This window comes from Tachyglossus aculeatus, chromosome 24 (assembly GCF_015852505.1).
Source record: "Tachyglossus aculeatus isolate mTacAcu1 chromosome 24, mTacAcu1.pri, whole genome shotgun sequence".
Classification (NCBI taxonomy): Eukaryota; Metazoa; Chordata; class Mammalia; order Monotremata; family Tachyglossidae; genus Tachyglossus; species Tachyglossus aculeatus.
This window is the reverse complement of record NC_052089.1, coordinates 14,623,152-14,767,330: the sequence shown is the minus strand read 5'-3', so window position 1 is coordinate 14,767,330 and position 144,179 is coordinate 14,623,152. Positions and strand designations below refer to the sequence as shown.

Below are 144,179 nucleotides of genomic sequence, written 5' to 3'. Positions count from 1 at the left end.
GAAGCAACTGTCTGTTGCCTGCAGGGCAGCAGGCTATGTGATAAATACTTTAAAAGACTGCTGTTTTGAAAGAAACTAGGGAAAATAATCTAGCTGGATATTTTGTCTAGAAGAATAAGCTATTGAAAAAGTGCAAATAAAATAATAATAATAATGGTATTGGTTAAGCACTTACTATGTGCTAAAAGCTTGTGTAGATACAAAGGAATCAAATTGTCCCACGTGGGGCTCACAGTCTTAATCCCTATTTTACAGATGAGGTAAGTGAAGCACAGAGAAGTTTAGTGACTTACCCAAAGTCACACAGCTGACAAGTGGCGGAGCTGGGATTAGAACTACGACCTGACACCCAAGCCTGTGCTCTTTCTACCAAGCCATGCTGCTTCTCATAGTAGTAAAAAGGAGTGTACTGATTTGATTTGACTCAAAAGTTGCAAAAAGAGATGCACTGGCTGCGTACTTCAGGGTAACACCACCAAGCCCCAAATGTGACATAGGCATGTTACATTATATAGAATCGATTGTTTGGGGAACGTGAGATTTGCTCCCTATTTTCTGATTTTGTTTTAATTATGAGGTCAAGCCAAAGTTAAGAAAATGAAATTGTGTTCATTGGAGATGGGGCAGATGATGGTCTGGTGGTTGAGCAGTCCTTACACAGGAAGCAGCATGGCCCAGTGGAAAAAGCCCAGGCCTGAAAGTTAGAGGACTTGGGTTCTAATCCTGGCTCCACCTACTTGTCTGCTGTGTGGCATTGGGGAAGTCACTTAATTTCTCTGTGCCTCACGTATCTCATCTATAAAACACTAATTAAGACTGTGAGCCCTATGTGGGACAAGGACTGTGTCCAACCTGGTCATCTTGGGTCTCCCCCAGCACTTAATACAATGCCTGATACATAATAAATGCTTAACAGATACAAATATAGATAGGTATTCTCCAATCCTAAGCAAAAACCTGGACTTTATCAGTTGATTGACCATGGTGTATCAGGGAAACTGATGGCCATCACCTTTACAACTAGTGCTGACATAGCCTGTCTTACTCACTTCCAGCAACTGTAGTTCAGATGTCATGAGAGTGAAAATGGCAGAGACCATCAGAAACTCCCCTATGCAGAGACCAAGACAAGAAGGCGTACACCCAACGCCCTTTTCTCAAAAATGTACCCGTATTAAGACGTATTCAATTTTCAACATTAATGGCTCTCGTATCCCCTTAAAAGACAGGTAAAATTTGAGGTTTTCACGGTCCAGGACATCAAGCATTTCTGAGACATCCCCTATCCCAAGGTTCACATTCAGGATTAGTAGATTTTTGAACTTCCTTCAGCAAGTCCCAAATCTGGAATCTGTTATTAATGTTCTGCATCATTACCAGCCCCGCAGAGGCTCCCTGATCCCAGTGTCTGATCCATCAGCACAGTCACTGTATTTTCAACACATCACAGCTGGCAATGTGACCCAGAATACCTTCCATTCAAATGCCCCACAAGTATACTGGGGGTATGTTGTCAGATGTGAAACAATGAAGAATAGTTGGCTGAGGAATTTGGAGAGTATAATCCATTTAGAAGTCAGTGAGAGCATATTCATTTGGAGTGTGTGTGTGTGTGTGTCTGCGCTGTGTGTGTGTGTCTGCGCATGAGCAGAGTGAACATTTTTTATTTTAAAATTAGGCAAATATTTTTCCTGTTTTTCTGATTGCCCAGAGTTTGACAGTGACTATTCCTCTAGAGGAAGGAATAGTCAACAGGACTCTCAGCAAGGTCTCAACTCCTGGTCTGTTGGTCTAGCTTATCTTTGGGCAGGGCAGCAAGATGCATAACTCTGAAGGTAAATAAGTATATTACGAACCTAAAAGAATCATCATAAGAATTTCTGATTTAATGTCTTTTACTATTAGATTATCTCAGAGGAAAAGATCCATTTAAACTCTCTTCTGAATTTTCAAGTGTGACCTAACTTTAATTCCTCCCTAGCTACTGAAAATGCATGCCTAATTGTAGCTCTCAACAGTCTTTGATATGGCTATCTCTGCTATGAATAATTTATATTTTTTATTCAAACTTGTATTATTATCATGACACAATGAAGGCAGGTTTATTTTTTTTTATTACTTTTTATCTTCCCAAACCCTAGACCCTAAGCTTTCTTTTTTGAAAAAAGAAGTACGATCTGAGAGAGATGTTGATGCCATTGATGTCGCAAATTAATAGTATTTTTGGCCCCCAGAGATATTCAGTGCTAGGAAAGTGAGGTATTTTGATTTTTCTGTAAGCCTAGCTATAAATGAATCATAGAAGTATCCAGTTGAAGACACAAATGCTCATTATTTTGTCTCACTCACAGTAGAACTAACCTGCTGTTCCCAGCATGCTTCTTAATGATTACCTCATCTGAAATAAAAGTTGCAGTCAGCTATCTGGCATTTGGATGGCACTCCACCTAACCTTAATGCTTGCAAATTGACCGTAAATACTGAATGTAATATTACAAATGAGTGATAGACAATGTCCATGAGGTCATTTGGTATACCCACCCACTAGTAGTGAATTACTCCCTGAAGTATGCTTTAACTGTTTATTTTTTTCTGCAAGGGAGAAGCTCTTGATCTTTACTTAGCTTAGCACTTTGAAGCCAACCCTGCCTTCCATTGAAAGTTTGATTATATACTACCCTGGAGAAAGCATATGAAAAAATTTGTTTCATTACTGAAGCATCCAAGGTTTTATGATAAAAATGTAAAACAAGTGACAGTTACATTTAAAATTTCCAGCCAAAATAGTTGATAAACTGTAAAAAAAAAACTACACTTAGATGATGATAAAGATGACAAACATGTTATCATTGATTTGGTAGTAATTACATTTAAAAATTGTTTAGCTGCAAACACATGCTGAAATCCATATAGTTATTACTCTATAAGGAGGTAATGTGGTCTAAGTGAAAAGAACAAAGAACAAGAACAAGCCAAAATTAACTGAGGGAGTGTGGTTCCGACATGACATTGTGATAGATGAGGTGTATTTTCTGATCAGAGAGTTTTCTCTTTTAGGAAATTCATTTCTTATTTACAGTTATTTGTACAGACTAAGGAATTTTAGTGAGCCTCAAAGCCATTTCAATGGTCACAATATCTCAAAAGAATTTCCATGAACAATATTCTCTGAAGAAAGGCTAGGTGTCTGTTAATTCAGACATGGAAATGACTACTCTGAATTTCTGAACAATTCAGGAGTGCCCGTTATTATGCTTTTGTGTTAAGTGGCATTCATCTAAAGATATCATCAATAGAATCAGAGTCTTTGAAATTTGTGTGCTTTGAGAGAAGAATATTATTTAGGAGTAAACTGTTTAGCAATTACTCAGCCTGAAACTTAAATTTGGCATCCGTAAATATAAGAGAAAAATCAGCTCACATACAGATTGCCTTCTTGGCACCAGGTGGGAATGTTAGAACTTAATCAGCCTCTCTGGCACTGTATCTCGCTACGGTGTCAGCCTCATAACTGTGAATAGAAGCTTTGATCTTTACGGTGTCGAGAACAAGAAGTCCTGGTATCAGTGGCATTCCAGTCAATGGAACATTATTCCATATTAATTATTGAATATTATATTTCACTAATGGGTTGTGGCAGCGGGTGAGACAATGCACATTCTTCACTTCTGTTTCTTTTGTAATTTTAGCTTACTCTGCCTTCTGATTTTAGTTCACTGTTAGGAGAAATAGCAAAACATCTTCCATATTGCAAAACACAAACATGTATGTTTCATTGTATGAGGCAGTATTTCTAGATTTTGAAATTGGGGAAATAAAATAACTTGAAACAGAACCTTGCATAATGTCTTAAGCCTATGTCTCTTTATCAGCCACTGTAGTTTGTTGTGAATAATTGTCTTTTGGTACAGTACCAATTGGCTCTGTGTATATGCAATTACCTATACGCATTCATTTAATAATGATAGTGGTATTTGTTAAGTGCTTACTATGTGCTAAACACTATTTTACCTGCTGGGGTAGATCCCTGTCCTATATGGTGCTCACAGTCTTAAACAGGAGTAACAACAGGTGTTGAATGGAGATTTTACAAATAAGAAAACTGAGGCACAGATAAATTAAGTGACTTGCCCAAGGTTACATAGCACGGGATGAAAACTCTGCTCCTCTCTCTTAAGTAATGCAAACTTTACCTTACAAGTAAAAATATTTAAGAACACCATCACCTAATTAGTACGGTTGAATCAAGGGTAGATTTCCTTTTCTCAAAATATTTAGAAGTAATCATTCCCATTCATACTCATGGCAAATGAAGATATAAATATGGAAAGTGAAAAAGAAAGGCTGATTTATTTTATTATCATTTATTTTCCTGTGAAAGGATGGGCTTGTTAAATTGTTAAATGTTAGCACTTAGTGTGATTATAACATTCAGATTTCTAGACCACACAGTGCTGCATGTCTCACATTTTAGGCTAAAATGAAATATGCCTTTCCCAAAGTTATATATAGGTCTATTTTTTAACTATTTAGGAAGGTGAAAATAATATGTGAAATAGTCTCCCTGATATGGAAGGCTCCATATATCTAAGCACCTGAAAACAATGAATCATTGGGAAATATTTTGTGTTTTGGTAAAAAAAAAAAAGATCAGACATTATGATAAACAACATGTCTTCATTATTTTGAAACCAAGAAAATTATCCTTGGGACATTTTTAAATGGTTTAAAAGGCCACTTTACACCCTGAAATACTGTTCTGCCATTTTTCCTGTCCAGAGACAATGCTCTTGGCCTTTAAGGCATTCAGAATATTTTTCTGAGGTAATGCAATTCAGAACAAATTAATTTGTGACTATTTTGCTTGTTTCACTATCATTAATAATCCAGTATATTACTTGAATTCTGTATGTCAGCATAGGCCTCCTCCAGTCAGATTCAATTTGAGGCAATGTTGGATCATATAAATATTTTATGATCAATTTTGGAAACAGCATATTTTATGATCTGCTCCAGTTATAATGTCCAGAAATATAACATGGAGATAAATGCAAGAAATGTATGCTGTTGATTTCTGGAAACCATCATGCTAATAGTGAAAATATAATTTATTTGTTGTCTTCCGTAGAGTCGCATGATGCCATAGAACTTTGCACATTCTGTCTCCAATTTTGTTTTACAATGTCCTTTTCTTGATAAAGATATATGACCCTTTAATAATTCATTTCTGAACTTGAAAGACCATTGTCTTCTTTATTTTTATAACTGCAATTGCAACAACATAAAATGCCCATTTAAAAAATGTGGCATTCTCCAAGGTGATAGCTGTAATTCATGCCACTTTGTAGATCTGGCTTCTAAAACCTAAATATATTTTGGGTGATAGATGTCATTTATGAAAAAAACCTGAACCGTCTTTCTCTCTTATGCTCATAATCTCATGCAAATGTGTGTGCCAATCCCCATCATTTCTAGCACTTTACATTATGAGAGGGTATTAAATGTATTGCTATTGTTAATAATAATAATACATTCAATAAACTCTCAATTATTAGTAGTAGTGATAATGGTACTTGTTAAGTACTTTCTATGTGCCCAGCACTCTACTAAGAGCTGAGATAGATTATCAGGTTTAACACAGTTCCTGTCCCACATGGGACTCACAGTCTAAGTAGGAGGGAGTAGGATTTTATCCCCATTTTACAAATGGGGAAACTGAGGCACAGAGCAACTTGTCCAATGTCACATAGCAGACAAGTGGAGGAGGTGGTTTTAGAACCCAGGTCCTCTCTAACTCCCAGGCCTATGTTCTTTCTACTAAATTTAGTTTAGTTTTAGTTTAGTTTAGTTAAAACCACTAGTTTTAATGTGATGGTTTGAATAATAATAATAATAATAATGATAATGGCATTTATTAAGCGCTTACTATGTGCAAAGCACTGTTCTAAGCACTGGGGAGGTTACAAGGTGATCAGGTTGTCCCGTGAGGGGCTCACAGTCTTTTAGACTGTGAGCCCACTGTTGGGTAGGGACTGTCTCTATATGTTGCCAATTTGTATTTCCCAAGCGCTTAGTACAGTGCTCTGCACATAGTAAGCGCTCAATAAATACGATTGATGATGATGATGATGATCCCCATTTTACAGATGAGGTAACTGCAGCACAGAGAAGTCAAGTGACTTGCCCAAAGTCACACAGCTGACAAGTGGCGGAGCCGGGATTTGAACCCATGATCTCTGACTCCAAAGCCCGTGATCTTTCCACTGAGCCATGTTGCTTCTCTAAGTTTGAAGTACTTACATCATATAGATGAGTACCTCAATCTCATCTATCTTGCCACTGATTCCTCTCGCATATCATACCTCTGGCCTAGATCTCCTTCCTTCTTCATATCCAACAGCTGATCACTCTCCCCACCTCAAAACCTTATTAAAAGCAAATATCCTCCAAGAGGACTTCCCCCATTAAGCCTTCAATTCTTCTTCTCCCACTCTGTTCCGAGTCTTCTAGACTGTGAGCCCGCTGTTGGGTGGGGACCGTCTCTATATGTTGCCAACTTGTGCTTCCCAAGCGCATAGTACAGTGCTCTGCACACAGTAAGCGCTCAATAAATACGATTGAATGAATGAATGAAATGATCCTTGCACTTGCTTTCGCACCTTTTATTCACCCCTCCCTCAGCCCCACCGAAGTTATGTAAATATCTGTAATTTATTTATTTATTTTTATTAATGTCTGACTCCCCCTCTAGACTGAAACCTCATTATGGGCAGGTAACGTGTCTACCAACTCTTGTTATTTTGTAGTCTCCCAAGTGCTTAGTTCAGTGCTCTGTGCATAGTAAGCACTAAATGATAATAATAATAATAGCATTTATTAAGAGCTTAACTATGTGCCAGGCACTGTACTAAGCACTGGGGTGGATACAAGCAGATCAGGTTGGGCACATGTGTGGCTCACAGTCTCAATCCCCATTTTACAGTTGAGGGAACTGAGGCCCAGAGAAGTGAAGTGACTTGTACATATTTACTATTCTATTTATTTTGTTAATGATGTGCATCTAGCTTTATTTCTATTTATTCTGATGACTTGACACCTGTCCACATGTTTTGTTTTGTTGTCTGTCACCTCCTTCTAGACATTGAGCCCGTTGTTGGGTAGGGACCGTCTCTATATGTTGCCAATTTGTACTTCCCAAGTGCTTAGTACAGTGCTCTGCACACAGTAAGCGCTCAATAAATACGATTGAATGAATGAATGAATGACGCCTAAGGTCACACAGCAGACTAGTGGCAGAGCTGGGATAAGAACCCATGACCTTCTGACTCCCAAACCTTTGCAATATCCATTACACCATGCTGCTTCTACAGTTTATCTTTATTTGTTGAGGTATTAACTTAAGACAAATCCTTTTACTAGGCCATGAGTAGAAAAGTTGTCTAAACAACTCATCCTTTCCTCATCCTCCTTTCCTTTAAACTACTTTTTTTTTACATTTGCTCACTCTGAAATTGTATGAAGTTCTGTAATTTGGGAACAGAACAAGCATCAGAGGGCATCAGAAACATATATTAGAAAGTAATTTGGGGAAAGTTGCTCTTGAAATTCCACATATCAATATTGGTCCATTCACAATTATGAATAATTAAAATTATTATTGCTAATTAATATTTTCCTTTCCATTTCACATGTAAAACCTTTAGGCCACCTTTCAGCTTCACAGGGAGGGAGGGGAGGAAAGGGGACTGGCTTCCTGAAATTTTTATCCAAAATTTTAAAGCTAAGACTTTCATATTTGCCTTACAAAAACAGTTTTTCATCAGGGATTTTTCAAGCTCTATGTCTGTAAATTTACTATCAGACCATATAAAGCCACAGTGCTCTTTGTCTCCCTCTTTCCCTTTCTCCACCTCCACAGGTTAGTGGCTGCTCAAAGACGGAGTATATTTCACTCCCTAAGCACTACTGTGTACCAAGCCTTCTACTAAGCTTTGGAGTAGATTGCAAGATAATCATATTTATTGAGCACTTACTGTGTGCAGGGTACTGTACTAAGCTCCTGGAAGCGTACAATACAGCAATACAATGGACACATGCCGTACCCACAATGAGTTTAGAGTCTATAGGGGAAGATAATCAGGTCAAACTTTTCCTTTTCCCATGGGGGTCACAATTGAAGGGGGAGATAGAACAGGTATTCAATCCCCATTTTACAGATGAAGAAAGTGAATCACAGAGAAGTTAAGTGACTCACCCAAGGGCACACTACAGGTAATTGGCAGAACCCAAGTCGTCAGTCTTGTGCTCTCTCCACTAGGCCAACACTGATTAGGTGATCATTATGGAATCGTTACTCAATATAAATCATGGCTAATCAGAGAAAGACAAACTGTGATTATACCTAGGTTTTGCACTGCTATCCCTTTCAGCCTCATTTTTGGCAATAATATCCTTGCATTTCATAATACCATAATTTCAAAAAAAAATCTGAATGTTCTTATTTGAAATTTTTGTGGGAAGCTTTGCTTTTTGTCGTATGATATTTTATGACAATGAGCAATGGAATATAAATTTCTGAATTGGAAAAAGAGGTTTCCTTTCCTCCCCCCAAAAAGTAGGTCAGTTATAAGTGTGGAGGTTAAAGATAGGCATATTCCTGAAACTGGGTGTGTATGTAAGTTCAGAAATCACAAACAAACTCACCACACATACACCGTTAAATTGAAATAGAAAAGCTTGGGAAATCCAAATTAGGCCTATAACTCTAGGCTTATAGCACCCCATATTGCTTAAGTATTACGCCTCATCTGGTGCAGCAGCTTTCCTGTTATCTCCAGCTGTGGCCAGAATAGTGTTAGCCCCCGGTTATTCCCAGAGGACTGAGGTGTTTAATTTTCAAGCTCTACTTGTCACAGGAGAATAAAAATGCAGCAAATGAAATAAGGACTTGATAGAAAAGAAATAGAGGTGACTGTGAGGATGATGTCTTTGCTTAAGGGAAAACTTATTCTTCAAAGTAATCTGCACAACACCATCATGCCATATTTAGATCCAGGAGAACCTAAAAAAAAAAAAGGAGAAGCAGCCTGTTTACTCTGCAATAAAGGTGTTTTAAAAATTAACCTCTTTTTTGTTACCTGAGCTTTGGGGCAGGAAAATAAAAGCTCCTTAATCCTTGTTCAAACATCATTAACTGCTTCATTTAACATTTTGATTTATAGAAGTGATCCAAGGTTTAAACAGGAACAAAGGCAATAGATAGCACACTAGTTATTTGGAAGTCTTTTCCACCCATTGAACAAAACCCCCAGTAATGTCCAGTCATACTAATAAGTAGCAGTGCATCTCTGAGAATATTTCTAAGTCACTCAGTGAGTAGTTCAGGGGTTATGTAATCCATAAGGGCAGGGCTCATATTTAGTAACCTGAATTTAGGTAGCTGTTGAAAGATGAGAACCTAGGTGAATGTTATCCAAGGAACCTCCCCAGCAGCTGAGATAATGACTGATTTTGCTGTGCTGTACTTCAGTCTCAACAGCAGCTTCAACTTCCCTTGCAGGCCCACACATTTGTTTCCCTTCTCTGGATATATTCTTGGACTATTCTCCTCACAGAACGCTGTTATCAACGTGGGCTTCTTTTCCTTTTTATGTATTTCATAGTACACTGTCTAGGGTGTTGTGCAGGATTTCTATTATCACTTGTGATGGTTAAGAAATTAATATGTGCCAAACGTTCTACTAAGCACTGGGGCAGGTATAACAAGATAATCAGGTCAGGCACAGTCCCTTTCCCACATGGGAATCACTTCTTGATCTGCTGCCTTGGCTCTGTAGTAGGTTTTTCCATCAGAATCATAGTTCATATTTTAAAAATACAATTAATGATCTAGTTCACAATCAAAGGCTAATGGTGAATAATTTTATCATACATTATTTGCTTATCCTGAAGATATGCACTTATCCCAAAGAATGTTTTACTTCTGTACACACTTCATCATCATCAATCGTATTTATTGAGCGCTTACTATGTGCAGAGCACTGTACTAAGTGCTTGGGAAGTACAAATTGGCAACATATAGAGACAGTCCCTACCCAACATTGGGCTCACAGTCTAAAAGGGGGAGACAGAGAACAAAACCAAACATACTAACAAAATAAAATAAATAGGATAGATATGTACAAGTAAAATAAATAAATAAATAAATAGAGTGATAAATATGTACAAACATATATACATACATACAGGTGCTGTGGGGAAGGGAAGGAGGTGTAAGATGGGGGGATGGAGAGGGGGATGAGGGGGAGAGGAAGGAAGGAGCTCAGTCTGGGAAGGCTTGTAAAATATTTTTACTGCCAATCCACTATCCTAAATTTCCTCATAAAACTCATCCTCTTTTGCTAATTTTTATTATTTCCAGTGTGGTTTATGTACAATGTATTGCTCAGATGAGTGATATTGTTATTTGAAGCCACTGAGACCAGTGTGGCCTAGTGGGAAGAGGAAGGGCTTGGGAGTCAGATCTGTCTGTTTCTGACCTTGTGCAAGTCATTTAAGTTCTCTGTGCAAGTCATTTAAGTTCTCTGTGCCTCAGTTACTTCATGTGTTAAATGTGGAGTAAGACTGGGAGCCCTATGTGGGACAGGGATCGTGTCCAACCTGTTCAGCTATTCCAGCGCCAAGTTCAGTGCTTGGTATAGTAAATGCTTAACATACCATAAAAAAGGCAAACAGTAGCACATGGGTTTTTTTTCTACTTACTGTATTAGAAGTTTTAATTGTGATAGCTACCTTCTAATTCAGTAGGTCCTGAAATGCCCATTTGGTAATTTTTAAATTCCCACAAAACTGTTGTTCAGAAAAGTGCAAAACAAAGAGGCCAAAACATAGAAGCCTAAGTCCCAAGAAGAAAAGCAATGTTTGCAATGGTAGTGCTGAAAGGGCATCTCTTGAAGGATTCCCCCTGTAAAATAAGAGGAAAATTCAAAGACCAGCGAATGGCTAGCATCCAGAGAAGCAGCGTTGCTCAGTGAGAAGAGCACGGACTTGGAAGTGAGAGGGCATGGGTTCTAATCCTGGCTCTGCCATTTGTCAACTGTGTGACTTTGGGCAAGTCACTTAACTTCTCTGTGCCTCAGTTACTTCATCTGTAAAATGGGGATTAAAAGTGTGAGCCCCACATGGGACAACCTGACTCCCTTGTACCCCCCAGCACTTAGAACAATGCTTGGCACATAGTAAGCACTTAAGAAATGCCATCATCATCATCATCATCCTCCACTGAGATTGTCAACGAGACTGCCGATAATTGCTAGATGTGACGTGGTTTAGGGCGCATGGACACTTATCCTTTAGGCTCTGGTCTAAGAATTCTCTGCCTTTAGTTTTCATTAGTTGTCAAAAATCTATCTGACTGAGGTAGCTTTGCTTGATGCCAACCTGATCTGGTTTTGAAAGATCAACCAAAAGCTGAACGCATCATGTCACCTTAGCAACAGTTCAGTATTTATTGAATAATGGGAATCCGGGGCTCCGAGAAACTTCAAAGGCAGCTATGTTTTCAAGCTAAGCAAAAGAAAGCCCCGGAGAGAAGTAAGGACAAAGAGGGTAGGGATGACAGCCAAGTGTGTAAGTGTTTGGAAGTTGATATGACAGCCCAAGAGGGTTGAGGGTAGGACCGGGGATTTTATACAAAGAAGCCATTAGTTAGAAAATCAGGAGGTAATCATTCCTATAGCTAGCCAACTAACTGCTCGATTGTATTGTATCTACTCCAGCGCTTAGTACAACACTTGACACATAATAAAACTTAAACAAATACCACAATTATTACTACCATTATATTTCCTAATATATATAATATTCAGGTATTTATATTTGCATTACAGGCATTTATTTTCACTGTGTCCCATGCATGACACAACGTTCATTGTTTTGAGGTTTCTGAGATTGAGCTAGTTTAAATTTTGACCAAAACATCTCTGCAAGGAACAACCTATACATAGCACACAGTGAAAGCATGGATATATATTTTGTATATATATGTATACATGTTTATTTTGGAAAAGGGAAAAGGAATTCATAAAATGAAGAGATTATATGAATGGTAGGGTGTGTGAACTAAGAAAGGCAAAAGGTAAATAAACTGAAGATCGGTCTCTTCCATTCTGAAATGTGCAAAGTTGATATTGCAAAAGATGACCTGACAACTTCTTAATGTAATAGTGTTCTCTACATTAAGGCATTGATTTTGATGATATTCATTTGTATCACATTTGCCTGTGTGACTTCAGGCAAGCTACTTAACTTCCCTGTGCCTCAGTTACTTCATATGTAAAATGCGGATTAAGACTATAAACCCCATGGGGTACAGGGAATGTGTCTGACCTGGTTTGCTTGTTTTCATCCCAGGGCTTAGAAGAGTGCCTGGCACATAGTAAATTTTTAACACATACCACAATTATTATTATTGTACTGTGCTATTTGCGCTCTCTCCTCCTTGCCTACCAGTATTTAGAATGCAGTAAGTAGGCTATTAATAGTGCAGTATGATGCAATGAGCATGAAAATATTTTTTTTGACATCTCTGGGCCTCTTTTATAGCTGAAATGACTATAGCATGGTTCCAAAGCTACACTTCAACCCCATAACCCAGCATGCAGTCGCCACTGCAGTCACTGTTGCCCATATTGGCCTGTTATTTTTCAGATTCCTGCCAAGCCTGTCCACCTCATAAAACACTCTAGAAGCCTTCATCTCCAGTGGCACTAACCCTTGAAGGCATTCCCTTACTTTCAGAGCTGGGACTAAAACCCCACACTCCCAATACCAAGAGTTGTACTCTTTCCCACTCATAGCAGGGCTTTTGAAACATAATTTTGAGTAAATATCTATTGGATATCCACGTTATGTTTGACACTGCATAATAATGTAGTGCTTATCCACTTAATTTGACCTCTTTGAGTTTTGAATACAGTGGGACCACTGATGCTTTATTTCAATATACAAAAAGTGATCTATGAAGGGTAATATGACTTTTTTATTAAATGTAGTTGCAAGATGTTCTATTCCCTTGAACAGAGCTATCTTTCATATATCTATATAACACATTTGACAGAAAAATGCATTGAATAAGGACAAGGGTTGTTTCCATTGTTTGACCAGTTCTTTAAGACAAGTGATTAAAATTAATTAAGGTTGCAGTTCATTGTAAAATATGGATGAAATAAATGGTAAATTGTATGCTCTGAATCTTGTATTTTAAAAGTGTTTTTTTAAAAAGAACAGATAATTTAGTACAATGAAAAAAACTCTCATGAATGATTTTTGATTGTTGTTCTGCAATAATTATAGTATCTGAATAACTTGATGGTGGAAAAGGCGATATCACTTCATCTGCTGGGCCTTCTATCCAAATTCACTTTTAGGGTTTCAAATAAGTTTCAGAATGAAAGATGCTCAATGAGGCTTAAACAACATGCTGCTTATTTTTTTGCTCCATTGTGTGAATAAACCAGACTCAAGATGATCTCTTTCAGTCTCAGCAGGGATAAGATACTTGCAAATGGAATTAAGGAGAAAAGAGGATAGAAGCTGTTTCTGCATTAGTGTCCTGCAGCTCTTACAAACACTATTTCCAGTCTGCAGGACCTTGACAGTTTTGCAGTTCCATAAATAAATTCCTATAAGTCTACAGCACAGGTGCCTATGGTTTAGAGCCCTTGAAACTTCCAACAAAACATGACATCCTTTGAGAGATTTTTCAAGAAACCTATTTTATATTACACAGTTCCCCACTTGGAAGAAAAAACTTGGAGGTTCTAGGGGCAGGTAAACCCACACAAACGTAGCAACTGTGCTGCAATTGTAAATTTTAACAAGATTAGTGACATAATTACAGAATTCATTTCAACTGCTCACCCCTTTCAAGTGAAAGGGCAGCATAGAGGGAGTGGGAGAAGAGAAAATGCAAGCTTACTCGGGGAAGGTGTCTTGGAGGAGATTTGCTTTTAATAAGATTTGTAAGGTGGGGAGGGTGATCATCCAGCGCTTAGAACAGTGCTTTGCATGAAGTAAGCGCTTAATAAATGCCATCGTTATTATGTTTATCTGTTGGATAGGAAGAGGGAGGGCTTTCCATGCCAGAGGCAGGACGTGGGTGAGGGGTCAGGGGCAAGACAGACAAGATCGAGATACAGTGAGTAGGTTGGCACTGGAGGAACAAGGTGTGCAGGTTGGGTTGTAATAGCAAATCAGAGAGATAAAGTAAGAGGGGGCAAGGTGATTGCTTTAGGCCCAGTGGTAAGGGAGATAGTAACTAAAATAATTTATAAATAGGAAGAAGGAAAAGGGAATATAAATATATGCATAGATTAAACTCATGTATATATATGTATGTTCATTGAGTTAGTGCTCAATGGAAAGAGCACGTGCTTTGGAGTCAGAGGTCATGGGTTCAAACCCCGGCTCCTCCATTTGTCAGCTGTGTGACTTTGGGCAAGTCACTTAACTTCTCTGTGCCTCAGTTACCTCATCTGTAAAATGGGGATTAAAACTGTGAAGCCCCCCGTGGGACAACCTGATCACCTTGTAACCTCTCCAGCGCTTTGAACAGTGTTTTCCAAATAGTGCTTAATAAATGCCATTATTATTATTATTATTGTTATTAAGTAAAAGAATATGTAAGGCTAGACTGCCTGAACAACATTTGCCAGATCAAGATAAACCTGACTTCCTATTGGGTGTGTCTTATCAACCTGACTGTATTCAATATAATCATCAGAAATAGTGATCAAGTGTGAGAGATCTCAGGGCACAATAAAAGTAAACATTAGTCCTCACCCTTACTCTCTCTCAGCTCTGCTACTCTCCTGCTCTGTCACCTCAGGCAAGTGACTTAATTTCTCTGTACCTCAGTTTCTTTATTCTAAATGGGAATTATCCCAACAGCCACGTGTAGGACAGGGCCTGTGTCTGACTTGATTACTTTGCATCTATCTCTGCACTTAATACAGTACTTGGTCCAGAGTAAGGGCTTAACCAATTCCACAATTATTATTATTATTATCTATCCTTTCTAGACTGGGAGCCCACTGTTGGGTAGGGACTGTCTCTATGTGTTGCCAATTTGTACTTCCCAAGCGCTTAGTACAGTGCTCTGCATATAGTAAGTGCTCAATAAATACGATTGATTGATTGATTGATTGATTGATTGACTGTCTCTATACGTTGCCAACTTGTACTTCCCAAGCGCTTACTACAGTGCTCGGCACACGGTACGCACTCAATAAATACAATTGATTGATTGATTCAAAATTTACAGGAAAAAATAAAAGAATCATCAATACTTTTAAACATTTAAATTCAGTTCTTAAATACATGGGTGGTTGAAAGCCTTCTGCTTAAGAACATAGGATATTTTAACATTCTCTCTTTGGTGGAAGGAGATATTAAAAATAACCCAGGGTTACCTGTCTTCCTTAGGCTGCTGCCCAGCCTGTTATTAACCTGTCTTTAAGCACATACTGGCTCACAATTACCCCTCTCCCGTCCCCACTTTCCCCACCCCAATTTTCAAAAAGTTATGTTTTAATGTCACAGTTTTTCCCTCTGGCCTTTTTCTTTGAACAGTGGAGAGACAAAGGGAGGAAACATTTGATCACTTGGTAAATGCTGCCCATGGTACAGTAGAGTTTAATGACTACACATAGCCACTTCCAGTGCATTGAAATGGCTAAGCTTCACCTCAGAGCATTGTACCTCTATTCAGAATACAAAGAATACAGTTCCTGTAGGATCAAGAAAGTTAGCCTATTTTGTGAAGAAACAGTTACATTGACCTTGTATAGATGAAGGGGCCCTAGAATAGCAGGGCCAGGAAATCAACTGTTTTTAGCTAGTGCTTGTTCTGGTCATTATTTTGCCTTTATGGCTGGGCATCTGAGCTCATTGTGGGCAGGGAATGTGTGTGTTTGCTGTTATATTCTACTCTCCCAAGCGCTTAGTACAGTGCTTTGCACACAGTAAGTGCTCAATAAATACGATTGAATAGGAACTGGATATTACTCTCAGTATAAAAGACTGAAAGTACGAATTTACCAATAGACTTTTTTTCTATTTAAATTTAATTCCGACAAATGAACCATTTAACTATTAAATAGAGAAGCAGCTCAGTGGAAAGAGCATGGGCTTTGGAGTCAGAGGTCATGGGTTCAAATCCTGGCTCTGCCACTTGTCAGCTGTGTGACTTTGGGCAAGTCACTTAACTTCTCTGTGCCTCAGTTACTTCATCTGTAAAATGGGGATTGATTGTGAGCCCCAGTGGGACAACCTGATCACCTTGTAACCTCTCCAGTGCTTAGAACAGTGCTTTGCACATAGTAAGTGCTTAATAAATGCCATTAAAAAAAATTAGGACTATGCTTTCATTTCAGAGTCAAGCACATTAATCAACTGGAGATAAAATTCACTGTACAATTGAAATCTGAAATACAGTTTCCTTTCTTTCAACAGTGACTACCATAGTTTCCTAAGTACAGTAGGTTCTTTTTTTTTTAACTAAAACAACTCTCTGCAGAGTCCATATCCAACATTTGTGGCTTATGAAGTAGACTGGAGCAAGCTGAGACTACATCTTGAAGTGATTTTGTATTTATTCAGTGTACAGATAATGCTGTTACTACACCTATTATTAGGTCACTTGTAAAACTTCCTTTCTTTTTCTACTTTCAATGGGTTTGCACTTTCTCCACTGACCTACTGAGTCCATTTTCTCCGATTTCACTTTCTTCTGCTGCGTAATTTGGACTTAAAATATTCCAAAGTTCCCCCATTTCATCCATTAGAAATTAAGTAGTTTTAAAATTTTCCCACTTTTGAGAACGAGATTTTAATTTTAAAAATTTGTAGTAGATGGCCAAATATCAGATTCTCTTTTAAACCCCCTACCCTCATTATGTTGCAACTCAAAACTCACTATGGGCAAATTGGAAGATAGTAAAAAAAAAATCCTGGGAAAGCAGAATTTGGAAAGAAAGGGATAAATGAATGGAACAAACATATTGTCAGTATCATCAAATCTCAAAGTCAGAGTGGTGTGGAATATAAATTATCCCTTACTCTAGCAAAAGAGAACCCTCTGAGGAGCACACCTAGAGAGTTTCCAGTACTCTACCAGTCTTGGCCACAGGAGAGAGAGTCTACCCATTTCATTCATAGCTTGTTCAGAGGGTAGTGAGTGAAAGGCAATCTGCTACAAGTCAAAACTCACTTGTTGAGGGCAGCAGCCACAAAGGAGAGAATTGAGGGTAGGGACTCAAATTTACTGCGTGGAAGGAGGCAATGGTAACCCCTTCCATATTTTTACCAAGAAAACTCTATGGATGCACTACCAGAATGAGAGATGGGGCTGGGACGCTCTGGCAGAGATGCATCCATGGAGTCGCTATGAGTCGGAAACAACTTGACTCGACAGGACAAGCAAAAGAGAACAATTTCTTCCCCCCATCAAAAAAAAGAAAGGAAAAAAACGTTGCATATCTCCAAAAGATTACTTTAGGTCAAAAAGTGGAAAAAGTACAGGCCTCAGAGTCAAAGGACCTGAGTTCTAATCCATCTCCACCACTTCTCTGCTGTGGACCTTAGGCAAATCACTTAACTTCCCTGTTCCTCACTTATCTCGTCTGTGAAATGGGGATTAAGACTGTGAGCAGACCCATGTGGTACAGGGACTGTTGGGTCCAACCTCATTATCTTGTATCTACCCCAGCACTTAGTATAGTGCCTGGCACAGAGTAATTGCTTTAGGGCAGGAAACCTGCTTGCTAATTCTGTTGTACCCTCGTAAGTGCTTAGTACAGTGCCCTGCACATAGTAAGTACTCAATAAATATGATTGATTAATCGATTGATTTAAAAAAGAAAAAAAAACCTTTCAAATAAATGGTATGATACAATATGCTATACCTTTAAAAAGGTTTAACAAAAATAGGTCATTTAATTCAATGTGTAGAATGATTTCTTAAGGAGAGACCCAGTGTTTCATGGAAAAAAAGCCATCCAGGATCAGCGTAAGCCATGGCTATTTCTCCTAAACCAATTTGATCAAACTGTTCTCAACAGGATCCTTGGCATGCTTGGTAACTACAAAACCTTTTGCAGGCATAATTAAATGTTAGGGCATTTTACTGTTCACTTCCAAGAGATGAGATATTAAATTATTAAACACTATGGCTTGGGCTGTGAATGAACAAGATGGATAGGACTCTTGGTATTAGTTTTTTTAAAAAAATAGGTGAAGAGAGCTGGATCAGAGAAATTTGCTGTAGAAATGCTAGAAAAGGAGTGTCATAGAAAAAGAGCTAGTAAGAAGAGAAACAATTCTAAAATAGTCAAAATTCAGGAAATGTAAAACAAGTTATGTTTTGCACTAAATTTATTGCTAGCCATGCAGTCACTGATGAATTGTAAAGCCTCTTCCACAAATTCGATGAGTTTTGATGATTCAGAATTTCATTTCATTAAGCTGGTTTGTTTTTTGGCTCTGAGAATGGGGTAGTTTCTAGTCATTTTACTGTAACTGAAATACATAAGTCTAGCAGGGAAAACATATAACTCAGTATCTCATCATCACTAAGGTACTCTCGTTCCAGTCAGATCAGAGAAGCAGCATGGCTTAGTGGAAAGAACATGGGCCTGGGAATCTGAGGACCTGGTTCCAATCATGTTTCTGCCAGTTGTCTGCTGTGTGTGATCTTGTCTGCTGTGTGACCTTGGGCAAGTCACTTAACTTCTCTGGGCCTCAGTTACCTCATCTGTAAAATGGGGATGAAGACTGTGAGCCCCACATGGGACAACCTGATTACCTTGTATCTACCCCAACAGTGTTCGGCACATAGTAAGTGCTTAACAAATACCACAATTATTATTATTATTATTATTATCTTGAAGTCACCTAACTTCTCTGTACCTCAGTACCTGTTCTCTTTCTTACTTATACTGTGAGAACCATGTGGGACAGGGCCTGTGTCCAACCTAATAAATTGTATCCAACCCAGCACTTAGAACAGTGCTTCACACATATTAAGTACTTAACAAACATAATAGTAATAATGGTAATAGTATCAACCTTCATTCTGTTATTCTGTTGTGAGAAGCAGCGTGGCCTAGTAGATACAGCATAAGCCTGGGAGCCAGAAGGACCTGGATTTTAATGCCAGCTGCACTGCTTGTCTGTTGTGTGACCTTGGGCATGTCACTTCACTTCTCTGTCCTCATCTGTACAGTGCTGTGCACATAGTAAGTGCTCAATAAATACAATTGATGATGATGATGATGATTGATTGATTGATCTGTAAAATGGCGATTAAGATTGTGAACCCTATATGGGACAGGACTGTGTCCAATCTGATTAGCTTGTATCTACCTTAGCACTTAAAACAGTGCCTGGCACAAAGTAAGCACTTAACAAGTACCATAAAAAATACCCCCTCCCCACCAAAAAGACCTGAGTACTCTGCTGAAGTAAATAGTTGATGCCCTCTTGAAAAACCCAATTCATAGTCTCCTACATTTTTTTTCTTTTACAATTAGTTTGCTTTGTCTTCCTTTACAAGATCGGTGGGACTCCTCCATTGTAATCAAAGGAAAAATGTATTGACATGCCTACTTTCCCCTCTGATTTTATGGGATAACAGTAGTAAAGAGAGGAATTAGAGGCCAGTTAAAGAAATATTTGGAATTCCATAAAGAAAAGTCTTCTGTAACAACAAAATCACTGTTTCTATTATTTTGTATAAAAACAATGGAAAATGTCGTCCTTTCTAGTGATCCAAGCCTTATCTAGACTTCTGTAATAGTGAAAGAATGCCTCAGGAGATTCATTCATTCGATCGTATTTATTGAGCGCTTACTGTGTGCAGAGCACTGTACTAAGTGCTTGAGAAGTACAAATTGGCAACATATAGAGACGGTCCCTACCCAACAACGGGCTCACCGTATAGAAGGGGGAGACAGACAAAAAAGACAACAACCAAGAAATAGCCAGGTGTCAATACCAACAGAATAAATAGAATTATAGCTATATACACATCATTAATAAGAGTAATAAATAAGAGTAATAAATATGTGCAAATATACACAAATTCTGTGGCGAGGAGCATACATGCAGAAACATAAATGTGTTAATCACAAAGATGGGGATTTTCCATCTAAGTTGAAAAGGTAGTTGAAATAAGTAGTGTAGACATAGAAATTTAGGATTTTTTTTAAGCATATGTTTTGTTTCCCTGTAAGAATGAGCAGTGTCACTGAATCATAAATACGATTGAATAGACTGTGAGGCCATTGTTGGGTAGGGACTGTCTCTATATGTTACCGACTTGTACTTCCCAAGCGCTTAGTACAGTGCTCTGCACAGAGTAAGTGCTCAATAAATACAATTGAATGAATGAATGAATGAGTGAATGAATGAATGAATCCAAGGAAGAATCCAGGTTATATTTGAGGTGTGGAATGATAAGCAGTTTCCCTTAGGAAACTTTACAAGCAGGTGCTCAAAATACTACCAATCATATAGGCAAAGAGAAACAAGTTGCGGAGGAAGGAGAATGAGAGGAGGACCTTTTCCATGGATCATTGTTGAGTTTTTTTCCCACCCTCAAAATTTAGGATGTGATTGTATAAATCTAATATCTTATTCCAGAAGATATTTATGAATGATTTCATTGGTCCTGCCCAAGTAATTTGTTTTATAGGCAGCTGGGAAAAGCGGTCATGTTTCTTTTTAGAGTTGTAGTCAAAGATCAGTTATAGATGGTTTTTCAGTATCCGCATCTTCTGTATAAATTAATACAGGTACTAGGCCCAGTCAGAAATTATAAATGAAGCATTAAGTACTGTATCTGCTTTCAAAGAGCTTTCCCAATTCTTACCAAATACAAAAATATATTATTCTGTAAATATAATGCAGGGCATATATAGTTGCACACATACACGAGGCCTTCTCGTTACCACATGAATTAGTGTTATAATTTAACCACATTTTGAAAAACTTATTTCGATATTTAACTTTGTACAAGTACCTATTATGGTGCTATTTACACTGTAGACACTCAATAAACACCTATTTTCTGAATGAGTGAGTTTAGTCAGATTAAACCACAACTTTATTCATTTTACTGGGTGGCCGTCCCAGTAATAACTATTATTAATGTACTTAATGTGGTGCCTTAGGAACAATCACACAGTTGAAGTAATATTTAAGATTAAGGAACACATAAAGTACACACATCATCATTGTAAGCATCATTAACAAGTGTTTATTGAATGCCCACTGGGTACCTATGTGCTAAGTTGTGTAAAGGCTACATTTGCCAAAGAAAACTAGCAAACTGAAGTGCTGAAGCGAATTTTTTAAGGCCTTAGTAGAACCTGCTTTCAGAACTTCAGTATTAACCATTAACATCTTGAATTGAATCCAAAAACAAATGCCCAGCTTGCCAGCATTATATCATCCAAGACTTTCCCAGTCAGATGTCTGCAGTGAAGCCTCTGGGTAGATCTCAAGGGCAGCCTGTAATATGTTTTATGTCAGTGAATTCCGGTTTATGGATGGAAAACTGGGAATTCATTTAAGTACTGTGACTAGACAGTATTGCAAATACAGTCCAAGAAGAGTTCATTCTATTCAAGAATCAGAATTGTCATTTTCCTAGAAGGATAGTCCAGCCTTACAAATGCCATCTTTATTTTCTCAAAAACACGTTTCATGTATGTAAGGAGACTTTCTAGTGGAAGAAATTTAATTAATGAGAGATACTTCATTTATTATCATAATCTGGAAACCCTTGTATTCCACAATATCCAGATGCTACAAAATTTTACTTCTGGCATGAATCTGGGAGCTGATTTCTAGATAATCCATTATGGAGCTATTATCCTAAAACCATCTAAGTGCTCTTTGCATTTATTAATAGGTTTTAACTATATAATTTCCCGTAGTAATGACGTCCCCAAGCTTACTGCTAGTTTTGTACAGGGATGTTTCTTTGTGTTTGAACTGAACTTATCTTCGTCTTGGAAATCCTTGTTTTAATTTTGCCGTTTCCACATGCATTCCATGATTCTTCACCCATGACTTCTCAAATTTTGTCTTTCTAGACAAATAGCCTCATCTTATCTGCCTCTTTTAATTCATCTGTGGCTTCATCTGCCTAACTAACGATTACCCAGTTAAGGCTATTTTATCCTTGATACAACTGGTTAACCAGCATTCCATGAACAGTGGTGAGAATGTATCATGATTTTATATAGTGGCAAAATGATGCCTTTTATCTTGTTTTCCATCACTTTACGGTTGTTGCACAGCATTTGGTTGCCTTTCTGGTCCCCTTTGCACTCTGAATCAATCATTGATTTGAGGGAAACAGTCAACAATGTCCTCTCTCTTTTAAATGTGATCGAGAGTTGTAATTTAAATTAGTTTTCCTTAGAAGCAGTACTATGCACTTGATTGTGCTGGACCACACCAACCTATTATTGTATCTCATCCTCATCTCTCTTGCAATGGACTCCTTGATCACATCCTCCTTCCACTCTGGAACCCCCGCCCCGTTTAAAATCATATCTCCTCCAAGAAGTCTTCCCTGACTAACCTCTCATTTGCCCACTCTCTTGGGCCTCCCTTCTGCATTGCCCAAATACTTGGGTTTGTACCCCTGAAGCACTTTGATATTCACCTCATCCCATCCCCACAAACCTTTATACACTGCTTCTTACCTATCTGTAATATCTTTTAACATGTTTCTGACAGTAGACCCCAAACTCCTTGAGGGAAGGAATCATATTTACCACTTCTAACTGTACTCTCCCAAGTCCTTAGTACAGTGCTCTGCACACCGTAGGCACTCAATAAATGCCATTGAATGCTTTGCTGGGACTCATCTGCCGTTTATGTGCCCATTCATTCACTGTTAAGAGTTCTTCCTGTTTATACTCATATTTCAGCTCCCAAAAGTCCTTATTGCCATCTGTACACTTTGAGATTTCACTGCATAGCCTTTCTTTCATAGCATTTATGAAAATATTAAATAAAACTAGTCCTACTATTACTACTACATTGTAGCACCACCATTTTTAATTTGTTACCCAGAAAATAAATCGTTCATCTCTGTTTCCACTCCCTTGGACAATTTATGGGAGAAAATAAAGAAATACCTGAATTATGGGATTGAAGGTTAAGTGCTTAGTATAAAACCTTGTTGGGGTATAGTCCAGTGGTTTCTATGACCCATATTCAAGTAGCTCACAGGTGTATTATCTATTATTATTATTATTAGAACAGTGCTTTGCACATAGTAAGCGCTTAATAAATGCCATTATTATTATTATCTATTAAGCTGCTTTCAACTTGCACAGAAAATTTGGAACTAGAGTAAATGAAAGTGCTAAATCTAATTAATGAAAATGAAACATCTTCCATTTCTAGTTCTGAAGCTATTCTGACAATGCTAGTTTGTTTTGCCTGAGTCTGATCAATTTTTTTGTGAAATAGGTGGAAAATTCCTCTCAGAACTGCTTAGCTGCTTTGAGCTGAACTGTTCTTCTGGGTGGAATTTTGGTTGCCAAGGCAAAAAAGAAATATTGTCTTGCCTAAACCACAGCTGCAGCATAAGAAATGAAAAGCCATAATGATAGGGGGCTGCTTTAAAATGAACTTTCTAAGACTCCAGATCATCCTAGCTTTTCTCCTAACCTTAGAATCTGTGCACAAGATTAGGCAATACATATAAGATTAGGCAGCACATATGAGGGACCAAGAAAATCACGAATAAATACATGCATCTAGAGAAGCAACATGACCTAATGAGTAGAGCATGGGCCTAGGCGTCAGAAGGACCTGGGTTCTAATCCCGACTCCACCACTTGTCTTCAAGAAGTAGCGTGGCTCAGTGGAAAGAGCCCAGGCTTTGGAGTCAGAGGTCATGGGTTCAAATCCCGGCTCCGCCACTTGTCAGCTGTATGACCTTGGGCCAGTCACTTAACTTCTCTGGGCCTCAGTTACCTCATCTGTAAAATGGGGGTTAAGACTTTGAGCCCCATGTGGGATAACCTGATCACCTTGTATCCCCCAGCACTTAGAACAGTGCTTTGCACATAGTAAGCACTTAATAAATGTCATAACAAAAAGTCACTTCACTTCTCTGGGCCTCGGTTACCTCATCTGTAAAATGGGAATTAAGACTGTCAGCCCCATGTGGGACATGGACTGTCCAACCTTGTGTCTAGTTCAGCACTTAGTATAGTGCCTGCCACATGGCAAGCACTTTACAAATGCCATTAAAAAATAGAAGCTGATTACGCTGAAATGCATATCTGTTTCAGTGTTGTAATATATAATAGCATTGAGTAAAAGCTCCAGTAGCCTGCTCTTGAATGTTTTATACTATGTCATCTACTACAAGTCTTTTGACAGGTTGAGTAGGAAATATTTGATGGATGGGTTTTCAAGAACTGATAGTTTTGACTAAGCTTATATGGGATGAGAGAAAACTCTAAAGGTTTGGCTAATGAACCCTGAACAAGCAGGATATATGTTACCAGATGGAAGATGGAGCAAGTTCTTCTGAACTTTTTATTTACAACTGTAAAGATCTTAATTTCACACCTTGGACCTGTGACCTCAACCTCATCAAGCTAATATCAGAACATAAAAGGAAAATTGTACAATTGGAAGTATTAGTCTGAGATAGTTAAATGAGTTCGCTTATGCTAAATGGGCAGCTGCAATTAATGTCTTGCCAGCGTCTGAAGTGAAAAAGCTTACCTCTCTGATGCTAAGAATTGAGAGAGTAGAAAGGGTGGTTGAGAGAGGAGACCATACAGAATAAGGAATGAATCCTCTTTCCAAAGCTGTCTTTAGAGTATTTCATTTGCCGAAGAAACATTGTATTAATGAGCATTTTTGCTGGGAAGGCATTCTGATTTTTTCTGTCTCAGCTCTTGTTTTAATTATCATCAGAAGGTAAAAATCTTTTTGTCAGGGAAAAAATGCTTTAACAAATGAGAGACACACATTCTCAATATTGCTTCCCTCCCAAGTCCAAAGACTGTCAATAACAAAATAATAATTTTCAGAGCATGTATTTTTATCAGGATGGATTGTTGTTGAGCATTTAATGGTGGCTTTCGAAGTAAAATGTAGTCCTTGAATTATATAGGTCATGAGTTGCTTATAATCAGTTTCATTTCACTTGGGGTGACATTATTTTCTTCCTACTTGAGACTCATCTTAGTTTGACTTTGCCAAAACTATCTCTCAACAGATACACAGAAGAGTACATTATTTTTGTATAGTCAAAGCTTACCGAGATTAAAGGATGTAACACCATCCTTTACTTTGGGCAATTAGACTAATAAATTACAGTCAAACACAAGAAGCAATTCTTAACATAAGGCGACATCTAGTCTCACTTGCATAGGTGAGCCAGTATCTTTGCAAATAAGCCAATGCATATCAAGCTTTAGCCTCTGGTTCCAAAAGAACATGAAATTGTGTGACTTTAAAAAAAGAGATTGTCTAAATCTGTGCTTTCTTATTGAAACGCCTCACTGGGATTAGATTGTTCCATGGTTGTCTTCTTCCTGGGAGAAGAGAGTGAGTTTCTTTTTTGCTTTTCAGAATGAGCAGAGCAAACGATGTTCTAGTCACTGCAAAAAAATGTTTTTAAAGCACAAGACTCCCATTAGAACTTAAAAACTGTGCTGATGTTGTTTTCCAGCTTGTCGATCTGGTTTCTACAAGGCCTCTGCCGGAAATATGAAGTGTACCAAGTGCCCACCTCACAGCTCTACCCATGAAGATGGTTCAGTGAACTGCAAATGTGAGAAGAATTACTTCCGGACAGACCAAGACCCTCCTTCTATGGCTTGCACCCGTGAGTAGCTGCTATAACGTACATAGTTGTGGTTTAGTTTTGCCCCACTTCATTTTTTTCTATTCCTTCCTCCGTCCGTGGTCAACCTGTAAGCTCTCTCTCTTGCTACTCTCAGTATGCCTGGCTCATCACAATTTAATATTTATCACATGAAAAATTATGTTTAAAATATTATCTCTCTTTCCCACAACCCACTTCCCCTAAGAACACCCCCCTGTCTTTCCTGTTTCAGATCTTAAATTGCTTGACAGGTTTGGGAGCATATAACTGCAGATTTATGTTTTAGGTTCTAGTTTCTTCATCCTGTTTTCTGTCAGAGTTTCTAAGAAAGAAGAACTGAGATTTATAAAAACCAATTCCCGGGTCTCGGTATAGTAATTCATCTGGGTATTGAAGTAAGGAGTAAATTGTTTTGAGTGACTCTCGGAAAGTATCCCCAGCCTAGAGTCATAATTCTCAGTCACGATCTTGGAGAGGCCACTAGTTTGGATTCTGCTTGCACTGTATCCGAACCTCTACGGGGTGGAGTTGACATCCAGATAATAAAGACAAGATGTTTATGTATCACTGCCGGGACCATTTGAACAGTTTCTGCGTCTCTCTCTAGCCAAACCTGTTAATCTTCCTGTTGAACTGCCTTTCAGGACCTCCATCTGCCCCCAGGAATGTTATCTCTAATATCAACGAGACCTCCGTTATTCTGGACTGGAGCTGGCCTTTGGACACCGGAGGTCGGAAGGATGTCACCTTCAACATCATATGTAAAAAATGTGGGGGAAACAACAGGTTATGTGAGCCCTGCAGCCCAAATGTGCGTTTCCTGCCTCGCCAAATTGGGCTCACCAACACCACAGTGACGGTGGTAGATCTCCTTGCCCATACAAACTACACATTTGAGATCGATGCTGTCAACGGAGTATCCGACCGCGCCTCCGTCTCGAGACAATTTGCGGCAGTGAGCATCACGACCAACCAGGCGGGTGAGCATACCATTGCTGTTTCCAATACAGACTCTGTCAGTATTGAGTAATGAGTTTTCTTGACTATTTCCCTGTTTCATAAAAAATGTTGAAACAGGACGTTTGGAGCGGTTGTGATGGTGAACCCTTGCTGCAGTATTACATAGTCTAGCTCTCCGAGCTAATCTTTCGGGTGACGAAGTGTCTGTTCTTAGAAATATTAAATGAGGAAATAGATACAAATAACAGTAGACAATTATGTCCAGGATTTATGTAATCATTCACCAATTCAACAAATAATGTCTTTTTTATGCATAGACAAATCTTGGTAGGTCAGGGTTTGAGAACGTTGAGCAGTGCTAAGTTCAGTACTCTGAGCAAGATAGTCGCTCCCTCGAATATTGTTGATGTCTCTGAAAATTCCACTTATGATGATGAAAATGTTGATCTTGTCTTTCAGAGTATTAATGATGATACTATCTCACCCCGCCCCACCCTCCTCCAAACATACCTTCAGTAGTTGACTACCTGAGAACTGTGGAGGGGGTGGGAGGGGGATTTCTTTCGCAGAGCTACAAATGAGGGGATGATTCTGCAGGGACCTGAGAATTCCTGCTCTGCCAAATTCTGCAATAGGAGGAGGTGCGGAAGGTGGGGGGCAGGCTTGTAGGGAAGAAATCCCTGCTGCTTCCTGCAGCTGCCCTGCCTGTCAGCAGGGAGACTCCCTTAGGATTTGGCCAAGTAAGAAAGTCAGCATACTGTGCAAACCTGATCTGCTTCCTACTCCTTCCTTCCTTAGGCATCTGGAGTCAGCAGAAGCTTAGTAAGTGCTTGTGGATACAGATTGTGAGGAAAGGCCGATCCCACGCTTTTGGTTGTAGAGGTTTCCCCACTGCCCCCCAAATTAAAATGAAACTGTGCAGAGATCTTCTGGATTTTAAATTAGGAATGTAAAACCAGACCTGGGCATTCATCTCCAGTATTAATCGGTCCTTCTGCTTCTAACCATGTGTGTTTCCAGTGATTTTTATATGATTTCAGTTTCTTTATCCAGAATCCTCTGTGAATGAGTGTGAGTGTCTTTTAGCCACAATGTAAATGTTTAACTATTGCCTAGAGTGGTGTGGACCTTAACTTAAATCTCTTTCAGAGTACATAAAAATATCCCCAAGAACTGCTTTTGGTGAGAGGTAATGTCACCCACTGTATTACATTTTAATATTCTTTCATTTTTTCTTAACATTCTCCATAAGATCTCTGAACTCTTCTTCCCTTCTTTCCAGAAAAATCCTTTTGAAAAGGCATAGCTTTCTTTTTGTTCTCTTTGCTATTTATCTCTTCTAAGGCCTTCTTGTCCTTCTTGCCTGATATACAGAAAAACATGCTCTCCTCTCCTTGATGCCTTGAACCTTTCCCAGGATGTTCAAAGAGAATAGCCCCATTTTTTCTAGCAACCAGCAATTACCATCTTTCTGGTAGACCACATGGTTTCAATACCAGACACACAAAATATCTGAAAAATGGCAGTGATATTTGATTAATATAACCATGTTTTAAACATTTTTATTACAGAAGAAACTTTCAACCTATTTTTTAAATTATTGGAGTAGAAAGTAACTCATGGTAGTAAGTGTAGAGATAGTAGGTATGAACGGTATTGTGGAAATATTGGCTCTGAGTTGGATAAATTACTAGACTGATGAATCAGTTAATACAACAATTCAAGGTTACAGACAGTATGGCTTTTCTCACTAAACAGGTAGTAAAATGAATCCATGTATGTTGTTAGTTAAGTATTGCGAAAGTACACTTAAAATTTTACTTTTATCATTTTAAATATCATACAGGAGAATCTCATAATTCAATATTATCTTAATTTTTAGTAAGATATTTCCTCATATCCAGTGAAAATATGACTTTAACAATTCTGTTGACTTGACTTTGCAAGTAGTTTACCCAACTATTGTTTTCCAAGCAGATTCAGTTCTGCATTTGAAATGGGCATATCAGTGTGCATTAAAATTATCTCAAGTCAAACAGCAAACCATAAAATCAAATAAATGTACATTTCTATATCTTAAATTTTCCCTCTGTTTTTGTCAGAAACTCAGAAGTTCTAGGTAATGTGACGTTAGAGAACACTCAAGCCATTCTAGAATAGATGGGGTTGATACTTTGGAAGTGCCTCATAAATAGCATTATGTATTTTTCATAATTCTACAAATCTTAGCAAAACGCTGCAGTAATGTTGCCTAATATCTTGAAAATGTATCCTTTTGTTTTCTGTCTCCTGAAGGACCATTTGAGAGAGAAAGAGAGAGAGAGAGAGAGAGAGAGAGAGAGAGAGAGAGAGAGAGAAAATGAGTGTGTGTGTGAGAGACAGACAGACAAACACACTTTGTAGTTTGCCCCTGGGGAGGTCAGGGCCAGGGCCTTTCGTCCTTCAAATCCCCTGTGTATGATCTATAAAAAGGATTAGGAGCAACATCATTTCTGCTGGGAATTTTTCTTTGTTGTATTTTGTTTTTATTCTACTGAAGTCATTGGACAGTTAGCCCTGCAAAATGTGATCCCCAACCACAAGAAGATATAGCTGAGATGGATTTGATGTTCCAGCATTTCTATTTCCTTTTAGCCTTTCTATCTTTGAAAGGAAAATAATAGGGCAAATTTGTAAGTTTCCTTTTTAATTTAGCTTCTGTGATTGAGTTTGGTGATTGTCCTTCCGATTGCATTGTAACTGCATTGTGATGATCATATGATAAGACTCCTTTTAAAATGCATGGGATTATGTTGTACATTCAGGTAATGTTCCCTGGGTATTATACATGTTAGGAGAAATGAGAATGATATAGGACTTGAGATATATATCAGTGAGATTTTATCAGTTAATGCCATCAATCAACCATGCCCAGAAAGATCACAGAATGTGAGATAAATCTTTGAGTTTGGTATTTATTGAATTTGCATTGATCATCTGCTTTTTCTCTCTAAATGACTAGAACCAACTCAATGATCCCATGGCTTGTTATCCTGGTTGTAGAATATGCTGATCCTCTTCTTGTTGGCCTTCTTTTTACTACTTAACCTGAGAGATGAAACTCAGACAATTACTATTTGCATCCCTGGTGCTGAGATTTGGATTGTAATGAACCTGAAACTAGATAAAATAAGGTTAACAGATTCAATATTACTTTGATATTCTATGGCATAGACAACAAAGAGTAGCTGTAAAGATACAGTCCATTCTCCTATAATATAGGTTATATTCTTGGAGCATCTTGCTTTAAATTAAAGCATGTATACTTTGACATTGTGTGCATATGATAATAATAATAATAATAATGGCATTTATTAAGTGCTTACTATGTGCAGAGCACTATTCTAAGTGCTGGGGAGGCTACCAGGTGATCAGGTTGTCCCACGGGGGGTTCACAGTCTTAATCCTCATTTTACAGATGAGGGAACTGAGGCCCAGATAAGTTAAGTGACTTGCCCAAAGTTACATGGCTGTTAATTGGCGGAGCCAGGATTTGAACTCATGACCTCTGACTCCAAAGCCCGTGCTCTTTCCACTGAGCCACGCTGCTTCTCTAATAATAATATAATGGTATAATAATAATAATAATAATAATATAATAATAATGGTATTTGTTAAGCGCTTACTGTGTTCCAGGCACAGTACTAAATTCTGGGCAGAGTCAAACAAATTGGGTTGGGTACAATCCCTGTCCCACATGGGGCTCACAGTCTCAATCCCCATTTTAAAGATGAGTTAACCGAGGCACAAAGATGTCAAATGACTTGTCCAAGGTCACACAGTAGATGCATTGCAGAGCTGGGATTAGAACCCATGACCTTATGATTCCTAGGCCTGTGCTCTATCAACTATGCCATGCTTCTTCTCTGTTGCCCTCTTGAGCTGCTGACCATGCGGGATGGCAGTAGTCCTCTTGTTTCCTGGTGGAGATCACCAGGGGCACTCGCCCAGAGGTGGTGAATGCACCCCAGTGGACGGGGCAGAGTTTCAGCGGATACCTGCCCAGATCCCCCGGCGACTGGCGTGCGGAGCCGCCAGCTCCTACAGATCTCTTACAAGATCTTACCATGTTCAATCCAGACTGACTGTGCATTATAATATTAATAATTTTTTAGATTGTGAACCCCATGAGGGACAGAGACTGTGTTTAATGCTTGCCTGTGTATTTTCTCCCAGTGCTTAGTAGAGTGCCTTCGCACACAGTAAGCACTTAATAAATTCTGTTACTATTACTGCTACAACTAATAATAATAATAATGATATTTCTCAACCACTTACTGTGCTCCAAGCCCTGTGCTTTGCACTGGGGCAGAGACGCAATAATCAGGTCTGACACAGTCCTCGCCCGATATGGGGGTCATAGGGTAAGAAGGGAGAACTGGTACTGAACCCCCATTTTACAGATGAGGAAACTACAGAGAAGTTGTCACACACAGTAAGCATATGGCAGAGCTGGGATTAGTGCAAATACGCATAGGATAACTGACTGAGGGTGGTTACATCTGTATCCAGAGTTACCAGGTCTGTGATGGTTCAAGAAAAAGTTCAAGACTTTTTCTTAGCTGAAATATCCAGTAGCTACCCATTTAACTCTGCATTAGCAGAAGCACCTGACCATTGGCTTCAAGGATTCCCCAGTACTGTCCTTTCCACATGTCTTTTTTCTTTAACTGCTACCTTCTGGGCTGCATCTTTGGTCCTCCTCCTTCTCCCAAAGTAATGTTCTTAATATGCTTCCTCACTTCCAACCCATTGCTCAAGCTCTTTCACCTTCCCAGAGCTTGCACCCTCTTTTACTCTTCCAGATCACGGCTCTTCTCCAATGCAAAATCTTCCTGAAATCCCACTTTCTCCAGGAAGCATTCTCCAATTTATTTTCCATTCTTTCAATGCCTTTTCCTTTCATTTTCCTTGTACTCTCACAGATGCTTAGAACAGTGCACTGCCCTCAGTTGGTGCTCAATAGATAGCTCTTGATGACAATTATGAGATGCATTCTATACTCCCCTTCTTGTTAGGTTTGCTTATTTTAGAATCTTGTTTGACTTCAGCTTTGAACAGTATTTCTCCCATTGATTCAATGGGATTGTAAGGATTTCTGAAGTACTCAAAATTTCAGGGCATCTTCACATCTGCTTTGGATCGTCCATTCTGTAATGATAATATTGTTCATATTACTTTTCTTTATTCTGGAGGCAGATTTTTGTATTATCTTAGAAACAGATTTTGTAATCTCTGCAATGTTATGTTGCAGGATGCTTGAAACCTTCCAGATCATTTAATGCATTAATGATACCTTTCAACTATCAGTAGGATCCCTGGTTTGGAGGTAAATTACATATCTCGAGCCTGAGCAGTAAGCGGAACAAAATCAGCATTGTGTGGTGTTCCTTCAGCAATCTTCAGGGACGGTGCTGGAGCTTGAAATCACAGCAGTTAAGTCCTCACACTAGGGGCAATGGCAGTTGTCCCAAGCCTAAAATGGATCCCAAGCCTAAAATGGATTTAAGTCCCATTGTCATAACCTTTGATCCTTCTGTCACCTCGGGCTGAGTCCAACAAATGGTCATTGCATCCTGGAAGGAAACTACTTAACTAGGCATTCCCACCAGAGAGGGAGGTGCAAAGAATCACTATATTCAGAAGCGCAAGAACGATACTAGGCCACACCAGACTACTACGATCAAAGCAGTCTTGGAAAATTGCAAAGTGATTAAAATGATCAGTATTCATTTTAAAAAATAAAGTTTAGGATTTTATCATTATATTCCTCATGCCTGTTCAAGATGCAGATGTTTTACTGAATTATGGTTTTGCTCAACTTCATTTCCCTTCCTTCATTTCCCCCTTCATATTTCGCTCCTCTTATCCTTTCTCCCCTAACAATTTATCTCCATACACTATCCCACCCTTTTGCTCTTTATTCTCAGCAGAATGCTTAGCAGTTCTATTGAAGTGCAAAAGATTCACGTATATGTGTATATTGCCAGCTTTAACTGCTGTTCATGTTCCCCTTGTATGAAAATTATTTGATATCTATAAAAGCACAGGTGGTGGTTTTCCTCAGCATTTTCTTTACATTAACAAGCTACAACACAATTCCCTCCAAATTCAGGCATCTTTTTGCATTTTGAGTATTTATCTGGCTCTATTGAGACTACTTTAGATTCGGGGTCCCAGTCACTGTATCTTTGCCCCTGAAACAACTTAATGCAATGCTTGGCACATTGTTAACACCTTAACAAATTCCATAATCATTATTATTACTATTGACATCTTTTAAGGGACCGCTTTGCCATTTTGATTTTATTGCCAAGACACTAGCAGTTTTTCTGAGCATACTTGTACACTGATAGAGTGAATCTGTTACTTTTATTTTTCCAAGACTTTAATTTTTTCATGACACCAAAGACAAGGCAAGCAGCCTGTGAGCAGGGCCTCTTCCTTCTCCTGTTGAAGGAAAAATTGGGAAGAGTGAGAAGAGATGAGGATGCAATTGCAATAGATGTCCAAGGTGATGTGGCTGCATTGGAATGAAAAAAGTGAGAAACAGTCTATCAGTCAATCAGTGATATTTATTGAATGATTACTGGGTGCAGAACACTGTACTAAGTGCTTTGGAGAGTACAATGAAACAGATTACCCTTCCCACAAGGAATTTACAGGTTAGAGGGGGAGACAAACGTTAAAATAAATTACAGATATATGTGTAAGTACTGTGCGGCTGAGGGTAGGGTTAATATCAAATGCTTAAAAGATACAGATCCAAGTTCATAGGTGATGCAGAAGTGATAGTTAATAGGGTAATGAGGGCTTAGTCGGGGAAGGCCTCTAGGAAATGTGACTTTAATAAAGCTTTGAAGGTGGGAAGAGTGGTGGTCCATTGTATCTGAAGAGGGAGGGAGTTCCAGGCCAAGGGGAGGATGAGGGCAAGTGTTCAGGGGTGAGATAGATGAGAATGAAATTTGTTAAGTAGGTTGGCATTAGAGGAGTGAAGCATGCTGGCTGGGTTATAGTAGGAAATCAGTAAGGTGAGTTAGGAGGGGACAAACTGATTAAGTGCTTTAAAACCAGTGGCAAGGAGTTCCTGTCTGATGAAGAAATGGTTGGTCTTTGGGAGTGGGGAGATGTAAACTGAAGGTTATTTTCAGAAATATGATTGATTTGGGTAGCAGATTGAAGTAATGACTGGAGCGTGGAGAGATGGGAGGCAGGGAAGTCTGCAAGGAGGCTGATTGTCAAGGCTGAATATAAGTACTTGGATCAGCATAGTCAGTTTGCATGAAAGTGGAGTGGCGGGGGCGGTGAGAACACATGTCCACCCATAGCTAAGGTCTAAGCAATATTCTAGGTTACCATGTCATATTGAGAAGCTGCGTGTCCCAGTGGATAGAACATGAGCCTGTGGCAGGGATCAGAAAGACTAGAGTTAAGCTCCTGGCTCTGCCACTTGTCTGCTGTGTGACCTTGGGCAAGTCACTTCACTTCTGTGTGCCTCGGTTACCTCATCTGTTAAATATGGATTAGACGGTGAGCCCGATGTGGGAAATGGACTGTGTCCAACCTGATTAGCTTGTGTCTACTCCAGGCTTAATACAGTGCTTGGCGCATAGTAAATGCTTAACAAAACATTAATTTTGTTTATTAATAATGTGGCACATCCTCTAAAGAATATTTCTGCAATTGTTAAGTTTATTTCAAAGCAGAATGTGTTCTATGGCTTATTGGTCATAAAACCAAAACTTTTTTGAGTAATTTTTTTTGACCATCTGCATATTGTTCCATTAACTCTCAGTAAATGACTGAGAATGTTCCATGCTGTGTTTTCCTCTTGAATCGTTAGGGGAGTATAGTAGATATTCCCCACTTAAAGTGGTTTGGAAAGGTGTTTGATTTAATCTGAAAATTGTTATTTCTGAAATGTTGCTCCTTGCCCTCTAGTAAAGGAGCCAAGGATCAGTTTAATGACCAAAAGACAGAGAACCTGATGGAAGAGAGTGCGTAGGAGACAACAGTGAGGGCTGAGAGCTGAGGAGAAGATAAAACCTGAAGAAACAACAGAGGGCTTGGATAGCCTCAAATCATATAACCACCAATAAATAAATGAATGAATGAATGTATGAATGTGTATTCCCTGCATATGTTCATGCACGTTTAGCTATACGCATACCTGCATGCAGAGTATGCATAATTTTGGGACCAATCAAATTGAGGCATCATTAAAAGTGTCCATTTTCAGTAACTGGAGTGAGGACCTGTCTGGAGAATTATAGAGTTCATTCTAAAGAATTATAGAATTCAGAAGCATGAAGTTAGAAGGAGCATTTAAAAGTCATCTTTTTCATATTCCAGTGATCCTCTGTAAGCATTTAGCTATAATACTTTGTGCATTAAATGAATAGATTGGTTCCAGATTTGTGTAGACGCACGTGCAAATGTTGCCTGTAAAATTACGGTGTCAGCATTTATGTTTTCAAATATACTCAGGCTCATCTAGATCCCTAATTACCATGCTGAATGGAGAAAGAAGAGAAGATTCTGTTATTGAGTCTACAACAATAAAAAATACTATTTAGTGTTTCTCTCTAGAGTGGAGCCTGGAAGTCAGAAAACCTGGGTTCTAATCTTGGCTCTGCCACTTGTCTCCTGTGTGACCTTGGAGGTTAAGACTAGGAGCTCATGAGGGTCATGGACTGTGTCCAACCACATTAGCTTGTATATACCCCAGTGCTTAGTACGGTGCCTGGCACAAGTATCATGGCTTAGTGGTTAGAACACGGGACTGTGTGTCAGAAGGTCTGGGTTCTAATCCCGGCTCTGCGACTTTTCTGCTGTGTGACCTTGGGCAAATCATTCACTTCCCTGAACCTCAGTTACCTCATCTGTAAAATGTGGGACAGGGACTGTCTCTAACCTGATTAACTTGTATCTAACATAGCGCTAATAACAGGCACATAGCACTTAACAAGTACCATAATTATTTATTATTATTATTATTATTATTAAATGCCATAAAAATAAAAAAGGAATGAAATCTAAAATTCAGGCAGTGAGTTCAGCCATGGTCATTCATTCATTCATTCAATCGTATTTATTGAGTGCTTACTGCGTGCAGAGTACTAAGCGCTTGGAAAGTACAATTCAGCAACAAATAGAGACAGTCCCTACCCAAAAGTGGGCTCACAGTCTGGAAGAGGGGAGACAGACATCAAAACAAATCCTAGCTCAGATCTGCAGGCCTATAAATTTCAGACTGAAGACACTCCCTAGATGATGATATGTCTACAGAGTCTAGATACTACACTGATCCAAGAACTTATCCAAAACCTCTAGCGGTTGCTCATCCACCTCTGCATCAAACAGAAACTTTTTTACCATTTGCTTTAAAGCACTCAATAAGCTCACCCCCTTCCTATCTTGCCTGACCAAGTTCCTACTATAGCACAGCCCTCACATTTCTCTCCTCTACTGCCAATGTACTCACTGTACTTCAATCACCTTTATCTCACCACTGAGCCCTTGCCCGCATCCTCCTGTGGCCTGGTACTCCCTCCCTTTTAATATACAACAATCCACCACTTTCTCCACCTTCAAAGCCTTATTAAAATCACATCTTCTCCAAGATGTGAAGAGGCCTTTCCCGACTTAGCTGTCATCTGAATATATATCCATTAAACACTTGATACTCATCCCACCCTCAGTCCCATGGCATTTACATACATATCCATATTTTATTTCAATGTCTGTCTCCCCCTTTAGACCACAAGCTCAGTATAGGTGGAGAGTTTGTCTGCCAACTCTATTGTTATTGTATTCTCCCAAGTGCTTAGTACAGTGCTGGATACACATTAAGCACTTAATAAATGTCACTGATTGATTTATTGACTTGCAAACATTATCACCGTGGTGATTGCGTTGGGCCCAATCAAAGCAAAGCCCAGTAACCATAGGTAATTATTAGAGGGGATCCAAAGTAGGAGCATTTGTGCCATGGGTACTCAGCCTGAATTCACAACATTGTGCATGGGATTTTCTTGGATGGGTTCAAGGAGCTAACCAAGGGGCGGTGGTTATCATACGGTTCTGCTGTTGCCATGCAAAGGAGTTCCCAACTCTGCCAAATCAGAATATATTCATGTACAGAAAATTCTAACGTGGATTCAGATTCAAAGCAGTTGCCAGCACCAACGTCTGCACAGCAGAGTTCAACATGTCCCACTCAAGGTCACCTGAGTGCGGGAACACCTTATGTGATTGTGATGAAATCCAAAATCATTCTGCTTTTAAAAAGGAAATTGGATGAAGCGTATTATTTCATCCATGTTTTACAAGTGAAATACATGTAGCATACAAGATTGTAAGATTTTGGCTGTGTGCGCCAGCAATTTTGACTTCTGTGGCACACATAGAAGCAACCTATGGCCAAAATATAAAGAATGCCACATTACATTTTCCAAATCCCCACACTAACTAAAGTCTGTAATTTAATCTCTAGATATTGGTAAGTAGAATTTGACACATAACTAATCTCTTCAATTGTATGTTATTTCTCCTTTTTTCTGATTCTAGGATGATTTACCAAAAACATCTAGGATTATTGAAAATGTTTAGGATGCCTTTGACACCTCAGGCTTTCCTCAGAGACAGAAATATGCCTCCCACTTACTGGTCCATTCTAGGATCACTACTTCACTCAGTTCCCAAAATAGCCCATTGTTAGTTGGTAACTGCTTACTGCGACAACTTTCCCTAAACTACCCTAGATTTTTTTTACAGTATTAGATTGCCTTCATAGAGCATCCAACCATTATTCTTTTTTAGTCCTTGGAGATTCTATCACATCCCAGTTCTAGTATTGTTTTCAGCAAGAAAATGTTTAAGGAACTATTCTCTTTTAAGTCATGGAAGGTAGTTAACCTGTCACTTGCCATTCAGGTGCACCACAGGGATGAGGGTGAAGAGAATGATGGGTGAGAAATTATTTTAAGTGAAAGATTATCTTAATCACACTCCACTAGGCCAAAGGGCTAGCTCAGGAAACCCTAGGTGGATTCTACAGTGCCCTAGGAATGCATTAAAGCAATCCATCAATAGTATTTATTGAGAACTTACTCTGTACAGAGCAATGTACTCAGAGCTTAAGAACACTGGGAGCAATTCTGAATCTGAAATGGACTAGGAATGAACTTTGAAAGGTCCCCATCATCTATTCTCCCATTCTTTGCCTCAGAACTAATCTGGGGTTTTCAAGAGGATCAGATAAGAGGGCCCTTAGGTCCAGATAAGCCTGCCTGTATTTCTCTTGGAGATGAAAACATGAATGAACAGGGATTTCCAGGGATCAGAATCTTAACAAGTCAGCGACTGTTGCAAAATCATATGTAGCTCAAATCCAAAAATGTAATAACAAAGCTGCATAGTTTTTTTTCCATATCTTTTCATGAAAATCTTACCACCTGCAAAATTGATCTGCGTGCCCCACTAAAGTAGGTTGAACATGCAGGACAGTTTTCATCCTGAATGCTTAAAGCTCAACTCTGATTTGAGGACAAATTGAGTTTTTCTTCAAGCCTCTCTCCACTTAAAATGAAGTGTTTTGTAATGAGTGGCATACAGTCCACAATTTATAGCTCACATAAAAACCATTTTCAGATAGGCTGGTGTGTGCTATGCAAGTTGTAGCTTAAAATGTATCTCCCAAGTTGATCTATCTTTAAAAGGTGCACTGTGTATATGTATGTATTCATACATATACATATATATATGTATAAAATATCCCAATAAGCCCTTATAAAAGGAGCCAGAAGAGAGGTGTATAAAATCAGTTCATAGCATGAAATAGAGAGTCTCTTAATCAGTGCTGTTGTTACAGCTGTGCCACATTACATATTAGATACCTAGAACATGCCCATATTCTGAATGACGTTTATCTTTTGATTTTCAAAAATTCCTGCCATAAATAAAGATTTTACGCTTTTCAAAAATGGTTTCAGTTCAGTGAAGGGATTGCCAAAGAATTATTTTTGCTTAATAAAATGTTCTTTAGTTCTCCAAGAATCTGGCAAACTAAGGAGAAAATGTTCTGGGAGCTTGGTTCCTCACAAGCACTAGATTTGCTATCTTCTTCCACACTCTCTTTTATCCCATTTCTTGGAAAGACAGTGATAGCATGGGTTTTACAGGAAACAGCGCAGCGAGAAAGATGTGATGTTTAGTTTGCATTCATAGTAAATTATTCCTTCTGTACTATAACTTCATGCTAGAAGGTGTCAGTCTATTAAAGCATGAAGCAATATGCCGGGGTAGGGGAAAAACATTTTTTTCTTTGACGCTGCTGCCACTTTAGGAGAGAAGAGCTTCCCACCCCCTGATTAAAATGCATAGAAAGAAAGACTTGCTCTATTAGAGACCATAAGATGAAACTTTATGATACTTCCATGATGTTCCCCCAGCTCTAAAATATCAACCATGACGGCCGTGACACCGTAATTTCTGGTTTCTAAAGTGAGTGCCTTGTGCTGTCTGCTACTTCTCTAGCTGACCTGGCATTGCTATGATTTATTGGGCACATGTTAAGCATCTGAGCGATATTTTATGGGAGGCAGTGTCTTTTGGATTAATAGAAAAACTAAAGAAAGAGAATTCAGTATGTGAGTTTCAGACACAGTTGGAAACCCACTTTTGTTCTCTAAATGCATTGTACTGGTAAGAAATTATCCAGGACGGTGGTTCTGGGCAACAGTTGTTGATTCAAGAAGGTAGCTTTTCCCCAGGGAAGAGTGAAAATAAGCAGCTGCTGCTCCTTGCAGTTGCTGCTCCAGCTGCTTTTATTCTTTCCTAAACACTGTTGGGCCTCTCACTCTGTCTTGGTTTCACCTGTGCATTGCCTGTAGGCATCACTGCCTAGAGTCAAGAGCCTTCGGCCAGGAGTCTACACTCAAAACCTCATATTGCTGTAATTAATCCACCGGAGACTGGAAATAGGGGAGATATACCTTGACTAAATCAGTGTAAATTACACATGTAATTAGGATGTGCCACACTGACAGACGGGTACCATATACCTGTAAAGCCGGAAGATAAGCAGAGTTTTATACCACCTAACACCTGGCCAACCTATGCACAAATAAGGATTTCAATTGACAATGCAGAGTTGAATGATGTCACTGAATTCTTCTACCTAGCATAATATCTCCAAATGGCATAAGATTAGAAAGAAAACTTCCAGGAAGGCTGAATATGCCATTGTGGCTTCAGGATTCTAAAGCAAAGAACAGTGGAAAAATTATAGTGTCTCAACTTCATTATGTTTATGGAACTGTGACCACACCCACCATCTTTCTTTCTATGCATTTTAATCAGGGGGTGGAGGCTCTTCTCTCTTGTAAAGTGAAGAAAAAATGTTTTTTACTCCACCCCTCGTATATTACTTCATGCTATAATAGATTGACAACACCTCCTAGCATGTAAGTGTATTGAGTGAATATAAGCAGTCCAGTGAATATAAACAGTCCTGTAGAACTGAAGTAGTGCTCATTGGGTCAGACCTTCAGTGGGCAGGACCCAGGATGTATGGAGTGAATTGGTGTTTCTTCCCACTAACCTGCCCTCCACTAGTAGTCTATATTGATAATAGTCCCTACCCCTTCTGCTTCTAGTGATTACCAGACCCCTTATACCCATTAGGAGGAGGCATAGGTGGAGACAGACCCTGGGGATGTTCCAGTTGTGGGTTGAAGAGGAAAATAGCAGCTATCAATTAAGGTAAACTTCCACTAAGCTGAATTCAATTTCTGTAGAGTTTTATGGTCTTATTCATAAGAATTTTCATTTTTACCTTGATGGATTTTTGATGATTTTCAGCCCAACACTTTATACTTTTCCTTCTTGTTTAAAGCATTTATGACTCATGCTTGTGATTACCTTTACAACCTACCAATCCCTGCCCCAGCATGACTCTAAACACCATTCAAACTTGGTCCCTGGGGCTTGCTTGGCCTGAAGTTCACTGGTGATTTTTAAATAACACCTATTGACTACTCTGTTATATGACACAGAAATCCATCAATTGTCTGAAAATGTCCGTTTCCATATATCACATATGCAAATTAACAGGTGCTCAGGAGGGTTTGAAATTGAACCTGACTGTTTACTCTCCGGCCATATTTCAAGTTTATATTACTGACTTGTGAGCCATTCACATACGCATGGGTTATTTACCTCATTTCTTGCACTAATGGCATGCACCTGTCCATTCTAGCAGCAGAGGGGACAGGTACTTGCCAAAAACCAACTTTTTGTGTCAATATCGACTTCTGCCAGGAAAGTGTCAACTCCTCTGCAGACATATGTACAGAGATATGTTCATATGAGTGCATAGCATTCACCTAAGCCCTGGTATTTTGGGAGTCTCTTTGTACAGTTATTTAACTTCAGGCAGTCTTAGACATCGTCATCTTCAGAACATATGTCTTGCCCGTCCAGATATGACTTATGTTGTTAGCCAGCCAGGCAATACAAGCAAAATATTAGGAGTTGTGATTGCCTGTACAAAATGTAAAGAAAGGCCTGAAGAAGAGAACATAGTGTATATATCCCACCCATTCCAAAGTCCTTTCTTCAAATGTGGTTTAAATCAAATGTATCATCTCCTGGCACGAAACACTAGTTTTAACATCATTCATTTGAATGACATAGCCTCTGGCTCATCTTGACTATGGTTACTCCTGATGAATGAGGCAGTTACCTTAAGTTATGTACGTAATGAAAATAAAATTTACCTTTGACATCGAAGAGCAGTTATATACTCTTGCTATAAATCAGCAGCATTAAAAAACTAGCCATGTAAGACAAATATTAGTAATTCAAACCATAAAAATGCATACATTTTCTCATGCTGGGAAGAATTACTACTCAGAAAAAGAAACAGTGTGGATAGATAGATGTGCACCTAGTAAGGGTATCTGAAGTCAACCCAATTCTTTTATTATTGTGTTTTTCCAGTGTTTCTCACTCAATAAAAATAATGTGCCGATTTCTGACTTGGCAGTTCATTTCAGGTTTTCTGAACTTGGACTATAGTTATGAATTGGAATTCCTATTTACTCTTTAGTCTCTTCTATTTTGGAATAGCTCATTTTTCTAAAGTTTTCACTAGGGTGAATCACACAAGTGTTCTTTTTAATATATAATGATAAATTACTTCTAGGTTTGTATGGTAATCTATACTGTTCATTCATTGTCAGTCAGTCATATTTATTGAGCTCTTACTGTATGCACAGCATTATACTAAGTGCTTGGGAGACTGTAATACACAACAAACAGATACATTCCCTGCCCACAGTGAGCTCACAGGGTCTTCAGCGTTAAAGAAACAGCTTTTGATTGTTCACTTAGGGAGCAATGTCCAATGTTCCCCATGTTCGAACAATAACACTCACAGACAATAGTATCTCAGAATATTCTTCCACACCTGCCTTTCTTTCAATTTTCTTAGAGTGGGGTGAGCCCAAGTAGACATGTTCAAAGATGCTTTTATGACAGTGAGATTTTATCCACTGAAGATGATAAACTACAAACAATCCCTTCTATGCAGTACAGCATTAATGATCATTGACTGTGCTGTTTCCTTCGCTATGTGCAACATCTGGAGCTTTAATTCTGCCTCTTGCTATCCTGATTTTCCTCTGAAAGAACTACCACATAAATGCCTTTCACTAGCCTTTCCTGCCTGCTCAAATAGTCTCCCTGAAGGTCACAGCTATGGTGGCTCTTTTGACAATGTTTCTTGAACAGAGAGAACCTAGCTAAGATGTTTTGTGATGCTTGTTTTAATGATGAAAAAAAAAAGGCTGAGTTTGTATATAGTGTTGCACAGATTTGGGGAGTTGGCAATAAATGTACGAAAAAGAAAGTCCACTAAATTTGAGTGGCGCTTCCCGAATCTGCAGTTGCCTTTTCGAGAAAAGGAAAGTGTGGTCATTCAATGTAGGGGTGTGGAAGCCTAGGATTTTACTTCCCATTCCTGCACTATCCCATGAGCGTCCTTAATTTCTATTGAGAGAGGTATTAGTGCACTGAATAGCTGTCCTTTTCTCATCTCCAACTCCAAGCTGCAAGGTTGAAAAAAAAAAGGAGAGGGAGAGAGAGCAGGGAAGAGGAGGATTTAGGAGCAAAACTCCTCTTTTTTCGGGCCCCAATGCTGCTGCTGCTGCATTTGTCTCAGATCTTGAATTATTCCCTCTCAAACAGCAAAACTGAGTTCTGAAATGATGCAAAACTGAGAAGTAAAGTCTTTTAATTATTACCTTCCAAGATACCTTATATCAACTCTTCTTCTTTTTTCATAAATTTACAGTTTAGAGGTGGTTGGCTCTGCTCTAAGGTCCCTGTGAAATCCATTCCAATTTAATCATTACTTGTGAATTTCCAGTTTATAAAGAGATTCCATAAAGATCAACAATTGTAGGTGTCAGGAAGTTCTTCCTTTATTTAACCTAAATCCTTCATGCTGCACTTACAAGTTGTTTCATGTAGCTTTAAAGGGACAGAGCTGCGGATAACCTCTTTAAATAATCCTGCAGACATTTTATGACATTACAGGTGTCTGTGTGACTTTGCAATTCTTCTTCTTCATTTGTTCAATTGAATTTACTGAGCACTTACTGTGTGCAAAGCACTGTACTGAACACTTGGAAGAGTACAATATAACAATGAACAGACGCATTCCCTGTCCACAGTGAGGTTTCACTTCTGTAAATTTTTAGGCTAAGACTGTAGATATGTCGAGTTTAGAATCTCTTTTTCTTCTGTGCTGTGTTTATGTAACTTTTTAGAAGTCATAAGAGAAGAATTGTGTGGTCTTAAAATCACTGTCACTTTCTATAAATAATGAACATCATGAAGGTGGTGAAAAATTCATTTGTAGAACCTCTCCATCCTTCCTGTACACAAGTCATTTATAAATTCTTAATCAACAATCTACTCAGGGTTACTTGTGTAAATATATAGTCTCTCTACCCATCATGGCAATTTCCACCTTTACAGCAATAGAAAAAGAGCCAGAAGGTGACCCAACCTCTTTAAAGGCCATCAAAAAAATTAATCACACATGCCTAAATTACATAAACATAAAATCCTTAAGAATGGCATTTTAGTTTTTTCATAAGGTTACACTGAGTGAATACCAACCCCATCATCTTTTCCTGCTCTCAGCTAATGACAGGAGAGATATCTTTATCTCTCAGAGCTGCACAAATAGTCCCTTCTCTCCATATATGTACAAAATAAGAGCTTTTATAAGCCATTGGCCGCAAAATCAAAATAGACTCGGGTATAGATTCCATTCTTGGTGCCTCATACAGAAGATAAAGATAAAATGATGACAAGTTAATCAGACGGCTTTCACCTTTTTCAGATTTTGAGGGCTTCCACTAATGTATGAGAGTTAGAATATCACTGCTCTATCTAATTCTGTTACTAATGCTCTTACTGCTTTTCACAGATGTTGTTTTCCTTCTTTGGTTTTTCATCATTGGGGTATTCATAGATAGATAAGCTGGTCATCAGTGCAAGTTTTCGCAAGGCTCTTTTGCTTCAGATAATTTATGCTTTCCATTTACTGTGGAAAAGAGTTGTTCATTTGGGCCGACAACCGGTAATATTTCTTTTCTTATGTTTTGAAATTTACCATTGGAAAATTTAAGTTTCTCAATTCAGGAAATTTTTTTCTGCTTTCTCCCTATACCCCATAACAAAATTATCAACATCTGGAATCTTTGTTGCATTCTCAAATAGTGTATTTTCTATTTCCAGTACAGTGCTGTACACTTAATGTAACTACATGGGCAAATTGAATTTAGAAATGTTGATAGGCCCTCATCCTCTTTCTATATCGATTTAGGTTCCAGGGAGTCTGTCTCATTTAAAATTTCAAGGTCACAGTAAAAGTCAGCCCAAGTGTTCAGATTTCAGTTTTTGCAGCAGCCACAATTAGTGTAGTTTTTCATCAATATGTTATTAGTCGTTTCCTTAAAAGAACATTGGTAGTTAGCAGTTTGTAGCCCATGAGGGCCTTTTAATTTGTCTTCAAAAAGTGACTTTGAACATATGTTATTTTGTTAAATTATAGATGTTAACAGAATAAATTCCTCGGTTGCATGTTTTCTTTCTTCAGACACTTGATTGTTCCCTATAAAACCCTGCTAACTTTTCATGGAAAGCTTTGGAAAATCCTTCTTACAATTCTCCTTCTGTGTCATATAGTTCCTGTGCTCCCCTCATTACTTGCTTAATTGCCGGGAACTTTGTAACAAAGACAGGATCTTTACTCCTTCAGGACCTTTCCCTGGCTGATTATTTCTTACCTTGTGTGATAATCCAGTTTATGGCCGAACAGCCATTCACCAGTAACTCACAGAGATATAGTATACACGCTTATGGCACCAGAAGCGGCGTGGCTCAGTGGAAAGAGCCCGGGCTTTGGAGTCAGCGGTCATGGGTTCAAATCCTGGCTCCACCACTTGTCAGCTGTGTGACTTTGGGCAAGTCACTTAACTTCTCTGTGCCTCAATTACCTCATCTGTAAAATGGGGATTAAGACTGTGAGCCCACATGGGACAACCTGATTACCTTATTTCCACCCCAGCGCTTAGAACAGTGCTTGGCACATAGTAAGTGTTTAACAAATATCATTATTATTATTATAAAAAACTAAGCCTGAGTGAAGAGAACCACATTACTCATCCCTTAAAGTCTACAAATTCACATGTACAGAAATCATTGCATTCTCTGTTCCAGGGAGCACATAATTGGCAGGGAAGAGAGCGAAAGTGTTGCTGCCCAAACCATTAGCACTATAGCCAATTCCTCTAGGCAGGTTCTCAGTCCTGAGGCTTCAGGACTGAAGTTTATTCTTCATTCCTAAAAGAAAATTTTACCACTCAAGTCTTGCACAGAATTGGAGTTTTTGCCAAGTGATAAGTGCACATGAATACTCAATAAAGTATAAACCCTGAGGAAGAGGTGCAGGAGAACAAAGAAGCAGTGTGGCTTAGTGTAAAGAGCACGGGCTTGGAAGTCAGAGGTCATGGGTTCTAATCCCTCCTCTGCCACTTGTCTGCTGTGTGACCTTGGGCAAGTCACTTAACTTCTCTGTGCCTCAGTTACCTCATCTATAAAATGGGAATTAAGACGGTGAGCCCCATGTGAGGTTGTACTTCCCAAGCTCTTAGTACAGTGCTCTGCACACAGTAAGAGCTCAATAAATATGACTGAATGAATGAATACCCCAGTGCTTAGAACAGTGCTTGGCACATAGTAAGCACATAACAAATACCATAATTATCTTATTATCTTATCTTGGGAAAAGATACAAGAGAAAATGTCAATTTGTATCTGTAGGTTTAAGTGTGGGGCTGTATTTATATGCCTACCCAGACTAAGGACTTATTTGAGCTTTTAGTACAGAGAAGAAACCCTGTCGTGTTTGAAGATTATATTACCAAAGATTCTCAAATCTTAAATTTCCACTAGGAGCATTTTGAAGAAAATTTAACTTGGAAAGCATGTTTGTAAAGCTGAAACACAGACTCTGCCATGTGCATAATAATCATTTTTAGCTTATTGTTTTCCCTCACCAGAAGTTAACAGACCAACTAGACCAAAGGTAAGTTGCCACACCAAAGGCTATTTGTAACCAGGGACTATAAATTAGAATGAAATATATGACATTTTAGAAAATGCTTTAAGTCATTTAGGGACAGTAATAATTTTATACCCTAAATAAAAATTCTTCCTGAAATTAGAATAGAAAGAAATTCCTTTTTATTTGATGCTGTCAGTTAATGCATTTTTGTAAAATCACCTTTAGAGGTGTCGAAATGAGTTCGGTTTCCATAAATGTGACTGAGTACCAAGGCACTAACATTCCATTCGAAAATGGAAATGGTTCAGGACTGGAGGGACAATGAATGTGCCACTTTAAAGACATAAGAGTTCTTAGCCTCTGACCTGCAAAAATTAAATTTGACCTGCAAAATCTGCTTGCAGTCTCCCAAAATTGTAGTTATTAATCTCACCATTTCCTCCACCTACATCATTTTTCAGTCATCTTGACCTCACACTATTAAAATAATACAGCACTAGCATTTCCCCAAAACAAACACTGGAAGTGCTCCTCTAGAGACTGAAAGGATACTAAATATTTCTCAAATGGATTTCAAAAATAATTTGACACTTCAGTGAGGTAATTTGACTTCATCTATTGTAAACATTTTTTCCTCCTCTGAAATACATATGACAGTTATTATTTATTATTAATCGTTATATATTACTGAGTTCTCAAGTGGGTAACTAGTCACCAGTAGGAAAATACAACAGCCTAAAGTTTCAGAAGTGGAGTGAAGAGTTTAATTCTCTCTTTGCCTGGCATGGAGTGGGAGACATCTCTTCTCAAATTAGCCCTTGTCACTTGAATTCATGCTTCTGTAATCTCCACCTTGGAAAACTATATTGTGATGCATTTAAAGCTATCTTAAAAGCCACCTAGAAGTTGCAGTTGGTGAAGAATGTAGCAGTTCAGGTAAGGCTTGCGTCACCATTCATTCATTCAGTCGTATTTATTGAGCGCTTACTGTGTGCAGAGCACTGGACTCAGCGCTTTGGAACTACAAGTCGGCAAGATGTAGAGACGGTCCCTACCAAACAACGGGCTCACAGTCTAGAACGGGGAGACAGACAACAAAACAAAACCATGAGTCCGTCACCTCCAAAGCTCTGTATCGTATTTCTTGGTTCCTTAGTGAAATGTATTATTATTATATTATATAGTTAAATCAATTAATTCTAAATTAAATAATAAATCAAATTTATTATTATAATTGTGGCACTTGTTAAGCACTTACTATGTGCCAGGTACTGTACTAAATACTGTCAGGGGAATAGAAGCCAATCGGGTTGGGCACAGTCCCTGTCCCACATCTCTTTGGAGTCAGAGGTCATGGGTTCAAATTCCGACCCCACCACATGACTGCTGTGTGACCTTGGGCAAGTCACTTAACTTCTCTGAGCCTCAGTTACCTCATCTGTAAAATGGGGATTAAGATTGTGAGCCCCACATGGGGCAACTTGATCACCTTGTATCCCCCCCAGCGCTTAGAACAGTGCTCTGCACATAGTAAGCACTTAACAAATGCCATCATCATCATCATCACATCTGGATCACAAGTTTTAACCCCCATTTTACAGACAAGATAATTGAGGCACAGAGAAGTGAAGTGACTTGCCCATGGTCACACAGCAGACAAGTGGCAGAGCCGGGATTAGAACACAGCCTTCTGACTCCTGGTCGGTGCTCTATCCACTATGCCATGCTGCTTCTTATGACTCCTGTCTAAAAAGTAATAAGTGGTGTGAGCACTGGCTTCTTTTAAGATTTCCTTTCTCTTTTTTATGGTATTTGTTAAGCACTTACTATGTGTCAGGCACTGCAGTAAGCTCTGGTGCGGATAAAAGCTAGTCAGGTTGGGCACAGTCCCTGTCCCACTTAAGGCCCACAGAGAACTGAGGCACAGAGAAATGATTTGCCCAGAGTCACAAAGCAGACAAGTGGCAGAGCTAGGATTAGAACCCAGGTCCTTCTGATTTACAGGCCTGGGCTCTATCTACTAGGCCATGTTGGTTTCTCTGTAATACTACTCAAGAACCAGTTGGATTACTCCCGTGAACAGCTGCTGAATTGCCCTTACAACATTTCTATCACTCAATCAGTTGTTTTTAGTGAACACTTACTGTGTGCAAATCACAAGTGCTTGGGAGAGTACAATATAATGACAAAACAGACACGTTCCCTGCCCACAATGAGTTAACAGTCTAGCGAAGGGAGGCAGACATTAATATAAATAAATATATTAAAGATATGTAAATTGGTGCTGTGGGGCTGGGAAGTGGGATGAATAAAGGGAGCAAGTCAGGGAGGCACAGAAGAGAGTGTAAGAAAGGAAAAGAAGGCTCAGCCAGGGAAGGCCTCTTGGAGGAGGTGCTCCTTCAATTAGGCTATGAAGAAGGGGAGAGTAATTGTCGGATATTATTCTTTAATTCAATCATATTTATTGAGTGCTTACTATACACAGAGCACTGTACTAAGCGCTTGGTATAAAGAGGGAAGGTGTTTCAGGCCAGAGGCAGGAAGTGGTCAAAGGGTGGGTGGTGACATAGATAAGACTGAGATACAGTGAGTAGGTTCCATTGAGGACCAGTATTTTGGAAAGAAATAATACTTTTTTTTTCTGACTGGAAACATATTTTTAGAATCTAATTCTGGTGCCTCTGCTAGAGAAAGGAATTAACAGTACGGTTGTGCAAATGTTAGGTAAAGCATATCATCCTAAGCATTGTTTTGATATAACTTTCAGATTTTTCTTTCTTTCCTAGACTTTCTCTGCAATTTGTCTTACTGCAAATGTCCTCCTCTGTGTATAATTTGTTAAAAGACTTGCCACCATCTGGTGAACTCTACTGCTGCTGCTTGAAACCAGATTTCCGTATTACTTGCAGGGGAAAACACTTTAAACTGAAGCCACTTGCTGATCCAAATTTCAAGGTTGAGAACCACTTATTATCTCATGGATCACAATATGTTTGGTTTGAAGATTTTTGGTAATGCAAAGGAATTGTATAATGGCAACAATTGAGGGAGAAAAAGTAAATAAAGATACCTGCCATTTCTGCATGGAACCAAAAGTATGTTTCGGGGAGAGTTATGAGGGCAAATTTTCCATCCCAGTCTTCATGAAGCAAATCTCTTCAGCAAGCAGAAAGGCCTACTTCAAAATTGGGGGTTGGAAAACCTGGATTCTAGTCCTGCATCCACCTCTTGATTGCTGCGTCATCTTGGGCAAGTCACAAAACTTCTCTGTGGCTCAGTTCCCTCATCTGTAAAATAAGGATAAAATACCTGTTCTTCCTCCCTATTAAAATTTTTATGGCATTTCTTAACGCTTACTATGTGTCAGCGACTGTGCGTTTAGAACAGTGCTTGGCACATAGTAAGCACTTAACAAATGCCATCATCATCATTATTATTATTATCGTTATTATTATTCTAAGCACTGGCGTAGATACAAGCTAATCCGATTGGACACAGACCATGTCCCTTATGGGGCTCACTGTCTTAATCCCCATTTTATAGATGAAATAATTGAAACACAGAGAGGTGAAGTGACTTGCCCAAGGTTACACACATGGTGAGCCCCTTGTGGGAACTGTGTTGCATGATTATTTTGTATTGACCCCAGAACTTTTACAGTGCTTGGCATATAGTAAACACTTTACAAATGCCTCCCATTATTACAATAATAAATATCAATGACAAGCTACCGTTAAGACTTTGCATACGTGACTAATGGTTTGGGAATCCCTGATCCATTCTGAGAACTCTTCTCAGAAACTCATTATGATCTTGTTTACCTGATTAGGAAGCTTATTAGTTTTTCTAGCCCTCAAGCTATCCTACTCACTGATGACAATGTGGGCAACTTCAGAACAGTCCAGATGGGCTGGCAGTGAGGCAATGGGAAGGTTATCTAGCCATCAGGACTCCTGGGCAGAAATGGGTTACTCCAGAGGTGTGTTCACAATGGTGTATTCTTATATTATACTGCTAAATGCAGTGTTTTGCATCCAGTAGGTGTTCAGTAAATGCTATTGATGGAGAAAAGAAGAATCTTGACTTGTATGACATCAGTTTAATGCTTTTCCATCTTTTGTGCTATCTTGTGACAAAATGCACTGTACTAACTTTCCCTTCTGTTAGCTAGCGAAGCACATTTTATTAATATTATTAAGTAACGTATGGATTCTATCCAGCTTTTGCTTTTTTTCATATTCACATTAATTTTTCCCTTGGCATACTCAGCCATCAAGGGAATCAAGTCTCAGACTTGAATGAAGACTTTTATTTGCACTCTTTCTTGGTTTCATTCTTGATCAGAAGTGAAAAATGGGTGTGGCGGAGGCCCTTGATCTAACCAATAATTAGACCTGGTTTTATTTCTAATTTGTAGATAATGGCTATATGTTTTTATTAACTGGTTCAGTGACATTTGAAAGCAGTTTAATTTTCTGTTTCCTATAAAATTAATTGATATAACATAGTACAAAATATCAACTAGGTTCAGTGTAGAGTAATCGGTTCCTGGTTTTTACTCTTCATGCTTTCATCAAGAAATAAATGAAACTGTTGAATGGCCCAATTATAAATTCCTGATGAATGGAGATTCCAAAGTTCAAGTTAACCAAAAAAAATCCAGCTTTTATGCTAGAATAATCAGTCGGTCTGTGTTGAACAGGAGAAATTAGTTCCATGAACAATTAACAATGTATTAGAAATATGGAACTTTTCATCCCAGTTCCATGGCTTATAATATCTGATTTTAAAATAAAATTATTAAACCATTACCTGTACACCATTTCCCACCAAGGTAATTAAAATTTAAGCCCCCGAAAAAGAAGTGGTGAACTCTTTTGTTGTTCCTTTAATTCCTCTGATCTAAAACTACTATGGTACCTTGAAGGTCCACTAAATGTCCAAACTCAGAAAGTTGGAAGAATTCCTTTAAACACAAAGAAATCAAGACGAATTATGTGGGAGTTGAATTTTTAAGTTTGACACGTTGTTTCCAAGAATTGCTTCATTTTCCTCAGAACCTTTTAAAGCGTACCCATTTCACTGTGCATCAAGCAAAAATTCCTCATCAGTTTCACATTTCTCCACCAACTCGCCCCATATTGCACATGAGCTTTCTTCACCTGCTGTTCTCCAGCTACCTTTCTTTGTTACACCCAAGATAACCTACTAATTTGGGAAGCAGATTGGCATAGCATAGCTTGGCCCGGGGATTTGGAAGGCCTGAGTTCTAATCTCAATTCTTTCATTCATTCATTCAATCGTATTTATTGAGGGCTTACCGTGTGCAGAGCACTGTACTAAGCACTTGGGAAGTACAATTCAGCAACAGTCCCTACCCAACAACGGACTCAAAGTCTAGCCACTTGTCTGCTGGGTGACAGGTTACTTAACTTTTCTGTGTGACAGTTACCTCATCTGTAAAATGGGAATTCAATACCTGTTATTCCTCCCATTTAGACTGTGAGCCTTATCCAACCTGATTATTTTGTTTCTATCTCAGCGCTTAGTTCAGTGCATGACAGCAGGCACTTAAATATTATTATTATTATTAATTCTCACTCTTGACTTACCCACTTCCTTCCACTATCTCATGTTTTTCCCCTGACCCAGAACACCCTTCCCATGTCCCGAGTACTAAAAGACTGTAATTCCCATTTTCTCCATCAAATCTTCCAAAATTAATTCCCAATACCCTGAGTCATATCAATCCAATTATCTCCTCTAAAACGTACCAATTTATTTCTGTCCATCCTCACCACTTGGATAGACCACTTCCTCATCTTATCACACATAATATGAGCTCTTTGTAGTCAGGAAACATCTCTCACGCATCTGTTGTACTTTCTCAGGTACTTAGTTCAATGCATTGCACCCAGTGGGTACATAAACTGGCATATTTTTGGAAGAAACTTTGTCCTTGGAAACTTCGATTTTGAGCTCTAATATACCCTGGACAAACCTAAAGTCAAGTACTAACCAAATGGACAGGATTAAAGTTTTTATATTCCTGTAGTCTAGTTCTACCTCCATCCTCACCTTGGTAAATGTGTCAACGCTTCTATTAATCTGTGGACTGTATTCCAGGCTAGTCTCCCACTAAGCTTCCCCAACTTCAGTGCTTCTATAGGTTGTATCAGTCAGCATTTATTTGAGAACAGGGGCAGTAGAAGCCCAGAACCCCAAACCCTCAGGCAAGAGGTACCAAATGTCCCAGATCAATAAAGGGGATGTAATCACCTAGAATAACCTTTTTCTGAACCTCTAATTAATCCTTTCCCTGATGAATTGTGGTTTAATGTGCCAATATGAAATCCCTCTAATTGAGGTCTCATAAATTCCACTGAATACATAGGTGAAATTGTGAATATTTTTTTTTTCCAACCCACTCCTTGCAGAGACAACCATTCTATCCAAGGGGAAAATGTCAAGACTCATTTTTGTAGTTCTTGAATTTTAGTAATTTGTCAAATCTTAAAGTTTCAAATAGTGAGTACAACAGTACAAAAAATGCAAGCTTAATACAAATGACATTTTTCTCATGAATTATTACCACTTGTGTTACTTATCTGATTTTGAGTGAGTGTTTAAATGCCTTTTAAAAATGTAATAGGTATTCTAGAAAATGCTTGCAAATCTCTAAGCGGAGAGAATACATGAGATGATTTGCTCCAATCTTTATAGCATGCAATAATGCATTTTACAAGAATTTAGGGGGAGAGGAAAAACATTTCTGTTAATCATTTATTATTAGTAAAATATTGATTAGCATTGTCGCAATGTAGAGTGGTGCCAGCTGGAGTGATGGCTTGATAAGCTTCTCAAATACAGCAATGACAAATGGTAAGATTTAAAAGCACAGCAAAAATTCCTTTTGGGGTACAAAAGCTACTAACAGGAGTGTTTCATTTAACTGGCACCCTTAACACATGTACACATATACATAATCTTCCTAGCAGTCATGTACATTGCTAAATCCTGACTGGAACCTTGTCTCTTTTTGTATTATTCTGTATTAACCATTTGGACAGCTTTTGGCCCAGGGACACTCAGTAAATACTACTTGTTTGATAAGTAACAAGTTGCAAAAGTTGGTTGATAGAATTTCCTATTTTCATTTAATGCACCTCATTGTATAGTTTAGACATAGTGTACATAACACAAAAACTATATATATATATATATATATATATATATATATATATACATATATACTTAAAATGTCACCCTCCTTTTTTAGAGGCCACAATGGATCTTTTTTGCCATTTGACTTTATGAGGAGAAGAGATCTGCCCAGTGAAACGTTTTCACTTTATCAGAAGAAGATTGAGGAGCTCAGCCTAAAAAACATAATTGTTTGCCTTCCTCCGTTCACAGAAGTAAATTCTGCGAAGTGGTTGAACAATCCATCAGATAGACTGAAGGTCCTAGTTTAGATTAATACTTCTCCCAAGAGCACCACAAGACAGCCTATACCTCTCACCTGCTTTCCTCTGAGCATCTAAATCTGCTTACAGATGGGTCAGCAACAATTGAGTGATAGCATGTAGTTTGCCAGCTCATGTTACAGAGGTGAGCCAGTGACTAATGTGGAGAGGATGAGCTCCAAAAGTACAGAGAAAGAACAATGCAAAGTTTAATGGTACTGGTAATCTTCTAAGATTGGGATTTAATTGGTATATTTTATAGTTGGCTATTTTATGGCATTTATTAAGTGCTTACTATGTGCAAAGCACTGTTCTAAGCACTGGGAGGTACAAGGTAATCAGGTTGTCCCACGGGGGGCTCACAGGCTTCATCCCCATTTTACAGATGAGGGAACTGAGGCCCGGAGAAGTGAAGTGACTTGCCCAGAGTCACTCAGCTGACAATTGGCAGAGCTGGAATTTGAACCCATGACCTCTGACTCCAAAGCCCGGGCTCTTTCCACTGAGCCACGCTGCTTCTCCTGGTGGTTTCCACGATACCGAACAGCTCCAAAATCAGCTTCCATAAAATATTTTATCGGTGTTTGGCTTTAGCCAGGATGGGAATTAGTGGTATGATATCTTAACCAACTAAATTTCTTCAAACTAGGACAATCCAAGAATGAAGTAGTGGGCAGATTTTCAATTAAAGGACTGTTGTAGTTTAATGCGTTTTCTAGATTATAGCTCCATGGTGCAATATGGGTCGAAGACATGGTTAGGTGCTGTTTTTTGGAGGCTGCACCATACACCTGACTTTTGTCTAGCGAAGCACTACCTAGCTTTCAATGACTATCTTATATGCAGATGAAATTCACTTTCTAGGGTCAGTGGTTCCATCTCCTCTCAAACACCGGAGCGACTTTGGGAAGCATACAGTTGCCCCCAGTAGAGCTGGGCCGGTTCCAGGAGACCTGTCCCGACCTGTAGTTATATGATGGGATCTGTTTTCAATCAGCAATGTCTGCACCAACTTAATTTTCCTTTGTGTGGAGTTCCCCCAGGGGTTTGGGGCCAACTCATGGGTGACTTGGGGTTCCCCTAAATAGTTGTTAATAGCATAAACACCTTCAGACCCAACCCAAATCCAAAAAGTGTATGGTAAAGGATCTTGAGACCATACCAGGGTATTTTACGCCCCAGATTCCAGTAGTGTGGAGCTATTCCATCCCAGATAATTTCATGACTAATAGTTTCATGACAATTGAGTAAGTTTCTGAGAAGCAGTTTATTGATGTTTCTCTTATAGTGTAATATTCAAACTGTAAATCTTGGGAATAAGGTAGAATCACCAATTGAAGACAGTGAAAAATGTCCAGAAAACTCATGATGCCTGAAAAAGCCATATGCACATTGCTTTTCAGATTAAATTAGATCAGATTAGAAGATGAATTTCTTGATTAGGCCATTTGTTAGCTCCGTTACTTTTATTTGGGAGAAATTCACGTAAGATAAAAATTGAGTGCGTTGTCCTATAAATCTGAATGGTAGACTATTGAATATTCTTATTCTTACCTTGAAATCCCACGGGACTAAAATGAAATGTAATCCAGACCTATTGTATAGCTGCATATGAAAATGTTATCAGTGACCTGGAGAATCTGGTAATAATATATTGTAACATTATAACAAATAGGTAGTCGTGTTGTTTTGTCCTTTTCTAATATATCAAATGGATTTCATTGCTTGCATTATAGTAGCAGATTGAAAACATCTGCTCTCTTGCCACTGGTCCACCAGTAACAGAAAGTCTCAGCTCATTTTCCTTCAGACCAGCATGCTTCAAGGCATGTGTACCAAGACTATAATCCAGCTGCTGAATCTTGATAAGGAGCCAAACCTATACCCCAGAGCCTTTTAAATGGAAACAATACCTCCTTGCCAAGGATTAGAACTGTGATAAACTCCATTTGCTTGTCTCACCTCCTCTGCCTCTCCCCTCTCTCTGCCCACCCCTCAAACCTCCCTTTACAGCTCCATCGCCTGTCGCTGTAATTAGGAAGGAGCGGACATCCAGGAACAGTGTTTCTCTATCTTGGCAAGAACCTGAACATCCGAATGGGATCATCTTGGACTACGAGGTCAAGTACTATGAAAAGGTGGGAAGAAAAGGCAAGATAGGGTTGTTTTCTCATGCGCCCTCACTCTTACATAGTGAGCACAATTTCCCTTTAGTCTGAATTTATGTCATGGTAAACTGACCTCTTTAGGAAGTATGTTAACTCTTTCAAACACTAGAGGACATTGCTCCTGTCACTGGGCATAGACTGCAGTAGTTCATTAAATATGGCCTCCTATGCTTGAAAGAGTTAATTTTCTTCCCAAAATGTCAACCTTTCTATCGGAGTGAAAATTTGAGCCAGGGTTTGCTAGTGTTTGTATCTTTTCTGAAGTTGTCTTTTAGAACTCAAAGTCAATAGCCCTCATATTTAATACATACTTTTCATCTGACTACATAAAACCGATTCAATTAAAAATCTATATTGTATAATTAAAATCCTTTTCATTTGGAAGCAAAGTTTTCTGTACTAAGGTTGAATGATTTAGATTGAAAAGTACACTTATTTTTCACTAATGTTATGAAATATTTTTTATTAATCATTCATTTGTAAAAAAAGACATGATTTGTAAACAGCATTCATATTTTTCTCATTTGTAAATTGTGCACCAACATTATAAGCAGGTTCTTTTCAGAATGTTGCATCTGACAAAGTTGAATTTACTGGCAGTAGCCTTGTAACTTTTAGATAAAAAAGGTGGAGTTAGGTTTGTTTGTGTAGCAGTGTATAGTGGTAATGATTATGTTAATATTTTTCATTACATTGTGAATTCTGTGATTTAGAAGTGCTTCAGAGAAGTAATCTAGTGTTCACTTAAAATACCCTGGTATTAGGTGGAGAAAGTTTTACATATTCCTACTCTAGATTTGGAAGCAGAGGGCTGGAAGATTAAATAATTTGGCCAAAGGCACAGTGCTGATCAGAAGAATTCAAGGCCAGTGCTTTTACATTAGAGTAGGCTTGCCTTTACTATGAAAAATTAGCACTTAGGACCTTGACCTAAAAAGATTTTAAATGCTGTTCAATTTTGGTCTGTCTGTAATAAAAATAATCTGGATTATTGGCTATATATCAGATAGACAATCCTCATTTTTTTAAAGTTATCAATTTGGGGCAAAACACTAACTTCTGTGAAGAAGAAAAATAATTGAATTTCTGTCTCATTTTGTTTCAAGTGTATCGGGCACAATTCAATTTGGAAATATTATTTCCAATTGAAATTCTGAATTAAGAGAAATGAAATCTGCCCCACTGTTCCCATTCACTCTTAACCTTATAGTATACCAAATTTAAGATGCAGTCATCAAATAATATTGAAGTAAAAAATTCCATAGTTCTCAAGCAAATTCCTAACAAACCCCTTCACTGTGTGTGTGTGTGTGGTGAGGAAATGCTTATACATCCACATTCATAGGTCATGTTTATTGTCTATTTCTCTGAGGTGTACCCTTTGTACCTGTACAGTCAGTTCTCATATAACATCATCATAAATCGTATTTGTTGAGCACTTACTATGTGCAGAGCACTGTACTAAGCGCTTATAACATAAGAGTTGAGTTCCTGTAGAACTTTGCATTCTAGAACATTATAGAGTACCATCACTTAACCAACTCCAGGTGCAAGCACAGAACATTTTTTACAGTACAGCATCACTATAATAATGATGGAATGTGTCAAGCATTGTTCTATGCGCCAAACAGTGCTATATATCTAGACAGATATGTGTTATGGGGAGAACATTCACTACTTCCTCAGTAGTGCTCTATCCAAAACATCTGATGAAAACTTGGCTAATGTGAGAAGGGACTCATCACACTCTGTTTACGTTAATAAAGAACTTTGAACTTGTCCGTTCAAAGATCTGCTAAATATTTCAGGTGGAAACATTTTGTTAAATTCTAAATGCCCCTTAAAGGAAAAGATATAGCTTTTAGGTCAGTGCATTAAATGTTCATTTTTTATTCTTTAATGTTATATTTAAACAAATGATTTTGTCATATTATGTAAGACTTGAGGATCTGCATACCCATAAATTTTTGGGTTTGCTTAAGGTGAATTATTTAGTTTCTCAATTGCAAATCACTCATCCTTCCTTTTTGAAGCTTGCAATTTCAACTGTGGCTACTTTCAGGCTGCTCAACCACGAGAGAGGTTAGTGAATCTTAATGAATGCAAAGAAGCTTCCAAACAGAGAACAGTTTTCTGGTGCCAAATCAACAACCAGCTTTAATATTCTCAGTAAAAATGTTGAGTGAAATTGCATGGTGGTCTGAAAGAACTGAGGTACCTCCCTCTCCAATCCAAGGAGTATGACTTGTTGTTCAGGATAATGATGAACCTATTTCTGTTGCTGATTCTACCTTGCCTTTAACCATCTCCATCCAACTTTCAACATAGGGAAAGAGCAAATTTGGTCAACTTGGGTAAGAACGACAAAAATTCAAGCATTGTAGTGTGTCACTGAAGTTTAGAGTGACTTCAGAAATGGCTTAGAGTGGCTTCTTTGGGAGCATGGGTAACTTTCAGTATGTATTCACCGCATCTAAACTACAACGATTAAGGACTTAGCCATCTTCTTTTCCTCATCCTGTTGTTTCCCTGGAGGACGTGATACTACTGCTATTAATACTACCCCACACTCTCTTTCCCTCCAAGGATGCTTTAAGTATTTTTCTGATAGCTCCACTCACCCCAACCCACATACATCTCACACAGAGAGGGGAGTAAATTTTAACTCCAATTTGTAAGTTTTTGTAATTCACCCCTTATTTCCAACATCAATCCCATTAGCATTATGTGTAAAGGAGGAAACTGAGTTCACTTGATTCAAGAGATTTACCCAGTGTTGACTGATATGCAATACCAGGAAGAAGACTCAATTCAACAGAGATAAAGTTTCTTTCATGTTGTATTTCACTATATTGACTCAATATCCAAAATAACATGTATGAAACTAACAGAAAAAAATACTTTCCCCAGCTGTAATTTTTGACCAGATTTGACTATGACATAGCTGACAGAGCGATAGGCCGTTCTGATTTCCTGCATCAGCAGGACAACACATTTAGAGTGTTTGAACTAGGTACTGGAGAAAGGCATAAAAGCCTTATATATAGAGAGAGAGTTATATAGAGAGAGAGTTTATAAAAAAACTCTAACCCTTTACATTTCAGTACTAACTTCAGAGTGAAGAAATGATCCCAACTTATCAAGCACAAACTCAAAATACCTTGCAAACTGAAGAAGGTCAAACCAGGAGAAAATTATGGACTGTGTAGGGGATGTGTTTTGGTTTACTCTTTGGCAATCAATGTAAAGAACAGAGTAGATCTTTCTGGGTTGAACTTTAGTTTAAATATATAGCACTATGATGAGTGGTATAAGTTTAGCAGACACACATATAGGGTATCAAATATTCCAAATTTGTGTTCTGCTTGTAATTTAGTACAGTTTTAAAGATTAGGTTTTAATGATGTTATTTTTTTACCCAAAGCAGGAGCAAGAGACAAGTTACACAATTTTAAGAGCAAGAGGAACGAATGTTACCATCAGTGGCCTCAAACCTGATACAATTTATGTATTCCAAATCCGAGCTCGAACAGCAGCTGGATATGGGACTAACAGCCGCAAGTTTGAGTTTGAAACGAGTCCAGATTGTAAGTATCATTTCAAATGATTTTAAGTGTTTGTGAAGGCAATTTTAGGCTGACTGAGTGGTTAGTTTCATTCCTGCACTGGTTTTAGCAAATATGATCCACAAGAACTATTTATGATCCGTCATTCTTGCTAATATTGTATATCATTTTATATTTTATCTTTAAAATTAAAACATTCTGAAAAGAATATTAGGATCAGTCATAGGTGGGTTTTTTCCTCCTCTTTTCCTAGTCTATCACATTCCCATTTCTGGAATTAATATGACCGTGTGCTTGGTGTTGGAAGCTGGTGTGATAACAGATTTTCAGTGTCATGAGAGTCCAGAGTTATTGCATCACCCTGTGAACTTCCTGATCCAAGGGGACCCAAGTCATATTGTCACCTATATTACAAATGCTCAGCCCAGAAACTGTTTCAGTTCTGTTGAGTTAAGAATTTTCCTGAAACCTGTAGAGAATCACATCACATGAATTTTCTTACTGTTGGCTACAGAGTCTATTTGGAGCTCTTTCTACAAAATTTAAAATGGCAAGTGTTTTGTGTATATAATACTACACTAAAGCATTTTTCTTGGGCATACATTAAAGATGTTGCCCCCCCATTCCTTCCCAGTGAAAAATGTTGTGCTGTATTTTCTAAATTGAGAAATTTGCTCAGCATAAAGGTGGTTACTTTGGGGCTTTTATGATTCCCTAGCAGTTTAGAACCTAACACTTTCGATGAGGAATTGCAGCTTAGATAGAAGAGTTGGGAAAAATTGTCCAAGTGGTAAACGTTATTGGAGCATTTTCTTTATGAAAATTCACTTGTAATTAAACACCTCTTCTGGATATTGCGCAGAGTAGGTTATATTCTTGACTAGAGTTCCTCTAAAATAAAGCAATCAATTTCAAAATCTTTATAAATCAATTCTTCCTATTATCCTCAATTCCTTACAGTTGAATGACATGTTCTGCTGTTCTTCATGACAATTTTACTATTGACATTTTAGTCAGCCAATTTTGGTTTCCCGGGTCTTCAAAGTTTGCAATTTTTGGATTATATGACTTTAATTGCTTTGATTAAGATGATTGGCCCTCAATTAATTGTATTTATCGAGCACCTGCTGTGTGCAGAGCACTCTATCTATTAAGCACTTGGAAGAGTACAACAGAGTTGGTAGATGCACCCTGCCCACAACGAACTTAGTCTAGATACAGACATTAATGTAAATAAATATATTACAGATACACACACACACACACACACACACATACATACATACATACATACATACATAAGTGCTGTGGAGCTGAGGGAAAGGAGAAAATCCAAGTGCATGGGTGATACAAAAGGGAGTAGAAGGGAAAATGAGGGCTTAGTCAGGAAAGGCCTGTTGGAGGAGATGTGCTTTTAATAAGGGTTTCAAGGTAGGGAGAGTGATCGTCTGTCAGATGTGAAGAGGGAGGGCGTTCCAGGCCAAAGACAGGATGTGGGTGAGTGGTTGATAGGAAAATAGACAAGATCTAGGTACAGTGAGTAGTTTGGCATTAGAGGAGCGAAGTATATAGGCTAGTTATAGTAGGAAATTGGGAAGGCAAGGTGATTGAGTGCTTTAAAGTGGTTGGTAAGGTAAAGAAGTTCGGTTTGAAGCAGCAGTGGATGGGCAATGGAGGTTCTTGAGGAGTGGGGAAACATGGACTGAATGTTTTTGTAGAAAAGTGGTCTGGGCAGCAGAGTGAAGTATGGACTGGAGTGCAGAGAGACACTCTCTATACTCTCCATAACAATAAAGCATATGGGTGATGGTTGAAGCCACAGGAGAGAATGAGTTCTCCAAGGAAGTGGGTGTAAATGGAGAATGCAAGGAGACCAGAAATGAGCCTTGAAGGACTCTCACAGTCAGGGGTTGGGAGGCAGAGGAGGAGCCCGCCATCAAAACTGTACGATAATATTGACAATAATAGTATTTATTAAGCATTCAGTATGAGCCAAGCACGTGAAAAGTGTTGAGTAGATACAATTGGTCAAACTGGACCTTGTCCCTCTCCTACTGAGACTCAAGAGGGAGGAGAACAGATATTGTATCCCCATTTTACACTTTGAGAAAACTTCCCAGGGACTCAACAGGATAATGGATTAGCTAGGACTAGAACTAGACTCCAAGGCCCTTTCCACTATACCACTGCCTCCCTATTTATGCAAAGTACATATTCCCCCTTAAAAACAGTGGCACTCCTCTCAAACCATCATTTTCTAAGATGTTTGGGAACAAAGTAAGTTTTTCTGCAGTAGAAAAGCTCTGCTGTTCTATATGTTAAGGAAGATAATGGACTCTTTTTTCAGAACCAGAGTTCTTCCCTGACAAATTCTTTCCAATCAGTCTCCCATAATGAAATGCCTGCATTGCTGGAGAAATCACTGTCAGATGGTATTCATTTGACACTAGATTGCTGAGTTGCAATGTGGAAACCAAAAGCCCCATAGAAATGTCTCTAAAGAAATTAAATTATTGTAAAATAATGTGACAGTATAATCCAATTTCTGTGTAAGATAGCTGTTTTCAGTCTATTTTGTAATTTGAAAATGTAGAAAAAGAGCAGTTATCCATCATGTGTAGTAGATATATTTATTTTTATCTTCAAAATAATTTCTTAGCACTTATGTTTGAGTTGAAAAATAAATTATTAATTGCCAGAATAAAGTTCCACAAATTTGAGCCCAACTTCTGGTCTGGACAGTCAGAGAAATGAAGCACTTTTTAAAAAAAATGAATATTCCTTGCATAAAATAATTGAAAAAGAAGCAAGAAGACCCATCTTGCTCAGTATTTCCCCAACTAGTATTTAATCCTGATTTACCTGATAAGGATAGGAATTTGCAAACCAAAAAAAAAATTACAAATGTTCAATGTAATTCAAGATCATACCACAAATATTGCCTTGGTTAATTTTGCTTCTGAGATACTGATATAGCCTGAGTGTCTGAGGTTTAAGAAATCTACTGTTTAAAGTATACAGTATCTTAAAAACTAAACAGTAAGATTTAGCAATACCAGCTAAATTGTTTTACTCTTGGGATGCTAGATTTTGAGGGAGGAATGGGGACAGAGGGCATGGGAAGTATTTTTTTCATTTCCTATTTTTTAAAGTATTGTAAGTGAGTGGCTGGTCTTTAACCCTGTTAAGAGTGGACGTATCCTCAAACAGTTCCCTGTTCCCTGCAGTCTACTTCAAGTTTCTCAAACTTTAAAAAGATGTAGAAAATAATATAAGAAAAAAAATTGAGCTGTATCAGTTAACTCCTAGAGGAGAGAAACCCTATTATGAGGAGTTGTTAAAAAACTGTCAGCAACAAAAAATAGGGGCACAGAAGTCTGTACAGAATAGAGATATGAAAAAAAAAATACACTCATCTACTTAGGACTGCTTCCCAAACATTTTATTAAGGTTTAATTAAATCAATGCCTTCTCAGGACTAGTGATCTGTTTTCCCTCACCTGAAAATGGTAAGGAAATTTCCCAATTCAATCCTTCTTTTAGTTGTCCCAAATTTTGACTACTATTCTGAACCAAGAAGTTAATCTTTTGTGACATCTGATTTTCTAACGTTTGTTTTGTAACAGATTACCTTTGAAACAAGACAGGCCTTAAAGCTTCTTTAAAGGTGTGATGATCAGTCTGAGCAGATGTTTCCCTAGCCAGTAGTTGCTATAATTTTATAATTGCTTGTTCGATGCAATTGGTTAAGTTTTGTTTGGACAATAGGACTTGTAGATACACACTTAAGCTAGTTGAAATGGACAAGATAATGATTTGAGTAATTTCTACCTTAATATATTTCCTATTCTTCTTTGACTGAAAGGTTCTTTAGGGTAGGGATCATGTCTACCAACTCTGTTGTACTCTCCCAAGTGCTCTGAACTCAGCAAGCATGCAATAAATGCCATTGATTGATTATTTTTAAAATTATGCTTTCCTGCACCCCTTCCATGATTTCTCATTGGTCTCCAGATCATCTGATCTTTTACTTTTAATGTAAAGGAACATTATATTCACTGATTTTTCTTGTGGCAAAACTCTAGAATATCGTTTTGTGGCAGTTTAGAAATGCTCGTAGACAAAACAAAAAGAAAAATCCCCTAGACAGGCTTTCTCTGCTTTTATTCATTTTGAGTGAAGAATTACTTTTTTAACTTGAAATTGCTCATTGAGTCATTTTCAGGTTAAGCTAAGCAGAGTAAAGATGACTTCATTAATTCCCCTAATGGATGTCAGTTATGATCTGTAAATGCTGCTTATAAACATATATATATATGTATTTTTACCTTACAGCTTTCTCCATTTCCAGTGAAAATAGCCAGGTTGTAATGATTGCCATTTCGTCTGCAGTAGCAATTATTCTCCTCACCATCGTGGTGTATGTACTGATTGGGAGGTGAGTTTATCACCTGTTTTGTGGATTCTTCCATTCCTTAGCTGCCATGGGAGCTGGATGAGTGTGGTCAGTCAAATGTTTTTGGGCAGCAGAGTCACTGGATTTTACTTTCAGTTGCTTGCATTCTCTTGCAGAACCCCCTCAACCATTCTCCAGAAAGCTGCTGCAATATTGCACATACTGAGTCCCAACAATAGCAGACCCCAATCTTACAGTAGTTGTTAAATATTCTATAAACACATTTTAGGGCAATTGTAAAACTAAACTGGAGCAGGGGAAAAAAAACCCAACAAATCCTCTCATTAGTTGGCTTTCCAAGGTCCCCTGAGATAAACGTTTTCTGGTCATTAAATGTTCACTAAAGCATTTAATGGCGAAGAGAAAATATTTTAGTCTCATGCTTTTTGCCCAGGCTGTTTTGTGATATTTAAACATCTCTTTTCCAATGTTCTTCCCTCCCCTGTCTTTTTCTTAGATTTTGTGGATATAACAAATCAAAGCCCAATACAGATGAGAAGAGGCTTCATTTTGGAAACGGGCACTGTAAGTTTCCAAATACTTTAACATTACTTTTTAATTCTTCTTACAAAAAAATAAGGTCAGTCAAAAAATTGTAGCAATTTCATCTTGTATGGAGAGGGAGGTTTAGCTCTCTGTATAATTTTCATGTCACCTTGAAACCTACACATTTAAAGTGAATGAGAACCTGTGTGTTGAGTTGTAATCAAAGAATGCACCAAAGTAGTACTAAAAGGAGCTGGCTCTGCGTTGCTTGAATGCAGAGCATAACTTCAACTTCCTTACTACCCACTCTTAGCTGAAATCTAAGCGGCAGCAGGTTTTCTGAGTTCAAAACGAATATAAAAGGACAATGTCTGGGTAATGTCTAACTCCCCTTTGCCAGTCAAGCAGGAGGAAGCCTTCAGATATGCTGTTTTATTGTGGAGTCACTCGATAGCCAGTTGGTAGCTAAGCCTATGAAATTGTTCCCATTTTTAATCCCTACTTTTTTTTTTTAGTCTCGTCTAATTTCCTCTAAAAAGCAAGCTCTGGGGGAACCAAGTGCCTAATTTCATATCAGACTACTTTCTGTTTTTTGGTTTGTTTTGTGAAACAAGTCAAGCCAGCTGTTTTTGACAATAAACCCTATTCACCTTTCAAAACCACAGCTTGGGAAAGTAGCGACTGAAAATCAGCCTCCATTTTAAAATCTGAGATGTTTTGTTCATGAAGTGATAATGAGAACTAGTTCCTAGGGTAGGATTTACCATTCTATCATAACGTTAAAATTCAGTTAAAAAACATGCTTCACCTTTGCCTGTGCTTTCTATACAAATTCTATTCATATTCAAGTGATACTAGGGATATCTTTTGGAGGAAACTCTAGGTACTTAAGTGTTGGCTGCATCTTGAATGAAAACTGGATAAATTGCCAATGTGAAGTATAGGTGTGGTAAGTAGGAGAAAGAGCGTTTTCAAATATAACTGCTGTGGGAGAGAAGTGGTGCCACTCACCATAATCCAGCTCTGCACACAGTAAGCGCTCAATAAATCCGATTGAATGAGTAATTCTTCTCTGTTTGTTGTGTATTCCTCTCCCTCTGGTTTCTCAACCGTCAAGAGTACAGTACTCTGCCCCAAAATCCTGCAGCTAACGGTTAACAAACTGGATATAAACACCCCAATAGTTGCATGTGCCCTTAATCAATAAAATGTTTCTTCATTCAGAGTTAATTAGATTATTCAATAAAAGTGGCCATAAAAAAGTGTCATGAATGAATTACAGGCCAGGTTTTGTTTTTCTCTCTGTACCCAACACAGTGTCAGGTCACCATTCGTAAATTAGTCAGTGCACTTAAATTCCTGTGGATTAGTTGCTTTTAATTTGAACTGGATGGTCAGCTCTAAATACCATTTTTAGGACAGTACCAAGCTGACTCTGTTCATTTTATGAGAATCATAAATCTCATGAATTGGGAGCTTTGATAAATTTTCTGTGAGCGGCCTCAAGATGGGTTACCGTATTGTACAGGGTTGTCAGTATTTGTGGTGGTGGTTGTTGCAACTTTATTTCCTTTCAATTTCACCGTGCCCTTGTGAGACCAAAAAAATGCACTTTATCCTAACTGCAGGAGGATAAAGTAACTTGGATGCCTGTCGTAAACTTTCTGCATCTTAAATAGAGCAGCTGGTTTATTTCAGTTGGTTCATTCTGTGTTACTTAAAAAAGCTCCAGCTATGAACTGTTCCCTCCAGCCTTATTACAAAACCTATAATATTGCTTCAAAGGACCAGAAATATGTTTCACCTCCTCAGATCCTATCCTCTTGCCCTTTCTGCCTGGTTCTTTTTTACTTTTAGTTACCCTCAGGGCAACTCCTGCTGGTAAAATGGAAAGGTAAATGATTGTGTTTGCACAGAATGAGCTGTAAAGTAGTGCAGCTTAACACATGTGCATGTGTTTATTATCTGTTTTTCATGACAGAACTCAGTTATTATATATGCTTGCCCTTAATTATTGGTGTGAAGGGATTAAGCTCTTTGCAGTTATGATCACCTGATCTCTGGGGTCTCGATAGTCAGCATTAAAATTCAGCAGTCAAACTCCCACAGTGAACAGGCCTTTTCTTTTTTAGTGGGTATGTTATTTTTTTCCCCAGGTAGGAAGTGGTGGCCTGGAACTTACATTAAGTGTGGATGGAAAATCCATTTACAAGATTTTTTAAATGAACACAATATATGTCCAATTACTTTTTTTTTTTACTTGGGAATGATACTTTAATCATTGGACTGTTTAATAATGCACATATTTTTCTGTGCTTTCCTTATGCTTTAAAAAAAAGACCTTTAAAAGCTTACTCTTGTTGTGCAATATTTTGAGGCAATTATCTTGGAAATATATATTGTAATCCTCCCTGTAAATTCTGATGCCAGTAAATCTCCATAGAATACATTTTTTTATGCTTTACAATAAAAACGTTTATGATTGTCTATTAAAAGAATGCCTTGATCTACCTGAGGTTTGAGAATACAACGTGCACTTTCTTAGTTACAAAGACTAATTTTATTTTGCTTAACCTCACTAAGTACATGGACTATTATGTCAGAGGTCAGCATAGTCCTTTAACCCCGTAGGTTATTTAAGGTAAAGGAACTTGGAATGTGGTTCAGTATCTTGTTAATCTATGTTCAGAGTGAACCCAAGGACTAGAAGCTGAGAGAAAACCTGTATTATATCTTTGTTTCTGGTTACACTTAGTTATTGTTGCTGTTCCTCCCCCAAGACAACAACCAAGAGTTTCTTCAAGTGAGACTATTTCCACTATTTCTCCCCTTCTGCCATCTCTCTCAGAAGAAGGGAATCCCTCTTCCATCCTTCACATTGGGGGGACAGAAATTTCACCTAAAGGTGTTTTTCAGTGACCTGTGCATTTGTTTGAAGATCTCTTTTAATTCCGACATAGATTTTTTTATATATAAATATGGGAATAACATATTTTATATTATTAGCTGAAAAGGTTCTACCCTCAGATGTCACATTTATTCTTGAAGGTATTCCTACCTAAGGGAATGTTTCATTACAATTGTGATTAATAGTAAATATGCACCGTGCTGTGTTTGGAACACTAGCTCCTGGAAGGAATGCCTGAGAATAAATTTATAGTTGGGTTTTTTAATACATAAAAGGACTAGAACTTTGTTGTGAGCATGACATGAGTTGATTTAATCTGGTAATTCAGAATGTTTTAAAAAGGAATTCATATTTATACAGGTAGTTCCAAGCAGGTAGACTGGACTGGATGTGTAGTAAGAGTTGAACATTGAATTGAGTCAAATTCTGTAACTAATTTAGTGTTTTATTTTAAATGCTGTATCTGGGTTGGGTTTTTTTTTTTTTTTTAGGGCAGAAACTTTCCTCACTTGTGGAAATAAGGAAATGGAGGCACAGAGTCACAGTGCCACGACTTCCTTGGATCAGGGCAGTACTGGAAATTAAGCCTGAGATTCTAAGCTTGAATTTCTGTGCCCTGTTCCCAACTTTCCATGGCTTCTAAGCCTTCCTGATTGGGGTGGGGAGGGGGAAAGCGTGCACACATGTGTGTGTGTGTCTGTGTGTGTCTGTGTGTGTGTGTGTCTGTGTGTGTGTGTGTGCATGCACATGCAAATCAGGGCCTGAAAAATTAGAAAAGAATCTTAGGTCAGTGTTTTCTGTTCTGCCCTTCTATTTCCATTACTATTAATCTTCTTGACCTCTGTGCCTGGCTCATTTAGTAGCTATTCTAGAAGCTGTCATAGCTGCCAAATAAAATATTTGTTTGTTCCTTCAACAGTAAAACTTCCAGGCCTCAGAACCTACGTAGATCCACATACCTATGAGGACCCCAACCAAGCTGTTCATGAATTTGCCAAGGAATTGGACGCTGCAACTATATCAATTGACAAAGTTGTCGGAGCAGGTAATTATTTTATAACAGCTTCAATACAAAGGGGAAACCCGATTCTTGATCTAATGTTGTATATCAACAACCAATTGTTTGCCGGGACCTCAAATGTTATCTGGGAACAATAGGGCAGCTCAGCAGAATGCCAGTCCTGTCTCAACAATTGTTCTGATTATTATGGACACTAATCCATCAATTGTAATTTTTGAGTGACTAATATGGACAGAACAATGTACAAAGCACTTGGGTGAGTAAAATATAAGTAGACAATATAATCCCTGCTAGGGTGGCCAGTTGTTCAGTTTTGAACAAGGCAGTTTGATTCTCAACTGATCTGTCCCCACTTTCCGGTTTCAATATGGAATTGGTGGCTTTTATAGTCCTTTTTGGGGAGCATTCATTTATTTAATCAAATTCATTGAGTGCTTACTGTAAGCAGAGCACTGTACTAAGCACTTGGGAGAGTACAATATAAAAATAAACAGGCACATTCCCTATCCAGAGTGAGCTTACAGTCTAGAGGGGATCACAAAAGAACATTGATCTGAAGGGGAATATGAAGGCTCTTGAGAAAATGGAAGGGGGTTCAAAGGCCTACCCAGAGAAGCATTCTTGGTTTGTGCAAAATCGTCATACTTCCAGAAAATAGTGTACATGATGACTACTACAATATGTGAATTATATAATCCCTGCTTGGGTGGCCAGTTGTTCAGTTTTGAACAAGGCAGTTTGATTCTCAACTGATCTGTCCCCACTTTCCAGTTTCAGTATGGAATTGGTGGCTTTTATAGTCCTTTTTGGGGAGCATTCATTTATTTAACAAATTCATTGAGTGCTTAGGGTATGCAGAGCACTGTACTAAGCACTTGGGAGAGTGCAATATAAAAATAAACAGGCACATTCCCTATCCACAATGAGCTTACAGTCTAGAGGGGAACACATAAGAACATTGATCTGAAGGGGAATATGAAGGCTCTTGAGAAATTGGAAGGGGGTTCAAAGGCCTACCCAGAGGAGCATTCTTGGTTTGTGCAAAATTGTCATACTTCCAGAAGTAAATGATGACTTACTGAGAAGCAGGTAGTGGATAGAACACGGTCCTGGGAGTAAGTGTTCTAATCCCAGCACCACCACTTGTCTGCTTTGTGACCTTGGGCAAGACATTTCACTTCTCTCTGCTTCACTTACCTCACCTGTAAAATGGAGATTAGGATATTGAGCCCCCTTGGGCATGGACTGTGTCCAGCTCGATTAGCTTGTATCCACCCAGGACTTAGTACGGTGGCTGACGCTTAGTAAGTGCTTAACAAATACCTTAAAAAAATGACATTCCAGATGTTTCCGGCTTAGTGTTACATATGTAATCAGTCAGTGGTATTTATTGAGCACTTACTGTGTGCAAAGCACTGTACCACGTGCTTGGAAAAGTACAATAGACTAAGTAGAATTGATCATGGCAGCGGAAGTGGCTGGCCTCTTCTCTCTCTCCTTTGCTTGAGGGGCAGCTGCTGCTCTTTCCTAAGTGCCCCCGAGACCCCACCGACGCCCCCCTACCTCAGAAAATGTTCGAGATGTTATTATGTTGTTGGAATCTCCCAGAAAGTGACTAAAAACCAGATTGGGTTGTTCCTAGGCGCTGTGCCCAGCGCCTTACCCAGTGCTTTGCACATAGCACATGCCACGGTTGTTATAATTACTATTAGAGGTCACCGATCACCCGAAACCAAATCCCAGAAAATTTCTGACGAGCCTGTACTTCACTGCCCAGCAAGGAGAAGCAGCGTGGCTCAGTGGCAAGATCCCGGGCTTGGGAGTCAGAGGTCATGGGTTCTAATCCTGACTCTGCCACTTATCGGCTGTGTGACTTTGGACAAGTCATTTCACTTCTCTGGGCCTCAGTTACCCATTGTTAGGTAGGGACTGTCTCTATATGTTGCCAACTTGTACTTCCCAAGCACTTAGTACAGTTCTCTGCACACAGTAAGCACTCAATAAATACAATTGAATGAATGAATCATTGCCCATGAGGAGCTTACAGTCTATGATAGAACCTTTCATCATGTGCATTTCATTTTTGGAGAGTGATGAGATTCAAAATCTACAATTGCAATTAAATACCTAAACTGTAGGAAATAAAAATACTTTTTTTCTCAGTATCACACTGTTACAGCTGACTTTTCTTTTCTTCTGAAATTTATGCATAGCTGAGTCTGAAGGGCCTCCAAGTTAGGTAAGGATGTTATGCTTTCTAAAGGTCTGAAGCAAAAGCTCTAATATAACCTGGAATGAAATATTTTCAAAAGTATTCCAAAAACAAACAGTGGCTGACCTTCGTCAGACAACCCCGACAGGGTGTCACAAACTCTCACTAGCATGATCTGCTTCTAGAGCAACAAATTCATTCTGTTTTAGAGTTCCTGGTTACTCTATATAGTTTCCTAACTGAATGAAAGTGCACCTAGTTGCCAGAACGAACCAGTCCATTTTTAATGAGCTCCAGTCAGCTGCCAGATGGATATTGTTTTCTGCCGTTTTGTGCCTTAAGATGGGCACAGACTTGCTCTCTGTTCTCAGAAGTGAAAAGCAGTGGCTTTGCCCCTTGTACTCCCTGTTTAGGCTTCTGTTTAAATGAAAATAAACATCAAAGACAGCCAGATATAGGACCTGAAGTAAAAGATTGAAAAATGTCTCATTCAGTTATGTCAGTCATGTCACAACCCATTACATCACCCATTAAATACCATGATACAAGGTTATGTGATGGATGCACCTTGATGTGAAGTGACAGACTGCGTTGTTTTGAGTCAGCAATTAGTAGAATTGGATTTAACGCACACACACCCCAAATTGAGTAAACTGTGTACAAAGGTCTAAATGAAATGCTATTCCACGGAAACTTTCTAAATTTTCCTTAGCTGGCCAACCGGTTGAAACCTAACACCTCTGACAGAATTTTTTTTGTGTTGCTATCTAAAATGTAAGTTAGAAATCATAACAAAATGGGACTTACTGCACAATTTAAACTTTGGAAGGCTTCAAGAGTGAATGCAAAAGTTCACTTTATGGCTGCAAATCTCCGTGCCTTGAATTAGCTTACTCTCTTTCATTGCTGCAGTCCTACTTCACGGAAACACATAATTGTTCTTCCCAAAGAAAGAATTTGGTTACTTGCTGGTTTTAATTTTGCCCCACAAGAGTGCACTGTTCTCCATCATCTTCATTGCGCACTGCACTTAGCACACTGCATTTTAAACTTGACGGATTTGATGTGAGAGCAGCCGATGAGAGGAAAAGAGCAAGTGAAAAACAGACAGAGAGAATCAGACATGGTCTAACTCTTCATCTTTAAATCCTGTTGGCTGAGAAACAAATATCTTTATTGACCTTTTGCTTCTGAGTCTGGTTGTTTGGCTAAATGAACTAAATGTACTAAATGAACATTAAAAGTAGAGATTATACTGACAGAATCTGATATTTAAAAAAACAAGGCATGAGATAAATCATGTGTGTGACCTAAAAAAGTGGAGGAGTGGGAGATAGTCTCTTATTTCGAACACTTCCATGAGATAGCTATCTCCAGAGTGGTGATTTTTGCTACCACGAAGTTCTATCTTAATCAATCAATCAATCAATCAATCGTATTTATTGAGCGCTTACTATGTGCAGAGCACTGTACTAAGCGCTTGGGAAGTACAAATTGGCATCACATAGAGACAGTCCCTACCCAACAGTGGGCTCACAGTCTAAAAGACTTATCTTAAAGAACTTATGTTAGGGAAATCATGGTAATAATAATAATAATAATAATAATAATAATAATAATAATAATGCTATTTGTTAAGCACTTACTGTGCACCAAGCACTGTACTAAGTGCTGGGGTGGATATAAGCAAATTAGGTTGAACACAGTCCCTGTCCCTGTCACAGTCAATAACTTTTCTCACTCATAAAGACTGTAAGCCCCATGTGGGACAGGGCCTGTGTCTGACTGGATTAAAGTGTATCTATCCCAGTACTGGACACACTGGACAAATATCAAAATCTTTATCACCGGAAGAATGAACTAGTCATTGACAAAGCTATAAAACATGGAGACTCTTTGAAATTAGTACTTTGTAAACCTATTTGAATCATGGATTATTGATGTTCTGAAGTGTTCTTCATTTTATGCCAAATATTGATTGAGGAATTATCTGATGATTTTTAGAAATGGAGGACTATCAGCAATGCCAAACCTCTTTTCAATGATGCATGCTGATTTTAGTTAGGGAGTCTTGGGAAATTGAAAGTCTAACTGATACTAGAGAAGCAGCGTGGCTCAGTGGAATGAGCCCAGGCTTGGGAGCCAGAGGTCATGGGTTCTAATCCCGGCTCCACCACTTGTCAGCTGTGTGACTTTGGGCAAGTCACTTAACTTCTCTGGGCCTCAGTTACCTCATCTGTAAAATGAGGATAAAGACTGTGAGCCCCAGGTGGGGCAACCTGCTAATCTTGTGTCCCTCCCAGCACTTAGAACAGTGCTTTGCACATAGTAAGTGCTTAATAAATGCCATTATTATTGTTATTATTATTATACTATAATTAATTTCTTAATTATCATTTTTGAAAAGTTCATTTCCTTTAGAAGCACAGATATCACTGGCCTAGGGCAATGAAAGTGGGATCTCATTTAAAAGAGTCAAATGGTTTTGTTTTGGGTTTTTTTTGTCACAAAAAGCAATTGACATGCAGATATTTTAGGAACTTATTTTAATATCTCTGAATGCATTTTAAATTGTGTCATGAAATCAGGTTTCTGATTCACTCTTTTGGCAATTTGTACAAGTTTACTCTGAGGAGGAAATGGTCACAGGCATAATTCTAGAATAACTCACCAACATAATCCTATAAAATTTCAGTGACTGCTCTTCTAGAACATTGCCCTTATGGAACACTGCCCTCTAAATCATAGTATTGATGGGTATACTTATTTTTCCAGATCCAGGTTCTTTATCTCAGGACTGTAAATAAATTGACTAAATAATAACTGTTAGGAAAGAAAAAGCAAGCAAACTGGGAACTGCTTTTGCCCAGCTTGAGTGATATTACCTTCTTTTCATGTCCCCTTATCGTACTTGATCCTCCTCTAGCAAAATAACTACATAAAATATTCCAAGGATTATCTCATCTTTAAAAAGAGTAATATAAGGTTGTTTGTTTTTTTGTAGCAGATCATGGCACCATTCAAGTCTTGAAATTTCCTTAGCTATAAAGTAGCAAATGGGATTTTTCCAGTAATTCCATTTGACTTTCAAAGTCTGAACTCTCAGGGTTTTCTAAATGACAGAGGCTATTCCATCCTGTTCAAGCTAATTCAGAAACCACTGCTTCTTGACCAAAATTGATGAATAATTCCAATCCTGTTTTCCCTTGGGGCATGTATAATGAATGAAGGAATAAAATGTATTCATGCTACACTATTTTAGCAAGTATCATGGTCATTATTCATTCATTCATTCATTCAATCGTATTTATTCATTCATTCAATCGTATTTATTGAGCACTTACTGTGTGCAGAGCACTGTACTAAGCACTTGGGAAGTACAAGTTGGCAAGAGTACAGAGACGGTCCCTACCCAGCAACGGGCTCACAGTCTAGAGGGGGCAGACAGACAACAAAAAAAAACACGTGGACAGGTGTCAAGTCATCAGAATAAATAGAAGTAAAACTAGATGCACATCATTAACAAAATAAATAGAATAGTAAATATGTATAATTAAATAAATAGAGTAATAAATCTGTACAAACATATATACAGTTGCTGTGGGAAGGGGAAGGAGGTAGGGCAGGGGGATGGGGAGGGGGAAAGAAAGGAAGAGGCTCAGTCTGGGAAGGCCTCCTAGAGGAGGTGAGCTCTCAGTAGGGCTTTGAAGGGAGGAAGAGAGTTAGCTTGGCAGATGTATGGAGGGAGGGCATTCCAGGCCAGGGGGAGGATGTGGGCTGGGGGTCGACGGCGGGACAGGTGAGGAGGTTAGCGGCAGGGGAGCGGAGGATGCGGGTTGGGCTGTAGAAGGAAAGAAGGGAGGTGAGGTAGGAGGGGGCGAGGTGATGGACAGCCTTGAAGCCGAGAGTGAGGAGTTTTTGCCTGATGTGTAGGTTGACTGGTAGCCACTGGAGATTTTTGAGGAGGGGAGTAGCATGCCTGTGAGCCCACTGTTGGGTAGGGACTGTCTCTATATGTTGCCAATTTGTACTTCCCAAGCGCTTAGTACAGTGCTCTGCACATAGTAAGCGCTTAATAAATGCGATTGATGATGACAGGGTAGGGGCCTGCGAGTCGCAAGGTTTGCTGCCGTTTGTCTGCTGCATGGGGACAGGGTAGGGGCCTGGGAGTCACAAGGTTTGCTGCCATTTGGGTTTGTTCTCTGTCCCCCCCTTTTAGACTGTGAGCCCACTGTTGGGTAGGGACTGTCTCTATATGTTGCCAATTTGTACTTCCCAAGCGCTTAGTACAGTGCTCTACACATAGTAAGCGCTCAATAAATACGATTGATGATGATGATGATGACAGGGTAGGGGCCTGGGAGTCACAAGGTTTACTGCCGTTTGTCTGCTGCATGGGGACAGGGTAGGGGCCTGGGAGTCACAAGGCTTGCTGCCATTTGGTTTTGTTCTCTGTCTCCCCCTTTTAGACTGTGAGCCCACTGTTGGGTAGGGACTGTCTCTATATGTTGCCAATTTGTACTTCCCAAGCGCTTAGTACAGTGCTCTGCACATATTAAGCGCTCAATAAATGTGATTGATGATGACAGGGTAGGGGCCTGCGAGTCGCAAGGTTTGCTGCCGTTTGTCTGCTGCATGGGGACAGGGTAGGGGCCTGGGAGTCACAAGGTTTGCTGCCATTTGGTTTTGTTCTCTGTCTCCCCCTTTTAGTATGTGAGCCCACTCTTGGGTAGGGACTGTCTCTATATGTTGTCAATTTGTACTTCCCAAGCGCTTAGTACAGTGCTCTGCACATAGTAAGCGCTCAATAAATACGATTGATGATGACAGGGTAGGGGCCTGGGAGTCACAAGGTTTGCTGCCGTTTGTCTGCTGCATGGGAACGGGGTAGGGGCCTGGGAGTCACAAGGCTTGCTGCCATTTGGGTTTGTTCTCTGTCTCCCCCTTTTAGACTGTGAACACACTGTTGGGTAGGGACTGTCTCTATATGTTGCCAATTTGTACTTCCCAAGCGCTTAGTACAGTGCTCTGCACATAGTAAGCGCTCAATAAATGTGATTGATGATGACAGGGTAGGGGCCTGCGAGTCGCAAGGTTTGCTGCCGTTTGTCTGCTGCATGGGAACAGGGTAGGGGCCTGGGAGTCACAAGGCTTGCTGCCGTTTGGTTTTGTTCTCTGTCTCCCCCTTTTAGACTGTGAACCCACTGTTGGGTAGGGACTGTCTCTATATGTTGCCAATTTGTACTTCCCAAGCGCTTAGTACAGTGCTCTGCACATAGTAAGCGCTCAATAAATGTGATTGATGATGACAGGGTAGGGGCCTGCGAGTCGCAAGGTTTGCTGCCGTTTGTCTGCTGCATGGGGACAGGGTAGGGGCCTGGGAGTCACAAGGCTTGCTGCCATTTGGTTTTATTCTCTGTCTCCCCCTTTTAGACTGTGAGCCCACTGTTGGGTAGGGACTGTCTCTATATGTTGCCAATTTGTACTTCCCAAGCGCTTAGTACAGTGCTCTGCACATAGTAAGCGCTCAATAAATACGATTGATGATGATGCCCAGAGCATTTCTGCACAAAGATGATCCAGGCAGCTGCGTGAAGTATAGACTGAAGTGGGAAGAGACAGGAGGATGGGAGATCAGAGAGGAGGCTGATGCAGTAATCCAGTCGGGATAGGATGAGAGATTGAACAAGCAGGGTAGCGGTTTGGATGGAGAGGAAAGGGCGGATCTTGGTGATGTTGTGGAGGTAGTGCTTGATGCTAGGTATGAAAAACTCTGGCACCCCCTCAGAAGCTTTGGGTGTGATCTAGCACATAAAAGTAACGATAGGAGGGAAAGGGAACCTAGAAGAGGAATAATAGTACCTAAGTGCTAACATTGAGGTACAAAGAGAAAAATTAAGAGGGTTTCTTTCCAAGAGTACAGGAATGAAAAGCTGAGTCAGAGTGAAAAGCTCTTATGTTTGTCTTTGCAAATTCTGATGTCTTGAGCCCCTGGGACTTATCTGCATTTTAATGCTTCCCTCTCTCCTTGATTAGATAAATTCCTACTGGGTTTGGGTTATTCTTATTTTTCTGAAAACTCTCAGTACCTAGAACAGTTCCACTTACAAAATAGATGCTTGATAAATGATGTTGACTGACATAATGAAATACTTCTGGTAGGGGTAAAGCCTTGATTGTCACTGTGAAAACACTTGAGTACTAACAAGTGCATAGTCCCAAGTCTAGGTAAAAAAATCTGGGTGGAAGGATAACAAGCAACAGGTTCTTATACTGAGTTATGTGACCAAAGAGTTGACTTTTCTTCCTTCCAGGTGAATTTGGAGAGGTGTGCAGTGGCCGCCTGAAGCTTCCTTCCAAAAAGGAAATTTCTGTTGCCATCAAAACCTTGAAAGTCGGCTACACTGAAAAGCAGAGGAGAGACTTCTTGGGAGAGGCGAGCATCATGGGACAGTTTGACCATCCCAACATCATTCGTCTGGAGGGAGTTGTTACCAAAAGTAAGATATTAGAGTTCATCTCCAGGAGGCAGAGCAAAAATGTTTTTAAATTTATCTGGATGAAAATATATTATAACTCACGTGTCAGTTTACCATCTCCAAGTGTTCCCCAGGGTACCTCAAGACTTATTCACTGCCATAGGTATTTTATCAGGAGTATAGTATTTCTAACAAGGCATACATACCTGCAAGCTTTACAATGCATTTTTTTTTGTGAGATGATAAAAACAAAATCCAGAAGAACATCCAAAGGAATCTTAAAGTGAACTATTAGATGACTTCAACAATCATAGTGCAGGAAAATCTTTGTCACTCTCATGGTCTAGCATTGAGAGTTTAATCAAGGATTAAACTCCAATATCACCGGTCAAATGTTTATGTTGGAAAATACATTAGAGTGAAAAATAATGATTTATTTGTATTCTCCCAAGTGTGTAGTATAGTACTCAGAGTACCATTTATTGATTGTTATGGAAATTCATTGTAGTGGCAAAATTGTATATAACTACTTGGCAGGCAGTATTAAAAAACTGGTAATTGCTGCAGAGCTAATTGTTATAAATGAGTAAAAAAGTTGCATTTTCCGGTAATGCTGCTTGACTTTTGAAGCCTCAATTTCAAAGGATTTCTAATTAACAGAAAGAAGTAATTCATCCTGTTGGAATTAATGTGGAAATGATTGTCCTTTGATCAAAATGGGCAATTGATACCATTTTTCTTCAGGAATTTTGATCATTTGTCGAACTAGAACCTAAACACATGTTTTCATTTATCAACAAAAACATTCAGTGCATGCCTCCTCACTCCTCTAGAATGTCCAATGGCTGCCTATCCACCTCCACATCAAACAGAAACTCCTTACCATTTGCTTTAAGGACTTAATCATCTTGCCCATTCTACCTCACCTCACTAATCTCCTATTACAGCCCAGCCCACACACTCTGATCCTCCAGAGCCAGTTTACTCACTGTACCCTTCTCTCACTCTCACTTCTGCATTTTGAATGCACTTGCATCTGTGACCTTTGGACATCTGATATTCATTCATTCAATCATATTTATTGAGCGCTTACTATGTGCAGAGCACTGTACTAAGCGCTTGGGAAGTACAAGTTTGCAACATGTAGAGACGGTCCCTACCCAACAGCGGGCTCACAGCCTAGAAGGGGGAGACAGATAACAAAACAAAACATATAAACCAAATAAAATAAATAGAATAAATATGTACAAGTAAAATAAATAAATAATAGAGTAAAAAATCCAACCCCGACCCCATAGCACTTTATGTACATATCTTTAAATTCTATATTACAAATTAATTATTTATAAATATAGATGTCTGACTTCACTAGACGGTAAGCTCATTATGGGCAGGAAACGTTTTGGCTAATTCTGTTGTACTCTCTCAAGCACTTAGTACAGTGCTCTGCACATAGTAAGTGCTCACGAAATGGCATTGATTCATCGATTGATTTTGCAGTATAATGTCCTTTACTTTCTACTGACAGACAAGTAATGACTTAAAGAGAACCATCTAGCTCAGGAAACAATTTAAGATTTTAAATTTCCCTAGGCTTTCTATGAGGAGTTCCGAAGTCTGGACTAACAATCTATGCTCTGCTTGAAATGGCTCATTTACCAAACTCAAACTGACCCAATCCTTGAGAGTCTAGGAGAAAAACTTTCTTGCACAAGTCTTAAATTGAACATCTCTTTGTTGAAACTTCATTTGAACTGCTTTACTGAAGGATTTACAGATTCTATCTATTTTAGCCTTTTCTCAATTTTCTGTAGCAGTGGATGACAGGGGGACTGTGGATAAATGACATCCATAAGGCATTCTCCAAACCCCTGTTTATATATTACTGTCATCTACCAATGCCACCAAACCTTTTAAAGAGTTTCCAGTGAATATCTCCTCTGAGGCCTTCGCTGATTAAGCCCTTCTCTCCTTTTCTTCCACTCCCCTCTGTGTCACCCTGACTTGCTCCTTCTTTTCATCCCCTCTCCCAGCCCCACAGCAGTTTTGTACATATCTGTAATATTATTTATCTGTAGTAATGTCTAGATCCCCTTCTAGATGATGTTTGTTATGAACAGGGACTGTTTCTGTTATCTTGTTATATTATGCTCTCCCAAATGCTTAGTATGTGCTTTGGGCATAGTAAGCACTCAATAAATATGATTGACTGACTGACTCACTGAATATCAAAATTAAATTAGATGTTCAATTCCTTCATTTCTCCCTGCTATCTTCCCAAGGGTTGATAGGAAATTAATTGGCCAGTAGAATACTCTATAAACTAGCCAATTGGGAACTGACCATTGTTCTTAAAATTTACATCTAGAACAATCTTGCATTTTGGAGCAAATATTCCTCTGGGCAGTAATGCAAATGGCTTATGAATTATGGGTTCTATGTGAAAGGCAAATGTTTTTAAACAATTTTCCTACCTTGTTTCTCCCCCATTCTTCAGAATACATGGGTCTTCACTGGAAATGAAATCCCTATGGGTTTTTCAAGGTGGAAAGGAGAGTCAGTCCATTCTCTACCTCAGGAAGGCCTGCAGGAATGTCGATGCAGTAGATCCTGGCCCCTTTCCTAGCTACCGAACATTGTCTTCCTGGAGGGCCATAGACCATTCTGGATATTCCCAATGGAGACATTGGTGTCTTGCTCAACCTTGCTTTGCTTTGCTCAACCCAAAATTCCAAACCAAGAGAATCTCCTGACTCAGTATACCCAAGGGCTTCTCAACTGCTCAGAAACCACAGTTTTCAGGAATGTATTTTTTTAAAGCACTCTGTCATGTTTTTATTTCTATTTCCTAAACAATGGAAATATGCACTGAGGGACAAGAAATAGTTGCCAACAATCCTGTTTGCCTCTTATTTGTTCTTTATTGAAAATGCCCCCGAAATCAAGCTCAAATTGTCACAATTACCAAAATCCTTATGGACAACCCTCAGCATATCAATTTTTTTTTATTGGGTTGTAAATTACAGAAAATCTTAAAACATCTGTTTTGTGTCTGGTCTTGCAATATGCTAATATAGACTACCGAAGATACATTCAATTCCTCATGAACACATGGGGGTACCTAGATATCCAAATAATCTCATATGTTTCAAATGAAACACAGTACGAAGATCTGTTAGAGGAGTATTTAAAAGCAATGTTTGTCACATATGACATCTGGGATAAAATGAAGGATTTAGAGAGAAGAAAATTAATAGGGTGGTATACATACTGAGGAAACCTAATGGGGCTATTATCAAATATAATCTTTCACCTGCTCCTAGCTGTCATAACAAAGGCTATTTATGTAGTTGAGTTACTTGAGTGATTTAGAAAAACCACAATAGAGAGACAGAGATATGTTAATGAAAAAGGATATAATCAGGGTAGATGAGCAAGAGCAGAAACCTCTTTCCATATATTCGTATTTGATATTAGACTGCAATGCAATTGGACTGTGAAAATATCTTATCTGTTGTACTAGGTGCATGGACTTTTGGTTCAGAAAATAGGAGGTCTTTTTGCACAGGCAATTTTGCAAATTATTGCTTCTAATTGCACAGTTAAAATACACTCTTTGAGACCAGCTCTAATCACACCTCTTTTGCAAGTCAGGGTGAGCAAGTTCTCTATTGAGTCATTACATTCTTGGCTTATTTGCAGCTGAGACATTAACAACTTCAATAGTGGGGTTTGGGCCTCAAACATCATCACTGTAACTGTTACTGCTGCATTTAAACAAGAAGAGGCAGAACGAGAGCCTCAAATATCCAAAGGCAAAAGATATTTGGGGAGATTAATGACCACCTTTAAACTCAGGAGTAAAAAAGAAGTGTGCTACCAGTTGCAGGTCTTCCATAATTCATGTTTTCACTAACACCTTTAGGGTTTAAGGAAAAGTCTTCTTAGAAAGCTATCTCACTGGATAGAATAAAATACGATGGTGGACAAAATGGTTGTGCAGTGCATGTTGTATCAGTCTCATCAATCAATCAATGGTATTTATAGAGCACTTACTGTGTATAGAGTACTCTATTAAGGTCTGGATTGGGTACGACAGATTTGGTTAATGTATTCCCTGCCCACAGTGAGTTTACGAGTCAGAGGGGGAGACAGACGTTAATATAAATAAAAGATGTATAATATATGATTCATAGATATGTACATAAATACTGTGGGCCTGAGGGAGGGTCAATTGCCAAATGCTCCAAGGTCACCGAATCAAGTGCGTAGATGACGAGCTCCAGGCTAGAGGGATGATGTGGGAAAGGGGTCAGTGGTGAGATAGACAAGATCAGGACACAGTAAGTAAACTAGTGCTAGAGAAGTGAAGTGTGTGGGCTCGGTTGTTGTAGGATGGGTGTAGGATAGAGAAGCAGCATGGCTCACGGGCTTGGGAGTCAGAGGTCATGGATTCTAACCCCAGCCCTGCTACTTGTCAGCTGTGTGACTTTGGGCAAGTCACTTAACTTCTCTGGGCCTCAGTTACCTCATCTGTAAAATAAGGATTAAGACTGTGAGCCCCATTTGGGACAACCTGATTACCTTGTATTCCCCCCAGCACTTAGAATAGTGTTTGGCACACAGTAAGCACTTAAATACCATCATTATTATTATTACGGGTCAAGGTGGTTGCTTTAAGGCCAGAGGTAAAGGGATTCTGTTTGATGTGGAGGTGGATGGACAACCACTGGAGGCCTGGGAGTGGGGACCTGTAGCCTGAATTTTTTTTCAAGGCACTATAAAAGTCTATGAGAGTTTTCCTTAATGTAATGCTCGACAAGAATGCAGCCTTTACATTAATAGGGGACTGGTTACTGTAGTTTGAAGGATGGGTGCTGTTTTAACTCAACCATGCCAGCATAAGTTTTATTTATCCCAAATAATCTTGCTGGTTTGTTTGTTTTTTTAATAACAGAGGCTTTGGGAAATTTTTATCCTTTTCCTTTTCTTAAGCAAAAGTGAATGCAATTCTAGGGAAGCATATGTTCTCCAATCCTGCCACATTAGAATCCAAGAGGAAGTACTGTGGAAATGGGCAGTCTGAAGGCACCATGTCACTTAAATTTTTCTTGCCAGGCACACACACTTCCCTACAGAGTAATCACCCCAAATCAAAGGCATCTCACTTAAGGGGTAATGGGATAGACTACTTGAACAAGATGTCAGTCTTCTGTCTTTGTGCTGAAGCATTTCCCCGTTTCATAATTTGTTTCCCTTCAGAACTTGCCATTTGCAATGGTCTCAGGAGATTTTTAAGGCGGTAGTCTTAATAGCCAGCACACATGTTCTGCTTAGTTTACTAATAATTTACAGCAATTTGTAGCCTGTTAGCATAATAAATTTCAGAAACACTGTTGACGCAAGTTGTTATCAGGTATAAATGGCTGCATTTTGACAAATGAGTGCAGAACCTTGCTTTAAAAGTACTCGGCTTGGCTGTGGAGCATGTGTTTCTTATTACGTGTGCATTTCGACAAAGTACGAGTGAAAATCTGCACTCTGTGCTTAGGGTACAGGAGAACAAATAAAACAGAGGATGTTATTCCTTAAATTTGAAAGTTTTTCCTTTGGCCTCAATCAATCTTGCGCTCCTCCTGATCCTTCAATGAAGTGACCAAATTTGAACTGCCAGTGAGCATTTTTCTTTATGAAATGGGTTTGTGAAGCTCAAAGTCCCGTTTTTACCATATTAATTTTATATATTGGATGACTTTTATTAAGCGAAGACAGAATTTTCCTTGGGGAATGACCTGTCACATGTGCCTGTGTATACATGGGCATACCTTGGATCTATCCCAGCGCTTAGAACGGTGCTTGGCACATAGTAAGCTCTTAACAAATACCATACTTGATATTATTATTATAAAAACTCAATATTGATCTTGTACTTAAAACATAAACAGTCTTAACTACTGAAGTTTATGCAGGAGCTCTTGTATCTGAGTCTGTTTGTATTTTGAGGACCATTTGCCAATGAGTTTTAGTTTCTGGCCATTACAGTCTTTTGAAAATTCATTTATTCATTCATTCAATTGTATTTATTGAGCACTTACTGTAAGTGCTTGGGAAAGTACAGTACAACAATAGAGACAATACCTGCCCACATTGAGCTCACAGTCTAGAGGGAGGAGACAGACATCAATACAAGTAAACAGACATCACCATTATAGAAGCCAATCCAACATTTGTATCTTAAAGGAAACTAATGCGAATATTGTTCATTTGAATGCTCACACAGGAATGTCTCTCTGGCTTCCAGTTCACCTTCTTTTGAGAAAAAAAATATATTTTTACCGTATGTAAAAATATGGTACCCATTTTCAGACCAACTTATTCAGTTATGCCAACATGTTCATTCATTCAGTCGCATTTATTGAGTGCTTACTGTTTGCAGAGCACGGTACTAAGTGCTTATTTCTATGTTAAATGTGTAGTGAAAACTAACATTATGGAAAAGCTTATTGTATTGTAGATGATCCTTATGCATTATAATAATAACAATAATAATTGTGGTATTTGTTTAGTGTACCAAGCTCTGTATTAAGCAGTGGAGTAGATACAAGATAGCCAGGTCCCTTATGGGGCTCACAGCCAGTAGAAGGGAGAACAGCTCCATTTTGCAGCTGAGGGAACTGAGGCACAGAGAAGTTATGTGACTTGCCCAGAGTCACACAGCAGGCAGATGGTGGAGTCAGGATTAGAACCCAGGTCCTTTGACTCCCTGACTCATGCTCTTTCCATTAGGCTACCCTGCTACTTATAACCTGCATTACCCAGTTTATGTTCCATGCAGAGTATATGTAGGGAGGAATAGGAATGCCATCAATGCTTATTGAGTCTTACTAGCTGCCACCCTTTGCCAATTTGAAATATGACGGTTCAACAGCTGATTTCAAAAGGGTGACTGTATAACACTTTGCTATCTTTTAATGAAAAGCATTATATATGTATAAAACAGCATCATCTATTAAAGATGATCAGATTATATTTTGAATAATTCAAAATATCCCAGCCACATAAACTCAACAACCACTCTTATACCACCCATGCATTTTCTTACTAACCTCAATATCATGTATGTATATATACTTTTTACTCTTTATATGTCTGTCCGGTCACTTCAACTTCAGGTGCTTTTCTTACACATTCATCTATACCCTTATTTTTCTTCCTGCTTTCACTATTTCCAAATAATTTCTAACCATCTCTCCATTAGATAGTTTAATCCCTGAGGGTAGGGAGGGAACATGTGACTTTGCTACTGTTGTACTTTTTCTGGAGCATAGTACAGTGATCAGTACTCAGTAGGTGCTTTGATTTATTCATTGATTAGATTTTGACCACATCAGCCATCACTTACCTTAAAACTCTCTTTCCTAGTAAGAGTGGTAGAAAATGTTGTTGATAAACTGTTCATCCTCCATCTGGATTGCTTGTATTTTGTGACCTCTTTGTTCTCTTTCTGGGTCCATCACTGGAATAGAAACTGATATAATTTAGCGAAGTAGCATGGTCTAGTGGATAGAACACAGGCCAGTGAGTCAGGAGGACTTAGGTTCTAATTCCAGCTCCATCACTTGTCTGCTGTGTGACCTTGGACAAGCCACTTAACTTCTCTGTGACTCAGTTTCCTCATCTGTAAAATGGAGATTAAGACCATGAGCCCTATGTAAGACAGGGACTGTGTCCAACCTAACTGGTTAACTTGTATCTGCTTCAGTGCTTACTACAGTCCCTGGCAATCGTTAGCACTTTAACAAAAACCATAAATTTGAAGGCACTAGCCTCATTTCACTTAACAAATACCAAAAGTTCTGAAGGCACTTGTCTCATTTCAGAAGAGATGCAATGTACAGAGTTAAAAAATGTGAAGTAATAGTTTATTTAGCTGCTTTCTCTGCTGTTGGAAGTTTAACAATACAGCTCTACCTGTAAACTTCAATGAATGTTAAAGGAGAATTCATGGCAAAGCCCATACTGGACATCCATTTAGCAAGAAGTACATTCCAAGGTCTTGAATTTTACATATGATAATAATGGTATTTATTAAGCACTTAATATATGGCAAACATTTGTGCTAAATGTTGTGTTTTATTCCAAATAATAAATTGGACATTGCACTGTCCCACAACAGACTCACAAGCTAAGAGGGCAGGAGAGCAGAGATCTTATGCCCATTTTACAGATGAGGCAACTGCAGCACCAAGAGGCCAAGAAACTAAGGTCACAAATGAGCCATTGGCAGAACTTGGACTTGAATATGAATATCCTGGTTTCCAGCCCCATCTTTTTTCCATTAGGCCACCCTGAGTCCCAGTGTTTCAGCTGACATGTGTCTTTGTTACCCAAGAAGCCGTGTCTTTCTCTAAATTCTCAGTGATCTACCTCTTAAAAAGAAGTGTTTGCAACAATTCCTGCTTTTGTTATGGAAAGCTCATGAATCAAAAAATGAAAGCTTATCCTAGTCTAGGTGTGTGGTGTTTTTACCTAAGAACTGTAAATATTACAATGAAACTTGGGAAAAAGCACTTTTCAAAATTATAAAAGCCATCTCGTTTAAATTTCCCTGATAAGAAGCATCCACTGCATTATAATTAATAAGGGAAAAATGAGAATGGACATCATAACTCATTGTCATTCTTATTAAAGAACACAGACCTCTCTGTAAATTCAGCCATGACTGTCTTCAGGAGTAATGCAGATCGTTTGTACTTTACTAGTGCTGTGTGGGACAAGCATACTTTTTAAGAGGAATTTTACAGAGGAAATTTGACCCAGTTTTTGTTGTCTGTCTCCCCCTTCTAGACTGTGAGCCCGTTGTTGGGTAGGGACCGTCTCTGTATGTTGCCAACTTGTACTTCCCAAGCGCTTAGAACAGTGCTCTGCATACAGTAAGCGCTCAATAAATACAATTGAATGAATACAGGGCAAATACCTCTGGCACCGAACAGATTCTGCAAGGATAGTTCCATGCTGACAAGGGTCTTGTGGAGTCATGTTGCAGAACACGTGTCATTGGCCCCTCCCAAGAGAGTGAGGAAATGTTAAAAGCTTCTTTCAGGGCAGTGGCAAGTGTAAAGCTTCACCAAGAAGTTAAAACAAACAAACAAACAAACATAAAAATGTAGTAAGTAAGCTACATTGCAACCTCTCAATAGATAAGAGATTAGCCCTCTTTTCAAATTCAAAATAAATGAATTGCTAACCCCCTCCTTTGCTGGAAGTCCTTTGATAATTTTTGGATATATCTGTAGTTCAAGGCAACAGATTCATTCAAAAGACATGTCAAGTCTTACAGCATTTTCTTGTTTTAAAAAGGGAAGATTTACTGAATGAGGCAGACAGGATGGATTAATTAATTGATCAGTCAATCAATGACATTTATTTAGCACTTACTGTGTGCAGAACGCTGTACTAAGGGCTTGGAAGATTGCAATACAACAGAGTCAGTAGAGACATTTCCTGCCCGCAAAAAGCTTGCAGCCTAGAGGGGATGAAAGAAAATTAATTACAAGTATGACCATAAACGCTGTAGGGCTAAGGGGAGGGGTGTATATCAATTGCTTAAGGGTTATGGATCCCAGTGCATGGATGACGGAAAAAGGGAGAGGGAGTAGGGGAAATGAGAGCATACACTCCCAGGCCAACTGAAGCCATGGCCAGAGATCCAGTACTGTTAAAGTAATTTCAAAAAACTAACTTTATGAAGTAGCTTTCAGCCGATCCAATTGCAAATTACTTAATTGGTCTGCTTCTGTTTGTGCTGCAATAAAATATGAATTTGGATTTTGTGGGTTTCCACTTTGAGCAGTGGCTTTGTCTTGTGCAGTTACTGCCACTGTTCTGGAATCTTAAGCTCTGTTTTCCTGATTAGGCCTACCTTTAACAGAAGGAGGACAGGAAGAGAAAAAGGATACTTTAGGTCCACAGATAATCTCCAAATCTCTCTTTAGGGAACGGTTTCAAACTTCTCCAAGGACTGCCCATCCTAGGACTGCTGAATAGGTAAAATAATAACTAGAAAGAAGTCTTCCAGCAGCCATTTCCCTACCCTCTACTAATGGCAAAATGCTTCATGAACCATAAGATAGAAAAAATAGGTTGAGAAACCAAGGACCTGGAAAATTAATAAACTATAGAACCTACTTCTGAAAAAGAAAAACACAATCATATGAGGCAATTACCTGTAAAGGCTTCTGGAGCTGTGCAGCTAATAGCAAGACATTAACCGATTGTGATACTATTTTCTCTTTTAACAATAACTCATAGTGCCCTTTTGGCTGACGGGCATATATAAACCTCCATTTCCAGGTTTCTCACCAATTTATAATTGAATAATAACAAATTAGAGTAGATCAGATGTCAATAGGAAGAAACTAATCTTGCTTTGCTTCCTGATTAAGGGGGTAGCAGACCTTTAAGGGATGGACATTTTTAGGTACAAGGTTAAAACCCTTTCAGACATTGTTAGGTTAATGTGGACAGTGTCGATGCCAAATGCCACATGAGAATAATAAATTATTCAATCTACTGTAATATATTTGGATGCACTTATTGATTGTTGCATTGATTAGACTTAGACTAGAACAAGAATTTTCATGGAATGTGGAAACAGAGACTTGTTCCCTGTTTGGTGTCACATGGATTTCTAAGTGAATTAAAGTTATTCTTTGAGGTTTGAGAACATAACACATCATTCATGATGAGAAGGACTAAAATCATTTCTGCTGTCATGAGGAAAAGGGGGTAAGGTCTGTTCATGCCTGGCAATTTGCTATTTAAAATTCAAGTAGCACTAAACACATATGAAATAAAAACATGTGCATAGCCCATGATTGATAATCTTCAAAGAAACTGCTAACCTTCTACAGAATGGTTTTATTTCCACCATACAGTTGTACTGCAATCCTAAATCACATATGTTAATGCGACTGATAACAGTAGTTGAACTTCTGGCATAGAGTCAATACACCTAAGGATTATTGTTGATTCCGCTGCAGATTTGCCATGTGAAATGGCTCAAACCACATATGAGCCCTGCCAGTATTTAGAGAATACAGTATAATATCTTTCTTTAAAGATCCCTGTGGCTCTTTGAAATTAGTCAGAAGCAAAAACCCTTTTCATAAGGGTTTCTAATTGACAGAAGAAATAAAATCCCAAATCCATTGGATAAAAAAACGACACTGTCTAAACCTGATTATTCTGGGGCTTGTTGTCCCATGTTGGGTCTACACAGAGACCCTAGGCTTCTTGTTATTTTCTTTTTCCTGCCTTCAGTGAATTATTGACTGAGGACGGATGAGGACAGGACCCAGGAAAAGAAATGAAATCATTCAGTGTACAAGTTAATCCATTGTCAGCCATAGAAAAAGGTCTGGGTGAGAGAGGAGTTTGACAATATTGCCTTGAAGGGATTAGTTATGCATTTAAATGATTCAGGAACATGATTCAATGACATCAGGACTGTCAATAGCCGTTTTTTTAGTTCTGCTTTCTTGTATATGATGGGTTCCCTTTATCTGTGGCTTTTTGTCTAGTAAAAATAATGATAAGTCTATGATGTGTTTCTCATTTCTAAATAGCTGTCCATGCCCGTCTATATTATAAACCACTTGTGGAACCCCATGCATGAAATAATTTATTTTGTAATAATAACTGTGCTCAGACCATGAGCCCCTTTCAGAGCCAGGGACTGTTTCTATTCCCACACTATATACCTTCCCAGTGCTATTATACAGTGTTCTGTAAAACATTCATTCATTCATTCATTCAATCGTATTTATTGAGCACTTACTGTGTGCAGAGCACTGTACTAAGCGCTTGGGAAGTACAAGTTGGCAACATATGGAGACGGTCCTTACCCAATAGCAGACTCACAGTCTAGAAGGGGGAGACAGACAGCAAAAGAAAACATATTAACAAAATAAAATAAATAGAATAAATATGTACAAATAAAATAAATAATTAAATAGAGTAATAAATACGTACAAACATATATACATATATACAGGTGCTGTGGGGAGGGGAAGGTGGTAAGGCAGGGAGGATGGGGAGGGAGAGGAGGGGGAGAGGAAGGAGGGGGCTCAGTCTGGGAAGTCTGGGAAAAGTAAGTGCTTAGTAAATACTATTACAACTACTGATAACTGGCATTTAATCTCTACAGATGAGCAAACTCAGGCAAAAAGAAGTGACTTGCCCAAGCTCAAACGGCAGGCAAGTGGCAGGCTCAGGATTAGAACCCAAGCCCTCTGACTTCTAGGCCCGTGCACTGTGGAAGGAGATTGGGTCTAAGAATCAGAGGATCTGATTTCTAATTCCAGCTCTGCTACTGGCCTGCTATGGGACCTTGAGTAAGACTTCTAATTTATCTGGGCCTCAGTTTTCTCATCTTTAAAATGGGAATTCAATGCTCATTCTCCCTCCCACTTAGTCTGTAAGACTTACATGGGACAGGGCTGTGTCCAATCTGGTTACACTGTATCTACTCCAGAGCTTAATACAGTACTTGGCACATAGCAAGTGACTAACAAATACAACTTGTCCTATTAGCATAGACATCACAATATTTACACGTTTATTAAAACCAAGTTTGGGATGTTTTAAATAACAAGTCGATGTGTCTCTGTCAGTCACCTCTTAGCATATCAGCTCCAAGATGGCACCCAATGATTGGTAGGGGCTGGGGCTCAGTTGGAGGAGGAGCAAGAACTGAAAGCAGGCCAAGAGTGCGGGAAAGGTGGAGTAAAAGCATCAGGAAAGAGAAGAAAGGAGCCAGAAACAGCAGATCCAGGGGCCTGGGATTCTGGAGCCACTAGAATATTGGCAAATAGAAGAAAGCAGGGAGGCAGAGCCAACACCTGGGGAAGAAGAGTTCAGATAAATAAGGAGAGCATCATCAACAGGGTTAGAGAAGAGGGTGCACTCACCAAAGCCAAATGGGATATATCTGCTAGTTTGTACATACTATAAATTCACTTCAAAAAAAAAAAATATATATATATGCGTGTGTTTTTAGGTAAGCCTGTCATGATCGTCACTGAATATATGGAGAATGGATCTTTGGACAGCTTCTTACGGGTAAGCACACAGTTTAGTTCACTGCTTGTGAAATATCTGGATAATGTACCAAAATATCTGTTTTTTTTTGCTCTTAATTATTTCAAGACTTAATTTTTCCATTCATGGTTTCTCCTCTGATGGGTTGTGTGGCGGTATGGCCAGTAAGGCATCAATAATTAGGCATTTTTCCTTGACCATTTACACTCACAGTTGGACAGAAATAACTGGAGCATAAGCATTATTAACAGCATTCCATCTGTAGGTTACTGACTGATTACAGTTTACAGTAATTATTTTTAGTCAGTCATCTGAGATAAATTAACAATCTAGTATAGTGATGCTTCCATCAAGTAATAGTAAATAGAATATTGTCTTTATTTTTTCCTGCCCTTACATAAAGGAAATAAGTTGCTGTAACTAGTAGGGATGAACTCCAATATGGTGTCAATCATTAAATATTCTGGGCTTAAAGGCAAGCCTATGTTCGGGAAAGCAGAGGTTTTCTGATACTAGTGGGAAATAGTAAACTTATAAAATGTCATTTTTCTCTCCCTGTCCCCAGTATTAATAATTTAGGATTTCTTTTGTTTGGATTTATTTTACATTCTCAAAGTCAAACCTGAATAAGTTCCTCCCTATTCTTTGTGAGCTTCCAATACCTAGGTAATAAATAAAAAGCATTTCTGAAATAGTTTGCAAATATAACTAGTCACCTTGGAGCAAACTGTTATTTCCCACGATGATTGATTCATTCTCTAAAATAAAGTCATCCCTTTCTTCCATGGCAATCAATTTTGATGATATCAATGAAATACTTTATTAACTACATAGGTTATATTGTTTAAAGATTGCCCAGATTCACTTCCTGGAAAATAGCAATATGTTTACCACACTACTGCAAGTTTCCAAGTTTCCAAGTTTTCCAAGTTTAAAAGGCATCATCTAAAATTAAAATCTAGAGCTTTGAAGTCTTGTGAATAATATTTGCGGTAGAAATAAAAACAGTTCCGGTCATGGAAGAAGTGCTTTCTCCAATCAACCAATGATATTTATGGAGTGCTTATGATGTGCAGAGCACTATACTAATGTTGCACATCTGCTGAAATCCTTCATAATTTGCTCACCAGTAAACAGTGACCTGTGCACCGTTCTTTAGGGTGTTGAACTCAAAGAGGAATAGGGGTGCCACTTTAAAGGATTTTTCTAGGGATTTTCCTGAAAGAAACTTTACTTTAAAAAAATGCCAGGAAAAGCCCCCCAAACTACAAAGAACCATGTGCCCACCCTGCTTACTCTTAGAGTTTTCAAATTTCCCTGTGGTGGTATAGTAGAAGTCACCTCATCCTGAGCATCATCCAGCCCCATCTGCTTGATTAAACTAACCTTGAGGTTCTACTTGGTGGTGAGTCAAGTTTTCAGTAACAGAAGGTATAACAGAATAGATATAGGGACAAATACATGGTGAAAGACTGACAAATATGGAGGATCATTGTTTGACATAAGGAAAAGAAACCCTTACTATCATGTTTCAAAGCAATAAAATTGGACACATTTTTCCTGAGTGATGTAGTCATACACCTTCATGGAAGCAGGCAGCAGACCAGTGATCTCTGAAGGTAAATTCCGGTGTTATGATTTCATTATTCTGGGTCATTTATTTTCTACACGATTTAAATTAGCAGCTCAGGAAAAGGAAGTAAAAACCTTTCATGCCTTTTTTTTTTGTTTCTTCAGACAGTGTTCTTATTTTTAAGTGAGAGGTTCTGATGAGTGATTTGGTAGATCTAACAAAGCCCAGAGGAAGGGCTCAGCAGTTGCCTTTGAAGAGTATTGATCAGATGCAATCACTGATCTTTTTTCCCTTTAGTCTGCAGAGTTTGACCCAAGGTGAATTCACTTGACCTAAAGGAAGTTAGATGCAGGGATCATTACCCTCTGACTAGAGTATCTTAAGAAAATGTTTACCATATTAACTGTGCTTTCCAAACATTTCCCAGAAACACGACGCCCAGTTTACAGTCATACAGCTGGTGGGGATGCTTCGGGGAATAGCATCGGGTATGAAATACCTATCGGACATGGGCTACGTACATCGTGACCTGGCTGCTCGCAACATACTAATCAACAGTAACCTGGTGTGCAAGGTCTCAGACTTTGGTCTTTCACGTGTTTTAGAGGATGATCCCGAAGCTGCTTACACAACAAGAGTAAGTCCATGTCTTTATTTTCAATTAATTTCCTGTGATTTTCATATTAAGGTACACAGTTTGAATCTTAAGTTAACAAAACATGTTTTTCCAGCTCATAAGGGATTCATTGTAAATCAAGTCTGTGTTGTTGGCCCCTCAGTATACATAATTAATCCAAATAATAATAATGATTATAATAATGATAATAATAATATTTGTTAGGCAATTGTATGTGCCAAGCACTGTACTAAGCACTGGAGTAGATACAAGATAATCTAGTCCCATATGGGGCTCACAGTCTAAGTAGAAGGGAAAACGGGTATTGAATCACCATTTTGCAGGTGTGAGATAACTGAGGCACAAAGAAGTTAAGTGACTTGTCCAAGGTCACACAGCAGACAAGTGGCATAGTCGAGATTAGAACCAAGGACCTCTGTCTCTCAGTCCTGTGTTCTTTCTACTCAGCCATGCTGCATAATAATAATAATAATAATAATAATAACAATAATAATAATAATAATAATAATAATAATAATGGTATTTGTTAAATGCTTATTATGTGCCAGGCAATGAGGTAACCAAAGTACAGAGAAAATAACTGACTTGCCCAAGGTCACACAGCAGAAACATGGCAGAGCTTCCTTAACTGAATGGCGAATAGGAAGATGGATATTTTTATAAGGCTAGATTGTTCTGTTCTATCCAGGTGAATTAAAGAAGAGAACAAGTTTACATTTCTCTCAGGATCTGGAAACAGTGTTTTGTGGCTCACAGAGGATCAATAGGGAGTCTCAAGTGCAACTCTTAAATTGCAACTCCTAGATGAAATTTGATCCCTGGCCAACCCAACCTTAGGGACACTAAAGAATTGTGAGAAGGTACACTCTGATGGATGGATTTTGTTGACTCAATCTAGATATTAAAATGATTTTAGAATATGAATTGTTTATTAATGTCCTCATCCCTGCAAGCACATTTCATTAGCTTAAGAGCAAGAGGCATTTTAACATCCAGTAACTCTATCAAATGTAATTTATAATAACCCCTAATAAATCCAGCTAATACTGATGTACAAACTTGCTTATATTGGAAAGGATCAGCAAAATCTTAATATAGATTTTCAGTGCTGGAATAACATAGACAAGATTATAACCTTTTTTTGATGTGGATTTTCCTTTCCATTCAGAGCTCTCTACATTATGAAACTTCCATTGCCCGTCTGCTGTACAGTTGTCTATTGGATTAGCTTCTAAAGAGACCTAGAAAATGGGCACAGATCATTGTCTAAATGCTTGGGGGAGTGTGGAGGAATTAGTGAACAAGATTCCTGCCTTCAAGGAGCTTAGAATCTAAAGGGGAGAGAGGAACTAAAATAGCATACAGGAAGAGAGAAGAAACAGGGTTAGGGTCACAGGTTGTGCTGTGGGAGTTAGTGAACCCTAAAGTGCTTGGGTGGTACAGAAGTGCTAAATAGGCAATAGGGATGATATGAGCAGGGAAGAGTAGATGTTTAATTGGGGAAGGTTCCAGGAGATGTGATTTTAGAAGTGCTTTGAAATCAGGTACAGCTGAAGTCTGTAAAGTGTGAACAGGAAGGGGGAGGTAAGTGGCAGGAGAGATGCAAATGAGACTCAGTGAATGTGTTAATTTGTGAAGAATAAAAAGTGTGACCTGGATGTAGGGGGAAAAGGAGGGATAAGTAAGAGAGAATCGAATTCCTTAAAACCAAAGGACAGGAGTTCCTGCTTGTTGCTGAGAGGAATGGGTAACCGTTTGCGATTTTTTAGGAGTGGGAAGATGTGGGTAAAATAAAGTTTCGGAAAAGTGGCCCTGACAGCGGAGTTAATTATTGGCAGAAAAAAGGTGGTAGGGGCATCAGTGAGGAGGCTGATATTGTCTAAAGTATTGTGAAGACACATGGAGTGTAGGTTTTTGTAGTATCTCGTCTTCCTTGGGTTTATTTTAATGGTTTCTGTTATGCTCTTATTCCGTGCCAGTTACTCCACCAAGTGCTGGGGTAGATACAACACAATCCTGTTGGACACAGTCCACATCCCACAAGAGGCTCACAGCTTCAATCCCCATTTTACAGATGAGATCACTGAGGGACAGAGAAGTTAGGTGACTTACCCAAGGTCACTCAGCAGATATATGGTGGCACCAGGACTAGAACCCAAGTCCTATGACGTCCAGGCGCATGTTCTTTCCACTAGGCCATACTGCTTTTCTGAGCTACTTCTGCCATGCTTCTTCTCCCAGCTGTAAATTACCTGTGATTTACCTTTGAAATCTGAAAAACACAAATATCGAATAGCAGGTGATCACTGGGCTGATCATCAAAACTGATGCGGATGTCCAACATGACGAACAGAATCAGAAAGTAGTTTTGGAAAAGCGTGTCTCACTAAGTGTTAATCGGAATGTTAATCAAGGAAATGGTTGAAGTTAACCCTGTCTGGTAGGGATAGGCAATGAGATGAAAAATTTGTCTAAGTAGTTCAAATATAAATACTAATCCTGCAGGAATTTAGTTTTCCCAGGGCTGGCTAGAACAAAAACTATTTTGTTTCAGCAAAATTTTAAGCCTCTCATTTTTTCCTTTAGTTGAAAAGATTTGTCTATGTTTTCCCCTACTTTGTCCATCCGTGTGTATTTTCAGGAAAATTTAGTGCATATGCTTCTGATTCTCCTCCATTGACTGACTCATTTATTTTGATTCATTCAGACATTAACATTGATCGCTTTTGTAAGAAATATTTGAAATTGAAGATCCCACTGAATATTTTCCCTAAGTCATTTATGTTTGAAGCAGGCTTTTTTTTTGTATTAAGACTAAATGGACTTTAAAAATTGCAAAATATTCAGGCCCAGGTACACTTATGATCTTCCAAATTCAGTTGGATTTTTATCTTGCTTAAAGTGTTATGTATCCCCACATGATTCTTCTGTAACATGTCCAGATGGAGGAAAAAAATTTAAAAACCCTGAAAAATATGCTACATCTGTGGCATCTACACAAAATGTTGCGTCAAGATGCCAAGGCAATTTCAGCCTTCCCCTCACCACATCTTTGGCATGACTGATTTCATTCACAGAATAAAAGAATAAAATTGTTGGCCAAGTGAAAGAATGCATTTATAATTCTTGTATCAATTTTATATAATTTATTTTTTCCACAAATTACAATGCACAGAGAGTCTTCTCTCACCTCTTTGTCAAGTTTAATTTCTGCTCTCTGTGGGGACTGATTACCAGTGTGCTTATGAAACAGGGTTGTGCGTTACTCGATATTTTTAAGTGCTTAGTATATATCAGGCACGGTACTAAATGCTAGGGAAGGTGCAAACTACAGGATACAAGGTCAGGTTGAACACAATCCATCTCCAAGAGAATCCTACCCAATCAAGTCACTTAACTTCTCTGGGCCTCAGTTCCCTCATCTGTAAAATGGGGATGAAGACTGTGAGCCCCACGTGGGACAACCTGATCACCTTGTAAATTCCCCAGCGCTTAGAACAGTGCTCTGCACATAGTAAGCACTTAATAAATGCCATTAAAAAAAAATCCAATCCAAGAGAAGCAGCGTGGCTCAGTGGAAAGAGCATGGGCTTTGGAGTCAGAGGTTGTGGGTTCAAATCCTGGCTCCGCCAATTGTCAGCTGTGTGACTTAGGGAAAGTCACTTAACTCCTCTGTGCCTCAGTTACCTCATCTGTAAAATGGGGACTAAGACTGTGAGCCCCCTGTGGGACAACCTGATCACCTTGTAATCTCCCCAGCGCTTAGAACAGTGCTTCGCACATAGTAAGCACTTTATAAATGCCATTATTATTATTATTATTGTTATTATCTCCCGCTTGGGGCTCACAGTCTTAATCCCCATTTCGCAGATGAGGTAATTGAAGCACAGAGAAGTTAAGTGACTTGTCCAAGGTCATACAACAGATTAGTGGTGAAGCTGGGATTAGAACCTAGGTCCTGGTAACTCCCAGGCCCAAACTAATCAGGTTGGACACAGTCTATGTCCCAAATGGGGCTCACAGTATCGATCCCCATTTTACTGATGGCATACTGAGGTACAGAGAACTTAAGTGACTTGTCCAAGGTCACACCGACAAGTGGCAGAGCCGGGGTTAGAACCCAGGTCCTCCTACTTCCAGGTTCATGCTCTTTGCACTAGGCCATGCTGCAATTCAAAATTCTTTCTTAGATGTTAAATTTCTAAGTTCAGATAAATTAAGCAAAGCTCATTGCCACCCCCTTGCCCACGACCTCCCTTTGCCCTGAAACTCCCTCTACCATCATATCTGACAGATAAGCACTCTCCCCACCTTCAAAGCCTTATTGAAATCACACCTCCTCCAAGGGCCCTAGCCCAATTAATCTCCCATTTGCCCTATTCCCTCTCCTTCTGTGATGATTATGCACTTGGATCTGTATCCTTTAAGCACTTAATTAATTAATGATGGTATTTGTTAGGCGCTTACTATGTGCGAAGCACTGTTCTAAGCTCTGGGGGAGGATACAAAGTGATCAGATTGTCCCACGTAGGGCTCACAGTCTTAACCCCCATTTTACAGATGAGGTAACTGAGGCACAGAGAAGTTAAGTGGCTTGCCCAAGGTCACACAGCTGACAAGTAGCTGAGGTGGTATTCGAACCCATGATTTCTGACTTCCAAGCCCGCGCTCTTTCCACTGAGCCATGCTGCTTCTCTAGCCACCTCACCCTCAGTCCTTATGTACATATCTATAATATAATTCTATTTATTATAACTATAATTCTACTTATTCTGATGGTTTTGACACCTGTCTATGTGCTTTGCTTTGTTGTCTGTCTCCCCCTTCTAGACTGTGAGCCTGTTGTTGGGTAGGGACCGTCTCTGTATGTTGCCAACTTGTACTTCCCAAGCGCTTAGTACAGTGCTGTGCACACAAGTAAGCGCTCAATAAATACTGTTGAATGAATGAATGAATATAATATATTTTCATGACCTTCTCTCCCTTTAAACTGTAAATTCCCTGTGGTCAGGGAACGTGCCTGTCAACTCTGGTATTGGTCTTTCTCAAGTGCTTAGTACAGTGTAAGGTGCTCAATAAATACCACCGACTGATTGTGAGAGTCTTGAAAGCAACAAGACTTGTTGAGATGGGATGTATGGTGGCAAAACAGCAAATATGTAAGAGGGAGTTAACTAGTTGAAAGTCTTGAAAAGCGTGATCCTCCAGTGTTGGTAACAGCTCCTGTAAGATAGAATTGAGAGCTTGAGTAAGCACAGTGCTCTGCACACAGTAAGCGCTCAATAAATATGATTGAATGAATGAGTAGCTTTGTAGGGCTTTTAGAAATCCGGTCTCACTTTGTAACAACATGGCCAACCTCATAGTTCTCTATTTCTGGATGTTTGGGGATCTATGTTCCATTTGCTACTCTCAGAGTTTATATTCCCTCACCTCCATTTTTTTTTTCCTTAAAATAGATAAAAACAGTAAAATTGTATCCAGAACTGCCACTGGGAGCCTTGAATCATTTTGGACTTTACCTTAGTCCAGGCTGCCAATTTTGCTTCATCTGTTTTCATCGTCATCTACAACTTGTAACTTTAGGTTGTAGAATAAATGTATTCTTCTGCCTTGCCATGTGTTCTGCATCCCATATTTATGCAATTCTTTTACTTCCACAAAATTCCCCAGCTGCATTCTCATAGAATACCTCAAGACAATGACATGTCACATGTGACATTAAACTGATTCTGATTTATAATGAATGTCAAATGGCAGCAGGACACAAATGGGTGTCCTTCCCCTTTCTTTGTGGGTGAATTGTGCCTTGATAGAAGTTGTGCGTGGGTGGGCATCAGAAGACCTCAACTGTCTTTATTTTGTTTCTTTGGTTCCTTTGTGCTTGCATGGCAGTAAAAAATTAGCCGCAACCACAGTAAAATCCTTTCAATTTTAATAGCCTCAGATCTGGTATGAAAAGATGAAGAGGAAATTATCAGCCACCTCCTCCAGATCCTTAACTGGAACAGAACTGCAATTGTAAGAAACTGTAGCAGGTTCTGCATGGCTCAGTAACAGGGGATGCCTATGTAGAAGGCAACTCCATTTGAAGTTTGAAAGGACTGGAAAACGTAGATGGGTTTTTGTATCGCTATTCTTTTTGTCAGTGTTTTCCAAAAGCACTTCCTAATCAAATTGCTAAAGAAAGAAGTGGCTCTGGGCAGCAATTCTTTTGAAAGGTGAAGTCCCAACTGGGCTGAATTCTTGGAAGCCAAATCCTTTAACTTAACGTTTCGGATACAGACGTAAATGTTGTCAAGAAGGCCTCCGCTGGGACCGTAATCTCTACTTCTTCAAAAGGAACTTAAAGCCTAGTGAATCTCATTGACTTTCCTGGGAGTTATGCACTGTTCACATTAAAGTTGCAATGGTAACATGATCAAGAATAATATTCCCAGAGTATTTACTCCCTCTGTTGCTTTCCACACAATTGAAGTAAATATTTAGTTTTCAGCTTTGTTTTAAAAAGCAGACTAGACTGGAAATTACTATTGCACTAGGTGTTATGCTTTGGAATTTTATTTTTATGTCATGATTTTCCTCTTTATAGACTGTATTTCTTGATCAGCATTTAAAAACAAAAGCTAAACTGATCATTTTAAAATATTTCTAGAACTCCATGTTCAATAAAAGATCCACCATTCCTTTTATTTAAGAGCATCTATCATAACAATTTTTGATCACTAACTGATGTGTTTCTTTGGGAAAATTATTTCACCTCTAGTGCTGTAAATTCTTCATTTGTTAAATGCAGCACGAAGCAGCATGGCTCAGTGGAAAGAGCACGGGCTTTGGAGTCAGAGGTCATGGGTTCAAATCCCGGCTCCGCCACTTGTCAGCTGGGTGACTTTGGGCAAGTTACTTGACTTCTCTGTGCCTCAGTTCCCTCATCTGTAAAATGGGGATTAAGTCTGTGAGCCCCACGTGGGACAACCTAATCACTTTGTGTCCTCCCCAGCGCTTAGAACAGTGCTTTGCACATAGTAAGCGCTTAATAAATGCCATCGTTATTATTATTATTATTATTAAATGGAGAATGTATCCATTGGCTCTTCTGAGGGAATGCTTTGGGGACAAATTAAAGAACTAAATGCATATTTTCCCATTATAATCCCTGCAGTTATAGAAGTATTTTCTGATTTCAGCAAAGTGGGTCCTCCACTGTCTCCCTCCCTCTAATTCCAGGAGTCCCTCAAGACTCAGTTTTGGGTCCCCTTCTAGTCTCCATCTACACCCACTCCCTTGTAGAACTCATTCACTCCCACAGCTTCAGCTATCATCTCTATGTGGATGATTCCCAAATTTTCTTCTCCAGTCCTGCCCTTTTGCCTTCTCTACAATCTTGAATTTTCTCCTGCCTTCAGGACATCTCTGCCTGGATGTCCCACCAACACCTCAAACTTAACATGCTTAAAATGCTTCTCCACCCAAACCCTGTTCTCTCCATGTCTTTCCCACCACTGTAGACCACACCACTATGCTCCCTGTCTCACAAGCTCAAAACCTTGGCATTATCCTCAACTTATTTCTCACATTCAACCCAAATAATAATAATAATAGTATTTGTTAAGCACTTACCATTTGCCAAGCACTGTACTAAGGTAGATTCAAGAAAATCAAGTCCCGCATGGGGCTCGTAGTCTATGTAGGAGGGATAATAGGTTTTGAATTCCCATTTTGCAGGTGAGGGAACTGAGGCTCAGAGATGTTAATGACTTGTCCAAGGTCACACAGCAAGTAACTCTGACTCCCAAGCCCCTGTTCTTTCCACTCTGTCATGCTGCTTCTCCCAATCTATCTATTCAATATTGAATATTCAATATTCAGCATAGTCAATCTGTCACCAAATCATGCTAGCTCTACCTTCCCAATATCTCTGAAGTCTTCTCTTTCCTATCCCTCTTATTTGTTACCATGTTGATCAAGTACTTATATTCTACTTTAACTAAACTATCATCCCCCGGCTGATTCCCCTGCCATGAATCTCTCCAAACACTAGTCCTGACTTGACTTTGCTGCCATTCAGTTCATGCCTCCCCACTTCTCAAGAGTCTCTAGTAGTTGCCCAATCCACCTCTGCATCAAACAGAAACTCTTTTAAGTGCTTTAAAGTACTCAATCAGCTCACTCCTTCCTAACTTACCTTATTAATCTTCCAGGAAAATGCAGCCCGTGCACTTCACACCTCTTTCTTTGGCTTTGGAGTCAGAAGTCATGGGTTCAAACCCCGGCTCCGCCAATTGTCAGCTGTGTGACTTTGGGCAAGTCACTTAGCTTCTCTGTGCCTCAGTTATCTCATCTGTAAAATGAGGATTAAGGCTGTGAGCCCCACGTGGGACAACCTGATCGCCTTGTAACCTTCCCAATGCTTAGAACAGTGCTTGGCACATAGTAAGCGCTTAATAAATGCCATTATTGTTATTATTATTATGTCCAACCAACTCACTGCATCTCGATCTCATCTGTCTCACCACATCTACCCCTTGCCCACATCTTCCCTGAAACACCCTCCCTCCTTATATATGACATCTCACCGCTCCCCCCCATCAAAACCTTACTAAATTCAAACCCCTCCAAAAGGTCTTCCCAAATGCCCTTATTTCCCCTACTCTCTCTACCTTCTGAGTCATTTATGAACTTGGTTCTCTATCCTTTAAGCAGTTGATATTCAGCCAATCTCCAGACCCACAACACTTGTGTAGATATCTGTAGATACACATTGGTATAGTGAATAGGTTGGTGCTAAAGGAGTGAAATTGCTGGGTTGTAGTTGGAAATCAGAGAGGTAAGGTAGGAATAGGAGAGCTGATTGAGTGCTTTAAAGCTAACAATACACTGCATTCTATCCAGAGAGACATGCATTGTCAGAAGAATATTTCCAGTAGTGTTTTATCCAAAACATCAATTGAAAACACATCATGCAGCAACTAACTGTATTTGAGCTTGGTGATTAGCCTTAACTAATTAAGCTCTATTTTGTTGAAAAAGGGTTTTGGGGGGTCATAATGAATTGTGTGAATTTCTTAGAGAAATAAATAAGAATATATAATCTTTTCTTTTTAAGGGAGGAAAGATCCCTATCCGGTGGACATCTCCAGAAGCCATTGCATATCGGAAATTTACATCAGCCAGCGACGTATGGAGTTATGGGATTGTTCTCTGGGAGGTGATGTCCTATGGAGAGAGACCATATTGGGAAATGTCCAATCAGGATGTGAGTATATTGTAGTCTATGAGTTATGGGCTCAGATAAAAATAATCAAGCTGTGAAAGGAAGTGGAGCATAATGAAACCAGGTGGCTCCTTATTTTTGACATTGAAAATAAGAAGAGATGAAAATATTTCCATGTCTTCCTAGTCAGTTTAATGCTTCTTGAGAATTTTTTTTGTGAAGGAGTTTGGAGATGAAATAGACAGAATAAAGTTATTTATTCTAAGATTGTAATGAAATAAATTCCCAGAGAGACAGCCTATAGATAACAGTTTGATCTGTTTGAAAGTCTTTTCCTATGGAATTGTTCCTATGTAACATTAGTAAGATATACGTCTGCCATCCTTTGTAAAGCTCAGTAATGCATTTATGCCAACATTTTTGTTTATTAAAGTGTGGCATTTCCCAAAGCAATATAAATAACAGGTTGTGTCATGTTGTTTCTCAACTTATTAAGCTTAGATTTATTCCACATGAGTCAAAACTTTTCTAGAGAAAGATCCTTAACCTTCTCTCACAGTTCTTCTTGGATTTTTCAGAAGGATTACTTTTATTTCACTTTTTGCTAATGCTAGACAAAGAAACACTAGTGACAACTGGAACCAGGCACTCAGATTTTTCTTTATGCTTAGCCAGAAAATGTGAATATGGGAGCTCAAATCATAAAAAGAAAGGCAAGTTGCTTACAACCATTAGCTACTCACCGTATCTCAAACAAACTTCATTCGGTTGGTACGGATATTTCTCCTGTTTTTCAAAATGTAGGTAGGATATTAAATACATTTCTATAACATTTTAGGGACATGCTATTCCAATTATTTATGGTATGGTAAAATGGAAACCAAATAAAGTCAGTTTTTCCCTTCATCCCTCTCTTTCGGTTGCTCTTTATATGTTTTTTTAGATAAACTCCAATTATCAGGTTATCATGTTCTAGATATATTTTTCCTTGGATATATTTTCACTGTCCTAAATTTTGATATTTGATAAAACACAGAAATCCATAGATTTGCTTCCCACTTCAAATTCTGGACTCTCTAATTGGTACTCCAGAGTTCATTGCATTACACGTATATTGGAGAAACTCAGAAGCCTGTTTAGAGATAAAAAGACTTCTTAAGGGAAATGGTCTACTTGTGGCAAATGAAAAGTCAATCACTGAAGTTTTGATATGCCAACTTTTTCATGGAAATTATTTATCCCTGAGAGCACTGTGGTTTAGTGGAAAGTTCACAAGCCTGGGAGTCAGAGGACCTGGGTTTTAATCCGGGCTCTGTTATTTGCCTGCTGGGTGACCTTGGGCAAGTCATTTAATTTACCTGTGCCTCAGTTTCTTCGTAAAAACTGAAATATATATAAAATCCCAATACCAGTACTCCCTCTTATGTAGACTGAGAGCCCCTTATGGGAGAGGTGTTGTGTTTTATCTATTTTATCTATTTATCCCAATACTTAGTAGAGGATATAGTATGTGTTTAACAAATACCACAATTATTATTATTAGTAGTAGTATAATACTAGTTCAGCCATGGCATAATCTCATAAAATCCTGAAATATACAAGTAGATTGAGACCAATTCTTCCAGTGTCAAGGCATTTGAAAATCAATCAATCAGTGATACTTATTGAGTGTTTTACTGTATTCATAGCACTATACTAATTGCCTGAGTACGATAACTCTTTCATACTACCCAGAGGGACTGTTTAATGCATTGCAGCAGTAAAAACAAGGTTTTAGTAGTAATGCACAAAACCATCCTCTAGTAGTAATAGTATTTATAAAGATCTACCATATGATAAGACTGGGCAAAAATACCTGGATGGAAATTATGTTTGGTAACTGGCCCCAGGGACATAAGGAAAGGTGAAATAACAAAGTCACAAAAACATCAGAGTAGACAAGGAAAATGGTGAATACAAAAAATAAAAACGAAAACAGCAGTAGGATTCTGTGGTTAGAGGAACAGAGTTTCAAATTCTTTGTGGATGAGAGTCCAACAATCACAGGTGTCTGCCCTTGCCACAGCCTTCCCAATATTTCTAAATTTTGTAAGGCTTTGTTTAGTCTGTGTTCCTGATCCTCCCAGAGTGTCTAATTTAGTCTGTAGGAGTATAGGGGCGCGAGGAGAATTAATAATAAAGATAATAAGAATAATAATGGTATTTGTTAAGCGCTTAGTGTGTGCCAAGCACTGTACTAAGCATTGGGGTTGATAAAAGCAAATAGGTTTGGACTCAGTCCTGTCCCCCATGGGGTTCACAGTCTCAATCCCCATTTTAAAGATGAGGTAACTGAGACAGAGAGAAGTGAAATGACTTGCCCAAAGTCTCACAGCAGACAAGTGGCAGAGCTGGGATTAGAACCCATGACCTTCTGACTCCCAACCTGGGCTCTAGCCACTGCTCGAAACTGCTTCCCCACTACATCATGAACGCTGCACTCAATATCACGGTCTGACTTGGAAGCCTGCTTGTCCAGTGAAATGCATGGCTAACTGAAAATTTCCTTTAATTTGAATTGTGTCTAACCGAAATTCTCAGAAGACTCTTTAGAGCCCTTTCTCAAACTCTGTATCTTGACCTTTTTTCTCTGCCTGTTTAATTTGCTGTATCGTTTATAGATAAACTTGAGGTGTTTCCCTAGCAATCAATGGACAAACAAGGCTATTAAAATATTCAATATTAAAATATCCTTGTCAATGGTTTTAGTGGTGCTTGTTAAAGTAAATAAATCGAATTACCTTTTTGTTTCCCGAAACTTTGAAACCTGCCCAGGTAATTAAAGCTGTGGATGAAGGCTACCGACTGCCGCCTCCCATGGACTGTCCAGCTGCCTTGTATCAGCTGATGTTGGATTGCTGGCAGAAAGACAGAAACAACAGACCCAAGTTTGAGCAGATTGTCAGCATCCTGGACAAGCTTATCCGGAATCCCAGCAGTCTGAAAATAATCACCAATGCGGCTGCAAGGTGACACATAAGATTTTGTCTTACTCAAACTGAAAATTAATAGGTTTGCTTTCTCCACCTATAGTGTTCAACTGTGTTCATTTTCCCATCCATTTCCTCACCTGCAGCCATTGCTTTTGGACTTCTAAATAGCTGGAGGAAGTTTAGTCGGTCTTTTCGAAACTTAAAACCAACCAACCTAAGCCAAATGTATAATTGGGACTATCAGATGCTTGCATTTTTGAGCTGTGAATTTGATTTATCTAAGATTATGGTATTTGTTAAGTCCTTCCTGTCTGTCAAACACTGTTCTAAGTGCTGGGGTCAAAACAAGTTAGTCGGGTTGGACACAGTCCCTGTCCCACGTGGGATTCAGTCTAAGTTGGAGGGAGACTATTTATTTGAGAAAAAGGCAGAAAAATATGATCCAGAATTTCCATATAGCATAAAACCAGTGGTCGTGATAGTGTTGACACAACATGGGTTTAGGAGTCAGAGGACCTGGGTTCTAATCCCAGCTCTGCCACGTACCTGCTGTGTGTCCTTGGGCAAGCCACTTCGCTCCCTTATTAAGCTTAGATTTATTCCACATGAGTCAAAACTTTTCTAGAGAAAGATCCTTAACCTTCTCTCACAGTTCTTCTTGGATTTTTCAGGATTACTTCTATTTCACTTTTTGCTAATGCTAGACAAAGAAACACTAGTGACAACTGAAACCAGGCACTCAGATTTTTCTTTATGCTTAGCCAGAAAATGTGAATATGGGAGCTCAAATCATAAAAAGAAAGGCAAGTTGCTTACAGCCATTAGCTACTCACCTTATCTCAAACAAATAAACTTCATTCAGTTGGTACGGATATTTCTCCTGTTTTTCAAAATGTAGGTAGGATATTAAATAGATTTCTATAACATTTTAGAGACATGCTATTCCCTAAATAGTGGGCAAGCCACTTCGCTCTCCTGTGTCTCCGTTCCATCATCTACAAAATAGGGATTCAATACCTGTTCTCCCTTCTTACTTAGATTGTGAGCCCCATCTGGGAACTGGTTATATTGTATCTACCCCAGTGCTTAGTACAGTGTTGGCACATAGTATCATAGTATTAACAAATACCGCAATTATTGTTATTATTATTATGATGCAGTATAATCATTCAGGAGTACAAATACCCATCTTGATTTATTAATTTTATACTGCAAATCTTATCCAAGCAAATTGATTTAAAAGAGAAAAATACTAGCATGACAACACCCACAAGACAATTTGAGGGGATATGAAGAAATTAATTGGTGCTCAATAAAGGCCCTTTGGAATTACTGAACCGAGAGGCACACACGATGTAACATGTGACATCACACATCTTAAACTGGCAAGCATTGTAACTTGATAATATCATATAGGTGCCATATTTTGGAAAGGCACTCAATTCGGGCTTAATTTTTCCTTGAAAATTTCTCTAGGTTCGATATAGTAATAATAATAATAATGATGGCATTTGTTAAGCGCTTACTATGTGCGAAGCACTGTTCTAAGTGCTGCGGGGCGGGGATACAAGATGATCAGGTTGTCCCACATGGGGCTCACAGTCTTCATCCCCATTTTACAGATGAGGTAACTGAGGCTCAGAGAAGTTAAGTGACTTGCCCAAAGTCACACAGCTGACAAGTGGCGGACTCAGGATTAGAACCCATGACCTCCGACTTCCAAGCCCCTGCTGTTTCCACGGAACCATGTGTGGCCTACTGAGAACAGCATGAGTCTGGGAGTCTGAGGACCTGGGTTCTAATCCCGGTTCTGCCACTATTTGGCTGTGATCTTGGGCAAGTCACTTCCATTCTCTGTGCCTCAGTTTCCTTAACTGCAAAATGGGGATTCAGTACTTGTTCTCTCCCCTACTTAAACTGAGAGCCCCATGTGAGAGAGGATTGTGCCCAAAATGATTAACTTCTATCTACCTCAGTGCTTAGAACCAAGATAGATGTATTGTAATAATGATGGTATTTGTTAAGCGCTTACTATGTGGCAAGCACTGTTCTAAGCATTGGGGTAGATACAAGGTGATCAGGTTGTCCCACGTGGGGCTCACAGTCTTAATCCCCATTTTACAGATGAGGTAACTAAGGCCCAGAGAAGTTAAGCGACTTGCCCAAAGTCACACAGCTGACAAGTGGCAGAGCCAGAATTAGAACCCATGACTTCTGACTCCCAAGCCCGGGCTCTTTCCACTGAGCCACGCTGCTTCTCTAAGTAAATGCTTGCCAAATACCATTATTGTTATTAATACATATCCAGGGTCTCTGAGTTGCTGTCACAGATCGGTATGAGCTAGTTTTCTGTGGAACTCAGTAGCAGCAGGAGCCTTGGAAAAAGGGGACTCAGCACTGAAAATGAAAATATCAAAGGTTTCCAGTTCTATATCCTTACAGATAAGGGATAGACAAGCTCAAAACCCAAATGTCCATTGTAAAAACCCAATGACCGGACACATTGGTCATTTTCCCATATGCTTGAAAGATGAGCCTTAGGCTAAATTAGCTTTGGCACAGAATTCATTAAAAAAATTCCTTCTGATCTTGTTATTATGCGTACTTTCTGTATAATGTGCAATGATTTTAATAATGCTCATCATTGAATTATGAAGCCACTATTAAACCCCCAGTCTTTAAAAAATTCTGACAGTGGATTGATCAGGTGGTACAAATTTGACATGAATAGTGATGCCTTTCTGAGTGGTAGAACATAATAATAACTCGATCGTTTCCTTAGTGTTCTAGCTTCAGGAACTTGTCTCTTGGCCTGTATCACCGACCTAGGAATCTTTTTTTAATCAAGTGCTTCAGACACATCTGTTCTGAATTGCCTTATCTAAGTTTCCAGTAATTTTCCCTTGTCCTGGTTTTTGCATTGCTTTAAAATAAAGTAGTGAAAGCTGACACTTTTCTGTGCATTTTAAATTATTTGTTTTTCAACTTAAGTATTCTTTTTAAGGTAAGTGTGTTTAACATAGGCTCTGATGATTGAACAAAACTGTTTCAGATCTTTATGTCATCGTCTCAGTGAGAGCAATGTTCTCTGTACAGTCAGTGCTCAATAAATACAACTGACTGATTGTTCAAAATTCCTTCTATTTATATCCTACATCTATTATTTCTAAGATGATTCATGTCCTTTAAACATAATTAATTTCTGCTGTTTGGATTGATTTAGAATGGAGGGAGTTCAAAGGCATCTGTTCTTTGCCAGTTCTATCATTTGGAAACAAGCATGTTTTTTGAGTTCAGGGTATAGTCACATTTATGAATATTTGCTTATTTATGGAGCAGGTGCAAAATTATTTGATATTTCAGTTCATTTGGCACTGTTTTCCAAACTATCAATTAAGTTGAGATTTAAAAATCCATGAGTTTTAAGTTTGAATGTGGTATTTGTTAAGCCCAGGCACTCTACTGAGGGCTAGGATCGATAAAAAATAATCAGATACCACATGGGGCTCACAGTCTAAGTAAGAGAGAGAACAGATATTGAATCCCCATTTTTCAGATGAGGGAAATGAGGCACAGAAAAAATAAATGATTTGACCAAGGTCACATTGGACATCAGTGAAATTAAAATTGACACAATATTGGAAAAACGTTTTATTGATTTACAGGATTCATGAAGTTCCACTAAGTTTGGTAGGATTTGGGGCTAAACTATTTCTTTTTTACTCATTCATTCATTCGATAGTATTTGTTGAGTGTTTACTGTGGCAGAGCACTGTACTAAGCTCTTGGGAAGTACAAGGCGACAATATATAGAGACGGTTTCTACCCAACAACAGGCTCACAATCTAGAAGGATAGGGGATAAAATATAAAAGGTGTTTTGTTTTGTTTTTTTAGTTCAAAACCAGCTGGTGTCTGTAATCAAAATGGAAGTACATATATATATATATATGCTTATCTTCTACACATCAGGTGTAATTTATATCATTCAAAGTCCACAAGGCTATATTCAAATTTCAGTTTCTCAAGAATGTATAATGTGATGTTCAAAGACAGGAACATTATAAAACTTGAGTAAGTGAAGTTTGACAGAAGTGAGTGTATGTATATGTATGTGGGCAAATATATAAATCCAGTATATGTAAACATAGTTTCCTTGCAATGACTGAGTAAAGAAACCCTCCTCAAAAGTGAGCAACTTCATTGTCATCACATATCTACTTTTATTAAATGCAGATTCCTTATTCTGCATGTTACCATTATTTTCTCTCGTTTTATCTGTTGTCAGTAACTCTAGCTCATTCATAAACTCAGGTAATTATACATGTTACACTGATTAGCAGTAAAATATTCCAATGGAGTCTAATCTGATTCTTCTGTATCTTCCCCAGGATTTAGCATAGTGATCAACATGCAATAAGTACTTAATAAATACCATAATCAATCAATTAACATATATGAAATGATAAAGAATGAACAGTCTGTTCATATTTGTAAAATATTCATAGCTTATCAAAATGAATAAATTCATTGATATATATGTATGCACATATAAATGTGCATACATATAAATATACTTTTGGAGCATAGCCTTAAGAGAAGCATTTTAAACATTTTGCATTCAGCAACACTTTTTTTTGTTAAAATCAATACTTCACGGCTCCCACATTAATACAAGCATTCATCCTATCCTTCTTTGATTACTTTATCAACCTTCTTGGTGACCTCCCTACGTACATATCTGTAATTTATTTATATTAATGTCTGTTTCCTCCTCTAGGCTGTAGGCTCATTATGGGCAGGGAATGTATCTGTTACATTGTTATATTGTACTCTTCCAAATGCTTAGACCAGTACCCTGCACACAGTAAACTCTCAATAACTATGATTGACTGATTGATTGATTGATTGATTGATTGAGTCATCCATACCCCTTTAAGATGAAAATTATATTCACTGGCAGGCTGAGCTATGAAAACCAAGAAAGTCATTCCATCCAAATTCCCCCTTGTAGAATCTCAAATTCATTTCAATGTGCTTCATGTCCAGCCCAATTCTGTAATATTTTGAGCAAAAAACTAATGGTAGCTTTTGTACCCAATTTATAAAAGCTCGTCAACTGTAAAACTGTCCCTTATTCATTTCCAAGTGGTGGAATCAATCAGTAGCATTTATTGAGCACCTTACTCTGTGCAGATCACTGTTTCTGTAAGAGTTCCATGGAATGAGAAGGCACAATCTCTGCCCTCAAGGCGTTGGGTGACACTTTAAAATCATCATTGGAATAATCATCATTGGAAGGTATAGACTATAGACTATAGGCTACACATTGTGAAACTATGAGTTCCAGTACAAACCCGAACACCTAAATTGTCTAGACTAGACCAATCTTCAGGGTGCGAGAAGAGGAATAAACAGGAAGTTAGCCTGGGTTTTCACCTGGGTAGAATTGAATGCTTCTATTCAGATATGCCTCCTGCCTATGGCTTTGCAAAGTGGACTCCAAAAAATGAGAAAAGTTGGAAATATTTAGTAAGGATTTATCAATAATGATCACCTAGAATTAGTGATGTACTCCTAATTTCTAAACTATATATGTATATATGAATAGAAACTATCAAGAATGTGTGCCAGAGGTGCTGATATTTTTATATGATGACTTAGAAAGAATCTACCTTCATTTCTTACACTACTTTTCACTTTTAGTAACACAGAAAGCCAGTAACAAAATTTGTCTTTTTGCTTTTAAACTAGAGATGAAAAACTTTAGAGGAAAAGAAATGGAAGAGTCTTGAGTGTTTTTTGTTTTACTTTGTTTTGCTTTTTTCTGGGGAAAAAAGAAAAAAAGTTAGTTATTTCACTATAGAGAGGTGTTAAACCAGTCAGAATTACCATATCTGTTAATAGTAAATAATAATTGTGTGTTTGTTAAGCACTTACTATATGCCAAGAACTGAAATAAGCCCTATGGTAGATAAAAGAAAATCAGGACCCACATGGGGCTTAGGGTATAAGTAAGAGCAAATTTAGGTATTGAATCCCCAGTTTACAGATGAGGAAATTGAGACACAGAGAGGTTAAGTGACTTGCCCAAGGTCATACGGCAGGTAGGTGGCTAAGATTCTGGTCCAAAAGGTCAGGGGATAATTAAAATAAGCATACTGACTTGTCTTCTCCTTCACGTGTCATTTATTTACTGTTCTCCTTTTGGGAGACTTAGAGATTCTCAGTTCCTTTTATAGTTACAGTTTTTGAATGAAAATGATTTTCCCACGGTATGTGGAATTTGAGATGTTTAGAGATGAATAAGTTGATCTAATCAACAACCCACATATTAAGGGATTGAGAAGATCTAGCTTTGACCAAGTTATTTTTGAAAATGTTCAGGCATTGGATTGTTCTCAGACAATGCCATAAATCTTACTAAGAGATCTGCTATGGGTACCATATTTAAAATAACCTCTTTCAGTGGATTTCTCTCAACAACAATTGTATGAATTATTAATGATAACAAAATGACAACTATGATCCTTTGGGATTAACATTTTAGGAGTTTCAGTTAGTACTGGGTTTGGGATATTAAAAAATTCTCTTCTTCCTTGTGATCTCAGACAGCCGGACTTCCCAAAGTGGGTATTTTTCAGTGAACAGAGTAAAGTGCCCCTTTGTTGATGCCTTCATTTCTAGACCTGTTGGGATTTGACAGAAAACTTCTTCCATGTGACAAAATCTATCTTATTGACAGTCGGCATTTCTGTATTTTGCTTCCTTTAGACCCATAACATCCATGTTGAGGCCAGCTGTTAGTCTAATGGTCCAATCTGCAAAACTATTGCAACAGGGGCATTGGCAGGAAATAGACCTTGGAGCTAGCAACCGTTTGTCGATGAGGGGGAGGGAAGAGGCGGAGGAGTGGTTCCTGGGTGATCTGCGCCATTTGACATGAATATCCACATAAAATTGCATCAACAAATGAAAGGGTAGTGCCCGACCAATTCCTTCTACAGTTTTAGAGGAGGAGCAATTTCAAGTCCCATGAAAAAATAATACCAAATTTTCGGTAGGGGGATGAGAAAGGAAACATATATTTTGGCTTCCCCTGAGCAAACATGCAATTTCCATGATTTCTTTTTAATGATCATGGTCTGCGACTAGTAGGTACTGATTTATGAAAAGCTGTAAAAGATCAGGTGGAACTCTGCAGGACACCGTTTACAGCTGCATGGATTGCAACCCATCTAATTTGTCTAGTAAAAGTGTGAGCTCATGGTGCATATCACCCAGCCCATAAATTTCCAGTTCAGACTGCTGTCTGGGGGCTGGGTCCAAAAAAATTGCCGATGCGTGCAGATGCTCTGAGAGGCCAGCATTCCCCTAGTGCGTGTGAAGAAACATCACAGACTCTTCACAGTGAGAAACAAATTCCTATTCATTGATAAACTGTCCAGATGTCCTCTCGGAGGAGGAAAGTAACCAATTTTTGCTCGGAATCTTCCACGTAACCCTGCGAGGGGAAAAATGATACTTTACAGCACTGGTTATTCTGAGGTCACTTACATTAAAATTAGGTCATTATTTTGTCTTAGTGATACTTTGATCCAAGTAATAAACATAAAAAACTCTGGGCCACTCTAATCCCTAATCCCCATGACCTGTTCTATTTCAAAATGTTTATGCTAATTTTCTGCAACCTTTATTGAGTCTGACTAGCTTTATTAGAGTTAAGTTTGAAAGAACAAACTAGATTCAATCATGCAATTATATTAATTGAGTGTTTACTATATAATAATACAAATAATAATAATGATGGCATTTGTTAAGCACTTACTATGTGCAAAGTACTGTTCTATGTACTATGTGCAAAGTAAGTGCCGGGGGGGGATAAAAAGTGATCAAGTTGTCCCATGTGGGGCTCACAGTCTTAATCCCCATTTTACAGATGAGGTAACTGAGGCTCAGAGAAGTTAAGTGACTTGCCCAACGTCACACAGCAGACATGTGGCGGAGCCGGGATTCAAACCCATGGCCTCTGACTCCAAAGCCTGTGCTCTTTCCACTGAGCCACGCTGCTTCTCTATATGCAATGCACTGTATGCAATGCACTGTACTAAGCACTTGGGAGAGTACAGTATAACAACAGACACATTCCCCACCCATAATGAGATGAAACTGAGAAAACATTTCAGCAAACCTTTACTATTGAACACACTTCATAAATACTCTTGATAAATGTCCTGCAGTTTTAGAATTCATGTCTAAGAGCCAGAAACACAAATGATACTCCTCTCTTATGCACATTTTGATCATTACTATATTGCTAGATATTTTAAAAAGGCTTTTTCCTACCTTCCATTTCATCTTCTATCCAAATTCATTCATTCAATCATATTTAATGAGCACTTACTGTGTGCAGAACACTGTACTAAGCACTTGGCAAGTACAAGTTGGCAACAAAAAGAGACGGTCCCTACCCAACAGTGGGCTCGCAGTCTAGAAGGGGGAGACAGACAACAAAACAAAACATATTAATGAAATAAAATAAATAGAATAAATACGTACAAGTAAAATAAATAGAGTAATTTCTTCCCTTACCTGTTTCCTCCTGCTTGGTTTACACTGTTTGCTTGTAACACTTCACTGCTACACATTTCCATTTTGTGTAACTGTGTTTTTCCTCCCCCTCTCTCGTCTGTCTTCCTCAGTCTGTTAGTCACCTCTAGTTTTTACTTTCTTGGTCTTCAACTACTCTCCATCTGAGATTTTTTCCGTATTCAGACAGTTGAAATGTCTATATTAGTCCTAATACCAGTAGATGAAAACAAGACTTTGTATCTCCTCTTACCATGCCATGATAAAACTTGTTTAAGGAATAGGGAAACATTTGAACAAATTTAAGGACCTAAGGAAACCTTCTAGGAGATATACTTGAATGCTTTTTTTATCAATTGAGTTTTGATTAGGAAAAATAAAGTAATGTATTTTTATAGATTAAAAAAGTTCAAAACCTCTAATGTTTAAGGGAAATAATTAAACATTAACAAAACAATTTTATTAATCAAGATTAATATGTAACCTCATTCTATAATAAAACTTCATATAAAGTAAGATGGTTAAACTGTTAACTGAAATTCCTTATGAAATAAATAATGGTAAATTAAAAACTTACATCCAAACACAAACTTCTAACAAGAACCAATCATATATTTAAAATATTTATGTGTCTATGTATATAGCTATGTATCACACACATGCATATATCAGACATAAAATTGAAACGTCTGTAATGAAGAGGGTCCAGAGAAGAGCAACAAATGATTAAAAAGTTAGAGAAAGTGAGTTTATTTAGTTTAAAGGAAAGAAGGCTGAGAGATGACTTAGCTGCTTTAAAGAACGTATAAAGGATTATTGTAGGCAGCAAACCAGATGTTTGTATTACTTCTCCACAGAAACAATGAGATTAGATTGCAATTTAAAGGCCAACTAATTTTCCACTGGTAAGAGGAAATCCTGGGATAGGCTAACCTGGGATAATCTAGTGCAGTTGTACCTGCCAGTAGAGAGAGATTATCCTGAGATCCCTTACAACTCCAGAATTTTATGATTGGAACAAACCAACTTTCCAGAGGATGTGTTCGTGTCTACAATAGATGCATAGGCACCATAGTAAATTCACGGAAAACGTGATGTTCAAGAACTTTAGAAAGACCAGTTAGTAGGTTTTGTAATATTCTTTCCTAGCCATCTTTAGATTACCAGAAAGTCCTTTTCAATCCTCTTTAATTCATTCCCTTGGAATACCTTGCAAGTAAACTCCTGCATGAGAAACAGTGTAGTATTGGCAGGATTTACTAATTAACTAGAAACAGATCCAGGGGCAATTTCTGGTTTCAAGAAATTACCTATTTACATTTTCCTATGTGACAACCATATAGATCCTCTGAAGAGGAGGTAAGGAGAAAATATCACCCAGTTTCACACATGGACTTCACAGTTTCACTGAAGAATTTTAAAAATTACCTAGGGCTGCTTTTCTCGGGTCAATATTCCAAGCGCTGAACCCCTTCTGACAGACTCTGCTTTTGCAAAACTCACTCAAATCTCTGTTTTCTGCTTTCAAGAGAGCATTGGGGGTGAGGTAACACAAAGACAAATTGCTTTCCAAATGGGAATAAAATTCAGTTTGAGATAATCTTCATTTTTCTACCTCCATATGTATCATTTTCTCCTTAGTCTCTAGTTATTTAAAAAAAGGAAAGAAATATATTAATACGGGCCAAATACTGAAGAATAAATGAGATAGCAGTTAATGTAGCCTTTACTGGTGTTGAACCCAAGGTGGAGTCCTTGGACTATTAATTAGCTTAAAATAGAGGGGCTGAGTAATATGAACAGGGTTGTCAAGTGAGCTAGACTAGGGCTTCTTGGCTTCTGCTGTTCTGAACTCTGTCCTTACTCAGAGACGGAGAACAAGTAAAGGCTTAAAACAGAAAGAAATGAAGAAAAGTGACAGGCCGCCTTGAAGTACCCTACAACATTACTTTAGGTAGGGATCCTACCCGTCAAATGGAAGTAGATATGTGCTGGGTTTTTTGAATGTAGAAAAATAACATAGCTATAATTCTGTAATCAATAGAACAATTTGCATTCCTTTCTTCATAATAGTAAATTTTGACTGTGGTAATTAATAACAGAAATCATGTTTTCCTATCTTAGATATTTAGTGTGAAGTGAAAACTGGTACTGTTATGTGAGCTTTTTAAAAAACTGACCTTTAATAAAATCCATTGTTTAGTAATGCAGATCATGCTATGAAAATAAAACACACCTAAAGATTTATAATGCATATTCCCAAGTCTGATTCTCCATCCAGTTATAGTCACTGAGTCATTATATTTGGAATCATTTGTATGCTTAATGATATTTATGACTTTTAAAAGTAAACCCTGTATTCAATATGTGTAATGTAGACTTTTCAATCACCCTTTTCAAACAACTTCTTCAATGATAATAGTGTGAAATATCTGTAAATGAGCAGTGTGAGCTGAATTTAAAAGGAGAAAGGAACCAGCGCTACTCTCTTATGATGTGTTTTTGGCTCATATAAGTATATTCTAAATTGGCCCAATCTTTGCTAATGGTTAAACAAATTAAATTATAATGCAAGATCATGTGGTGGCAATGTTTCAGTGTTTTAAAGCACAGGCAGGAGCTGAATAGTTGTAACACTTAACCCAGATGATTACATAGTGTTCTTCCAAGCTGCCAGCTTGAATAGACGAGGCCTCCATGGCAGATAAATTCCACAAATGAACAGGAAAGCCACATGGAGTGTGGAAGCTTCTGCTGATGATGGGGTCAAATTTAGACACAATGAAACTCTGTGCTGACTCCAGCATTCAAGTGTTCAATGCTTCCTTTGCTTTCAGGCCATCCAATCTTCTTCTGGACCAAAGCAGCATCGATATCACCACCTTCCGCAAGACTGGTGACTGGCTCAATGGCATCCGGACAGGACAGTGCAAGGAGATCTTTACAGGCGTGGAGTACAGTTCATGTGATACAATAGCCAAAATTTCCACTGAGTAAGTAACTGCTATTAGCTGGCACCATGAAAATCGGGGGCTTGCCTTTCAGAGAGGGTTTTTAATCACTGTTAAAAGAGCATCATTTCCAAAGAACACTGAAAACACTGTGGAATGAATGGTTGTTGCAATATAAGATGGTCATGGTAATAGTACAGGTATTAAGTGTGTCGCTAGGTTGCTAGCTCAACAAGGTGGGGTGATAGTTTCACGATCTTTGTGATGAAAAGGTCTTTTGGACTACAAGTATTTCACATGCTCTCCTTAGAGAAGTAGTGAGGTTTAGTGGAAAGAGCATGAGCCTGAGAGTCAGAAGACCTGCTGTGTCACCTTGGGCAAGTCATCTAACTTCTCTGTGCCTCAGTTACCTCATCTAAAATAGGGATTAAGACTGTGAGCCCTGTATGGGACAAGGACGATGTCAAATCCAATTATCTCATATCTACCACAGTGCTTAATACAGTGTCTGGCAGATAGTAAGTGCTTAAAAATACCATTGAAAAACATTTTAATTGTCTTATGAAAATAATAGGCACCAAGTGATTTCAGAACTAAACTCTTTCCTAAATGCCCAACAGCACCTATAACCCCAAATTTCCAAACCGTTGAAAGCATTTTACAGTTACTCAAGTTTTCAGTATTGTTCTTGAATTTTCCAGTTCTTTCCTCCACATCCACCCACTTTTTGCAACACATTTATTTAATGTTCAAAACCAATTTCTAGCATTTTTGGCTGATTTTTTTTCCAAACATGCAATGATAACGTGGAATTTCTTCTACCAAATTTAGTCAGGAAAAATACCACTAATTGCTGGACTAATTGTTCCAGGATTAGGTCTTGAAACGCTGGTGAGCCAGTGATCACACTGTCTCTCTCCAATGACTGCAATAAAATTAAATCAGGATTAGTGCCTATACCACGAATTGCAAGATCATGGATTCAAATAAAGAGTTGATTAGATCCGTAACAAGGTTTACAAGCAAAGAACAGAAACTCAAATAGGGCCATCCTTCAGAAGAAAAATGAATCTACAAAAGGTAGCACTTGATTTTAGCATTGGAAATTGATGGGAGTATTATGGAGACCGCCAAACAATTAAAACTGATGCACTGTACAAATCACTAAAAACCCAATCAGTTATCATTTCATGAACGAGAACTTGGATGCGGTATTTGTAAGGATGCACACGGACCAAGGGAAGAAGGTAAGGGAGTGTCCATCCCAGTGGTGGCACCTAGGGCTGTGGGCCCCTGGGGCTGAGAGGAAGGTGCCAACAGTGTGGCTGAATGGATGGAGCACAGGCCTGGAGTCAGAAGGACCTGAGTTCTAATCCCACCTCTACCACTTGTCTATCACGTGACCTTGGGCAAGTCACTTCACTTCTCTGTGCCTCGGTTACCTCATCTGTAAAATGGGGATTAGGAATGTGAGCCCCATGTGGGACAGGGACTGTGCCCAAACTGATTAACTTGTATCTGCTCCAGCACTTAAGATAGTGCTGTGCACATAATAATAGTAATAATAATAATAACGGCATTTGTTAAGCGCTTACTATGTGCACTATTCTAAACGCTGAGGAGGTTACAAGGTGATCAGGTTGTCCCATGAGGGGCTCACAGTCTTAATCTCCATTTTACAGATGAGGTAACTGAGGCCCAGAGAAGTTAAGTGACTTGTCCAAAGTCACACAGCTGACAATTGGCAGAGCCGGGATTTGAACCCATGACCTCTGACTCCAAAGCCCATGCTCTTTCCACTGAGCCATGCTGCTTCTCTAGTAGGCACTTAACAAGTATCACTATTATTATTATATCAAAAGACAACATCTTTCATGTCTAAATACAAGTAGAGCTCACAAAATAAGCACAAAGTGTGCATTACCATCCTGGTAGAATAGGGCAGCATCTTGAGAGGTAGTAATGATTCATAATTCAGGAACAGCTTTCCCAGGTGGGAGACCTAGGAGTGTAAAATACCCCCATGGGAGCAAAATGCTTTAAAGAGATGAACCTAATTACTTCTTTGAGAGTACCAAGAAGTAGCTTGCCCTGGTTCAGCACTGTAACAATAAAATCCACAGTGCCCAGTACTCACCACAGGATTCATCCCATTAAAAATAATTGAAAGTATACTTACCCAGTCTCTGTGAAAGAAGAATTTCATTTTGACACACAATTTTCTGCAAAGGTGGGTTTTGCCATATTGTTCAACGTAATTTTCATTCACTTAACAATTTAACACCAACTGAAAAGAAAAGGATACAGTGTGATAAACAGAAAAGGCATCTCTAAACAAATCAAAATTTCTTGCCACCATCTCCTCACTCTGCCTCTGAGGGGAAGACAAGTTAGACCAGCATCAATCAGATTTTCCTGAGATTCTCAGCAATTTTCAGATTCATTCCCCATGTTGAAAATTATTCTCTTCTTATAGTCCCATTCAGTTTTTTCTCCATCCTAGTCATACTTCTGGTCTTCCTTTCCTTCTCTGTGTTGTCTAGCAAATACTTAATGGTGGGGATAGAGAACATTTTAATAACAACTCTGGGCTAGTTCAGCATCTCTGCACCCTATGCAGTTTGTGTTTGTTGAGCATAGGTGCTAAATAAATACTTGCGGGTTTAAGTCTCTTGGGGTTCTTGCCAGAGAATATGTTTAGAAATTGTTTTGTGTCTCAGGGACATAAAATCAGCTCCTTACCTGACTTTGCAGTTTCTCTGTGCCACATATGCAATGCATTCAGAACTGGGAAAAGATGAATTGTTGTTAAAACACAACTTCCTCTTTCTTTGAGGAGTCTATTTCCTGCTTATTCAAGTTTGTTCACAGTTCCCAAAAGTTTGTTTAAAGCTGTCTGCAGGAGTGGTGTGTGTTTTTTGAGCAAGGGTCTTCTTGTTCCACTCCCAGGTCAGGGAGTTCGCTTCTAGAGGTCAGACTATCCAAATTCAGTAGCGGGGTGCTATACCTGCATCTTCATTCTACTAATAAAAATCACAAAGAAGTCAGTGTAAGGAGAAAAGGGAGAGAGAAAAAGAAAACAATCAGTAGCAGAATATGAGATTGGTGGGATTGGGTAAGGAAACGGTGAAGAAATGGAAAAATTATATAAGATTTAGTTAGACTATTTTTTGAATGCTTATGCTTTATACGTGAGAACAAAATGTGTTACCATATTTAACATTAAAATTTAATTTTTAAGTTCCACTTCAGGAACTCTAAACATGTTTTGTCTCTCACTGCCTGTGTAACCTATCAGATTGACGTTCATCTACTGAAGCAGCAGTAGTTACTAAGTTCTTATTTCCGGTGTTGGTTTTTAAAACAAATAAAAATAAGATGGACAGTTTTAAAAACACTTAAATGAAAATTCTCTGGATTGGAAGAGTATTCTGTCAGTTGCATAAAATCACAGCTTTTGCATTGATCCAGCCTATGACTGCAGAACCAGCCAAGGACCAACATCTGGTAAGATTCTCTCTTCTGTAGGGAAAGGGGAAGGCTGCTTGTTGTTCAGCCTCAAGGCAGGTCACCTAAACTACTACTGTAAATCATTCAGACAGCACATTGCATTTGTAAAGAAGCAGTGTAGATTCAGAATGAACAGGAAAATGACCCAGCATGTGCCTTTTTTTTTTATTACCACCTGTCAGGCCTAGCTCCCAACCCGACGAGAGTTGACTTCATCTCTGGGGAGGTTTGGGGAGAAATTGGAGGAAACAAAAAATACATGGGATGCCTAGACTCAAGTATGCCTCTGCTCCAACAGGCCAACATGGACATCCAGAAAAAGACAAGCTACACAAGGAGGGAACCAGAAGCAAAGCACTTTGATACTCACTGTGAAAAAAATAGATTTATGGGTCAAGCAGATCACATGAATAGGCATTTCTCATTCTAATTCAGGCTACCACCCTTCAGAAAATATAGAGCCTAGGGAATTGTCCTCTCACCAGATCTGTTTCTTCTCTTGCAGGGATACAAAGAAAGTTGGTGTCACTATTGTTGGGCCACAGAAGAAGATTATCAGCAGTCTTAAAGCCCTAGAAACACACACAAAGAATAGTCCGGTTCCTGTATAACTGGATGGTCCAGTGGGTCAGGACGAGGAGGATGCCAGGATGACTGAGAATCTACCAGATGCAGGGAGGAGGGTGGATGACAGTGATGGGGACAGTGGTGGAAATTCCACACCCACTAAAACACTCAGATATGAGTACAAATGCCTTAAAAATGGGAGTGAAGAACTCTTTTTTTTCCCCTCTATATTTTAGTCTTAAAGGGTGGGCACTTTTTTCCTTAGAGTAAATGAATGATTCTACAGTTGGGGGAAAAAGGAAGATTTTTCAGAGCAAAAGGAGAAAATGTAACATAGAGCCATTGGAACAATAACGACTGATTGACTTACACGGAAACAAAAAAAAGTGGACATAGAGGCTGGGTTTGAGCAATAGCAGCCAAAAAAGAAAATAAAAGACACAGTATTTTTATACACAGAAGAGATCTGTCAAAGGTATTTTGTTTCTTTAAAAACAAGCAAGATGGAGGAATTTATACCTCAACGTATCTGGCCATATTTACAATCCTGTCATTGTAATATTCTCCTTCAACCCTCAAAGAGTATTCAGAAATAAACATTGTAGTGATTTCAAGTATTAGTTCACAAATGAGTGTTTCTGCATTTTGTTTACTTTTCTAAGTAAGCTTTTGTAAAAAAAAAAGTCTACTTTTTGGGGAGGTGAGAAATACATATTTATTTCCTTTATGTTTTTCTTGTTGTTTTATATTTATGCTTGGTTTTCATTTGGATTTGTTACTGCAATTACTGCCTTACAGTGTCAGCAGTAGGAATCCATGGTTAGCTTACTTTCTATATTTGTTAAACAGTCACGACACCCTTCCTAGTTATATGTACACATATGGATAACACTGTATCCAAAGCGGGAAAAACTCTTCCACTGGTCATGCGTTAAACAAGCTCTCACCCTGAACTCTCCTAAATATTTGATGTCTCTGTTTCATAGTAAAGTCACGTTAGGCTACTTACCTAGCATAATGCCCTAGTTTATAGGTATTTAAACTCTGCTCTTGGTGGCACAACAGACCTGCTCAAATACTCCCCAGTCTCCTTCCAGGTTCAGTCGTGGAAATGCCCACCCCTTTTGCTCATTGACTGTGGGTCCATAGTGCCAATATCTATGCCAGTGTAGGTGATGAAGCACTGTTCCCTTTTGCCATATAGGATGAGTCCACTGTCAGCCCTGAAATTCTCTATTCATAACAAGGATCATTACACTCGGAATCTAAGTCTAAATGGGCCAGATCATGCCCTCAAATATTTTATACCCATTGCCACAACTCAAATTACAGATAAAATGTGTGACTCAAGCTCCTGATTAATCCAAAGTATCATATAGCTACTACAGGTGACTTACTAAACGCACTGGATTCCTGTCACTCAATATCTGGGGCTTCAGTTTATTGATCTGTAGGAGAAATTAATGAATTTAAAGAAGTTGGTTACATGCTCATGAAGGGGTTGTGTGGTGAATGTTAATAAGACATCAGTATCATCTTGATGGGTTCCCCAGCATGTAGTACAGTAGCTGCACTGTAACAAATAAATTAGGCCACAGTCCTGAGACAACCCTTTCACCTTTCTTATATGAATCCCTTTCCAAACTGCTTTATAACATTTGGATATTTCAAAATATAAGTGAAGTGAGTTCTCAGTTTCCTAAGGTTACAGATCAACTCATCTTGCTTGTGAGCATGCTCAGAAATATCTGATAAAATGTGCTTGATAGAGAACTAGCCACTAATGGATTTTGAAAGATCGTTTTCCTTTATTTGCAATTATTCCAACCTTTCTAAACCTGAAATAATGCAAATGTCAGGGGGAAAGGAAGCACTTAAACCCCAACAGGAAGAAAATTGTTATCCTGTTCAGCCTTTTTGCATGTGAAATGAAAACTCACTGACCAAAAGTCACAGCTACTGATGTGTGTCACATCTAGTGAGTTTAATTCATCCCTTCAGATTTAAGATGAACTCAGCATCATAAAGTGTTGCTAGGAATCATGTGGGCATATTAAAATACTATGCTAAATATATAAGACTGTAAAGCAAGTTTTTTTTCAAGATAATAGGATGTCAAGATTGTTCTCAACTGCTTATAAGTCTCTTTAGAGGAAGAAAGCATTATATTGCTTTTAAAGAGGAAGAATTCATTATTTTGTGGTTAGGGGTCAGGTTGCTAAACTGCATATTCTCTAGAAATATTGCCTTTTCTCCTCTCAGATACTGTATGGATCTCGTTCAGGGCAAATATTCATTTCATCAAATCATGGAAGGGTTAAGGATCGATTGGTTCAATTTTGTTTCCAGTTGCAAATAGGGCTTGTTTACACAATATCTTCCTCTCCCTCTCTAGATGTTATTTGTAAGTGGCCTCATGAAATTACTCTACACAATTCTTCCTCTGTACATATGTAAGCATAACAGTGTACGATATTTTAACTGTGGAGTAGAGGTACTAGAATGCTCATGGCCATCTCCTTGTACAGGACCTGCATTGATTTTTCAGCAATCGTGAATCCACAACAAGTCACAAAATTATGTACCATATTATCTGTTTTGTATCTTAAATATAATTTACATATATTATTTATTTCTGTTAACATACATAGCTTGTGCTGTACTTAGCATTCAATAAGCAGTGTATAGACGTGATTCAATTGGCATATGTACTTCTTTTAACTTGTATTTTCAAAGCTTATTTCTTTAGTTTATATGTTGTGCAATTGTAGATGGCCTCTTACTAATGTAAAATGATTTGTAGTGGAAACATTTATATTTTTATAATAAACATAATGAAAGTATTTTTTACAGATTGGAATACAGATGTGATTGCTTTGAAGTGCTATTTCAGTACTCCAAAAATCTGTTTGACTAAATCCCACCTGGATGTAAAATAGTAAACTCAGGAATTGATTCTGAAAGTACCCAGTATTTAAAATTGTGTTGTGTACCATGAGACAAGTGTGTGGAATCATTAGAAATTTAGTACTTGCTCAAGTAAACTAAGTAATTCTCAACTCTTGACTAATTTCTTCATGAGGCAATTACCTCTTCTGGTTGTAATTTTGTTAACAAAGTACTTACCATATTTATTTTCCTTAAGAAAATCTAAAGTGTACCCCTTTCCACAATCTGTTCCATCTCTGATTTGAACATGTTACGAATGGGGATAGTCTGTGGTTGAGGGGAAATGTTCTGTATAGTGCTTCTTGCCTCAGTAAGACAGGGTTAATTTGAAAAATATCACCCAGTTTGGGATTGTAGAGGTGAATTTCACCATTCTCATAAGAAATCTTTTGGTCTCACTCTATGTATGTATATCCACCCCCTTTCAAACTTACTATTAGAAGTTTGGAAAGAGACCAAATCTGCAATTAGATTTTGGCTTCAACATAATTGGATTAAACAAAGGTATTTATTGAGTGCTTACTGTGTAGCAGAGCACTGTACTATGTGCTTACAGAATGATGATGATATGACTTCAGTTTAAATCTTAAATAATAGAAGCCCACTTAACACTAATTTATCCAGTAAATAAAATGGTCTCTGAAGACTACCTATGTCTATCTTTGATTTTTGCTATTTTTGGTGTTGTTTATATAAGACACCATGGCTTAGTGGAAAGACTCAGGGAATGAGAGTGAGAATTTTGTTCTAGTCCCAGCTCTGCCATCATTTACTGTGTGACAAAATACCTGTTCTCCCTCTCTCTCGCTCTTTCTCTCTCCTTCCCTCCCTCTCCCCCACCCTCACACCCTTTCTAACCTCCCTCTTAGATTTGTGAGGCATGCCTGCATGGGACAGGGATGGTGTCCACTCAGATTATCCTGTATCTAGTACTTGGCAATTAGTAAGTGCTTAATCAGTTCTTATAGAACCTATAAAAGAAAGTACCATTCATTGTATTTGAAACATTCGAGATCTGAATTCAGTACTGTGTGCAGAAAAAGTGACATTAACAACAGTAAAATCAAAGTACAGTTCTATATGACTCAAAGAGAGAAAATGAAGAGTTAGAGTGAACTCTGTTCGAATGAAAGGCATCATCTCCTCCCACTCCCAAACTACCAATATGATATTAACCCAGCTTTCAAGGCAGCGTAGGAAACTGTAGCTAAAATAATCTGACCCCTAGAGTCATGAAGCCAAGATGTAAGCTGCATCATATGTTTCCATTGGCAGGCCAACCATCCAACTATACTGTTATACTGCTATACTATCCCTGTCATACTGCTGTACTCCCTTCTCCATCATCAATCGTATTTATTGATTTATTATTGATTTATTGAAGCATATTTATTGAGCGCTTACTGTGTGCAGAGCACTGTACTAAGTGCTCCTCTAAGCCATCCTCTGCCATGACTGGACTACACTACGTCCCCTACTAGAATGTAAGCTCCTTGTGAGCAGGAAATGTGTCTTGTGCTTCGGTTATAGTTTCCCAAGCACTCAATACATTGTGGTTCACCCAGCAGGCACTCAATAAATGCCACTGCTACTATTAGGCCTTCATCTAAAAAGGAGAGTCTGGTGCCCTGCAAGAAACAAATCTTTTAGAAAAAATTTGTACTTATCACTGCAAAGGCCTATTTTTCTTACAAATCATAAGGTGCCAAAGCCTTTAACAAGTAGTCTGTTAAGGAAATAATACTGAGATACAAATCAATAACACTATCAGGAATTCCACATGAAAAAAGAAATTGTGAATTTATTTCAAGTCATTGCTTCTTCCCCCTTCCTCTTCTCTCCCTTTGTATTTCTAAACCTGCATCCCAATATACCTTGTTCTGTAAACTTTGACAGAACTAGTGTAAGATCCTGGATCGCAGGAGCCACTTGACCTTGCTAGGTTAAGGAACTTTTTAGCTCAGCTCCTCCCACATATTTCACATCCTGCGTCATCCTCCCTGTATCTCTTCTGGAAATAGCAGTTTCAATGACCAGTAGCATCTGATGGATGGGACTAGAGACGTATGTCTTGGAATTCATTTTCTCTGTTCACACTGCACTAACTTGTAGGTATCATGATGCTGGAAACTTAGTTTTGCTACAAACAAATGTGGGTCAGAATGGATCTCTCGGGCCAAAATAGCCTTCCAAAAATGAATTACCCAATGTAGACGCAGCCACTTCCTCCAACCATGTCAAGATATGAATTGATTATATCCATCACTAAAAGCACAATTGTAAAACAGCTGAAATTACCCTAGTCTGTAGTTAGGCAAAAAGTTGGTAACTGCCCACTTCTATGATCACAGCATGACTGTTTCCTCTAAGTGTATTTTTGGCTTCAGCAATCTAGCAATCAGAAAGGGTCATTACTGAAGAAAGCACTCATCTATAAAACATTCTTCTATAAGTTTGTATTTCTGGGAGTTTTATTCAGATTTGTTTTTCTCTACTGCTAAATCTCAACGCTGGATGACATCAACTCTTTTAAGAAGAAAAAAAATTAATTTGATATCTTGTAGTCTGAATTTTTGACTAGAGTGTGGTTGAATGATGATCATTTAGAAGCCCTAGGATTTAAAACAGAGTGGATCATATTTTCATCAAATACTCTAGCGCTTCATTGGGTGAGAACTTGACCAGTAATTTTTTGAGTTGATGCATATTTTTGTATAATTATTGTCAAAAAAATTATTGGTACTAAATTATCTGGTTCCAATTAAAAAGAAAACAGTATCAAGTGTCATTGTCCAGAAGACACATATGACAAGATATATGTCAGGATGGGAATCTTACATCATGTGTTTATACAAAAGGTTCAAGTCATATATATAAATCAAAGTTTGGTTTTTTTATGGACCCCATGCCTTTTCCAAAAGCATATTTTTGGTCAAGATGCCAAAGTCAAGAAGCTTATGACTGTGATTTCTTTAAAAGTAGGATATTTGTCTTCAGAAATTCCCCTTAGACTCTAGAATGGTATTTTGACTCTTAGATGTTCTCGATGCACACCTTGCTGGTGTTAGGAAAATAAGGTCTTTTTTACATAACTTTGGTTCCTTATCTCACAATAAAACTTCCTCAGTGGCATTGTATAATATTATGATTCCTGGGTTCATTACTTGCTGGTAGATATTGGTTGTGAGATTATTCGGGCCTTATTGGAAGTGGAACTGAGGGTAAGGAGCTGATGGGGAAGTAGGATATTTAGTTTTGCAGCATCTGTTCCTCAGGACCTAATTTTCCAAGGTGCTAGGAGTTTACTTTCTTAGAGCCTTCTGGGAATGAAAATCAATCAGCAAGCTGGACTGAATCTTTTAAATTTGGGAGAGGGAACCCTGGTTGGCTCTCTTCTCTCTCTGTCTGTCTACTGTTACCCACTCTGACAGCTTTGCTGTTGTCCTTCCCTGAATACTGATTTGTGAGCACACATATCTATAGCTTTGTATTTTTTATCAAAGGAAGTTTGCTTAAATATTTGCAGCACATTCATTCCTATGTAGGGAAAGGGCCAGATTAATACAGGGACTTTAATGGCTGTTTTGTTTGGTTATGTGGCAAGAGCTGGGGAACAGATTAGACCTCGCTGTGTCAGGTGGGAAGCTTACAGATGCCCAGCCCTTTCTCTGGTCCTGAGATATTCTCCCCTTCCATTCCCTAGTGGGGATAGGATTTTGGTGGAACTAAAGGGGAGCAAGTTCACAGAGTGAGTGTAGGGGTCTTAATCCTGCCTCCATGTAGGAGTTGAATTCTTGATGAATCCCATGGTAAGGAATACACACACAGTTTGATGCATACTTCATGCATGTGCAGAATTATTTCTTCTGATCCTCTCTTTGCTTTATCTAGATAGATGTTTGTGGTCAGAAGATTGCTCCTTAATTTGTAGCCACAGTGAATCCAAATATAGAGTGACGATACAGTATGGAAGTAATGTGGTTTATGTCAAAGCCCATACATTTAAGGATGAAAAACATTTGGATCTGACGGCAGGATCATCTTCACATTCCCCTCACATCTTCGACGGAGCTTCAGTACTATGTTCTTGCAGAGCATGTAGGAGTAATGACCTTTTGGCTGTCACCTCCCTGACCAGACCAAGACTGTACTGTCTATTTTAATTTTTCAAATTACAACTAAAAAGATGTAGACAAATACATTATTACAATCTCGTTTAAATTAATGGTCTCATGGTTGTATTCAGCCTTGTAGGCAGGACAGGATGTAATACTGTCCTTAAAACTCTTAAATATGAAGCAAAATCTAATAGAAGTTTGCCTTCATCCTTTCAAGTACAGAACTGAGGGTTGAGTACCTGTGCTGGAACTTGGTGAATAGGGAAATGAGTACATATCATTCGGGTCAATAAAATGTCGGTGAAGCTCCAGCTGTATGCCTTGGATCACTAAACATATAGATTTCAGCTTGAAATGATTTATTTTCAAATGATTGCTGGGTCTTTTCAGATACTCTTTTCATTGGTCTCAAAGCTCCCATTTTCTTCTGCACAGTTAAGTGGTTTGAATAGACCCCTGAACCAGGACTCAAGCAATAAAAATTTTAACAAGGTGAATGTCATAACCTTTCAGTACTTTATGTACACTTTTTTCTGTTCCTCTCCCTTTTCCTACTATGTACAAATAGACCCAATATGCCTACTGAAATCTACCCCCACAGTGATGTTGATGGGATAAACAGTATGAAGGAAATGTAGATGCTGGGGGAACATAAGAACTAGTATAATATACACCACAAGAGTGAAGATCATGGAGACTGCAAAGTAGTTGGGACTGAGATCCTCTGGGACACATAGTTATAAGCTGATGGAGGATTGTACTAATTAACTTTTAGAAGAGGAAGGTCAGCAATAAATATATTTAGAGTTTGCTTTCTTTGGAAAACACAATCATTTTCCAGTTGGGACATTTAGAGTAAGAGGAAATTTTAGGGCAGAAAACAGCTTGAGATCCCATTTACCCAAACAGAAGAGTGAATCCCACCTCCACCGCTTGTCTGCTGTGTGACCTTGGGCAAGTCACTTAACTTCTCTTTGCCTCAGTTACCTAATTTGTAAAATGTGAGCCCCATGTGGGGCATGGAGTGTGTCCAACCTGATTATCTTGTATCTATGCCAGTTCTTCAGTGATGTGCCTGGCCCATAATAATTACTTAATAAATAATAATAAAAATTATCTCTTACAGTTCTGAAGTATAGGAAGGGCCAGGCTAGAAAGAAAGGATTCATTCTCCCATAATTTAAACTCACAACTTGAGAGGCTGCTAGGGGAAGCATCTGGTTGGTTGCCAAATTTCCCTTTGTGTTCTTACACTGCACTGCCTAGTATACGGGACTGGTGCAATGCGGTGAGGTGTAAAACTTCATGGTTGAAGGGTACTTCTGGCCTGATCACATGGGTGTTCACATTCAGGGGGTGGATCAGGGTACAGAGGCCCACAAACACAGCTACAAGTGTAGGAGCAGGAGAAAGCTCTGTGCAGACATGGGTGAGGAGTAGACGAATCACTGCCACATTTTGTGATACCAAGTTCAGTGGTACAGCAAAACTTACCCCAGAGCATTCATTGGCAGACACGGGGGCACAGGGCACAAGTTAGACAGGACCTGTGAATAGCCCAGCAGCTAAATGTGTCCTTTGCTACTAATCCCAGCCTATCCCCGAAGTGGCTCTCCTTGCCCATTGTACAACTGGGATTGACTGGTCTGTGGCAAACTCTTCCATCACATAGAGGCTTCGTGTGACAAGCCCAGGCATTCTTTTCCTCTTCTGCACTAATGAGCTGTGGAAAAGTGGCAGGAGATATTTTCTGTCTTCCTTCCCTCATCCCACTGCTTCTGTCCACAAGTTTCCTTTGGCGACCATGCCTCACGCATCAGTAGGTCAGGACCCCGCAATGGTTTGTTCAGAACTCACAGAAATCAGCAAACAGGTTCCTTTCTTCCATCCCAGGTATATCATGTATATTTTTTTTTTGCTTTAATCTCACTGAGTGACTACCCTGAAAAAGGTAAACTGCATATCATTAGAAACAAACAAAAAACCAAAAACAAGCAGACCCTGCAGGTTTCTTGTGAGTGCAAACATTAGCAGTCTAGAAAAGGATTTGGGAATAAGTATCATTTGTCTTGTTTTCAACAGCCGACAAAGCAAAGCTGGAAAACATTCAGTTTCATTCATGGAGGCAGAACACATTTGCCAGGGAATTTTCTCCTGTGCATGGGGCTTCTTGATTGGTCTTTGATGGTACATAATCGACAGCTGCTTCCTGGTGGTAAGGAGGGAGTGATGATGGTTCTGAACTCTACTCCTCACCTAGACACCGAGCTGCCCTAAACTGATCCCAGGTGAAAGAGTAGAGGAGCAGGGCTGGGAACATGGAGGAAACTTTCTGAGAGTCAGTTGAGCGAGCAAGCTGTCACCAGGGTTCCAAAGAGGGTGTCAGGGCTTGTACCATATGAATGTTTGACTGTTCAAATCAAACTACTACTGTTGGTTGGTGCTTAGCATTAGGCCTGCCCCCTGTAGCTATGTGCTGTCCCCTGAGATGAAACTGTAGCTTTAAACTCCAGGCGCGGGTTCTGAATCTTTGACAGTATTCTTTCATACTCACTATGAAAAGACTCACAATACCACAGGCCTTATTAGGGTATTTCCTTGATTTCTATGCCAGATATTGCTATGTACTGTTTCAGATCCTTATCTGAAGAAAAAGTGCATTTATCTTATATTGCGGGTCCCATCACCCACAATGATAGCTGATGCAAAGCCCATGGAATATTACCAAATGTTATGTTGAGAAGGCATAGTTCCATGTACTACTAATAATTTATGCCTTTCATGTGGTTTTTATTATTTTCTCATGTATGACACATCAAAAGCTGTGAGAAGAGCCAACACAAAATCTTAGAGATATCGCTGCTGGATGCATTGCTATCAGTATGCTTTAGATAAGATATTGTTTTACATCACAGCTGAAAACTAGAATAAGGACTTCATCAAAATCTCTAAATATTTTTCTTCTGGTATGTCTACATTTTCCAGGGCTGTTACTTCTCTCAAATTTGGATCTCCTTCGTATTGACTTTGTTTCATTACTGCTTATCACTTTATGTACATTCAGTTACATCAACTGATCGTTCTCATATAGGGCATTTCTTCCCTAAATATGGCAAGGACTATTTAAATCCTAGAACTACAACTCTATAAAATTAAAGTAGGCCTCAAATGATGGGTGGGTGATAACTAGCTGTTATTTGTTACTGGCTTAATAAAATAGGTCAACTCTTTAGAATTTTGCGGAAAGTCAAATCTTTTTAATCATTTTAGAACCCTAAAAACATTGATTTCGCTAGGGAGAAAATAGTATTAAAATAAGATAACAAAAGACCAGATCATTAATCCTTTCACTAGGTCTAAGAAACAACCTTCTATATATTTCTAATATAAGAGATTAGATATTATGATCCCTATTTTTCAAAGGTAAAATTGGGGTTCAAGTGAAGTTAATTAATTTTTTTGCCCAATTTCACAGCATTCTTTAGAGTGGATACAGGGATCATGGTCCAGGGACCCTTTCTGATCTGAGACTAGGCTTGATACTGATGCAAAGAAATTGGATCTTTCTAAGAAAACTGTACGTGCCTGGCTTGAGGAAAGAATGATAATGATCAGTTCGCTAAATCCCAAATCAAATTCCTTCAGGCTAGGCCTGTCCATGATTTTTTGCAATTGTCACAAATGGTTTTCATAGAGTTTAATATATCTTTGTCTGGAAATCAGTTTGTGGTATTGATTGAGCATTTATTGTGTACATAGCACTGAACTAAGTGGAGCCTGGGACTAGGAATCTGGAGACGCAGGTTCTAGTGCCAGCTTCTCCATTAGCCTGCTGGATGACCTTGGGCAAATCACTGAATCCCTCTGCCTCAGTTTCCTCATCATTAAAATGGGTATAACATACCTGTTCTCTCTTCCTTGTAGAGTGTGAGCCCCATTGGGACAGGGATTGTGTCTGATCTGATTATCTTGTATTTATCCCAGCATTAGCACAGTGTGGCACTCTGGCATCTATTGGCTCATTAATCGACGAGGCAGCCAGGCTGACGACGACTCTTGCTCCCTACGCAGCCAAACACTTTAGGAAGATGAGCGACTTCCCATCAGGAGGAAGACCAAGCCGACCAGGACCATGTTTCTCATTCTTCAGCGCTGGCCGAGACCGATTGGAATGAAACTTTCCTCCCATTCAGGATTCCACTGTCATTTCATTTTCCATCTCCTCTCGTCTCCCTCCAGGCAGTCAAGGAAAGGAGCCGGAGTTGGTGTTTGCACTGGTTCTTTGTCTGAAGAATCCAAAGTAGAGGCTGAACTTCCCATCTCTGACTGACCATTTTGATGATAGTGATGCCTGCCTACTTGTTTTGTTTTGTTGTCTGTCTCTCCCCTTCTAGACTGTGAGCCCATTGTTGGGTAGGGATTGTCTCTGTCAGTTGCCGAATTGTACTTTCCAAGCGCTTAGTACAGTGCTCTGCACACAGTAAGCGCTCAATAAATACGATTGAATGAATGAATGAATGTATCATTATAAATAATCAGTTGCTAGAGGTTTTAAAAACTTCACTACAAGAAATGTGTTAGGAGAAAATCCTGCCAGGCCCTTCATTCCCCCAACCCCAGCCTTCCCCTCATGAATGGAAGGATTAGAATATTTATTTAAGGTTGTTGAGGAATGATTCCCTCACTGAAGTATGCTTCCTGGTTGCCGTAGAGAAACCTTATTTTCTATTGAGCCTGAATTTTCCATGAATAAGCAATCAGGTTTACCTCCACCCTCCCTACACTCACCCTCTAAAATCTTTCTTTTCCTGCCTCTGAGTGGTAAAATCTAGAGGACAAGAGCTGAAAACAACTTTTTTATACTCTAATTTCTATGCTTTGTTAGGACTAGAAAAATATGCTATCACACTATGAAAATCTACATATCCCCATTGTGTTTCAGTTGTGAGGACACTATACTATCAAAATAGTATTTAATCATCATGCAACATGATTCTTAAATCTCATGATTTATTAACAAATGTTAAACCTCTATCTGTACCAGAAGTAACTTTCTGGTGTCCAAGCTACATATTGGTTTATGATTAAGGGTCTCTGATTAGTGTTGAGCTCTTGGCATCAGTCTATTCCCTAGAGAAGAAAGAAGAGGAAATTAAAAAGTAGGATGAATTTTCAGAAGGTTACATGAGAAAAAATAGAGATAAATCTAGATTTGGCCCAAGAGTGCCCAACCATGTTATGTAAGATCAAATCCATTTTCAAGACCTGTTATATATCATCCATTCTCTTGCACCTTAACTTTCTTGGGGTTGGGAGAAAAATGAAGAGGATATTCATAACGATATTCCTTTAATTTGGAGAACCTAAAACAATAGAGATCTGAACAGCTCTAGTTACTTTTTCACATGAGAGCATATCAATAGTTTGTAATTTTCTCACTGTTGGAATCCAAAGCAAGTAATCACCTAATCATATGGCATGAGAATCTGGATAATTAACATTACAATCAGTTAAAAATTTCCTTCAGGAAATTCCAACAGCTTGATTTTTGACAGGAGTTTGCACTTGTCTAAACTGTTAAGTAACACAAAACTTAGGTGTTGACGGCTTTGCATTTTTTGGCTGAAGAGCAGGTTCGTACTTGGATTTCTTTTATTTTCTTCATTTTTGGCTTGTGGGGTAAAGATGAGCTTATAGGTATGTGTTTACTGACAGAGAAAGCCCCTTTAACAGAGAGCTCAGGGAATTAGGATACCATCCCAGCCCTCCCAATCAATCAGTCAATGGGATTTACTCTGTGCTTACTATATGCAGAGCACTGTATAAGCTCTTGGGAGAGTACAATAGAGTTTGTAGTCACGATCCCTGTCCACGAGGAGTTTGCAATCTAGTGGGGAAGAGAAGGTTAAAAGCATCTTCAGGTGTCCTGCATCCATAGAGCTGTGAGAACACCAGAGACTGCTAATATCTGCCACGGCTGTATTGCTTCTATGGAAGCTAGGGGTACTGGCAGAATCAATCAATCAATCAATCAATCAATCATATTTATTGAGTGCTTACTGTGTGCAGAGCACTGTACTAAGCGCTTGGGAAGTACAAGTTGGCAACACATAGAGACGGTCCCTACCCAACAGTGGGCTCACAGTCTAAAAGGGGGAGACAGAGAACGAAACCAAACATACTAACAAAATAAAATAAATAGAATAGATATGTACAAGTAAAATAAATAAATAAATAGAGTAATAAATATGTACAAACATATATACATGTGCTGTGGGGACGGGAATACTGTTCTAAGCGCTGGGGTAAATACAAGTTAATCAGGTTGGACACAGTATAAATTCTGTGGCAGAAGCAGTGTGGGTCCCCAGACTCCTAGAAGCACTTCCAATTTACTTGAAAGTCTATGGCACATATATGGTGCCAGAGACCTGCATCAGGTAACTCTACTACCTCTTCTGTAAACTGTAAACTCAGTGCCTGCCAACTCTGTTGTTAGAACAGTGCTTTGCACATAGTAAGCACTTAATAAATGCCATTATTGTTATTACTATAATTAATAGTAATCATAATAACTATAATAACAACTATAATAATTATCATTATTATTATTACTCCCCCTCAAGTGTTTAGTACAGTGTTCTGACTGATGGATTTTGTTGCTCCTGCTCCCATCGTGACAGCCTGGATAGGGATTCCAGAAGGCTCCTTAAACCAAGTCCTAAAACATTCACATGACACCAGTCCACAAGTGCTCTCTGGGGACAGGTCTGACTAATGGAATACTAATATTAATATCTGTTAAGCACTTACTATGCTTTAAGCACTGTTCTATATGCTGGGGTAGATACAACTAATCAGGTTGGACAAAGTCCATGTCCCACATGAGACTCACAGTCTTAATCCCCATTTTACAGATGGGGGAACTGAGGCCCAGAAAAATCAAGTCACTTGCCCAAGATCACATAGCAGACACATGCTGGAGTGGAATTAGAACCCAGGTCCTTCTGACTCCCAAGCCCATGCTCTATCACTAGGCAACACTGGTTCTCTAGCCGGTGGACTGACTTTAATAAGCTTCCCCTATATTTGCTTATTTTTTTTCTCAGAAAAAAAGGGAATTGGTAAAAGTTATAATCTGTAATTTCATATCTGGGGTATTGTCTCCAAAGGTTGTTGGATTTAACTTCAAATGATCAAAATGTTTCCAGTGGCTCTCGTTAATTAAAAGAAAAATGGCAAAGCTCTGGAAAGAGTTGACTTTTGCAAATTTGTATTCTGAGTCAAAGTGCTATTTGATCATAAACAGTAAGCGTGTGGAAAAACTTTGGCTGGCAATTTGTTACAATGTGGTTGTTAAAGAAAAAAATGTTGATGGTATGCAGTTCTTGATGCTTTTTTCAGTTTTATAACTGCATATGTTTACACATAGTGGAAATCTTCTAATTAAATTGTAGGTAAGAATGTCTCGGATTGCCTATCTCAACAGTCCTTGCTTATTTTAGGAAGTATTAGACTAGAAAGTCCTCTTCTTGAAGGGTGACCTCTTGGGTTGATCTAGTAACGTAGATCACATCACTATTGTCTTTCATTGTGTTATTAAAAGGATGTGCTGATTTAAAACTGTATATAAATGGTCTTAAAAAAATGAGCGGTTGTTAAGTGGGTTCCTTTTCCAACAAAGCATGGAGAATTTACATCAAAAGAATTGTTTCCAGAATAGTACTTTTTTAGTATGCTTTATTAATTCTTCCATCTTTATCATCCTAATTTATGTACAACTGCAAGTCATTTTCAATATTCAGCTTCTTTCATTCATTCATTCAATTGTATTTATTGAGAGCTTACTGTGTGCAAAGCACTGTACTAAGCGCTTGGGAAGTACAAGTTGGCAACATATAGAGATGGTCCCTATCCAACAGCGGGCTCACAGTCTAGACTGTAGGGTCAGTAAAATACCTAAGTCCAATTAGGTTCCCTACTCATTTTATCATTCCTTTAACTTCCCTGGGTAAGGATATCATCTGTGTTCTTTTGTGAACATCACCTACTCACCTACTTACCATCAAATAATAATGATAATGGCATTTATTAAGCACTTACTATGTGCAGACACTGTTCTAAGCACTGGGGAGGTTACAAAGCAATCAGGTTGTCCCACAGGGGGCTCACAGTCTTAATCCCCATTTTACAGATGAGGTAACTGAGGCATAGAGAATTCACTCATTCATTCAATAGTATTTATTGAGCACTTACTGTATACAGAGCACTGTACTAAGCACTTGGGAAGCACAAGTTGGCAGAGTAGTTAAGTGACTTGCCCAAAGTCACACAGCTGACAATTGGCAGAGCAGGGATTTGAACCCATGACCTCTGACTCCAAAGCCCGCTGCTTGTCATTATTATTATTATTATTAAGAAGAACCATGGTGAAAGCTCTTTGTGGGACACCACTCTTTTTCCAAGCTGCTTGTCATTATTATTAGTACTGACTGAGCCCCCTCCTCCCAGACTGAGCCCCCTCCTTCCTCTCCCCCTCCCCATCCCCGCTGCCTTACCTCCTTCCCCTCCTCACAGCACCTGTATATATGTATATATCTTTGTACGTATTTATTACTCTATTTATTTTATTTGTACATATTAATTCTATTTATTTTCTTTTGTTAATATGTTTTGTTTTGTTGTCTGTCTCCCCCTTCTAGACTGTGAGCCCACTGTTAGGTAGGGACTGTCTCTATATGTTGCCAACTTGTACTTCCCAAGCACTTAGTACAGTTCTCTGCACACAGTAAGCGCTCAGTAAATACGATTGAATGAATGAATAGTATTATTAGTATTATTGTTAATAAGAACCACGGTGAAAGCTCTTTGCTGGACACCACTCTTTTTCCATGCTGCTTGTCATTATTATTAATCAATCAATCAATCAATCAGTCAATCGCGTTTATTGAGCGCTTACTTTGTGCAGAGCACTGTACTAAGTGCTTGGGAAGTACAAGTTGGCAACATATAGAGACAGTCCCTACCCAACAGTGGGCTCACAGTCTGAAAGGGGGAGACAGAGAACAAAACCAAACATACTAACAAAATAAAATAAATAGAATAGATATGTACAAGTAAAATAAATAAATAAATAAATAGAGTAATAAATATGTACAAACATATATACATATATACAGGTGCTGTGGGGAAGGGAAGGAGGTAAGATGGGGGGATGGAGAGGGGGACAAGGGGGAGAGGAAGGAAGGGGCTCAGTCTGGGAAGGTCTCCTGACTGAGCCCCCTCCTCCCAGACTGAGCCCCCTCTGTCCTCTCCCCCTCCCCCCTGCCTTACCTCCTTCCCCACCTCACAGCACCTGTATATATGTATTTATGTTTGTACGTATTTATTACTCTATTTTATTTGTACGTATTTATTCTATTTATTTTATTTTGTTAATATGTTTTGTTTTGTTGCCTGTCTCCCCCTTCTAGATTGTGAGCCCACTGTGAGGTAGGGACCGTCTCTATATTTTGCCAACTTGTCCTTCCCAAGCGCTTAGTACAGTTCTCTGCACACAGTAAATGCTCAGTAAGTACGAATGAATGAATGAATAGTATTATTAGTATTACTATTAATAAGAACCACGGTGAAAGCTCTTTGCTGGATACCACTCTTTTTCCATGCTGCTTGTCATTATTAGTACTGACTGAGCCCCCTCCTTCCTCTCCCCCTCCCCATCCCCCCTGCCTTAGCTCCTTCCCCTCCTCACAGCACCTGTATATATGTATGTATCTTTGTACATATTTATTACTCTATTCATTTTATTTGTACATATTTATTCCATTTATTTTATTTTGTTAATATGTTATGTTTTGTTCTCTGTCTCCCCCTTCTAGACTGTGAGCCCACTGTTGGGTAGGGACCGTCTCAATATGTTGCCAACTTGTCCTTCCCAAGCGCTTAGTACAGTTCTCTGCACACAGTAAGTGCTCAGTAAATATGATTGAATGAATGAATAGTATTATTAGTATTTTTATTAATAAGAACCACGGTGAAAGCTCTTTGCTGGATACCACTCTTTTTCCATGCTGCTTGTCATTATTATCAGTACTGACTGAGCCCCCTCCTCCCAGACTGAGCCCCCTCCTTCCTCTCCCCCTCCCCATCCCCGCTGCCTTACCTCCTTCCCCTCCTCACAGCACCTGTATATATGTATATATCTTTGTACGTATTTATTACTCTATTTATTTTATTTGTACATATTAATTCTATTTATTTTATTTTGTTAATATGTTTTGTTTTTTGTCTGTCTTCCCCTTCTAGACTGTGAGCCCGCTGTTGGGTAAGGACCGTCTCTATATATTGCCAACTTGTCCTTCCCAAGCGCTTCGTACAGTTCTCTGCACACAGTAAGCGCTCAGTAAATACAAATGAATGAATGAATAGTATTATTAGCATTATTATTAATAAGAACCACAGTGAAAGCTCTTTGCTGGACACCACTCTTTTTCCATGCTGCTTGTCATTATTATTAGTACTGACTGAGCCCCCTCCTCCCAGACTGAGCCCCCTCCTTCCTCTCCCCCTCCCCATCCCCCCACCTTACCTCCTTTCCCTCCTCCCAGCACCTGCATATATGTATATATGTTTGTACGTATTTATTACTCTATTTTATTTGTACATATTTATTCTATTTATTTTATTTTGTTAATATGTTTTGTTTTGTTGTCTGTCACCCCCTTCCAGACTGTGAGCCCGCTGTTGGGTAGGGACCGTCTCTATGTGTTGCCAACTTGTCCTTCCCAAGCGCTTCGTACAGTCCTCTGCACACAGTAAGCGCTCAGTAAATATGATTGAATGAATGAATAGTATTATTAGTATTATTATTAATAAGAACCACGGTGAGTCCTCTGCACACAGTAAGCGCTCAATAAATACTGTTGAATGAATAGTATTATTAGTATTATTATTAATAAGAACCACGGTGAAAGCTCTTTGCTGAACACCACTCTTTTCCCCCAACATGCTGCCTTTTCCTTCATTCTTTCCAGTATTTTAGGCTCCTTCTCTCTCTGGTCTGACTGCCACAGGCCACGTGTTTTGGATGAAGGCAGGTGTTTGTGGTGCTCTGATTTTCCCACGTGGAGCTGCCCAGTATTTTAGGATCCTTCTCCCTCTGGTCTGACTGCCACAGGCCACGTGTTTTGGATGAAGGCAGGTGTTTGTGGTGCTCTGATTTTCCCACGTGGAGCTGCCCAGTATTTTAGGATCCTTCTCCCTCTGGTCTGATTGCCACAGGCCATGCGTTTTGGATGAAGGCAGGTGTTTGTGGTGCTCTGATTTTCTCACGTGGAGCTGCCCAGTATTTTAGGATCCTTCTCTCTCTGGTCTGCTTGCCACAGGCCATGCGTTTTTGAGGAAGGTAGGTGTTTGTGGAGCTCTGATTTTCTCACGTGGAGCTGCCCACGGGGTTAGACTTGGGGGCAGAAGGAGGCCACTACGGGCCTGAGCAGCTTTGAAGGCCCAGGCCAAGTGGGCCCCCCAAATGCCAGGCGTGGAATTAGGGGGTTTGCACCCCATTTTCCCGAGGACTCCACCATCTCTCGCCCGCGTTTCCCACCCACAGAGCACCAAGACCCGGTAAGGAGACCCATGACGGACTATTTACCTTTTCATGCATTCAGTCGGATTTATTGAGCGCTTATGTGTGACTTTGGGCAACTTCTCTGGGCCTCAGTTATCTCATCTGTAAAATGGGGATTAAGACTGTGAGCCCCCCGTGGGACAACCCGGGTAACCTCCCCAGCGCTTAGAACAGTGCTTTGCACAGAGTAAGTGCTTAATAAACGTCATCATTACTATTATTATTATTACTACTGTGTGCGGAGCACTGTACTAAGCGCTGGGAAAGCACAATTCGGCAACAGATGGAGACAATCCCTACCCAACAACGGGCTCACAGGGGGAAACAGACAACAACACAAAACAAGTGGACGTCAGTGCTATCAAAATAGATAAATAGAATTATAGATATATGCACACTAATAAAATAGAATAGAAATATAGAGTATATAGAATAATAGAATAGAAATATTAATAGAATAATAAATATATACACATATACACAAGTGCTGAGGGGCGGAGAAGGGGGTAGAGCAGAGTATTATTAACATATTAAAACATATTAAACAACTCAAACATTTTAAAATATTAACATATCTTGTTAATATGTTTTGTTTTGTTGTCTGTCTCCCCCTTCTAGATTGTGAGCCCGCTGTTGGGTAGGGACCGTCTCTATCCGTTGCCAACTTGTAATGATGATGATGGCATTTATTTAAAATATTAATATATTTTGTTAATATGTTTTGTTGTCTGTCTCCCCCTTCTAGACTGTGAGCCCGCTGTTGGGTAGGGACCGTCTCTATTTGTTGCCGCCTTGTAATGATGATGAGGGCATTTATTTAAAATATTAACATATTTTGTTAATATGCTTTGTTTTGTTGTCTGTCTCCCCCTTCTAGACTGTGAGCCCGCTGTTGGGTAGGGACCGTCTCTATATGTTGCCAATTTATGATGATGATGGCGTTTATTAAGGGCTTACTATGTGCAAAGCACTGTTCTAAGCGCTGGGGCGTTTACAAGGTGAGCAGGTTGTCCCACATGGGGTTCACAGGCTTCATCCCCATTTTACAGATGAGGTAACTGAGGCCCAGAGAAGTGAAGTGACTTGCTCAAAGTCACACAGCTGACAAGTGGAGGAGTCGGGACTCGAACCCATGACCTCTGACTCCAAAGCCCGGGCTCTTTCCACTGAGCCATGCTGCTTCTCTGAACTTGTACTTCCCAAGTGCTTAGTACAGTGCTCTGCACGCAGTAAGTGCTCAATAAATACGAATGAATGAAAGAATGAATGAGTGAAAAGCACAGGGAGGGAGTAGGGGTGATGGGGAGGGGAGGAAGAGCAGAGGAAAAGGGGGGCTCAGTCTGGGAAGGCCTCCTGGAGGAGGTGAGCTCTCAGTAGGGCCTTGAAGGGGGGAAGAGAGCTAGTTTGGAGGATGTGAAGAGGGAGGGCATTCCTGGCCAGAGGTAGGATTGATACCTATAAAATACGATTGATTGATAGGATGTGGGCCAGGGGCTGTGAGCTCTGTCCTAAGCAAAAGTTATCACTTTATTTTTCTTTTCCAAAAACAGCCTTCATGTTCAAGGCCCACTCTTGTAGAAAACAAATTCCTAGCACACGTTTCACTCTTTCACCCCCGCATGGTCCCTAGACGGCTTGATTGGCTTCTCTGTGCTAATCAAAAAGAAAAGGGAAATTGTGCTGGGGGGCGCCCTCTGACTTTCCCAAGCGCTCAGCACAGTGCTCGGTACAGTGCTCTGCACACAGCGCTCAGAGAAGCAGCGTGGCTCAGTGGAAAGAGCCAGGGTTTGGGAGTCCGAGGTCATGGGTTCGAATGCCGACTCCGCCACAGGTCTGCAGTGTGACCTTGGGCAAGTCACTTAACCTTTCTGTGCCTCAGTGACCTCATCTGTAAAATGAGGATGACGACTATGAGCCCCACGGGGGACAACCTGATCACCTCATATTCCCCCAGAACTTAGAACAGTGCTTTGCACATAGTAAGCACTTAACAAATGCTATTATTATTATTATTACAGTGCATTGTGCACAGTCAGCTCAGTGGTTTAGTGGAAAGAGCCCGGGCTTAGGAGTCAGAGGTCGTGGGTTCGAATCCAGCCCCACCACTTGTCAGCTGTGTGACTTTGGGCAAGTCACTTCACTTCTCTGGGCCTCAGTGACCTCATCTGTAAAATGAGGATTAAGACTGTGAGCCCCACGTGGGACAACCTGATCATCTTGTATCCAGCCCAGCGCTTAGAACAGTGCTTGACACATAGTAAGCGCTTAACAAAACCCATCATTATTATTACAGTGCTCTGCGCACTGTGACTGCTCCGTAGAGTGCTCTACACATAGTCAGCACTTAATAAATCCGATGGATTGAAACAGAGGCTCCTTGGTATGGCTGCCCCCCAGGGAGGCCGGCGGAGGTTGTCGTTCCCTGACCTGTGAGAAGTTGACCTTCGCTTTGAAAAGCCACCGGGAAATTTTAGGATAAGACCGTTAGAGCCCCAGAAATTGAAGTGTGTTGAGGTGCTAACAAATTTCAATGCCTTACATCCCGGTTTCGAGTGCACCTTCTGAGGGTGTGGCTGGAGAGAAATGCTTTTTTATTGACAAAGAAAATAATAACAATGATGGTTTTTGTTAAGCGCTTACTATGTGCCATGCACTGTTCTAAAAATCAGAAATTTGCTGGAATGGTTTTAAAGCGAACGTGTTTCTATCTGTAGGACTCTTGCACTCCTTTTGGCAGGTCCTTGAGAAATACCACCTTGGAGTCGTACTTCGGTCTTTGCTGAATACTAAATTCACGTCAGGGTAAAAAATAACTTCACAGGAGCACTGTTATCACAGTGCATACTAATAATGAAGACAGGCTGAGAGGGACACAGACACTCGTTTGTCATTTTAATTGTCATGTTCGTGAGGAGAATCCCTCCAAATGCTTTCCTTTCAGTCTAACAGATTTTCATTCAGATTATCAAATGTACCACTTTGCAGTTTCTATATCTTTCTTCCCCTTCCTTGACCATATGGTTACCTAAATGAATAATTCTCATTCATTCATTCTTTTAGACTGTGAGCCCACTGTTGGGTAGGGACTGTCTCTATATGTTGCCAATTTGTACTTCCCAAGCGCTTAGTACAGTGCTCTGCACATAGTAAGCGCTCAATAAATACGATTGATTTGTATTTGAGTGCTTACTACATGCTGAGCACTGTACTAACTTCTTGGGAGAGGACAAAATAACAATTAACAGGCATAGTCCCTGCACTTGTACTCTAGTGGCTTATTACCTACCGAAAAAGTGGGTTTATTGCTCTGGGGAAGGAATTTATATAGGTGTGTCTATAGGTGTATGTTTGAATATATGAAGTAATTTTTGTGAATATTTTGTAATCTCCAAATCATGTAATGCACAGTACTTTTGTTTTCTTCCTAAAAAAATATTTAATGTGCCTAATGATATTGGCTGTATTCGTCTTTCAGAACTCATAGGGGTTGAAAGTACTCAGCTATTTATTTCATGCATTTCTTCAGTGGGTTGCATAATGCTGAATACATTCCTGCAGCTCACAGATATTCCAGAAAATAAACGGAAAGAACATATACATAGAAGATGCCTGCAAGCAGGCAACACTGCCAATCTCCAACAGTTTTCAAACAACAGGCTGATGAGGAAAGGAAGTTATCTGAAATCTCAAAAGATAGTCAGAGGAAGAAATGAAACCTGAAACTAAGGAAAGAAAAATTTAGACGAGGTAATCCCAACATCAGAGAGTGCATTTGTCATTGTCAGAACTCCAAAGAGCGCTAAAGCTTTTATCCATTTCATGGCCCCCAGGACTCATGGTTTAGTAATTCCTCTGTCACTAAAGATCCTATGATCTGTATGAAATTACAGTGTGTCACCACTCCACATCTGCAATCTTAACGTTTCCTTCCTTTGATTGCATGACAAGGAAACCCTTGAACCAGAGTGCCCTACTCGGCAGGAGCCTGAGAGAAGCAGCTGCACATAATTTTGGAGTTTTATGAGGCACTTTGGCAAGGTAGTTGCTATCAAGGTTGTGTCTATTTTCAATGATCTTCAGTAGAATATATTTCCAATATCAATTAATCATTGGTATTTAGTAAATGCTTACTGTGTGCAGCGCACTGTACTAAGCACTTGGGAGAGTACAGTCCAACAGAGTTGGTAGATTCCCTGCCCATAATTAGCTTACAGTCTAAAAGTGGAAGAGTAATTCTTCTTCCATATGTAGACCTCTTAATACAGCTCTACCTTGTTCCTTTCCTGATTCTTCAAGGTGGCATTAAAATGGCTGCTGGAAACATTCTCTGTACACCTATGTGTGTTGGATATGAAAATAGCCCCAGGGTCAAATTTGGAAAGCTTCATTCATTCATTCAATCGTATTTATTGAGTGCCATTCAATCGTATTTATTGAGTGCTTACTGTGTGCAGAGCACTGTACTAAGCTCTTGGGAAGTACAAGTTGGCAACGTATAGAGACGGTCCCTACCCAACAATGGGCTCACATCAAGCTCTGAGAAATTCTATAGTTTTTCATTAAGTAGGATGCAAAATATAAACGTTAATTTTTGTACATATTCACAGAACTGAAGTTTTAAAGGCAGTTATTGGTGTTCACTTTAAGTCCAAGTAGTCTGAGAAATGGTGAAACAAAATGAAAAGCAGTGAAAAGCAAATGAAATGAAATGAAAAGCAAAGGAAAACTAATTCCAACTTTTGCTGGTTGTTTTTAGTATGAGAAGCAGCATGGAGTAGTGGCTACAGCATAGGCCTGGGAAGCAGAAGGCCATGGGATCTAATGCCGATTCTGCCACGTTTCTGCTGAGTGACCTTGGGCAAGTCACTTCACTTCTCTGTATCTGTTACCTCATTTAAAATGGAGATTGAGCTTATGAGCCCTGTGTGGGACAGGGAATGAGTCTAAACTGATGTGCTTGTATTCACACCAGTGCTTAGTACAGTGTCTGGCACACAGCAGGTGCTTAAAAAATACCCTAATTATTACTGTTAT

The 144,179-nt window shown here is 38.9% G+C and overlaps 1 protein-coding gene across 3 annotated transcripts; it reads left to right on the top strand.

Annotated features, from left to right (window-relative positions):
- The first annotated feature begins 25,787 nt into the window (after positions 1-25,787).
- EPHA3 (EPH receptor A3) lies at positions 25,788-121,070 on the top strand. 3 transcript variants are annotated; one of them, XM_038766260.1, is made up of 14 exons: positions 25,788-25,933; positions 26,578-26,913; positions 56,057-56,181; positions 59,639-59,798; positions 64,113-64,215; positions 64,691-64,758; positions 68,547-68,672; positions 77,175-77,360; positions 90,400-90,461; positions 92,441-92,650; positions 101,757-101,906; positions 104,679-104,872; positions 116,262-116,417; positions 120,391-121,070. In XM_038766260.1, exons 1-14 carry the CDS (start codon positions 25,816-25,818, stop codon positions 120,494-120,496), a joined length of 2,100 nt encoding a protein of 699 aa, XP_038622188.1. In that variant the 5' UTR covers positions 25,788-25,815; the 3' UTR covers positions 120,497-121,070. The 3 variants fall into 3 exon arrangements, with proteins under 3 accessions (XP_038622188.1, XP_038622187.1, XP_038622190.1); XM_038766259.1 differs by having other exon boundaries at positions 59,636-59,798; XM_038766262.1 differs by lacking the exon at positions 120,391-121,070 and adding an exon at positions 119,674-119,753 and having other exon boundaries at positions 59,636-59,798.
- Positions 121,071-144,179: the final 23,109 nt, after the last annotated feature.

Excerpts from the sequence above, each read along its gene's own strand:
- EPHA3 (XM_038766259.1), top strand. The coding sequence starts at position 25,816 with ATGAAGTGTACCAAGTGCCCACCTCACAGCTCTACCCATGAAGATGGT. Across the intron at positions 25,934-26,577 it reads TCCTTCTATGGCTTGCACCC|GACCTCCATCTGCCCCCAGG; the intron begins GTGAGTAGCTGC and ends ACTGCCTTTCAG. Across the intron at positions 56,182-59,635 it reads AGGTCAAGTACTATGAAAAG|CAGGAGCAAGAGACAAGTTA; the intron begins GTGGGAAGAAAA and ends TTTTACCCAAAG.